Below are 144,179 nucleotides of genomic sequence, written 5' to 3' on the forward strand. Positions count from 1 at the left end.
GCAGAAAGGACCCCGGACCCTGGGCTCTTTAGCCTTGGTCTGCCTTGAGTCCACAGGCTGCCAGCAACAGGCTCTCAAGCATTGCTTGGAATGTTTCCAAACACCAGGTTCTTCTCGGAGTGGTGGAGGCATGATGGGCTGGCCGTGTGTGCACTGACCCTGGCCCCTGGCCTTGCAACATTTGGCTACTCGATGCTGCCGACGTGCTCCAGGCTCTGTTGTGTGTGTGTGTGTGTGTGTGTGTGTGTGTGTGTGTGTGTGTGTAATGGATAGAGATTCAGGAGGGGTCTTCCCAAGAGTGGTGACAGCCAAGCCACCCCTGACTGAAGCCCCCAGCCATGGGGTGGACAAATCATAGGCAGAGTCAGCAGTGATACCCTGAGGTTAAAGGTCAGAGAGGTGGCTCAGCATGTAGAGTTGCTGGTCCTCAAGCCTGATGACCTGAGTTTGATTCCTGAGATCTACAAGGTGGAAGGAAAGAAGAGACTCCTGCAGTCTGTCCTCTGGTCTCCACATGTGTGCCAAGGTACACACACACACACACACACACACACACACACACACACACACACACGGTAAATGTTAAAATAAATGAATACATTCTTAAAATGACATTTTGATGGGCTTTCATGGTGCCAGTTCCCAGAGGCTCATTGCTTAAATTGGGTTGGTAGGTCGGGAGACGCCTCAGTTGGTAAAGTGCTTGGATCATGAGCTTGGGGACCTGAGTTCAATCCCCAGAACACACGTCACCAAGCCAGGTATGCACGGGCTTGCCATCCCAGGGATCCTTGGGGCTCACTGGCCAGCAAGTGCTCTGCCTCTCTCTTTTGTTATTTCTTCTCTTTCCTACCTTCCCTCCTCCGGTTCCTTCTCCTTCAGATATATACCTGGAGGTGAGTGCAATTTCCCAGCCTTACCCTCACCCCCTTTTATCACCACTCACCAGACAGGTGGGGGTGGGTGGGGCTCAGAGCCAAATGTGAACTTGAGACAGTGTATGTAAGAAAAACAAATCCTCATACAGGGTCACTTCCAGCCACCCAGCCAGTGTGGAAACTTTCAATATGGTTTTGAACCGGGCACTGGCTTCAAAGCAGCCTGGAGTGGGGGTGGGGTGAGGGTAGGGTAGGGGTGCAAACACCTGCCTCCTCACTCGTGACTTCCGTGTTCAAACAGCACAGAAAGCACCCCTTTCTCTCTCCTCCTGCCTCCTGCCCCCTCTTTCCTGAGCAGCTCTGGGCTTTGCCTACATGTGAGTGTTCCTTTCAGAGAGCCTGCCATGGCCCTGTGTGAGGGAGGATGAGACCCCGGAGCCTGGGGACTTTGAGGCTGTGTGGACTTGAGGTCAATGCAGAGAGTGCAGGGTGGTGGTGGGGAACCTCCTTCCATCCCTCCCTGCCATCTCAGCCCTTGTCACCCTGGATCTGCCCTCAGTCTTGCATGCCGGAGCTTGGCCATCCCTGGAGGAAGGGAGCACCTAGACACTCATTCCCTTCCAGATCTTCACTCTGTACTCCTCCCTCAAACTCTAAGAAGTGCATTTGGTTTTTCTGCCCAGCCAGCCTGAGGCTTCCGAACTTAAATAAATAAATAGAAATAAATCAGTAGACCTTTTATCCGAGAACTCCTTTCCGGTCACGTCTGTCCCCTTGGCCAGACTTCTAAGTGGAAGAGCGACGGGCCTCTGCTTGGAGGAAGTTCACCATCACTTTAGGCTTTACCGAGGTGGGAGTGTTGGCCCTTCAGCCCATCCGCTCCTCACTAGACGCTTTATCTCGACTTAAATGGCTGCGGCTGGACCTTGGCAGACCCAGAGCGGCTAGCTTGTTTCCCTGGGCTGTTCTGGAAAAAGGAAGCTTCACGCTTGCTGGCTCTGTCAGGAATGTTGATTTGAAAGGTGCCCGGCTACTTGGCAGACTAGAGATGGGTCACGAGGCACGAGGGAGAGAACCTGTGCGCACTGGGTTTCCTGGCTGTCCACTCCCACTTCCTAATGTTGTTGCACTTTGGGTATCTTTTGAAAACGGCAGAAGCTGCACTAGGCTGCTTTTTTTTTTTTTTTTTTTTTTTTTAGAACAAAGCTGAGGACATTGGTGTCTTGAGTATGTGACAAAACCAGTGGAAATTCAACCTACGATATTTGCCATAACACACCCGTAGAAGTGTGCTGCTCTCAAGCCTGGTGGGAGAAGCTCTCGTGTGCATTGGGCAATGGTTACTGCAGAGACTGGTAACTGGTGAGTGCGGAGACGATCTACATCAACCCTCTCATGCTAAGTGAGTGTGTGTGGAGAGACTGTGAAAGTCTGAGCACCGGGAGGGGGCTGTGAAATGCGGTCGCCTGGACACGACAGGGCATTGCACTCCCGAGCTCACAGCTGTGGTTATTCATAAGGGGATCAAACCAACAAAGGTTCTATCGGGACCTGCAGGGGCGGGAGTGTCTCCTGAGGTCCCACCCCTAGCTGAGAAACTATCCTGGTGACTATAGTCAGATAATACGTGCACGTGGGAAACCTGAGCTCATCCCTGCCTTAGGGACTTCGCTGGAAGGAACCTCAGCTAGTGAGGCGGTGTGGGATTAGAACCCCTGCAAAGGATGTGCTCAACAACGAAGAACTGGAGAAAATTTAATGCAAGAGAAAAAAATGGCATGGGAGGTGCCCTGTCTCCCAGGACCCAGCCTGCCTGGGACGCATGCTCTGCGCTTCCCCTAGGGCTGCCAGCCACTCTGGCAGTTGGAGTCCTGCACTTTGCGGGTAGTCATCTGTCCCTGTCCCATGCATTTACATTCAACTGCTGCTCTGGCCTCGGAGGGGCTGCTGGGTTTGGGCCCCAGGCTCAGTGTCCTGTGCTGGCTCATCACTGTCCACGCCAGCGGGCCCTGGCCTTCCACCAGGTGGCTTCCGGTGACTTTGTTGCTAGGGGCTCAGGATCCCCATGTCTGTGTCCAGCGAGGGGCTCAGGCTCAGACGGACTCATAGCTGGTCCTCATCCACCCAGATGGTCTTGCGCTGTTCCTCCCCGATCTTGTCTTTGAGGACACGCAGCAGCTCCTCCACGCTGCTCCACATCTCCGCCTCCACGGTGGCGTACAGGCAGGGCAGCGCCTCCAGCTCCTTCTCTTTGAGTCTGCACACACGCAGGAATTCCTCCTCCGTCTCTGGCCGTGGTAGCAGCTTCCTGTGGGGGTGAGGGGAGAGAGAGATGGCAAGGGAAGACATGGAGAGGCTGTGGAGCTTGATGCCCGCGGTGTGAGACGGAAGCCTGGATACCACAGTTGCCCCCGCCGGGGCCACTGGACCACACATGCCCCATACCTGCTGCCTCCACCTCCCGAGTGCTGGGACCACAGCACTGAGTGTGCTTAACACTACTGAAGAGTGTTAAGTTAAGTTTAAGGCCAGCTTGGGCTAATGTGTGAGTTCAAGGCTAGCCTGGGCTATGTGGTGAGAACCTGTTTCATTCCAGAATCAAGTCATCACCCCAAATGGAAACCCTGTCCCCATTAAACACAAACTCCACCCCATCCATCCTCCTCAGTACCTGGCTCCCACCATTCTGCTCTCTGTCCCTGGGAATCTGATACTTTAGGGATTTCCTATAAGTGGAACCATGTGGTATCTGTCCCCAGGCTGATTTCACAGTATCCTATCCTTGAGTGCCACTATCATGGCTGATGTTAGAATGTTCTCCTTTTTCAAGGTTGAATACTAGTCTACCAGGCTGACCTCCAACTTTTGATCCTCCCGAGTGGCCTGTGCCACCACATCTGGCCACTTCCCTCCTTCTCAGGTACTTCATCTCAGTGACAGGAAGTTGACAGACCCTCACCCAACAGCCACATTCATCCCATTGTCTCTTACATACATGCCCCAGCATCTCCCGCACTGTGCTTAGGGTCAGCGTCACAGGACTCAGCACCCAGGATTTTGGAAGGGATGGGTAGAGCATGGTGTGGGGGGCCGGCGTGGGAACTGGGGTGTCCTTACCTGAAGCGTTTGATGTTCTTCTCGTTCACCCGGATGAGCAGCACGATGGGGTACACCTTGCACTTGATCAGGTCGCGCACGCAGCTGATCCCTGCCTCTAGCAGGCAGTGTTTGTTCTGTAAGTACAGCAGTCACTGTCAGCAGTGGCACCCACGTTATCTCCCCTTGAGGGTGCCAGGCCAAGCCTGGGCGCCAGGCTGAGCTAGGGAACTTCCACACCTCTGGACACTGTTCAACTCTGCTGAGCCCAGTGGCATCCCCAGTCCAGGTCCAGCCCAAGGCGGGCTTGCAATGAACACTCGTCCCCCACCCCCAGTCTTCCAGGTTGCTCCCGGTATTGGGTAAGAGAACAGAAAATGTCAGGAAGGGTGGCTGGCTGGAGGGACCTTGCGGCTCCTGCTTAACCAGGAGCTTGCTGTTTGTGGAAAGGAACGAGTCCCACTTGGCTGAGGCAGAGGCATCAAGCCCTAGAGGAGGCTGAGGCAGGAGGATTGAGAATTTTAGGTCAGCCTGGGCGACATGGTGAGACCTATCTAAAAGACCAAGCCAAACTAAACGATAAAAAGAACATAGAAAGCTGGGCATGGGTGTGTGTGCCTGGAGTTCCAGCCCTTGGGAGGGTGAGGCAGGAGCGTCATGAGTTTGACTAGACTACATAGTAAGACTTAGTGCCAAAATTAAAAAGAGAAAGAAAGAAATATAAACAATATAAAAAGTTGGGCTGGAGAGATGGCTCAGAGGTTAAGAGCACTGACTGCTCTTCCAAAGGTCCTGAGTTCAATTCCCAGCAACCACATGGTGGCTCACAGCCATCTGTAACAAGATCTGGTGCTCTCTTCTGGCCTGCAGTCATATATGCTGTATACATAATAAATAAATATTTTAAAAAAAAGAATATAAAAAGCCAGGTGTGGTGGTACACACCTGTGATCTTAGCACTTGGGAAGCAGAGTCAGGAGGATAGTGATTGGAGGGCAGCCTGGGCTACATAGTGAGAGGGTATCTAAAAAACAAGTAAACAAAGGCTGGAGAGATGGTCCAGTGGTTAAGAGTATTTGCAGCTCTTCGAGAGGACCTGAGTTCAGATCCCAGCACCCACGTGACAGCTCACAACCACTGGGAACTCTAGCTCCAGGGGATGTGATGTTCTCTTCTGACCTCTGTGGGCACTGCAGTCACACTGTACGAACACACACACACACACACACACACAGATACACACACAGATACACACACACACACACACACACACACACAAACATGCACACACACTTAAACAAAAAAAATACCTTAACAAAACCCCAGGCAAACAAGAAACAGAATATATATATATCGGCTCAGATGTTGTGTGTGTTTGTGTGTGGATGTGGATCCAAGGCAAGAGGAGTCAACCATAGTGTCACCTTGCTCAGGGGCAGGCAGGCTCCTTGTTTCTTTTGAGACAGTCTTTCTCTTGGCCTGGGGCTCATGATTTGCTTAAGCTGACTAGTGCTGGTGAGTGAACCTCAGGAATCCGCCTGTCTTAGTTGTGGTGACTGTTGCTGTGATGAAACACCATGCCCAATGCAACTCAGGGGGAAGGGTTTATTTGGCTTTCACTTCCACATCCATAGTCCATCTATCACTGAAGGAAGTCAGAACAGGAACTCAAGCAGGGCAGGAACCTGGAGGCAGGAGCTGATGCAGAGGCCATGGAGGGTCCTGCTTACTGGCTTGCTCCCATGGCTTGCTCAGCCTGCTTTCTTATAGAACCCAGGACCACCAGCCTAGGGATGGCATCACCTACCATGGGCTGGGCACTTCTCTATCAATCACTAAGAAAGCGCCCTACTGCTGGATCTTCTGGAGGCATTTTCTCAACTGTGGTTCCCTCCTTTCAGATAACTCTAGCTTGTGTCAAGTTGACATAAAACTAGCCAGCACCTCCTGTCTCCCTTCCTAGTGCTGGGATTCCAGTCCAGGCCACCATGCTTGGATCTTCAGGTGGGTCCTAAGGATTGCACTCAGCTCCTCATTCTTGCCTGGCTGTAATTAACCAACTTAGCCATCACCTCAGTGGCTGGTGCCTGAGGAATGACCCCCAAGGATGTCCTCTGATCTTGACACACACGTACACATATACACATGCATTTTCTCACACATGAACACACCTGCATGCTGCCTTCAGTCTGACCAAAAAGGTTGGCTCTGCCTTCATCTGTACATGTCAATGACACACGAGGAGGGTGTATACGTGACCAGCCAGATGTATGGCAGCCAGGTTACTGGCTCCTGCTACCCCCAAGGGTGCTGTCCTCTCCCCTGCCATGACTCTCAAGCCTCAGAGCAAGGAAGAACTCCATGCTTTACAGCTGATCAGCATCATCATGTCTGGTTAGGGTCACTCGGGGTCACCTCGTCTAGCTCCAGAGGAATCTGACTCGCACACTGTGACATCCTGGGTGGCTGTCTGTGACTCTTCTACTGCTTCTCTTTCCCACGGTTGAGTGGATGTGACACCTGACACCCATGCTGTGCTGTTTATTTATTTATTTATTTATTTATTTATTTGTTGTCAACTTGACATGCACTAACCTGGGCAGAGGGAGCCTCACTCCAGGAATTGCCTTCATCAGATTGCCTGCAAAGCAAATCTGTGGGCATTTTCTTGATTAGTGATTGGTGTGGAAGGGCCCAGCCCACTGTGGCTGGTGTCATCCCTAAGCAGGTGGTCTTGGGTATAAGAAAGAAGGCTGAGCAAGCCATGAGGTGCAAGCTGGTAAGCAGTGTTCTTCCATGGCTTCTGTTTCACTTCCTGCCTCTAGGTTCTTGCCTGGAGTTCCTGCGCTAACTTCCTTTAGTGATGGAGCATGACCTGAGAGCTGTAAGATAAAATCAACCTTTTCCTCCCCAAGTTGCTTTTGTTTCATGGTCTTTATCTTAGCAACAGAAAGCAAAGTAGAATGTGCTTCTGTCTCATCCTGGTACACCCTTCTCTCTCTCTCTCTCTCTCTCTCTCTCTCTCTCTCTCTCTCTCTCTCTCTCTCCCTTCCTCCTTTTCCCCTCTCCCCCTCCCTTCCCACCCATCCCTCCCTTCCTCCTCCCCCCTCTCTCTAACACACACACACACACACACACACACACACACACACACACACACACCCTTAGCTGACATGAGCCAACACCAGGCCATTGGCAGAAACAGAAAACAGCAGAGGGTTTCAAAACACAAGCCCACATCAGAGACCTGAGGACAAAGAGCAGAGGAAGAGAGTGATCTGGGGCCTGAGTAGAGAGAAACAATGGCCATACCTGTGGCCACCCACTCTTGCCCATAACCCAGCACTTCACAGAGATGGTTGGGTGGGGTCTCAGCCTGGCTGGTACCCAGTGTTCCTCACCTTGGCTGCCACAGCCTCAATGTTGGCAGGGACGATGCACTCAAAGGTGTTGGGGTTCTTTTCCCGGGAGTAGATGATGGTCTCAGTCTTCTGCTTCCGGAGGAACTCATCTCTTGTGACGATATCTGCAGAGAGGGGAGTTGGTCATTCCTTCCAGGCCCTACCTGTCCCCTCCTGGGTGCACCTAATTTGATATCTACCTGGTCCTTTCCCACTGTGGTTAAATGGAACCTCATCTTCTCTACTAGATGGGGAAGCTCCTTGAGGGTGGGATCAAGGCCATGGTTCATGCTCTTCATGCTAGACCATGCAGCAGGGACTTAGTGAACACTCGTGCTCTGGCTTTTCAGCTGTGAGTGTTACTGGACAAAGTAGCTCCGGTGTTGTGGTCAACACGGAGTCCAGTTCAACCATAAATCTCACCTATAGAACCAGCTCTACATACCTATCCATTCATTCATCCATTCATCCTCTATCCATCCCTCCCATCTGCCCATCCATCATCAACCCATCCACTCATCTATCATCAACCCACCCATCCATTTTCCAGTTATTCACTATCCGTTCATCTACTCACCATCCATCCATATACCATCCATCCATTCAGCATCTACCCATCCAACCATTCATCATCCTCCTGTCCATCCATTCGCTCATTCACCCATCTCCCAGTGTCTACCATCCATCTACCTACTACAGATCCCTATCCACCCATCAGTCCAACATCCATCCATCCATCCATCCATCCATCCATCCATCCATCCATCCATTCATCCATCCATCATCTATGTTTTCATCATCTACCATCCACCCATTTACCCATCTTCCTGGCATGCATCACTCTTCTACCTACTACTCATTTCCATTTATCATCCATCCATCCATCCATCCATCCATCCATCCATCCATCCATCCATCCATCCATTTCCCTACCCATTTACCAACCCATCTACTACCTACTCATCTATCTGACCACCTACCCACCCACTCACTTGTCTATCTACCCACTTACTTATCTGTCCACACATCTATCTACCCACCCACCCATCTCTCTGTCTCCCCACCACCCACAGGATCTTGCTCATGGTCAAGCATTAGGATTAAAAATGTGTTAAAACATGCATTTGCACTGAAGGAGCTGTGGCCTAGCTGGAGAGAAGTATGTGGGTTACAGATCATTAGGAAGTGACTTAGTGGGTACAGTGTGAGAACACTGAGGAGGAGTGGGGGGGGGGTAGGCAGGCACAGATGGAGGAAGAGGAGGAGGGGCAATGGAGGAGAGGGGAGGGGAGAATTAGGGGAGGAGGTTGAGTCACCCTATTGATGGGCTCCAGAGGCCTGTGTCCCTCTGCCTGCCATCTGGTTGTGCTCACCTGACTTGCAGATGGTGAACTCCATGGCACCCCCCGAATTGAGCAGCTTCTGCACCAATGTCTTGGCCAGCATGGTGGGAGTGAAGAGCACCGGTCGGCGGCGCTCACAGTGGAAGGCGCTCACCAGGCTGTAGGGGATCAGGGTGAGGTTCCGGCTGAGCTCATTCTCAGGGTCCAGTTCTGGTGGAGAAAAGAAGCCGTGGGCTGTCAGAGTCCACCCCATTCAAACCAGGGCACGGTTAGGGTATGGAGGCCCTGGCCACCCTCATGGCCCCATGGAGCCTGGAGGCCTCTGGTGATGGGGGAAGGGACATGGGTATCTTGGAGCTACTCTGGGCACCTTGGAGTGCCTCTGAGGGGGCTGTGGGGAAAACACACAGACACACAGGAACCCTAATGTGTCCTGAAGTATGGGCCACCTCAGTAGACCAAGGACAGCTTTTTAGAATAGGACTGTGGCTTGTGACCAGGAGTAGAGCCAGCTACGCAGTGGTAGCCTTCTTGATCGAAATGTTCGCTCCTGATGGGGCCCATAGGGCTCACCAGAAACTTACAACTCAGGGGATTCAGAAACCTGCAGAACTGAGGGGATGGGGCTGGCTCAGGGGGCACAGCATGTGCTGTGAAAGTGTGTGAAGACCTGCGCTCATCTCCAGAAGCCATGTAAACATCCTGTAGTGTGTGTGCTTACAATTCCAGATCTGGGGAGGCAGAGATAGGTGGATTGGGTCCCCAGGGAGCTTGCTGGTCAGTCAGTCGAGGCTCATCCGGGCCACCAGGCCAATGAGAGAGCGTCTCTCAAAAACAAGATGCGGGGGGGCTGAAGAGACGCCTCACCAGTTAAGAGCACTTGCTGGGGGCTGGAGAGATGGCTCAGCTGCTCTTTCTGAGGACCTGGGTTCAATTCCCAGTACCCATATAGCAGCTCACAACTGTTTGTAATTCAAGTTCCAGGGGATCTGACTCCCTCACAAAAACATGCATGTCAAACATCAATGCATATAAAAATAAAAAAAAAATAAGAGTAGTTGCTGCTCTTGCAGATGACTGAGTTCAAATCTCAGCACCCACCTCAGGTTAGCTCCCTGTAACTACAGTTCCAGAGGGTTCATCGCCCTCTTCTGGTCTCTGTGGGTACTGCACTCATGTGGCAAGAACAGGTGCACACAAAAATTGTAACCAAAACAACAACAAAAAACCCCAGTAAGGTAGATGGTGACTAAATAACAATACCTGAGTGGCCTCTATATGAGTGCATATGCGAGCCCCCTCTGAGGTTACAGAGGCAGTCAACAATTGTTGGGGGGCTAGACTCTTCAGTGGAGCTGTCTTCAAATTGTGCAGGGAGCTCCAGGGAGGCCACTTTTGTGAATCATCGCCCGTGCTGTGGTGGGACCTTTCTGAAGATGCAGTGGCCTGAGTCGCCCATGCTCCTGTGACCAGCCCCAATAAACTCACTGGCTCACCACAGCAGATCTGGCTGGACTTGCTCCTTTGGCTGGTGGTGCTCTCTCTGTCTGGTGTGAATAGATGGGGACTTCCCCAGAACATCCTGCAATGTGGTGGTTCAGGCAGACAAATGGGTGAATGCAGGAGGGGTATGGGGTGGCAGAGAGGACCACGTGGCAAGATGGCAGGCCACAGGGCAAAGCTTTGGGGTCTTTCATGGAAGGCACAGTCCTCTGTTCCCCTGATTCCCAAGGCTAGGGGATCTATTAAGGTCAGCTCCAGGCATCTAGGGATCCATTTCCCAGAGCCAGGGCTCTGTCCCTGTTCCTTTGTCCCTGGCTTTGTACCCAGCATGGGTACAAAGGGGTCTCCCTGGTCATCCATACTTGGGGTCTGTCTCCCTGTCTCCAAGACAGCCCAGCCTAGATGGGGTAGGGGGTGCAGGCAGGAGCTGGCTCAGCATCATCCAGGGGCAGGGCCCTGGGTGGCTTTTTACCAGCTAGATAAGTGAAAAAGGTGCTCAGCGGGGAGGGAAATCAGTAAGTAAGTAGGTCTTGGCAAATGGCTTCCATCAATGTGGGCACCTGGGCTTACAGGGACAATGACAGGTGTCAGGCAGCCAGAGCTGGGTGAGGATATCACCCCGGGGAGTCGTGAGGGACAGCAAGATGACAAATCTGATGGGATGTCAGGGTTGGGTGACTCTTCTCATGTATCCTTTTGTCCCTTTGTTTGATTTTGTTTGAGCTAGGGTCTCACTATGTACCCCAAGCTGGCCTCAACTCATGGCAATTCTCCTGCCTCAGCTAACTAAATCCTGGGATTACAGATGTGTGCTACTATGGTCCCCCCACACACACAATGTGTGTGTGTGTGTGTGTGTGTGTGTGTGTGTGTGTGTGTGTGTGTGTGTGTATACATGCACTTGAGTACACAGGCCAGAAGTAGATATTGGGTATCTCATTGGCTGTCTTTCTCCATCACTCTCTATTTTTTGAGACAGGGTCTCTCATTCAACCAGGATGGCTCATCAATGGCCAGAATGGCTGGCCAGTGAACTCCAGGTAGCCTCCTGCCTCTGCCTTCCCTGTGCTGGGATTGTAAGCACAAACCATAATGATTCTGGGTCAAGTACTTCACAGACAGGGCCATTTCTTCAGCCCCCTTCCTCGCCTGTTCATTCTGTGGCTTAAGCTCATCAGAGGGCTTCATTTAAGGTTGGAGTGTGCCCTGCAAGGCCAGCCCAGATGTGCCCCTGCTGGGCTGTGGGGAGGGGCCGGGAGGTCCTCACGCACCTTCATGCTTCTCGGTCAGGAGTTTGGTGGCATCCAGCGAGGACCGGGAGAGGCTCCCCAGGGGGCTCCCAGAGATGATTCTCACACGCTCGTTGCTGTTCATTCGTTTGTACTTGTTTTCTGACCGGCTGACGAACTGTGGAGAGGAGGGTGGGGCAGGAGGGCGGGGCGACAGAATTCTCTTGAATTGAGATTCAGATTGAGCTGCACCAGGCAGACAAAACCAGCCCGGCCTTTGTTCAAACCTTGACTCTACTCTGGGGGCCCAGGCCAGGTCACCTCTGCTGTAAAGAGCCTGCATGAGACTCTGGGACACTCTAGCTACCGTCGCACAAAGACACCACTTGCAGCTACTATTCTAGCCGGTGAGGACCGTGGCTGGCAGCCCTGGGCTCCATACGTGCTGGAAACCTCCAACTCCCCGACACTGCTCCATGACCTTCTGTATTCAAGGAACATGGCTCCCTCACACAGTTCATAGACACTTCTCTGGAACAGAGTTCAGGTTCCCACAATGCCCCCCGGGCACCTTCAAGTCTCTCCTGCTTCCTTCTACAGAAGAGCCAGCAGCCTGCCCACTGCTAGTGTGCACCACTCGCATGCTTTTATTTTTATATATTTTTTGAGACAGGGTCTCATGTAGCCCAGGCTGGCCTCAAACTCAATACGCAGCCCAGAAGGACCTTGAACTTCGGATCCCCCTGCCTCCACTTCCTGAGCGCTGGGATTACAAGTATGCTCCATGTGGTGCTGGGAATGGAACCTAAGGCTCCATGCACGGTAGGCAGGCATTTTAACAACCGAGTCACACCCTTATCTTAGCCTTGAGTCTTTGGATGAAACTCAGCTTGACACATTGGCTTAACAGTGTCATGGCAGATGGCCCTGGCTTCAGAAGGTCTCACGCGCTGCAGGGTCCTCTCCCATCTGTCTGTCTCTGTCACATAATTATATCTATCTGGGTTTGGGGGTAAAGGTGCTGGCTATTTCTTGCTGCACTTGCTGCATCGGAGTCTTATTAATGCTGCATCCATGCAGAAAATGCGCTTCTGGGCTGCACACTCAGGTTCTTTATCTCTCTCAACTATCAGTACAGGACTGGCTATAGAGACTGAATCTGTATCTATATGGACTCACACATCAGGCTTGTTGTTGGTCCTTGTGTTATCCACTCCTAAAATATTTTTTTCTTTTGAAATTAAGTACAAGGAGGAAAACTTTTTTTTCCCAGTCCTAAAGAGCTAAACTGTTTCTACAGACTGGCAAAATTCAAGGAACCTGTTGGGTTTCCCTTATCTTCTTGGCTGCTGGGATGCTCAGGGAAGTTTAATGCTCCTTCAGAGGAAGTAAACTGGCCTAAATATCTGGAGGGCTCGTTTTCCCTTCCTGCTACAGCACATCTGATTTTTCTATCATATTTTAGCAGCTGAGTTGTCGAAGCTCTTTTGGCCTGAAGTTTCTTCAAATCTTTTATGAAAGTGAGACTGGCTTCCAGCAGGCGTGGAGTCTGTCTACAGACCTGTCACTGTGAGGATAAAATGGGACGGAAGAAACCAGGCGCTGTGAGATGTCACCAGAGGCGCGGGAATACAAAGACTTGTTATTTCCATACTGGCATCTCTTCCTGGTAGGTAGAGGGCGAAGGCCTGGCAAACTGCACTAGAAAAGTCAGCGGGCTTTCGATCACCAGCCTTACCTGGAGGAGCTGGCCAAAGAAGAAACTCGCTCTGGAGAGGCGGGGGCTGACCCGAGGGTCACTGGTTGAAAGTGTCTCTTCGGGCTGCAGGGTGTTCTGAAATGAGTTTGTCAATCAGCCCGAGCTAAGCAAGGGACTCCTGAGTGTGAGCCTGCTGTAGAGAGAGGGACACCTGTCCCCAAGTCCCCTCCTGCTTGAGTGTCAAGGTGCAACATCAAAGACCCACAGCTGGGCAGCAGCAGTGGCTAGGAGAAAACACCTGCTTGTATCTGAGACCAGAGTAGGATGGGGTGAGATGCATTTGAGTCTCCTAAGTTACAGCAGGCAGGGCTCATGGGAGTCCCCCTTCCCAAAGGACCAAATGCCCTGCAATGCATCTTCCCGATGAGCAGGCTCCTGCTTCTTACATGTAGAGAAGAAGAGGGCAGCTGCAAGGCCCCCCACCCCCCCACTCCACTGGTGTGTGTGTGTGTGTGTGTGTGTGTGTGTGTGTGTGTGTGTGTGTGTGTTTGTGCATACCTACCCGGAGGCTGCGCAGGGTGTGGTGAGCACTGTCCGCCTCCTCCCGGCTGCCCCTGTGAACCAGTCGCTGGAGCTTCACTAGGAGAAGCTGTTGAGCCCTGGGGAGTGGACATGGGAGCAACTTCAGGGTCAGAACTGGTCCCCACAGTCGCGAGGAACTGGGCTTCAGGAATCACTGTGCAACGCCAGGCTCCCACTGGGGTTGGGGTACAGTGTCTGCAGACTAGCTTTGGGGGTCGTGTCCTTGCACCTGGGTTTCTCCATGGACCATCTGACTGGCCAAGATCCACTTGCCTGTGACTGGCCAAGCAGCAGCAAGGGCCCAGAAGTGCAGGTGTCACTTTGTGGAAGTATAGGCACCCAAATAACCCTGAGACCTGCTGGGGTTCAGCCCAGGATGATAAAAAAAAAAAAAAAAACAAAAAACAAACGACTAAAGGGGCACAGCTCAAAGACAGAGTTTTTGTCCAACATGCTCCAGGGCTCTGGGGTCCATCCCCTCCCCCCACCCTGAACCTCCGATAGAAAGAAAAGGCCAGGTGTGACTGTTGTGCCCATTGTCCTAGGAGGGGAAGGGCTGGGGACAGGAGGGCTGCAAGTTCAACTCCAGGCTGGACAACTCAGATTATATTGCAAAGTAAAAACAAAACAAAACAAAACAAAAAAACGGGGATGAAGCTTCAGTGGTAGAGCCTAGAATCCCCCAGTGAGGGGCTGGGGTGTGGCTCAGTGGTAGAGCACCTGCCTAGAATCCCCCAGTGAGGGGCTGGGGTGTGGCTCAGTGGTAGAGCCCCTGCCTAGAATCCCCCAGTGAGGGGTTGAGGTGTGGCTCAGTGGTAGAACACCTGCCTAGAATCCCCCAGTGAGGGGCTGGGGTGTGACTCAGTGGTAGAGCCCCTGCCTAGAATCCCCCAGTGAGGGGCGGGGGTGTGGCTCAGTGGTAGAGCACCTGCCTAGAATCCCCCAGTGAGGGGCTGGGGTGTGGCTCAGTGGCAGAGCCCCTGCCTAGACTCCCCCAGTGAGGGGCTGGGGTGTGGCTCAGTGGTAGAGCACCTGCCTAGAATCCCCCAGTGAGGGGCTGGGGTGTGGCTCAGTGGTAGAGCCCCTGCCTAGAATCCCCCAGTGAGGGGCTGGGATGTGGCTCAGTGGTAGAGCACCTGCCTAGAATCCCCCAGTGAGGGGCTGGGGTGTGGCTCCAGGTAGAGGGCTCTACAGCATGTCTGGTGGTCCCTGCACAGAATGAGGGTGCTAGGAGCCTTTGTGGGGACACAGTGCTATCCTTGCTAGGGTAAGGATGCCTTCTACAGAAAGAGGTGCCAGTATCTTCCAGTTCCTCAGGCTGAGGGGCCTGCTGGACCTGGGATGGTCTCATAGGCCCCCGCTACTCACCGGCTGTAGCTAGGGATGGTGCCCATGTCCAGGTCTTGGTCGGTGAAGGGGTCAACTCGTGCACATAGCCACTCATGCCTGTCCTGGTACATGGTGTCCAGGACATGCACCACATCATCACACTTCAGGGACATGGAGCAGGCATCCAGCTGGCTGGAGATGTTCAGGTTCAGGCGAATATAGAAGGAGTCTCCTGATGTGATCACACCATCCTCCATCTCCTTCAGCAGCTTCCGGTATCCTGAGGGGGGCACGATCCAAACACTCAAGCACCCTGGAGATGACGTCATCTCCATCTTCATCTGTGTGCCTGTCTTCCTCCTTGTGAATGGGCAGCCATGTCATCTGTGAGGGTCCCTTTTCATCTGGGCTCCCAGGAAGTTTGGAGTATAAATTTGTGCCTTGCCACAATGTTTAATTTACCAACATCTGTATTGTGGTCTCCAGGCCTTCTCCACCATTGCAAGGAGCTTGCCCACAGGTACTTAGCCTGCAGTAGGCTATACACATCCTTCAAGTCAATGAATTTTCACAAACGCATATGTGCGGATAAGCTCCTACCCTGAGCTCCTACGCTGAACCCTGCGGTCAGGCTCTCTCAGGCTAAGTTTATCTTGGTTGCACTTGCCCTAGCTAGCTCTACCTCATGTTGCACAAATGGAAACAAGGACCATGAGCGCCCATGCTTCTGGCTGCTACTGCACGACATTACGTTTGTAAGACACAGCACGGAGACACATTCCTTTTCATTGCTTTATAGTATTCCATGCTGCTGCGAGTCACTCCAATTATTTTTGGTGAATGGATGGACTCATTTTTCTTGGATATGCATAGAGAAGTTGTGTCACCAGGCCATTGTGAATCTGTGTGGAAGCCCTAGTAGCTACTGCCAAATGCATTTCTAGGTTAATAAGACTGTTGCACACGCTATTAAAGCCAAATATTACTGGTCTTTTGAGTAAAAAATTGCAAATAACTTTGGAGGCATTGAGGGCTTACAGCAGGAATCTAATAAATTCTGCAAGCTGTCAGTGAATGCCTGTGGTATACGTCTATAATTTACCTCCAAAGCAACCCCTGTGTCAGAGGGGGTGTGTCAAAATGGGAGCTGTAACAAGCAGGCTCCTAGTAGGTTACGCATAGCCAAAGGACATCCTAGGCAGCCGGGTTGGCATGGAGAAACAGAGATCCTATATTAGGTCTTTCAGGGGTGCCCTAGCTTAGCCCAGCGGTGGGTCAGCCTCCCTCATACCCTACAGCATCCTTGAGTCTGGGCTGTGCTCTGGGGCTAGGGGCCTCTCCCAGAAATCCTCTCTGGATGGATTTCTATGCTGTTCATTCACCTCTAGGGGGCGCAACTCACTTTGCAGTCCTGTGACCCAGAGGTCAAAGTGTTCCCTATTTATTTATTTATTTATTTATTTATTTATTTATTTATTTATTTATTTATTTATTTATTTATTTATTTATTTATTTGTGTGTGGTGGGGGAGGGGCTCGGAAGTCCAGCCTCAGGAGCTGGTAGGAGCGTTTCCCTTGAGTGGGGGTGACTGCGTTTTGCACCACGGTGCTGCTGGGAAGGGGCAGGAGGGCGGCTTGGAGAAGCGGGCTGGGCTATTTATGCTCTGCTCAAATATTCATGATTACTGTGGTTAAAAATAAGACTCAGCTGCAGAGGCAATCACGCAGGAAAACCCAGAGGTGAGAATGAGAATCCAAGTCATCACCCGGCAGAAGGGCTGCCAGGAGGGGGCGGGGCTGGGCCAGGCGGGGAGGCAGGGCTGCCTGTTAGGGGCCCGGATGTGCTTCCGCGGCCTGGCTTGGCTCAGTCTCACAGATGCCACCCGCGCAGGCAGAGGGGCTCCCCGGGCTCCCCAGGAGGTTTGTGGACTTGGTTGGGGTGACACAGGGCTCATCCCTCACCGGGCACAGAGAAGCAAGGGGAGGCTCAGGGTTTGAGTCCTCTACCCTACTTCTTGGTGGACCAGGTCTGATCCAGGCTTTACCTTCATTGTTGACCTTGTAGTGCAGGGTGATGGGACCACTACACCTCTGGATGGTCCAGCGGGCTTCTTCCTTTGTGCAAGCATCCAATGGAACGCTCTGCCTTTCACCTCGGATGCAGCCCTCCAGCTACAGAGCAAAAACAAGCTGTTTGTCTTCTTAGGCTCTGCAGATGGGCAGCTTGATGGGGCTAAGGCTGCTTCCCATGGGAGCATCCTTCTTCCAGACACAGGGCATCATCTCATGCAGTGTGTGTGTGTGTGTGTGTGTGTGTGTGTGTGTGTGTGTGTAGGTGTGCATGCGTGTGCACATGAGCACACATAGAAGAGAAGGGCCTGGGCACCCCACAGCTTTCCCCTCTGTCTCTCACCAGCAGTAGTTGGTGGCCCTCACGAAGTCCAGCCCTTTCTGCCAGCGAGCCCGGCTTGACGGAGTGAATGAAGCTTCCACGCGCATTGCCGCCCAGCAGGGTGAGCTGGGTGATGAGTCCATCTCCATTCAGGGTTGTGTGCTGCACCAAGGGGCCAGTGCCCCGCACATGGCCCCCAGATGTAACCGATGGCCGGAAGGGCCTGAGTTGGGAAATAAAATAGGCAGTTAGGCTCAAGAGATAAAGGGCTAAACCCAGGGTGAGCTAGCAGGCTGGGAAGGACGCTGGTGGAATGGATGCATGTGTCCCGGAGGCTTGGGAGCCTCCAGGTTCTAAGGGACTGATGACTTCAGCCACCTTCCTGGCCCCAGGGAGTAGGAATGACTTGACTACCTGGCCCTTCCTCTGTGTGTCTAGGTTTCTTATTAGGAACAGCCAAGGATCAGATGGAGTGGTTCTCTCTGTGTGCCCCAACTCCCACTTTGAGATAGGTCTCATGTAGCACAGGCTAGCTTCCAACTCACTAGGCAGCTGAGAATAACCTTGAACTTCTCATCCTCCTGCCTCCACCTCCTGAGTGCTGGGATCACAGGGGTGTGCCACCTTGCCTGATATATGTGGTTCTGGGAATGGAGCCCAGGGATTCATGCATGCTGGGTGAGCACCCTCCCAATTGAGCTACATCCTTAGTTTGAGTGAGTGAGACCCCGAGCTTAGTCTTGGAACACAGAGATGGTCCCTTCTATGTGGAACTGAGAGGGTGAGGGTCTTGGATCCCATCCTTGAGCTCCAATTTGGCCACTCCCATCCCTGGTACTTTTGTATGTGCTTGAGTATGTGGGTGTGTGTGCATGTGGAGGTCAGGGGTCAGGCTTGGGTGTTGTTCCTCAGTCCTCCTTGTTTTGGTAGAGCCTCTCACTGGATCTGGAGCTTGCTGATTACAAGCACGGACCACCACACCTAACTTTCTATGTGGGTGGATTCTGGGGATTTGAACTCAGGTCTTCATGTTTGTGTGGCAAGACTCATATCCACTGAGCCGTCTCCCTAACCGTCTCCATACCTTTCTAAAGAGAACTTCCGGAACATGAGGTTGACCTGCTCCAGGTCGTAGGCATCCAGTCCCTCGGACTGGTGTGAGGAGGAGGAAGAGTGGATGGAGGGGGGTCCGAAGGAGTAGCGTTCATGATTGTCATCTGCACAGGAGTGAGGGGGGGCTGTCAGGACTTAGGTGCATTAAGGGGAGCACCTAGGGCCATCTCTCCCACCCACCTCCTGACATCAAATGGGCAGTGCCTCCTAGAGGGGAATAGTAGCATAGCTCTGTAGACTGGAATTTAGGAAGAGTCAGCTCCCTCCAGAGGCAGAGCACAGGGTTGCACCATGTAGCCCAGGCTGTGCTCAAACTTGTCCTCCCCTGCCTCCATCTCTCAAGTGCTGGGATTACAGGTGTGTACCTGGATGCAGGGATCTGGGATCAGAATCCTGCTGCTCTGACTCTATCCTGCCTGTCCTGCCATCAGGACAGGTGGTAAAGTTTAAAATAGACATCCCCCTGTCTCTCTTCTTAAGGAGCCTCACCAGACAGGTAGGGAGTTAGGAGGCCAGAAGAGGACACCTGGTACCCTCCTCTATCACTTTCTGTCTATTCCTTTGCAGCAGGTTCTCTCCCCGAACCTGGGGTTCATGCCTTCTCATCTTGGCAGGAGGAGAGCCAGGCTCTGCAGGCGTCTTGTCTCTGTTAGAGATGTTGGCAGGGACACCCTGCTTGCTGTAAGGATGCTGGGGTCCAAGCTCCAGTCCTCATGATTGTGGAGCAAGAACTCAGCCATTGAGCCATCTCTTCAGCTCCCAGTTCTACCTTGGAAGTGAGCTCTGGGAGTCTCACTCTGCCCCCCCTCCCCGCCCCCTCTGCAGTCTCACCGCCCTCCTCCACTGCCCCTCATACTCTGGGTCTGTAGGGTCTGAGGTCCTTATCCTTTTCTCTCACCTCAACTGGACTGTAAGTTCCCAGGGGAGATACTGGCTGGAACAGAGCCACCAGGGTGAGGGACACACTGGTCCTGTTTGGGGCTGATAACAAAGGCCAATTCTGCACAAGGAATTTTTCCCGACACCCGCAACATACTTTGGATGCCTGCCCAGGATTCACTTCCCGGCTTCCCGTTCTAAAACTCTCTTGATTCTTTTCATTACCCGGCCTCCATTAGGTGCTAACCCCTCTTTAACACTTGCTAGCTTGCGATGGTTCCCAGCTGTGGAGGACTGCGAATCTGTCCACTTTGTCTGCTGGTGGCCTCTGCTAGCCAGGGGCCATGGATGGGGATGGGGGAGGACTGGAATGTGTATGTGGGTGCTGGCAGGGCATGCCTGCAGGATTCTGAAGTGCAGGAGCCTAACCTAAGAGCAGAGTTAGCTCCGGGAATACCTGAGACACAGGGGCGGGGGTTTGGGAGAGCATCTCCAGGCTCTCCTCCCTCAGTGATCAAGCCAGGCAGATTCCTCTGGTTCATGGTGCTAATACTATGGTCTCTGCCAGCAGGGATGTTGGGCCGAGGCCTGAGCTGGGATCCCTAGCTGGGAGATGCAGGCTGTTGAGGCCATACATGTGCTCTGGAGTCCAGGTCCCCACTGCTGGCTCTCCATATAGCCTATGTACAGCCGAGAGAATGTCAGTATCCCCAACATGGCCTGTTTCAGGACTATCCCCTAAATTCAGGCCTGGCCTCCACCTCTAGTTCCATGTAGCCCAGGACAGCCTCCAATTCTTTAAGTAGCTGAGAATGACCTTGAACTCCAAATACACCTGCATCCACCTACCAAGTACTAGGATCACAGTAGTGTGTCATCAAGCCCAGTTTATATGGTGCTGGGGTAGAACCCAGGACTTTGTGCATGCTAGGTAAACACTAGACCAACTGAGCCATACCCCAGCCCCTCACTGGGGGTTCCTAGGCAGGTACTCTACCACTGAGCCACATCCCAGCCCCTCACTGGGGGATTCTAGGCAGGTGCTCTACCACCAAGTCACACCCCAGCCCCTCACTGGGGGATTCTAGGCAGGTGTTCTACCACTGAGCCATACCACCAGCCCCTCACTGGGGGATTCTAGGCAGGTGCCCTACCACTGAGTCATACCCTAGCCCCTCACTGGAGGATTCTAGGCAGGTGCTCTACTACTGAGTCACACCCCAGCCCCTCACTGGAGGATTCTGGGCAGGTGCTCTACCACTGAGCCACACCCCAGCCCCTCACTGGGGGATTCTAGGCAGGTGCTCTACCACTGAGCCACACCCCAGCCCCTCACTGGGGGATTCTAGGCAGGTGCTCTACCACTGAGCCACACCCCAGCCCTTCACTGGGGGATTGTAAGAAATCACTCTATGGTTGAGTCACATTCTGAATCCTAGAATTATTACTATTTAAAAATCCAGTTTCTCTTTTTTCTTCTGTTGAGCAGCTGGTTCTGCCTGTAAATCACAGAATTATCTTGGTCTCTAGCTGGAGGCTCTGTTCAGATCTTCCCATGTGCCCTTTTCTGAGTCTGTCTCTGGTCAGACCCTGCCCTCCCAGGTCACCGGCCTCTCTAGGCCTGGCAGATACACACCATCGAGGTCCAAGGCGTCAAAGCCACAGCTATCGTTATCTTCTTCCACGGTGCTGCAAGACATAAGCCAGGGGCAAGAAGGACACTGGTGTGAGTGTGTGCTGCAGGTGAACAAGGTGGAAGGAGCTTCTGGAAGGTTCTGGCTTTCCATCAGGCCTTGCTTCTAAGAGGCAATATGGGAGGGAATGGGAGGATGAGGAGGGTGGGATGAAGCAGGGGTAACTAAGGAAGAAAGGCTAAATCATCAGCGAAGGCCGCCCTGGTGGTCTGCATAGACTGCATCTCACAATGGCTGAGCAGGTGAGTGCAGCCAGGTGTAGCCAGATGCGGTGGTTCTTGCCAGTAGTCACAGTAGTCAGGAGGCAGAAGCAGGGGTATGGACTGTGAGAGGCCAGCCTAGAGTGTGTTTCCCAGAGGCCCTTGCAGCCTCTGTTTGTTATTTACACCACACATTTGTCACCTATGCCTGCTGGGATGGCTCCGAGGCAGCAGAGAACCCTCTAGGAAGGGGTGAGTGGGACGAACATTGGGCTGGCCAAGGTGGTTGTAGTACACAGGGACTTCAGTAAGTACCCTGAAAACCGGTCCAAGATATCCAGAAGGGTGCAGCCACTGGGGGCACCGGGGAGGCATTTTACAGATGCGTGTGGGCCCATATCTAGAGATTTCTGAGGAAAGTGGAGGCTGAGATGCCCAAACCCGGGACCCAGCAGGACTAGGGTGTAAATCCAGTTTCCTTAGTTCTCTCAGAAGCCACCAGCATCTGGCGGTGATGTGTGTGTGCCGGTGGTGTGTATTTGTGTGTATGTGGAGGCCAGATGATAACCTCAGGTGTCTTTTGAAGCAGGGTCTGTCTGTCATTGGCCTGGAACTCAAATTAGGCCAGTGGTTCTCAACCTCTGGGTCGCGACCTCTTGGTGTGGGTGTCAAAGGACCCTTCCACAGGGGTTGCATATCAGATATTTACAATCCATAACAGTAGCAAAATTACAGTTATGAAGTAGCAACAAAATTAACTTTTTGGTTGTGGGTCAGTACAACCTGAGGAACTGTATTAAAGGGGTGTACCACTAGGAAGGCTGAGAACCACTGAATTAGGCAATGTTGGCTGGCCAGCAAGCTCAGGGACCTACCTATTTCCTTGCTGGGATTACAAGCATAAGCTTGTCATTAATCTTATTTTAAGATTTGTTTATTTATTTATTCATTTATTTTTGTTTTTCGAGACAGGGTAGCTTTGAGCCTTTTCTGGAACTCACTTTGTAGGCCAGGCTGGCCTCGAACTCACAGAGATCCGCCTGCCTCTGCCTCCCGAGTGCTGGGATTAAAGGCGTGCACCACCACTGTCCGACTGATTTATTTATTTTTATTTGATGTTTTTGTCTCTGTGTGCATGTGCACCATGCACGTCCCTGGTGACTGTGGAGGTCAGGAGGAGGTCGGATCCTTTGGAACTGGAGTTAACAGACAGTTGTGAGCCTCCATGTGGATTCTGGGAACTGAACCCAGGTCCTCTGCAGGAGGAGCCAATGCTCTTCATCACAGAACCCCCTCTCTAGTCCCCACTTTAAAATTTAAAAAAAATCATATTAGTTTATTGTGAGTGTGTGCATGTGCGTGTCCACGTGGAGGTTGTAGGGATGGAACTCAAAATGATCAGACTTGGCAGCAAGCGCCCTTAACCCTTCTGCTGGCTGGCCTCATGCTTGGCTTTGTGAATGTGGGTTCTGGGGGCCTGGATTCAGGCCTTTGTGCTTGCAAGGCAACTTTTTTATTGAGTTGTCACCCCAGCCTGGCACCTGACTTTGAGTGGAGTGTAAGTGGGTCACCTAGCTGCTATGTAAGTCTGAAAAACCGATGTTTTCCAGGAGGTGGGAGGAGGTCCTTATATATCTCCCACTCTTTGGGTGACAAATGAAATCTCAGGTCTGAGGCCTCAGGAGCTGGGAACCCAGTTCAGGGCATACGGGGACAAAGGATGTAGGTTTGGCCGTATGACAGCAAAAGAGGGTGGCTCCCCATAGCCACACTACCTCAGTGGGGTGTTCGGGGTAGTGGACATGGGCCCACTTCTTCCCTTTCCTCCTATGTTTTTATACCAACATGGCGGCCTGGAGACAGGGACAGCCAAGGCTTCCACCCGCCAGCCACTCACCTGCGGTGTGGCGCATCTTCCTTACAGCGTCTGACTATGGAGTCATTTCCCGGGGGCTCTGCGGTGATTGACATGATACTGCTGCGGCTCCGGTGCGGCTGCTGTGAACACGGCACAGCTGTGTTACCGGATATTTATCCGCGATGCCTCTGCGGGCATAAATATTATATACACGGAAACTAAATTTAACTTGGGATGTTCCTGCTCCGACTTGGGCAGCATGGGCTGAGCAAGCGGGTCCTCAGCATGACCTTGGCTGCAGGAGGCTGGGCTCAGCCCTGGGGCAGTCAGCAGAGCTCCGAGCACAGCTGCTTCCACAGCTGCTGGCTGGAAGCAGCAGACGGGAACCACTGAGCTGGGAGGCCTGGTGACCCTGCACAGGCCGGGCTCTGTGGCTCCCAGCTGTGCTTATCCGAGGGCCGTGCTTTGGACATAGTGGGTGTGAAGAGGCGTGCTTTGTTGGGGGGCAAATACCTTGGGTTTTGGCACAGGAGTTGATACCAGATTGTTGTACATCCATTACCAAATTTCTACTTCCCTCAGGGTCTGATTTGAGAAGCTGAGCTGACATTTTTCCCAGGGCACCCCTCGGGCTTAGAATTTCTAATCTTGTGCCTTCTGCGGGGACAAACAGATAGCTGGATGTAACTGAAGGCTGGGACCCTGCCTTGCTCTGTCCAGAAGTGAGGGCGCTCCCTCTGCTGCTGATCCAGCAGCCCCCTGCCCTGCTTGCAGCCTCCCAAAATAGTGGTCTGGGTTGCCTGGGACTGTGAAGTTGCGGAATTACGGCAGCTTTGGCCACCATCCCTTAGGAGGCCTGTCTCCTCCTCCTCCCATCAAGTGTTAAATTGGGAAAGGAGGCAGCGGGAAGGTGTGAATACATTGCTGAGCTAGGGAAAGAGAAACTTCTTTAAATAAACAGCAGTGAGGCCCCAGGCTCAGCCTGGGGACTTGGAAGGGTGTGCAAACGGAGTGAGAACGGCCAGCTCACCACCATCTTGGAGAAAGAGCTGGTGACAGGCAGCGAGCGGGAGGAACTGGGGCTGCCGTCTGCGAAGTCCTCTTCGTGCCCCTTAACTGTCCTCATCGGAGCCGCAGGAAACAGGGAGAAGCAGGCGCAAAAAAATGGGAGAGAAAGGGGAGGAGTTAAAGCCTCTAGCTGGGGTGGGGGTGGGGGTTCCCCCTGACATGTGTGGGTGGGAACAGAGCAAATCAGGAGCTTGCTGGGCCATTTTTGGCATCCTGGAGCAACAACAGTAAAGCCTTCACTCTAATGCAGGTTCCCCCCCCCCCCCCCCCCCCCGCCCCAGGATAATATACCCTGCCCAGAGTCAGGCTGGGCAAGGGTGGCTCCAGTCAAGACTAAACCTGTGTCTGAGGACTCACAGAGGCTCCCCCCGTCAAATGAGGAAGCATTGGGTAGACAGGACAAACTTGTCCAGTTTTCCCATCATCAGAATGGGTCAAGGTAGGCAAGCTTGTCACCCGAGCAAAGCAAGCCCTCTTTGTTGTCTCCTGTCCCTCAGGAGCTGCTCGGCATTTTTGTGATCATCTTCCTCAACTTTTGTGTGACAGGCCTATCACTTACATACACTCCTCCACCCGCACCCTGAGATGCCCAGACCTGTGTGTGTGCACAGCCATGTAGACACAGGTGCCCGTTCTGTCCGTGTGCCCCTCACACTAGGGGGCCTGTCAGGCCTGATGAGCAGTGAGGAAGCACTCTCCCTGGTCCGTTAGCATCCTTCCCCTTCTTTTTAAGGAGGATATTTTAGCTGTATTCTGCAGGCCCCAGGACCTTTGCATATCACAATTGGATAAAGACTGAGACACTTAACGTGGCTACAAGGAGAATTTAGGTCTGGACTCTTCCTCCCTCCCTCACCTAAGTCACTAAAGTAGAGTGAAGCTGAGGGGGGTCAGGATGAACCTCTGGGCTGTGAGATGGCTTTCTTTGAGGTCTCACTCTTAGTACTCTTTCTTGCACCCCACACTTCCTGGGTCCACCCCACTCTCTCCGCTTCCCCTTTGCACAGCTCATCTCCACCGACTTAAATTCTCCCATTTCTGGGCTACATTTAAATCAATGTCCCAAAATTCTTTCAACTCCTTTCTGGGGTGACCCTTGGCACTTCCCACCTCCTGCCTGTGACCCTGCTCTGGCTGTATGGGCTGTGGGGTGCATTCTGAAACCTTTCAGCCCTTGCCATATAGCAGGAGCTTCATTTGTCTTGCAAACCTTTCCTTGCAGAGCTGGTGTGAGGCTGAGAGAGGAATCTTGAAGACAGTATGCCTTGGAGAGCCAGGAGTTTATGCCTGAACTGGCAGCCTCACACAGCTGGGCACTGCCAGCCAAAATCTTGGATGAGGAAGGTCCTTTTGCTGATGAGCTCAGTTCAAGGCTTGGGGAAGTGACTCGATAGGTGCTGTGTAAGTGTGAGGACTTGGTTTGCATCTCCAGCATCCATGTAAATGCTCAGAATGTGTGGTAGTCAGCTTGTAATTCCAGTGCTCAGAAAGAGACGAGCAACCTGGCTAGCTAGCTAGATTACCCTTATTCATGAGCTCTGGGATCAATTGAGAGACCCTACCTCAATGAATAAAGTTGAGGAGCAATTGAAGAAGACTCTCAAGTCAGCCTTGGGTCTTTGCACACACGTGCAAACCCATATGTGCATTCACACACACAGGAACAAGCATACACACACGGACATCACAAAAATACTCATGCAAAACAAAAATAAATTAAAGATGCTCTGTTTGGCCAAGGGGGCCACAGAGGCAATGCATGGCTGGACAGACCACTGCACACTTTGGATGATGGTGAGCATTATTCACGGACTGGTCACCACTCTGATACCCCTGAGGCCTAGCCCAGGTTGAACTTGCAGGGTCTGTCACTGCAGAGGGAGAAACAGATGGAATGAGAGAGGCAGAGTGGCAGCTGAACAAGGGTGAAAAGGATCCGGGCAGCCTACTAACCTTGAAACTCAGATGCTTGCTTCATGCTGATGGGGGATTTGGCTCTCTGCAGCTGAAAGAGAGGGGAGGGGAAGACATGAGATAGAGAACACAAATCAAACAAGGCCCCAGACACACGTCACTGAAGCTAAGAGAAAAATAAAGCAAGCTGCCTGATCCACAGCTGCTTGGACCATACATGTATGCCAGTCTCCTGCGGCTGGGACAAATGTGGCCTCCCCCCACCCCGCAGTGCCTGGATCAGTCAGCTGGTGGGCCAGATGAACCTCATCCAAGGGAGCCCCTGAACAGGGATCTAGACCACTGAGGCATAAGAGCACTGTATGCCAAGATGGCACGTGTGCAGGGGACCTCCACGAGAGGCTGGGCTATGGAGAAGCTGCCTGCTACCTTTGGTGGTCACATGTGCTATCCTCTCCCATGAACAGAGAGAGGCAGGGATAATTAGGCTCTGATGAGGTGGTCCTATCCATGTAACTACCCATTTACCCAGTCATTTACTATCCACTCACTTAGCAATGTATCATCCATCCATACTTGGAAATATTTATTCATCCACACGTCTATTCATCATCAATCCATCCATCTATGCTTCTGTCCACCTATCCATTATCTATTCATGTAACTACCCATTCATGCATACAACCACCCACCATCCATCAGTCCATCCACCTATTCTTCCATTATCCATGTAACTATTTATCTACCTATTAGTGTACCATCCACCTATCTATCAATGCATCACCAATCCCTGAAGCCACCCATAAAACCATCCATCCGTCCATCCATCCATCCATCCATCCATCCATCCATCCATCCATCCATCCATCTATCCATCCATCCATTCATCATCCATCCATCCATCACTATTATCCATCCATGTAACCTTATTCATTCATCTATCATTCATCCTCCTATTCATTAATCCATCTACCCACCTATCAACTCATCATCTATTCATCCATCATCATCCATGTAACAATCTATCCATCCATCCATCCACACATCCATTCCCCCATCTATTTATCCATTCATTGTCCATCCATGTAATGATCCATTCATTCACATACCCACTCATCATCCATTTACCCTCTCAACAATCCATCCACCCATTTACCAATCTACCATTTATCCATGTAACTATCCAACCACCCATCCTCCCATCCATCCATACAGCCATCATTCCATCTATCCATGTAATCATTTCATCTATCAATCCATCCATCCACCCACTTATTATTTATCAGTCCACCATCCATTCTTGTAATCATCCATCCATCTATCCAGCCAGTCATCATCCACCATCCTATCCATCCATGTAACCAATCATCATTAATCCATCCATTCATCCACCCATGTATTTATCCATTCATCCATCATCCATTTATTCTCACATCCATCCAGCTCTTCATCTTCCTACCTACCCAACCTTTCATGCATGCATTCATTCATCCATCAATGTAACCACCCATCTATCCTCCCATTTACCCACCCACTGACTCATGAACTGGATCTCCCTAGGAACCAACCAAAGTGTCAGGGTTTCTGCTGTGGCATCAGCTCCCAACATGGGGCCTGGGAAAGAATCTGAATACAGTCCTCTCACACACACTCTTGCTTTCAAAACAAATGGACATCACAAGCAGAAATGATTTCTGTCCAAGGCTATAACAGGTCAAGTCACACCCAAGCAGAGCCAGGTACCATATCTACCTGCACGAGCCTCCCATGCCACCAACTGCCTCCCACTCCTGCCCCTGGGTACCTGGATGCCCTTTAGGTTCATCCGGCGCCGGGGTGGGTGGTAAGGCAGAAAGTACTTGTTATCTTCAGGCGACTCTTCTGAGGTTGAAGAATCATCAGCTTCTTGGCCATTGGTCCTGAGGCTGGTGTCTCCAAGGTTCTGTGAGATGATGGTGGCAGGAAGGTTTCTAGGTAGACTCTGAGGCAGAGGGATGAGCATGAGAGAGAGAGAGAGAGAGAGAGAGAGAGAGAGAGAGAGAGAGAGAGAGAGAGAGAGAGAGAGAACTGGTAATAGGCATAAGACAGATTGGCTGATGGGCTGTTTCTTCCCTTGGGTACTAAACTTGACATTCAGCCTGGGCTGTTCTTTTCTGACTCTCTGAATGTCTACCTGGATGCCATGGCTTGTCAGCACACCTTGACATGGGTCTGTCTCTTCTTCCCACCTCTCCTGCTTCCCAGTCCAACAGACAGCTGGGACCATCACATGTTGGCTACCTTGCTGGCTGTGTCTGCCCCTTGGTCTTGGTTCATGCCATCTCTAGGGCCCGGATGCCATCTGTGCTGCTCCTTGCCCAATATGAGTGGGAGAACTCCAGCTTCATGGAGACATCTAGAGGTTATTCATTAAGGAGTCTTGTGTCTAGTGCCTGGGCTGACTATAGAGGGCCTGGGTGGGGCTCACACAAATTACAAACTGTCATGTCCACAGGATGATGTCATTGCACAGGGGCTCCTGAATTCCACTACAGGGGCCAGGGAAGGTCTCCCTGAGAAAGAGATATGTTGACAAGGCTGGAAGCTGAGTGATGTGGCCAGGAGAAGTCAGGCTTAGGGGCCTCCCAGGTGGGGCTTAGGACCTCCAGAACTCCCCAAGTAAAGAGTCTTTCTGGAGCCCAAAAGAGAAGGCCTCCTCCATGGGTTTCATGACGCCTTTGAACTTGAAATGTACAACCCTGCTCACGTGCCATGATTTTGCCTGTGCCCAACTGCTCATTCTGTATTCCCTTGCTTTGAAAATGAGGATTTAATTGCATAGCACTCTCCATTCTATGCTGTGTGTGTGTGTGTGTGTGTGTGTGTGTGTGTGTGTGTGTGTGTAATGTTTGTACATGTGTGTGAGGTATGCATGCATAAGTATGTGGAGGTCCCAGAGGACAATCTTTGGGGTCATTACCCAGATGTTTTTGAGATAGAGTCTCTCACCAAACCTAGAACTCACCCAGTAGAATAGACTAGCTGGCCCATGAGCTCCAGGGATCTACATGTCTCCACCTCTCCAGCACTGGATTACAGGCATGTGATGCCATGCTCGGCTTTTTTAAAAATGTATGTTCTGGGGATTGAACTCAGCTCCTCATGCCTGTCTGGGAAGCACTTTGCCCTTGGAGCCTTCTTCCCAGCTCCACCCATGGGCACCAGTGACTTGAATCAGCACAGAGTATCTTAGTCATGGTGACCTTCCACATGATGAGAGAGTGCCAAGGGAAGGCTCACTGCTGGCTGTGGTCCACAGACAGGCACGACAACTAGGAGGAGTGATCTGAGTCACCCAGCCAGAAGGTGGCCAGGCCGGAATGTGACCGAAACTTTTAACTTTGAGGGTGCTAGTTTCGTCCTTCCCGGGACTGTGTGGGTCCCAGGGATGGAACTGAGGTCACCAGGCATGATGACAAGTACCTTTACCCACTGAGCCATTTCATAAGCCCCTAACTTTGAAATGAGTGGCCCCCACCTGATTCTGTGCACACACACACACACACACACACACACACACACACACACACACACAGGTTAGAGGGCAGGGGACATGATGATGGTATGAGATGGGGTTGCTCTGGTCAGCCATCAGCAGGGATCTGGAGGACGCCCGGCTGTGGCTATGGGGACATGGCTGGCTAAGCCTACCTGGTCGAGACTGCCGCTGTCCTTGGACAGGCGCCGGAGCTTGCTCTCCAGGTTGACGATGCAGGCCTCCCTCCGCACCATCTCAATTCGCATCTCATCATTCTTCTCCTCCAGCTCACGGATCTGCTTCCGGTACTTGTCCTTCTCGATTAAGCACTGTGAGTACTGAGTCTGTGCCTCATCTCGGGAGTGGAAGGCCTGCCAAGGAAGAGCTGTGTGTTCACCCCAAGAGAACCCAAGCATGGTCAGAGATCTGCATTACCTCCAGTTCAGACGTCCAGCCAAGGGACCCATTGTGCATTTTTCTTCCTTTCCCCCAGAAATAGTATAGATAGAACTGAGGGCCTTGTGCACACTAAGTAGGTGCTCTACCACTGAGCCACACCCCAGCCCCTCATTGGGGGATTCTAGGCAGGTGCTCTACCACTGAGCCACACCCCAGCCCCTCACTGGGGGATTCTAGGCAGGTGCTCTACCACTGAGCCACACCCCAGCCCCTCACTGGGGGATTCTAGGCAGGTGCTCTACCACTGAGCCACACCCCAGCCCCTCACTGGGGATTCTGGGTACACATCCCACTGTATCCCTCCATCCCCAGCTATCTCCTTACTTTGTATTTTGAGGCAGGGTCTCACTAAGTTGCTCAACTGGTGCAGCCTCAGCAGGCCTTGAGCTTACGATCCTCCTGTTTCTGCCTCCCAAATGCTGAGAGGGCTAGCCTGCACTAGCACACCCAGCTTGTCCCCGAAGTTTGGGCATTCCAATCTCTCCCTTCTGCATTCTGCAGTCCTACAGCTGTGTAAGCTGCTCCTGCCATGTGCCAGGCACAGTTGTGAAGAGCTGTGTCGTACCCTCCCTCCCCCAGGGTCTGCACTATGCCAATGTGGGTGGGGTGCTGCTTTGGTAACTATTCCCATTTTCCAGATGAGAACACTGAGCCTTCAGGGGGATACCTTGCCTTGGGCACACACTTTATGAGTGACAGAATTTAACTTCCTCATCACTAAAGAGACCAGGTAAGCACCATGGGAGCCACTGGGATGCAGCTCAGGACCCCAGGATCCCCTAAGGCCTGTGTATTATGACCCCCTTGTCCTGTGATGGAATTTATCTCTGAGCTAGAGACAGAAGAGACAGATTCATGAGGAAGCTTTGTGGTCAGGGATATGGACCACATGAGCACACACCACAGGCAAATAGACTCTGTGTGCCATGGGCACTGCTGGACAGCCTCACGGTCCTCCATGCCCAGGGTGGCACTGTACCTGGTCACGCTCTCGCTCCACCTCCTCCAGCTGCAGCATAACTGTGTTCATGCGGTGCTTGTACATTTCACAGTCCTTCCCCAGGGTTGAGCACTTGAGTTCCAGATCTTCCTTCTCCTCCAGGTACTGCGAGCAATGGGCGAGAGCAGTGCGGTGCTGAGCCAACAGTAGGTTAAGGATAGCAGCTGTGTGTGTGGTATGTGTGTGTGTTGTGTGTGTGGTATATGTGTGTTGTGTGTATAGTATGTGTATGTGTTCTGTGTGGTATGTATATGTATGTGTGTTGTGTGTGTGATATGTGTGTGTGTGTTGTGTGTGTGGTATGTGTGTGTGTGATATGTGTGTGTGTGATATGTGTGTGATATGTGTGTGTGGTATGTGTGTGTGATGTGTGTGTGTTGTGTGTGTGGTATGTGTGTGTGAGTGGTGTGTCTGTATGCAGACACGCATGAAAATCCATGTGTGAATGAGGGTGCACATGGCCAGAGGCCAACATCAAGTTATCTTTATCATTCTCCACCTTATTTTTCTTGAGACAGGGTCTCTCATGGAACCCGGAGCTCACTGATTGGTCAAGGATGGCTGGCCAGCCAGCCCCAAGCATCCTTTGGTCTCCACCCCCTACCCCAAGCACTAGGATAACAGGTGTGTGCCATCATGCCTGGCTTTCAAAATGGATGCCATGAATATAACCCTTATGCTTCCACCTTACGGTCGGAGTCATTTCCCCAGTCCAGTGGCTGTTTGTTTAGTGCCTGCAGTTGGCTTAGCCCCTTCCAGATTTGGTGTGTTAATTTGGTCTTGATTGCCAGTATTCTGACTAAAAGGGACTATAGGAAGAGGCTGGCCAATCACCAGGGAACTGTTGAGAGATGGACCATGGAGACAGATCTGTGGTGGCTGCTTGGACTAGCAAGGGGGAAGGCAAGGACTGCATTAACCCTCATCATTTACAACACACGATGAGGCTGGATGCTGGGATGGCGATTCAGACCATTTCAGAGATTCCTGTTAACATGCATCCATGCATCCTGCTGGGGAAGGGCCTGGCTGGCTGTGATCCCCTGAGTCCATGGTACTCGCACCTTGTCCCGCAGTTCCTCCGCCTGGCGGACTTCCTCTTGCAGGTTGTAAATTTTGTTGACCAGTTCCTGCCGGTCCTCTAGCGCCTCCTTCCGGTCATGCTCCAGGATGTCCAAGATGGCCTTGTCTGAGTCAGGTAGACTGCGCTTGCCAGCCTGGGTGGCATGGGGACAGAATGAGTACAGGAGGAGGAGGACAAAAGGGTTACCCCCAAGTCACCCCAAGACTGCAGAAGGTTTTGTGGTGGGAAAGCAGATGCACCAGGGGATTGTCTTGGGTCTTTCAGCAGCTTACTATCAATTTTTGAGTTTATTACCTGTAAAGAAGCAGGGAGCCCCAAGTCCACTGTTCCATCCCAGCTCTTACTGTGGCTCCTTGAGACACTTCAGAGGGGACAAGAAAGGGAGACGCCTCTGCATTTGGCGACCCCCCGGGAATGTCAGCTAACCAAATCTTGCTAATCTGGGACTCAGTCTCTGCTCCAAGAGCCAGGAGCCCCTGGCAGTTGTGGGGGATCGTTCTAGAAAGATGGAGATGTGTTTTTGTCCCTTGAAGATATATTTTGGAGCATTGACCCTCAGTGGTATCTCCTTCTGTACCCACACATTTCTGAGTTCACAAATGTGGGAGGCCCTTGAGGTTGGGATACAGGAAACTATATTCAGTAGAGTGTTCAGGGACATCTAAGGTTTCCTGAATGTTCTCTTTTCCCAGAGCTGGGATGTCGGTTTCCATGTGGATGATATTCTCATTTGTTATTTTTTTGGTAAGTATTATCACCTAGAATAAGGGTTAAGGATGGAGGTCAGTGATAGAGACTTTGCCTAGAATGTTCAAGACACTGCCAATAGTACTGGAGATTGAACCTAGGGCATTGGACATCTGAGTCAGGTGCTCTACCACTGAGACACACCCCAGCCCCTCACTGGGGTATTCTAGGCAGGTGCTCTACCACTGAGCTCTATCATCTTTAAACATTTTAAATTTTAGACCTTTCACTAAGTTGCCCTGGTTGCCCTTGAATTTACTCTGCTATCCTAGGGAGGCCTCAGTCTTGCAATCCTCTAGCCTCAGCCTACCAAGTAGCTGAGGTGATAGACCTGGACCACTAGACCTGACAAAAACAAAAACAAAACAACAAAAATAAAAAACCAAGCAACCAAACAAAAACCTTTTATACAATGTCAAGCCTCTGCCAAGAGGGTTTGTAGTTACTCCTACCTTACCCTTGGAGAATGTGTGGTTCCGAGGCTGACATGTGACGCCTGTGACCCTGTAGCTAGTAAGCTGGGACTTGGTATTCATCTTCTAGTAGGTACACTCACCCTGCCCCATCTCCCCTCATCTACATACGGATGCTGCTTCTCACCTGGATGATGGACTGCAACTCCTGGATCTTGGTCTTCAGCATCTCATTCTCTCGCTCTAGTTCCAGGACCTGCTCCTTCTTGGGCCGGTTCTCAATGTCGTTCTTGAGCTTCAGGGACTGATTTCTCTCCAGCTTACATTCCTCCTCCATCTTGTTCAATCGATGCTTGAGTTGGTCGATCTGGAAATACCCATGTTAGCAGAGGAGTGAGGACCACTGGCAAGAGATGTTGGGAAGAGGGTGGGGAAATGGCTTGGCTGGCGAAGTGCTTGCCATCTGAGCATCAGGACCTGAGTTGAATCCCCAGTGCCTATATCAAAAACTGGAAATGGTGATACCTGTCTGTAATCTAAGTGCTGGGAAGGTAGAGACAGGCAGATCCCCGGGCTCACTGGCCAATCAGCCTAGCCTACTAGATGAGGTACAGGCCAGTGAGAGACCCTGTCTCAAAATACAAGGTGAGTGCTGCTTGAGAAAAGATGGCTGATATTGTCCTGTGGCCTTCACACTCACACACCCATACTTGTATATGTATTTCCCAACACATACAACTCCCCCAATATCTATGCATCCACCCATCCATCCATCCACCCATCCATCCACCCACCCACCCATCCATCCATCCATCCATCTATTCATTCACCCATCAATCCATCCATCTATTGGTGCATAATTCAGGATAAAGTTCTAATGAAGAAACTTCTAAGTCTCTGCTACAGGCTTGTTTTTCCAAATCCCAAACAAACAGCCCAGAGGATCTTCTTGATCCTTATAAAACAATTCCTATTTAGTGTCTTTGAAGTTTTCAGCTCAAAGAAGTTGGGTCTAGAGTTCCAGTCCCAGGTATGTGTGAGATTTACTCTGCTAAAGATTGATAGTGTTAGCCGGGCGGTGGTGGCGCACGCCTTTAATCCCAGCACTCGGGAGGCAGAGCCAGGTGGATCTCTGTGAGTTCGAGGCCAGCCTGGGCTACCAAGTGAGTTCCAGGAAAGGCGCAAAGCTACACAGAGAAACCCTGTCTCGAAAAACCAAAAAAAAAAAAAAAAAAAAAAAGATTGATAGTGTTATCTCAACAATCCCAGAAGAGCACAGATACCATTTCCCTTATCATCTTGTACAAATGAGAAAAAAAAAAAAAACAGCAACAACAAGGAACACATAAATCAACAAACAACCCCCAATCCCTGAGGCCAATAAGGCCATAAAGTCAGAAGTGAAAAATCAGAACTCTGGAAGATAGAACTTCCTAAAAAAATTACTTATTATGGGTATGAATATTTTGTCTGCATCTGTGTCTGCACCCCCTATGTGCCTGGTGCTCACCAGGGCCAGAAGAGGGCATCAGATATCCTGGAACTGGAGTTACAGATGGCTGTGAGCTGCCATGTGGGTGCTGGGAACTGAACCTGGGTCCTCTGGAAGAGCAGCCAGTGCTCTTTAGCACAGCCATTTCTCCAGCCCTCCCTTATTTTCTTAGGCTAGGTCTTATGTAACCCAGGCTAGCCTCCACCTTGTTACATGGCCAATGATGTCCTTGAACTTGTGATTCTCCTGTCTCCCTAGTGTTGGGAGTATAAGCATGCACCCTCCATGCCTGGCTTCATGCTCTTCACGGAAATGGAGATTCAGTCCATTCGAATTCCCACAGCTTGTTTACTGACCAGTCTACTTCATTAAATTGTACATGACCTGAGCAGAGCTCGGGTTATTTATCCCACGTCCCCCTACAGTGCTTAGCATAGTGTCTTACTCATGGCAGGTGCTTAATAAATATCCCGAGAGTCTGCTTCCCACCCGGCAGCCAGAGCAAGCCTCCTGAGAGATAAATCAGCTGTCACGTCCCAGCTCGCAATCCATCAGTGGCTTCCCATCACTGGGGGAATAAATCCCAGAGTTCTTACCGTGCCCCTGTGTTCTGGACCCACACCATATCTCCTCCTCCTCCTGTGCCATTTGCTCATTTGGCTCCAGGCTCACTGTTTCTCCAGCCATTTAAGAAGACAGAAAGGTCCAAGAGGACCCCTACTTAGCCCCCCCCCCCCATTTCTGTCCCTGACTTGGATGCCTTGCTTTCTCATTCCCTTATTTTTGTAAAAAATGTTTATTATATGAGTTAATTATACATGACAATGGGTTTCATTCTGACATCTTCATGCATGTATACCTATTTATTTTTTATTATTTATATCATATTCACTCTATTAACGTCTCTTGTCTCCTTCCACTCTTGCTGATCTCCTTCTTCTTCCCAACTAGTTTCCCCTTTTTGGGGGACCCAGTGAGTTTCATTAGGGTTGCTTTATAGGGTCAGAGGTGAAGGGTTATTGGCAGGGATACAGACACCTTACCACTGGCGACACTACTGAAGGAAATCTCTCCCCCTCCTTCAGTAACCATGGGCTGTTTAGAGCTCCTTAGGGAGGACTGGGTGTGTGTGATGGGCCCTTCTCCCTTCCATGTCGAGATGCTGATGGGCCCAATCGTGTGCATTTAACCCCAGCTACTGGGAGTCCGACAGTGCAGTGGTCAGTGGCCAGGCAGTGTCTGGAAGACAGTATTCCACAACACTCTACCCCTTCCTCCTCTCTTCCATTCTTCCTGTCCCATTCCCCATGGTGCTCCCTGGGCCTTTGGGGAGCGATAACCAGCATGCCTCACTCTCCCCTCATCCTTCACCCTGCTGTTTACTTTTAGACGGGGTCTTGCTCTTTTGTTATATAGCATGGGCTGAGCTGGCATGGAAACTTGTGAACCTCCTGCCTCAACTTCCTGAGCACTGGGATTACAGGTGTAAACTTCCATGTGTGGCTTTGTCTTCTATTCTTGGTACATCTCAATCAGGTGGATTTCCCTGGAGGTCCATGGAGGCACTTATTTTTATGGTTCATACACCTGGAACAGAGCTAGGAATATGGTGGGGATCGATAAACCAAAGGGACGGTGAGGACATGGTGTACACAGGCCTGGAATCCCTGAGGTTGAGGCAGGGGGATTGTGGGTTCAAGGTCAGACTGGGCTACATAGCATAGTCTCAGGAAAACAAAAACAAACAGATAACAATGAAATTAAACAAATCTCCTTCCTCTTCTCCACTTGGGAGGTAAATTCATTAAACAGATCAACCATTTGGCTGGTGTTTTTCCCCCCTGATAAACATACTGATTATCTCATGCTCCAGCAAGCACGCTGAGTTCTGTGAATACAGGCTCTCAGGAGTTTGCGCCCACCCGACAGGTGCAACCCATCTTTTCACTAAGTTTTGTGAGCATCACAATATCTGGCTATGGTCTCCCATGTCCCCTCACACAACTTCAGCCCCGACTCTCCAAAGTCTGCTCTCATCTTTCCTGGCACAGGGTCTGTGTGCCCATGTCTGGACATGTGGAGAGTGGATGTAGGTTCCCTACCTTTCTGGGAGCCTTTATGCACGAGCCTGAAGAGATTCAGGGTGTATAGGCCCATCGCCCTCTGACCATCATGCATGTGTTTGCACATGCGCAGAGTGTGGTGGATGACTAACCCGCTAAGGTCTATTGACTTGAAATACACGGTGCACGGTGGCTCTAGAGCCCGAGAGCCTGTGTCCTTCCCGCTCCATCTCCCCTTGCTTGTTTGGGGCACAAAGCTGGGGGAGGGCTGTGTGGCATGTCTGCATGTACCCCTTTAGGGGGCTCTTGAGTCCCCAGGACATTTCTTTCCCCTTCCCTCAGTTAAGCCGGAGCCCAGGGGTCCCCACCTCGAGTTGGAGGTCGCGGCTCCTCATCACCGCCATGTTTTTCTCCTCACTGAGCTGGGCATAGCGCATGGCTAAGTTGTAGTTGTCGTCCTTGACTTTGACCAGCTCATCGTTGTAGCTGTCCCGCTCCTCCTTCATCTTGTAGTACCGCTCCTGGAAGGTCAGCAGCTCCACCCGCGTCAGGGTCAGCTGCTTCTTTTCATCCTCCAGCTGCCTGGACTTGGCCAGCAGCTCACAGCGCTGAAGGTCCTTGGCTTTCACCTGCTGCTGCAGTTTGATGACTTCGTTCATCAGGAAGTGTGTGAGGCCCTCATGGCCCTCCTCCACTGTGGAGAGGGGTACCCAGTCAGGCCTGAGGTGCAGGGCAGGGATGTTGGCATTTATTCACTCATACGCACACTGTGATGGTCTACACTGCCAATTGGACAGGGTCTAGAATCACCTAGAAGGCAAACCACTGGACGTATTTGTGAGGCATTATCTAGACGAAGTTAACTGAGGCGGGAAACCCGCCCTCACTGGGGGCTGCACCATTCCATGGGCTGGGGCCCTAGACTGAAGAGCTGAGCCCCAGCGCTCATCTGTTTCTGCTTCCTGACTGTGGGTACAACATTATTGGCCGCTTCATGCTCCTGCTGCCGGGCCCTTCCTACCCTGATGGACTTGTACCCTCAAAAAAGAAACCCTTTTTAAAATTGCTTTAGAATTTTGTTACAGGAACAAGAAAAGCACCTACTATGCTCATCAACATTTCATTTGATTATTTATTGCAATGCTGTGGATGGAACTACACCGCTTAGCTATAACTCCATTCTTTTATAACATGTTGGAGATAAAGTTTCACCGAGTTGTACTGTCCAGGTTGGCCCTCAACTTGAATTTGCCTATCTCAGCCTCCCAAGTATCTGGGATCATAAGCCTGTACTATCAAGTCTGGATAGCAGTATTTACTAAGACCACAGCAGGTCTCAGATGGGGAGAGGGAGCTGATGGGATCTTGGGGGTCTGGCCATGAGATAGAGTAAACTGATTGAGGATCTCCAGGAAGGAAGATTCCATAGGTAGAATGAACTTGTGTGGTGACTCCAGCATTGTTTGGAGGGGGGCAATTAATGAGTACCCTGTTCTCTTAGCCCTGGCTTCAGTGTGTCCCCATTACCTATCTTACGTCATCAGTTAAAGTAAGTGATGGGTAGCCCAAGAGTCCAGCATGTCACGTCACTATCCCTCAGTGGGACACACACACACACATGGCACACACACACACACACACACACACACACACACACACACACACACACACTCATTAGAGTCCCCATGCCCCTGGTAGCAAAGCCACTTACCCACAATGGTGGAGAATCTCCGGGTAGGCTCCTTCCCAGTCACCAGCTTGTAAAGTTCTGGGTAGTAAAACTCTAGACTCTCCAGGAAGACCACATAGCCCCTCTGTCCCTTGGTGTGAAGAATGTCCAACAGGCGGCCTGAGGGGAGTCAGTTCAAACTGTGAGGACGTGTTTGATTGGATGCCAGTCTCCATGTCTCATCCTAAACTTGTAACCTTAACATCTCTAAGAAGACATTCTTACCATATTTGTGTGTGTGTGTGTGTGTGTGTGTGTGTGTGAAGAAACCTTCAGGTGTTAGTCCTTGCCTTCCACCTTACTTGAGACAGAGTCACTTGTTTCCAGGTTAGCTGGTCTGTTAGCTTCCAGGAATTTTCCTGTCTCCACCTCCCATCTCCTTGAAGAAAACTGACTCTCCCTCTCCCAGAAAAATACCAACCGCCAACAGCTCCTCAGCTGGGGTTGAGACCCCATGAGACCCTCTCCTACCTAGAGTCATTCAGGGCTACACTCCTAGAGAGTCCCTCTGGTGTTCTGGGGCATTTTGGCTGGCTCTGTCTTGTGCAGGTCTTGTACATGCAGTCACAGCTATTGTGAATTCATGTGTGCAATGTCCCTGTCTCATCTGGCAGCCACTGTTCTGCTTTTTTTTCCTTACAGACATCCACTACCTCTGGCTTTTATATTCTTTCTGTTCCCTCTTTCTCAAAGATTCTTAAGCCTTGAGAAGGTGTCATATAAATGCTTTAAATGGTATAACCATATAATGGGGGAGGACAGTGACTCTCTCATACTCTTCCCCCTTTTGATTCATGGCCTTTTGCTGACCTACAGTGTACCAAGCAGGCTAGGCTGGCTGGCTAGTGAGAGTTAGTCCGTCTCCACCTCCCCAGCACCAGGATTAAAGCACAGCCCCCCAAAGCCTCATCACACTCTCTCATTCCTCAGTTATAGCATGCAGTCTGAACAATGGGAACTGAAGAGCCAGGCCCCGGGCAGAGTCCATGAGTGTTTAGTGTGTCAACAAATCCACAAAACCTGGATAGATGCCTTTATTGCCAGAGAAAGCCATAAAAGACATTCCCAATCTACTTGTGCTAGGAACCATGAACCATAGAAAAACCACGAAGGGTCTGGCATGTAGTTCAGTGGTAGAGCAATTGCTTCACTTGTGCAAGACCCTGGGTTTGATCCCAAGTACCACAAAAAGACAAAAATCAAACCCCACAAAGTAAAACAAAAAAAAATACACCCAAACATCCAGTCACCAGTTCTCCTGTGACTGGAGAAGATTGGGAGTCTATGGCTTCACAATCGCCTGGTTCCCCAAGATTCAGAGCGTGGAAGACAAGTATTTGCATGCTGTGGGTTGAATGTGCATTGTCTTCCAAAGGCTTGCATGTTTGAACACTTGATCCCCAGCTGGTGGAGCTGTTTGGGAAGATTGTGGAACCTTTAGGAGGTGGAGTCTTGATAGAGGAAGTCAATCACTGAAGGAGGGCCTTGAGGTTTTATAGCCCTGCCCCATTTCTTGTTTATGCTTGGCTTCCTGCGTGTAGACGCAATGTGACCAGCCATGATGCACTGAATCACCTCTGACTGTGAGTAAAAAAAAAACTTTTTTCTCCCTTAAGTTGCCTTTTGTCAGGCATTTTGTTACAGCCATGAGAAAAAGTCGTAGGAAAGGGGAGGGGTCTGTTCTTTGGGAATCTTACACGTCCTGGAGACATTTTTGTGTGGAATCCTTCCAGCAGTTTCTAGCACTCATCCTACTTGGTTTGGTTTGGATTCTCCCAGAGCTTCATGTGTCGGGAGCTTGGTCCTGAATTCTAGTGGTGGGACCTTTAAGAGTTGGAGCCCAGTGGAGGATCCTAGAGCTATTCAGGGCTATACTCCTAGAGAGTCCCTCTGATGTCCTGGTGATGTCATCTTTTCCTCACCCACATGTCCCTACTATTATATGACATGAATAAGAGATCTTTCACCAGAGCTGTACTGAAAATGAGGTAAACACACTTTTTTCTTTATAAACTGTCCTGCTTCAGGTTTTTGTTATATCAACAAAAACAGAGGAGAAGACACTACTGATTTCTTTTACTGTTTGTACTTCATGGTCTTTCTTTAAATATTTTCAAATATCACTTCCCTCGAGGTTCCTAACACTCTATCACTTCCCTGGGACAGAAAGTATCAATTTCATTGTGTATCAGTCTTGACTGTTTGGTTGAAGTTGCCTGGAGCACTGTGTTGAAAAGGATTCCAAAGTGGCATCCAAGCTCAGTGGGAAAGCATGCTGTGCTTAATTAAGGCTGGCTTCCATGGATACAGGAGACAGTGGAAGCATGCCGACCACTTGTCATCAGGCCTGCTGTGGGATGGGGATTTCTAAACCTTCCAACTGTGATCCACAGAAAGAAAAACATTGTGTAGTGTGACCCAGTGTCCAATAGAGAGATGAGCACACAAACATGGGTACATGAAAAAGCACAATAAAGTTGAGCAAGTCTTATGAACCATGAGAGAGCCTGTGGATTTCTTCTCAAAACAATATATAATATATATTTTTGTGCTGCTGGAGATGGAAACCAGGGCCTTGTGCATACTAGGCAAACACTCTACCATTGAACCACACCCCCAGCTCCTTACTGGGGATTCTAGGCAGATGCTCTACCACTGAGCCACACCCCCAGCCCCTTCCTTACTGGGGGATTCTAGGCAGGTACTCTACCATATAGCTACATCTCCCAGCAAAATAGCATTTTAAAAATATTACATACACCAGACCACAGAGTAACCCAATTATAATAAAATACAACTCTCAAATATTAGAGAAATTTGTGATTTGTTACTAAATGACTTTCTTGATTAATGCATTAAACTACAAGTTCTTTTGATAGGTCTAATGGCTGTTGTAAGTTCTAGGCGGGGATTAGTGAAAACAGTGCATGAGGGAATCTGCAGAGCTATGATATGATACAGACCTCGCTATTGTTTTTACTGTTGACAAAATCACAGGTGTTACTAATCAGTAGTGTGATCTGTTGCCTGCTGACATTCATAATGTAAGGCAATGCTAAATGTCAGTGTAGGTTTGTAAAAGCAAAACATGTGCTCTCCCCTTCAAGCTCATAGATTCTGAGTTCTGCACACATCAAACTTAGACAGGGCAGGGAGTGGTCTACTCATGTTTCTTCCAGGTGTAACATTCCAACCTGGAGGGAGGACCAGGGATGCTCAGGCAAGGAAGTGCCAAGACTTGGGTATCATGAAGCTCAGGAGATTCTCAAGGCCCCTCCCAGAGGTTTCACAGGCAATACAAAAGCTGGAGAGCGGAGACTCTTCAGTGGAGCAGCCTGCAAATTGTACAGAAAGCTCTAGGGATGCAGCTTTGCAGAGTCTGTCATTGCCTTGGGGTGGAACTTCTGTGCTGAAGCTGCCAGAGTCACCCATGCTCCTGTGAGGGACCTCTCACTCAGGATCCTGTGAGGGACCCATCACACTGTAAAGACCCCTTTTCCCACATAAGCAACCTCTCACCCATAATCTTGCAAGGGACACCCCCCATGCTCCTTAAATGAACCCTTCACCTACATTCTCATAAGTAACACCATTCATGCTCATGTAACTTCTCACTCATGCTCCTTTAAGTAACCTTGATAAATAACTCATTGGTTCCCTGAGACAGACTTGGGTGGAGTGGTGTCCTTGGTTTGTCATTAGTGCCTAGCTGGGGTGAGTAGACAATCAAGCCTCACTAGGAAAAGTTGAGTAACACAACGTCTCTAAAGCCCAGAATGAAATCCCTCATTTAGATGAGCCCCATCTTGATCCAGCTAAACCTGAGGCAATCCTGTGACTGGCCATGTGCAGTGCACTCCTTTTCCTTCCCACGGTTACCTGCCCGGTTGATCTTGGATGGGAGCATGGGTGCATTGAGCACCTCATCTTCATCTTGCTCATCGATGACCTTGCACTGTCGAAGGTAGGGGGTGAGCTTGGCAGGGTTGATGTAGCGGCTCAGCATGTGCCGGTTGCATTCCACATTCTCCCACAGGGCGTCCTCTTCATCCTTCAGAGTCTCCATGTAGTCATCCATAGCTGGCCCTCCTCCTGTGAGGTATAAACCCCAACAAGGTTAATAAAAAAAACCTCGATGGAACAGTGCTGTAAAACGCTCAGGAGTGATGGCTGGAACATATTGCCAGACTAAAAAAGAGTATAGCAGAGCAAAGTGAATAGGACATATCGCCTTTTATCCAAGGGAGAAGAAGATGGGGACATAAATACAAGTATAAATTTTCTTACACACTAAACACAAAACAATAGAAAGATGAGCTGTAACATTTTTAAAGGATGGTTTAGAGGGAGACAGGAGAAGTCCTGTCATTGGGGTATGCTCTTCCCATGCAGGTTTTGTCTTACTAGGAATATATCTTTCTCCAAACAATATTTATATAATGCCATTTGCTTTCAAATTTGACCCAAACAATACCATACTCTCTGTATCTCTTTTGATGTTGCTTTCTTCCCTCTATGTTTTTGAGGTTAATTTAGGTGAGTATATATGGATCTAATTAGTTCATTTTTTAAATGGAGCTCTATTGAGATATAACTCAAACACCATAGAATTGTTCCTTTTAATTTAATGACTTAAAATATTTATTTATTATTTGTGTGTGCCTGTGAGAGTTTAGGTGCACTCTGTGCTCCTGAGGGCCAGAAGAGGATGTCAGATTCCCTGGAGCTGGAATTATAAGTGGTTGTGAACTGCCAATTTTGGCACTTGGAATTGAATCTGGGTCCTCTGCAAGAGCAGTAAGTGCCCTTAGTGGCTGAGCTGTGTCTCCAGCCTAAACGCCCTTTAAATATACTATGATGCTGTTCATTGATCACAATGGCCTGATATTTTTAGGGTACTTTTGTGTTTTCTAAAAGAAACCTCATACCTATTAGTGGTTACTCTTTTGAAACAAATATTTCTTTAGATGATGATTCAGTTTTTTTTTTGTGTGTGTATGTATGCATGGTGCGTGTTCACATGCATATATGTGGGTATGTGCACCTGAATGCACAAATGGAAGCTAGAGAACATCAGGTGTCCGGATCATCTCTACTTTGCTTCTTTGGGACAGGGTCTCTCACTGAGCCTGAGACAGGGTCTCTCACTGGACCTGGAACTGGGCTGGCATCCATCAAACCCTAGGGATCCTCCTGTCTCTGCCCCTGTTCACTGGGGTTACAGGTGTGAGTATCCTGCCTGGCTTTTTACATGAGTGTCAGAATCTGAACTCAGGTCCTTGTGTTTATTCAGCAAACTCTCCACTGAGCTATCTCCCTAGCTCCCATTAGCATTCACTCTTAACTTCTGGAGCGTCCTTATCTGCAACCACAAGCCTGCTTTCTGTGGTTTTGCCTATGCACAGATTCAAAATATGCAATCTTTTGTGGACAGCTTTTTTTTCCATACTATTTTCAAAGTTCTATCATTTTGAAGCAAGTATCAATCTGCCCTCCCTCCTTCTCTTCCTTCTTCCCTGGCTCCCCCTCTTCCTTTCAAAACAGCTTTCTTTATTGGGCTAGAATTCATGTGTCACGTGATTAATCTTTTTAATGTGTACAGTTCAATGGTTCACAAACTGTGTGACCATCACCACAATCAATTGAAAACATTGTCATTATTTCAAAAAGAAACCCCAGCCATTCATTTTCCTCCAACTCCTACATCTCCAACAACTAATGTACTTTCTGTTTCCATGGCTTCCCAGTTTTGTTTCTCTGGCTGTGACAAAATACCCTGACAAGACAACAACTTAGGGGAGAAAGATTTATGTCAGCTCAGGATTCCGGCCCACAGTCCATCATTGCAGGGAAGACAAAGCAGGAAGGTGAAGCAGCTGATCGTATCACACCCATAGTCCAGAGCAGAGAGCTGAATGCATGCATGGGAGGGCTCAGCTCACTTTGTCTCCTCTAAGGCAGTTCAAAACCCAAGCCCAGGGAATGGCTCTTCCCACAGCAATTAATGTGATCTAAACACTTTCCCTTTAGACATGACAAGTCCACAGGTCAAGCTGATCTAGACAATCCCTCATTGAAACTCTCAGGTGATTCTACACTGTGTCCAGAATTAAAACTGTCAACACATACAAATTTTCCTTTTTTTGTACAGCAGACTCATAGGAATTCCAGCCTGCTGTGACTCTGTTCGTCCACTTAAGACATCATGTAGGTACTTCCTCTCCAAACTGTCAGTCAAGACTGGGGGAGTCAAAGGAGGCTCTGAGTTTGATCTCCAGATCCTGCATAAAAACTGGGCATAATGGTGCACACTCACAACCCCAGCTCTGAGGAGGCAAAGACAATGAATCCCCGAGGCTCACTGGACAGCCAGCCTTGACTACTTAGTGAGTTCCAGACCAGTGAGAGACCCGTCTCAAAAAACCCAAGGTGGACAGAACCTGAAGATGACACTAGAGTCGTTCTGTGCACACAGGCGCACCCCACACAGGTGAACACACATGCATTGTCGAATAATTGTTCCTTGTGTTGGGTTGACAGTTTGTTTGACTCTTCATGACTGATGGATGTTTAGTTCTTTCTACTTCTTGAGTAATTTGATCAACAGTACTGCTCAGGATATGCATGGACAGGATTTTGTGTGGATATATGTTTTTTATTCCTTTGAGTAGATACAGAGAACTGGAAACTCTAAGCTGCACGGAAATTTCATGTTTTAAAAAAATACTGTGTGTGTGTGTGTGTGTGTGTGTGTGTGTGTGTGTATGACATATATGCATGTGTATAGGTACACATATACACACACATGCACACTTGTGGAGGCCAGAGGAGGATGTTGGGTGCCCCACTTTATCACTCCCTGCTCTATTGCTTTGAGACAGGGTCTCTCACTGACCCTGGAGGTAGACTGGTGGTCAGCAAGCTGCAGTGACCTTGTCATCTCCAACTCCACAGCACTGCCACACCTGGCTTTCTGTACTCATGCTAGGAATTTGAACTCAGGTTCTTATGTTTTCACAGCAAGTACCCTTACCAACTTAAGCCATCTCCTCAGGCACAGGAATGTATGTGTTACATTTTGAGTACCTGCCACAGTGAATTGCAAAGCAATGGGTGCCATTTCTCACTGGGACTAGTGACACCTAAGGACCCTGACCTCTCCGTATTCTTGATAACACCATCCAGCTCTTTTTGACTCCTCTGTGATAGCTGATCCCCCATCCCCACCCCCCAGGTTGTGAAATGGCATCTCATTGTGGTTTTGATTTGCATTTTCCTAATGACTAATGGTGCGTAATGCCTTTTCACATGTGTATGGGCCATTTGTGTAGAGGAATATCTATTCAGCTCCTTAAACTACTCTAAGATGAGTTTCTTTCTGTTCATTACTGAGTTACAGGGGTTCATCATGAACCCTGTGTGCAAGCAAGACTGTCATCAGATATCTGATTGGCAAATATTTTCTCCTGTTCTGCCAATTATCTTCTCACTGTCTATAAGACATCCATTTCAATTCTTTTGTAAAATTGTGTGTGTGTGTGTGTGTGTGTGTGTGCGCGCGCGCGCGCGTGTGCGCGTGCATGCATATGTATGTGGGTGAGTACATACCAGGGCATGCATGTGGAGGTCAGAGGATAACATGGGGCACTTGGTTCTATTTCCACCATTGGGTCCCTGAGATTGAACTCAGGTGGACAGGCATGGTGGCATATGCCTTTACTTGCTCATAACTTTTAAATTCAGATGTAGTCCAGTTTGTTGAACATTTTCATTTGTACTTCAGCATTCATAAAGTAGTTACTGTCTAATAGCAAAGCAATAAAGACTTACTTTTTTGTGTGTTAAATCAAGGCTTATGATCCATCTCATTAAGTTTTGTTTGTGGTGTGAGGTAAGGACCTGTTCCTGCTGCTGTGATAGATACTCTGACCATCACCTTGAGGGGGAAAGGGTTTGTTCTGATTCATAGTTGGAGGGGATCATTCCATTATGGTGGGGAGGCATGGTGGAAGAAGCAGAGGCTGGCTGGTCACATTGTATCCATAGATAAGAAGGAAAGAATGAACAGGAATCGAGTCCAGACTATAAAGCCTCAAGACCTGCTGGCAGTTACCCATTTCTTCTGTCAAGGCTTCTCTTCCTAAATGTTCTACAGCCTTCCCAAACAGCATCACCAGCTGGAGCCACATGTCTAAACCCATGAGCCCTATGTGGGACATTTCACATCCAAGCAACAAAAAGATTTAACTGTATCTTCCTTCCTTCCTTCCTTCCTTCCTTCCTTCCTTCCTTCCTTCCTTCCTTCCTTCCTTCCTTCCTTCCTTCCTTCCTTCCTCCCTCCCTCCCTCCCTCCCTCCCTCCCTTCCTTCCCCTCTCTCTTTCCTTCCTTCCTTCCCTCCCTCCTCCTTCTCTTTCTTTTTTCTCCTCCTTCTAGAAGAAAACTCTAATTTTGAGTATGTGTGTATGACTACATGTGTAGATATCTAGTTGTCCAAGAATAATTTGGTGAAAATTCTAATCTTCCCTCACTGAATGACCTTGATACTCTGAAAATCAGCTGGTTAATGCCAGTGTTTGTTCCTGGACTCTTAATTCCATTGATCTATATTTTCATACCAGCATTACACCATCTAGGTTCATGTAGATTTGAAGTAGGCATTGGCTTTGTGAAATAGTTTTCCAATATTTTCTTTTCTTTTTCTTTTTTTTTTTTTGAGACAAGGTTTCTCAGTGTAGCTTTTGGTGCCTGTCCTGGATCTCACTCTGTAGCCCAGGCTGGCCTCTAACTCACAGAGATCCACCTGGCTCTGCCTCCCGAGTGCTAAGATTAAAGGCATGCACCACTGCCCAGCCAATACTTTCTTGTTTAAAAATCATAGCTTTGGCTATTAGGTGCCCCCTTACAGTTTTAGGATCCATTAGTTAGTTTCTCTGGATGTGTGTGTTGTGTGTATGCATGTGTGTGTGCATGTGTGCATGTATGTGTGGGGCCTGAAGCTGATGTTTGGTATCTTTATCAATCACTCTCCACTTAGTTTTTGGAAGAGAGTCTCTTAGTAAACCCAAAGCTTATCAATTTGGCTAGGCTGTTTGGCCAGTGAGCTCCAGGAATTCTCCTGCTTCTGTGTCCTCCCCGCCCCCCGTGCTGGTGTTACAGATGTGCACTGTTGTGCCTGGCTTTTTTGTTTTGTTTTTCAAGACAGGGTTTCTCTGTGTAGCTTTGCACCTTTCCTGGAACTCACTCTGTAGCCCAGGCTGGCCTGGAACTCACAGAGATCCACCTGCCTCTGCCTCCCGAGTGCTGGGATTAAAGGTGTGTGCCACCACCACCGCCCGGCGTGCCTGACTTTTTATGAGTGTGGTGGGAATTGTCTTGTGTGGAACTGAGCCATCTCCCCAGGCCCTCACCTGTCCAATTCTGCAAAAAAGCTAGTTGGCATTCTGATAGTGAACCCAATGAATATGAAGAGCAACCTGGGGACTGTCGCTGTCCACAAGACTGAGTCCCCTCATCCAAGAACATGGGATGCCTTTCTCTATATCTACCTCTTCTTCAGTCTTTTCAGCAATGGTTTATAATTGTTAGTGTATGATACGGTTTGGATGTCAATTATCATCCAAAGGTCTGTCACTAGGGACATAGGATAAAAGGGATGTGGAAAATCATCCATCTCTTCCTCTCCTCCATCTTCCTTTCTGTCTCTCTCCCACCTTCTTTCTTTCTCTGTCCTTTCTGACTTGACATTCTCTTTCATCATGACATGTTGTCCTCATATTCAAAACCAGTGTGCCACCTGATTATGGACTTGACTCTTCAGGACTGTGACCTCCTGTTACCTCCTAAGCATCACGTATCAGGGAATTTCATTACAATGTCAGAAACCTCACAAATACAGCAAATAAACCTTGCATTTCTTTTGATAAATTTATTCTTACTCACTTTTATTACTTCAATGATTATAAATGGGCTTTACTTTCTTAACTTCATTTGAGGAATGTTCATTGAGGGTGTACAAATACACAATTGATTTTCATGTGTTGGCTTTAAATCGTTATTTTTGTCCAGTAATGCTTTATAGTTTGCAGGAAGTGTTACAGTGTGGGTGTTGAATGCCACCCAAAGGTCTATATGTAAAGACATAGTCCTCAGAGTGGCACAACTCGGGGCATGGTGCTCCAGCTTTTGGGAAACCCATGCCATTTGGAATCATTTATTGGTTTGAGTAGGTCTTTAGTAGGGGCTTTATGATTATCTATGTGTAAGATTATGTCATATCAGATACTTTTACTTAGGCCTTTCCAATCTGGATATTTGTGTGTGTGTGTGTGTGTGTGTGTGTGAGAGAGAGAGAGAGAGAGAGAGAGTGTGTGTGAGCACATGCTAATGGATATGGTTTTGTGGTGCTGAGGATTGAACCCAGGGCCTAGAGCTTTCTAGGTAAGAACTCTACCACTGAGATGTGTCTCCAGCCCCTCACTGGGGGATTCTAGGCAGGTGCTCTACCACTGAGCCACACCCCAGCCCCTCACTGGGGGATTCTAGGCAGGTGCTCTACCACTGAGATACATCCCAGCCCCTCACTGGGAGGTTCTAGGCAGGTGCTCTACCACTGAGCCACACCCCAGCCCTCACTGGGGGATTCTAGGCAGGTGCTCTACCACTGAGATACACCCCAGCCCCTCACTGGGAGGTTCTAGGCAGGTGCTCTACCACTGAGTCACACCCCAGTTCTTCACTGGGGGATTCTGGGTAGGTGCTCTACCTCTGAGCCACACTCCAGCCACTCACTGGGGGATTCTAGGCAGGTGTTCTACCACTGACTCACACCTCAGCCCCTCACTGGGGGATTCTAGATAAGAACTGTACCCCTGGGCTCCCCCACCAGCTCTTTTGTCTTTTATTTTTCCTTCATACCTAATTACTATGCCTAGCACCTAAGTACACAAAAGTGGAAGAATGTGGACACTCTTGTGTTGTTCCTGATCCTAGGGACAAAGCACCCCAACTTTACCATTGAACATGGTTCTCTCTCTGTCTCTGTCTCTGTCTCTCTGTCTCTCTCTCTGTCTCTCTCTGTCTCTCTCTGTCTCTCTCTGTCTCTCTCTGTCTCTCTCTGTCTCTCTCTGTCTCTCTCTCTCTCTCTCTCTCTCTCTCTCTCTCTCTCTCTCTCTCTGTCTGTCTCCCTCCCTCCTCTGTCATAGATGTCATTTATTAGATTCAGGAAGTTCCCTCACATTCCTGGCTTGCTGACCATTACTGTCATCAATGGCTTATTGACTTTGGTTTTGTTAAATCAGACTTTGCTGCATCTATTGAGATGATCATGTCGCTTTTAAGATTCTATCAGCGTGGTGTGTTCCATGAACTGATTTTCAGATGTTAATTAAACCTTGTACCCCAAGGATGAATCCCATTTAGACTCTCTCTCTCTCTCTCTCTCTCTCTCTCTCTCTCTCTCTCTCTCTCTCTCTCTGTCTAACACACACACACACACACACACACACACACACACACACACACACACTATTTGATTCAATTTCCTAGAAAGGATTCTGCATCTGTATTCATAAGAGTTATTTATCTGTGGTTTCCTTTCCCTGTGATGTCTGGTTCTGAGTTCAGGATCATTCTAGCCTGATAGGAATGTCTTAGGAAGTACTTTCTACCATTCAACTTTTTGGAAGAGTTTTTGGAGAGTCAGTATTAAAATTTCACTTGCTCAGTCAAGCTTACAGCGTGTGAGCATAGGCCTCTCTCTGTGTGTTGGGGTCATTTGTGTGTGTGCGTGTGTGTACATGTGTGGAAGCCAGAGGTCGGCCTTAGGCATTGTCCCTCAGGTACTGTCCATCTTATTGTGAGACAGGGTCTCTCACTGGCTGGGAACCTTCCAGTGAGCTAGTATGGCCAGCCAGCAAGCACCAGAGGTTTCCATGTCTGTCTCCCAGCTCTCCGATTACAGGTGTGTGTCACTGCACAGCTTCTTAGCTTTTTTTTTTAAAAAATATGGCTTCTGGGTATCAAACTCAGGTCCTCACACAAGCATGCCAAGCACTTTCCTGATGGAGTCATTTCCCCAGACCTATCGAGATTTTGATGGGATCACTCTTTGCCATGGGTCAGCTTACCTGCTTTGCTTTTCTTGAGCTAGTCATGGTCATCTGTGTCATTCCCGGAATTTGCCCCCCTCAAGGTATGCTGTTTGTTGGTGACAGTTGCTCATGGCTTCCACCCCAGTCCTTTTGATGTCTGTAAAGTCAGCTACAATACCCCTTCTAGTTCCGATTCTGATTACCAGAGTCATCTTTTTGTTTCTTCCTTTTTTTAGGAAACGGTAGCTGAAGGTTTGTCAAGAGAGCCATTCCAAGGGCTGGTGGGGTGGCTCAGAGGGTCAAGTGCTTGTTGCACAAGCGTGAGGACCTGAGTTCGATTCCCAGAACCTACTAAAAATCAGAGATGTGGGCTGTAATCCCAGTGCTGGGGGGTGGGGGTGGAGACAGGAAGATCCCCAGGGCTGAAGTGGTGAGCTCCAGGTTCAATGACAGACCTTGTCTCAAAGGAGGTGGATAGCATCCTTGAGGATGAAAAAGGAAGTTGTCCTATACATGCACCTGAAAACATTTGTGCATGCAAACACACCACACCCCCCCCCACACACATCAACCAACCAACCAATCAACCAACCAACCAACCAACCAACCACCACCACCAGTACCACCAGCACCACCACCAGCACCACCACCAGCACCACCAGCACCAAAACCCAATCACTCCGAGTCCCGATTCTAGGACCCACTGGCATTCTCCACTCCTTGTCCATCTCACACCCACTTGTCTTTATCACTCACTAACTTGGGATTTTCTTTCCTTTGAGTGCAGGCATGTAGAGCTACAGTTCTTCCTCAGAGCTCTGCTTTGGCTGCATCTCGCATTTTCTAGGATGCTGCGTTTTCACTGATGCAACTAACTTGGAGATTTCTTCTCCAACCTGTTGGTCAGTCAAGGATGCACCATTTCATTTCTCTATATTCGTGAAAAGTTAACAAAGACAAAAGTCCAGGGAGGTTTGGTTCTTTAGTATCTACTCTCAACAATGTCTCCTTTGAAAGCCACTGCCCCAAAAGCTTGTTAATGTCAGATAAATCCCCCTGGTTATTCACTGGCTTAAGGAAGATTGCACCCACAAATTTCCAGACCCTGAGTTTTGTATATGTGGCCAAGGAGAGGCTCTGTGTATGTGTGTGTGTGTGTGTGTGTGTGTGTGTGTGTGTGTGTGTGTGTAACTGGACCAGAAGATGGCACTGAAGTAATTCCGCAGCCTCTAGCTGGACCATGGAAAAGCAGAAGCCCAGGGATGTTGCAGCCTGGGGTTAGAGAAGGGGTGAGTGAGCAGAGGAAGAGTCAGTGCAATGAGGCCTCAGGGAGACTCAGGTCCCATGAGATGGGGGTGGCTGGGGTCATCTCTCCTGATGTAAGACTTTGGTCCTTTCCCTATGAGCCTCGGACATGCATCATTTCTGGTCATCGTGTGCAGTGTGTCTAGTCCTTGCTGGAGTTCTTCACTGGCCTCCCTAGTAAACTCATTTACTGAATTTATGGGACTTTGTTCCATACAATCAGAGGCTTGAGTAAAAATATCCATTTTCTATGATGAGCCAAAACTAGATTGAAGTGGATAGAAATCAAGGATTCAGTTCACATATGATACATTGTTGTCACATCACAGACTTTTAAACTGTATTTTGTGTGTGTGTGTGTGTGTGTGTGTGTGTGTGTGTACATGTCTGTGATGTGAGTATATGTGTTTGCATATATTTGCACATGTGTGTGTATGTGCAAGCCAGTTGATGTCAGGTGTCTTTCTCAATTATTCTCCACCATATTTATATTCTCAACCCAGGGCTTGTCCAACTTGCCCCTGGGATCCCTTGCTTCTGCTTCCTGCGTGCTGGGATTATAAATGGGCCATCATACCTATCTAACACTTACATGGGTGCTGGAGATTTGATCTCAAGTCCTCGTGTTTATTCACCAAATGCTTTAGCCACTGAGACATCCCCCAAGCCACTCTTCGGTCTTCTGAGACACAGAACAGTTCTCCACAGTCATTCAACTGTGTGATAGCATGATAGAACATCTTGTTCCTGTCTAACAGGAACTTGGTACCCAATGACCGACCTCTGTCCACCCCTCCCTGCTCTCAGTTTCTCCATGGTCATTGACTATGATGGTTGGTTTTAGCTGTAAATACAACTTCAGAATCACGTGGGAAGAGAGTCTCATGAGGGATTGTCTAGAACAGGTTGGCCTGTGGACATGCCTGTGAGGGAATTTTTTCTTATTCAGACCCTGGGGTGAGATCCTGGACCATGAGAGAAAATGAGCTGAACGTGAAACATGCAGCATCCACTGTTCTGTGTTTTGACTGAAGATGTGTTGTAACCAGCTTCCTGGAGTTCCAGCCTTGACTTCCCCGCAGTGGTGGACTGTAAGCTGGAACTGGGAGCTGAAACATACCCTTCTACCCTAAGTTGCCTTTTCTCAGGGAACTTAATCACAACAACAAAAAAGATGAAGTCGGGACATTGACTTAACCAACCTGAAGTCATGTCTCCCCCATTTTCTCCTCCCTTCCCCCGGGGCCTTATTACCCTGAGTCACAGGAGAGCAGCCCTCAGTGATGCACAGCCCAAACCCCCGAACTGCACGTGTGTGACTCTGTGCAAAGACCCGCTAGGCAGTGAGCTGCAAGCCAGGTGCAGAGAGCTGACATCTCGGGGGCTGAGTAGGAAAGGGTCTAAGAAGCATGGCTTCCTGCCCTTCAGAGACACAGCATGTGTGAAACCATTCACAGGGCACCCAGTGCCCCAGAGAGACTCTTCCTGAAGTGCCCTGTGCATGGCAGGGCAGTCAGCCATACAGGAAATGACTAGGGTGAAACCTTACTTAAGCAGACATGAAGAGGACCTCCAGCCTCAGAGACAAGGTTGTCACAGACCTGTGGTGTCACAGGAATGGACACATCACGAGTGTCCCCTGTTACATGTAGCTCAGCCACCATGGATCAGGAGGTGCTCAGAAAAGACAAACAGCTTGTGAGATCCAGTGAGTGCCGTGGTTCCTCCCCCTGAAGGGGCTCAGAGTTCCACGGTGAGAGTCAGTCACAGACACAGAAAGCCACAAGATTGTGCCCTAGTAGCACACTGAGACCCACAGAAGGGAAATCACAAAACCCACGGAAGCGGCACAGTGTTCCAGGTATCCTATTTGAACCTTCACAGAAATCGCTCCACTTAAGCCAGGCCTGGTGAGTCATGTCTGAGATCTTAGCTATTCAGGAGTCTGAGGCAGGAAAACCACCTGCCTGGGCTATACAATTAGTTCAGGGTGAGCCTGGGTAATTTAATAAAGAATTAAAAAGGGGTTGTGGGTATGGATTAGTGGTAGAGCCCCTGCCTAGAATCCCCCAGTGAGTGGCTGGGGTGTGTCTCAGTGGTAGAGCACCTGCCTAGAATCCCCCATTGAGGGGCTGGGGTGTGACTCAGTGGTAGAGCACCTGCCTAGAATCCCCCAGTGAGGGGCTGGGGTGTGGCTCAGTGGTAGAGCACCTGCCTAGAATCCCCCAGTGAGGGGCTGGGGTGTGGCTCAGTATAATATGCCTGAGATCCTGTGTTCCATCCTCAATACTCTCTTCTCCCAAATAGGAAAAATTCAGAAGGGTGGCTCCTCCTGAGGGGAAGAGCCGGCCAGATGTGCTCCTGGAAAGGTATCCAGAGGCCATCATTGATGAAGCTCCAGATCACAGCTGGTGACACAGCACATGTGTTATTTTTGTTGTTGTCATGTATGTATATTGCATATATATTTTTAGTATGTACAAAATAGTTCACAGAGAAGGACTATGGGTCAGTCTCAAAAGAACCAAACATCACAGACTCAATTTTGAGTTTATTTTCCCCTCTTTTTTTTTTTTTTTTTTTTTTTGGTTTTTCGAGATAGGGTTTCTCTGTGTAGCTTTGCGCCTTTCCTGGAACTCACTTGGTAGCCCAGGCTGGCCTCGAACTCACAAAGATCCGCCTGGCTCTGCCTCCCTAGTGCTGGGATTAAAGGCGTGCGCCACCACCGCCCGGCTATTTTCCCCTCTTAATACTGTTACTGGGTCTGACCCATCCTCCTCACTTGAGACCAGCACAGTGGAGTGTGTTAAGTTTCTTGGAAAGCATCCTGCCATCACACATTCCCTCTGATTCAGAGATTGGGTTTTCACAGCCTATGCAGATGGATGGTTTGTGTCTAACCTGGCTCTGTCCTGGCTCTGTCAAACCTGACTTAACCTTTGCATAGTCTGGCTTCCTGTTAAGTCTAACTCTGGATCACAGTGGTCATCTTCACCAAGGAAGTATATTCCAGGAAGACCATTTCCCATCACACAAACCCCAGCACAGCTGCCTGGCTTCTGCTGGTCTTCCTTCCTCCCTTCCTTCCTCCCTCCCTCCCTTCCTTCCATCATCTGCCTCTCTCCCTCCCTCCCTTTCTTTCTTGAGACAAGGTCTCTCTGTGTAGCTCTGGCTGTCTTAGAACTTGCTCTGTAGACCAGGCTGGCCTCGAATTCAGAGATCTGCCTCCTAAATGCTGAGATTAAAAGAACACACCACCACTGCCTGCCACCAGCCTCTTTCATTCACGGTTTTTATCTTGTGGCTTCTTCTTATTGTCACAATAAACATTCAACTACTGATCTTAACCAGGCACGGTGGCAGACTTGCGATCTTAGCACTGGGGAGGCTGAGACCGGAAAGTGTGAGACTAACCTGGGCTGCACAGAGATCTGTCTTTAAAAAACTATCTTGGGAACTGGAGAGGTGGCTCAGCCAGTAAAGTGCTTGCCTTGCAAGCATTGGGACCTGAGCTGCGATCCCCAGAATCTATATAAAAATCTGGGTGTGGCAGTACACGTCTGTAATCTGGGAGATGAGAGGCAGAAGCAGGGGGATCCCAGGAAGCTTGAGGCTAACCAGCCCAGATTAAGGGGTAAAGTTGCAGGCCAATGAGAATGCTGTCTCAAAGAGGAGGTGGAAGGTGGCTGAGAACCGATAGAAAGGCTGTCCTCTGCCCTCTACATGCATGCATACACATATGCAGTGATACATACATGGGCCCACCCCCACATTAAAACACACATATAAAAACTAAGAAACAGCTCCTCAATTTTGACCTGTAAAGGCTTCTGTAGATCCCTTCCTGCCATCCTCATCACGAACCACACTCCAGGTATGCTGGGCTTTCCTTTAACTGTCCCTGTGCCAGCCCCCTCACCCCCACACTTGAGCTTTCGCTTTCTTCTACATGAAGTCTTAGGTCACCTCTGTGTGATGACTGACCTGTCTTCTTGAGAGGACCTAGAATGGCTTAGGAGACACATCCCGGGAACACCTGTGAGAGGCTGTCTAGATGAGGCTAATTAAGGAGGGAAGGCTGCCCTAAATGTGGGCATCAGCATCCCTGGGGCCAGGGTTCTTAACTGAATAGAAAGGAAGGGAAATCGAGCTGAGGACCAGCATGCATCTCTTTCTGCTTCCTGACTGCAGCTGCCGTGATGGACTGTGCCCTCCAGCAATGAGCCACCATAAACCCCTTGTTCCTCAAGCCGATTTTGCCAGGCATTTTGCCAAGCAACTGGAAAGCAGCTAATTACTCCACATCTTAGTTTTTTGATATAGAAGAGATGGACTAGTACCTGGCATATGGTCGGTGCTCTGTCAACAAGAGCCAGGGAACTGTTATCCAGATCTGTGAGTCACACTTTCTGGATGCGTGGTGTCCTCTCTGGGGCCAGCCTGTTGTTGGAACTGGAGTGGATATGACCAGAATCTGAAAAGAAGAGGATTGTTAAGCTGGAGCAAGGGTGGAGGCAGAGAGAAAGGAAAACATTCAAGGATCTAAAAGGCTCCCTGTTGGGAAATGGAACCCCAGGCGCACCTCTCTGGGGAACAGTGTTAGGTGCAGCACATCTCAAGCGGCAGGAGGTTAGCTCTAGAAAGCCAGTGGCCACACACTGAGACCTAAGGGGATGGAGAGATGGGCAGGTGGGAGCTCTGGGGTCCCTTGCAGCCTGTGTGGTAGATGTTCAAGTGGCCTGCGGCTACAAACTCATAGGTCCTGGGCCAGGGAGCCTCCTTCTGGCCCCTAAGACTTCCCTTCACTGTGAATTACATCTCTGGCCTCCAGCCCACTGTAGACTTGGTCAGGAACCTGCCATGGTGCACACGCTCTGTAATTTCCCAAAGGTGGTGTTTCTCACGGTGACTGACATGGGCGTTGCTGACCTTGGGCTCAGTCATGCTGGGAGACCAGTGGTGACTGGTTTTTTTATTTGATGTTATCTTATTTTATTTTGAGGGACTGGCTTAGCTTTCCTTCTGGGAAAACAGGTCCAGAAGAGGAAAGGAAAGGTGGGGTTCAAAGCCAGTAAAGGTGAGGAGAGGATGAATGCCTGGTCTGATAGTTTCCTAGAACGCCAGGGGGCCTTGGGCTACTGCCCCATGTCCTTTCTTCTTTCAAGTGACAGGAACCACAAGACACTGCGATATAATCAGGAGCTTGCTTAGTTTGAGCCTTGAGCATTAATCACTGGTGACATTGCTTCTTCCCAGATGTCTGGAGCTGTTCCTGCCAGTGTCTGGCAGCTTGGGATGAGCTGTCAGAGGTCTTTGGCTATAGGATGTGGCAGGACCATGCATCTCTTGAGGACACATCTCCTTGGTCCCTCCATGGTCTCTCTGCTGTGCTGCTGGGATAGGAGCAGACAAATGGCTGCCTTGGGCTGTGGCTAGGGAAGAGGGATGAGGGAAGAGGTGACCTGAGAACAGAGTGTCTCACGGGAGCTGAGGAAGCCACAGGCCAGTGAGCAAAGGGATTGGTACTCTTCTACACACATTTGTGTATGTGTATGTGTATGCTCATGTGTGCTTGCATGTGTGTGCCTGTGCGTGTGGAGGCCAGAGGTCAACCTTGAGCACTGTTTCCTGGGAGCTGCCTTCCTTATTTTTTGAGGTAGGGTATTTCAGTGGCCTGGGTCTCACGGCTTAGGCTTGGTTGCCTTGAGAGTGAGCACCAGAGATCTGCCTGTCTCTGCCTCCTCAGCACTGAGATTGCAAGTACGGACCACTATACCCAGATGTTTACATGGATGCCGGGCTCCCACATGGGTCCCCATCCCCAGCACTGAGATTGCAGGTACACACCACTATACCCAGATGTTTACATGGGTCTGGGGCTCCCACATGGGTCCCCATCTCCAGCACTGAGATTGCAGGTACACACCACTATACCCAGATGTTTACATGGGTCTGGGGCTTACACACGGGTCCCCATCCCCAGCACTGAGATTGCAGGTACACACCACTATACCCAGATGTTTACATGGGTCTGGGGCTTACACACAGGTCCCCATCCCCAGCACTGAGATTGCAGGTACACACCACTATACCCAGATGTTTACATGGGTCTGGGGCTTACACACAGGTCCCCATCCCCAGCACTGAGATTGCAGGTACACACCACTATACCCAGATGTTTACATGGGTCTGGGGCTTACACATGGATCCCCATTCTTAGCCCTACATGCACCTTGCCTTTAAAGGACATGTGTTTCTTTTTAGGTTTGCAGAAGAGGGTTTTCAGTAATTTATTTTTAGTTATAAGGTAAGTTTTAATTGTAAGAAAGAGAAAACAGGTTTGCAGGTTTCGTAGGACCATCCTTCCTTGCTTTTCTATCTTTCTGCTTTATCAATATCATTTGGGGAAAGTGAGGCACAGGGCTGCCAACAGGGTGCTGGGAATTCTGGTTTGGGTCTAGGAAGTTTGACTATCACTTTTGAGAGCTTGGTCCCAAAGCCAGGGGGAAATTTTATGACTCTGTTTTGATTAATTGGTTTCTTGATCGCTTTTGATATTGACTTCTAGGCATACTCAATGATGGAAGCTGCCATCCCTTGTGGTGATATTTGTAATCTAAGAAATAGATCTTGCCTGAAGATCAGAGGACAGAGCCAGCCACAGAGTTAAACATAGAGGTCAGACAGTGGTGCACACCTTTAATCATAGCACTTGGGAGGCAAAGATCAGTCTGGATCTCTGTGAGTTCAAGGCCACACTGGGCTACATGAGATTGAGAGAAAAACCGAGCCAGTCAGTGGTGGCACACACCTTTAACCCCAGTATTTGGGAAGCACACACACCATTAATCCCAGCACTCGGAAGGTTGAGATAGGAAGTGAAATGGCTGGGTGGAGAAAGACATATAAGGCGTGAGGAGACAGGAACTAGAGAGCCTTTCAGTCTGAGGATTCGTGGAGACAGGATCTTCCCTTTTCTGCTGAGGAGTTGGCGAGGTGAGACGTGGCTGTGGCTTGTTTCCTCTGATCTTTCAGCATTTACCACAACATCTGGCTCTGGGTTTTTATTATAAGGTCATTTAGGATTCGTGCAACAAGCCCTAATACTTATAGACTGTTCCTTGTGTGTCAGCGTTAATTTAAACTGTCACCTGACTGGACTGAGGAGCACACAGAACTTTAGAGAGCACACCTCTACGCATGTCTGTGGAGGCAGCCCAAGGAGGATTAGCTGAGGGGAGAAAGAGCACACTGAGTGTGTGGGGCGCCATCTCATGCACTGGAATCATGGACTAAACAAAGAGAGGAAAAAGGAGAAATCGATGTGAGTGCTGGCATCCTCCTTTCCCCCAATTCTGATCTACAGAGATGTGAAGAAGCAGCCTCCTGTGGTCATGTTCAGGAGCTGTTCCGCCATCATGGCTTCTTGGTCCTGATGGACTGCATCACCTGAACTGTGAGCCAAAAGAAGCCATGGCTTCCTTGAGTCACTTCCTGTCAGGTGTTTGGTCCACAGCACTGATAAAGACAACTGGAATACTCGGGGAGTGATGGTACATTGTCACCTTGGCCATCTCAGTGCCAAGAAAAGAAAAACTGGTTACATCAGTATGAGGAGAGAATGTGGATCCAGGTCTCTCTGATTTTACTCAGCTAATATACAGTTTCTGGAACTGGTTGCAAAAGGGTTAACTTTTTAAAAGGGTTATGACCAGAATTTATGCACACAAAATTCCTCGCAATGGTTGTGTTCCTATATAAGCTCAGGCCAGACTTAAACCAAGTTCTCGGATGGTCAGTTTGGGGTGGTCCACAGGGAAGGCCATCAGATCGCAGGCAAAGTCCATACACTTGTATGTTGTTGCCTCCCACCTAAGCATAAACAGAGAGAGCAGCAAGGAGGACTTGATACAAAATCTCTACATCAGACAGAGCCCTAGACACAAACTGGCAAAAGACAACTGTAAAAAGGGACCAATGAATTAAATCAGAGAAAATTTGAAAACAAACAACTATTTGACTAGGCTTCCTTAGGACAGGTTTGTGATCCCAGGCCCAGGCAGGCTGAGGCAGGGGAGGACCATGAGGTACAGACCAGCCTGTGCTACACAGTGCAGCAGTGCAGCTCTGTCTCAGAAGAAGTCGAAGAAGGAAGCTAAGAAAACCGAGGTCAATGCCAAGGGTCCAACAATGAACACACATCCCAGAGAGGGAACACAGTTATGTCTCCATTTTAGTAACCCCTGAGGATGGAAAAGAAACCAAGGCATGATGTACCGAGGAGTAAGGCTCGAGATTTCTCAGAATGTATGAGCATCAACCTCCCGACTTAAAGGGCCTCTAGAACGTTTACTGCAACACAGTGGAGCGTGTGTTCCTCACTGTGCCATTTTGAGAGTTCCCATCACCGGCAATTAAGAGAATATCCTACAATCTCCCAGAAGGAAAAACCCAGATTCCCTGCTGATGGGAAGAAAGTGTGGTGTGGCAGACCTCTGGATATCAGTTCTGGAAGCTGAAACATGGTGGAGCAAGAGCTTCACTGTTTTTTTAGGAAAGTATCTTTAAATTTTGAGCACCCAAACTATTTGTCATATGTGAAAATAAGTTGGATGCCTTGGTTTCCTGTCTGTTGCTGTGACAAACACCATGTCCAAATCAGTGTGGGAAGGAGAGGGTTTGTTTGGCTTACACTTCTGGATCATAGTTTATCCCTGAGGGCAGTCAGAGCAGGACCTAAAGCAGGAAGCTGAGTAAGAAACCATGGAGGAGTGCTGCTTGCTGGCTGGCTCCTGACCACATTTCTTGTATAGCTCAAGACTCCTGGGGAATGTTGCCACCCATGGTGGGCTGAGTCCTCCTACATCGATTAAGGCAATCAAGACAATCAATCCCTCACAGACATTCCCACAGACAAACCTGATAAAGACAACTACTCAGTTGACTCTCTTTTTTAAAAGGTAATTCTAGGTTGTATGGAGTTGATAGTTAATGCTAAATAGGACAAACTGACATACTTTCAGAAAGTCAGAAACTCTACTTTCTGTGTGCCCTGTCCTAGGCAGCCCCTAAAGGATCTGCTCCAGCGGAAGGAATGGATAAAGCAACAAGGGGGGATGGGGGCTCAGGAGTCAAGGGGTCTCATTGGGGAAAGCAGCCAAGACTTCAGCAGAGTCAGGAAGGCTGCCCAGATGCAGAATGCCAGGGGGAATTACTGAAAACAGTTATGTGATGTATCCCATAGATGGGAAGTGATACTATCAGGCAATCAACAAACCTGAGAGCTGAATGAGAAAAAAATAATGATATTAAAAAACCCCCAAATAGATGGAAAAAAGAGACATTGTTGATTCAGCAAACACCACACACACACACACACACACACACACACACACACACTCCAGACAATCACAGTATACAACTTGGCTTACTAGGCACAGCATTTACCTAAGCACCACAGACACTCTAACACTGGTCGGTATGACATGATGAGATGTCGGAGGGAAGGCTGAGTGTGGGGAGTGGCGTGTTTGTAAACAGAGCTTATTGATGTATTCATATTAAGGCATCATCAATCAACATACTGTTGGATAATGAGGATTTAGCCCACAGTCCTATGCTGACCATGCTGCAGTTTTGGCCAGCTGCTCCTGGCTGCCTTGCTTTTGGACTGGGACCTTCTCGGCTGCTCTCTCCAGTGATATCATTTGCCTCTTGAGCACTCATTTTCCTCTTATTGCTATATTCATTTGTTCTGTTGGAGCAGGGCTTTCCTCTTAATACATCATCAATATGTATTTGTAAGCTGAGTTAATAAAACAATTATCTCATCTTGAATAAAATAAACAGCAAGAGTTCTATTACCTCAAGTCCAGAAAACTCCAGGCCTTTCAGAAGGAGCTGGGCTTTTTTAGGTTTATTTTTATTATGTGTGTGTGTGTGTGTGTGTGTGTGTGTGTGCTCACAGGTGTCTGTGGTGGCCAGAAGAGGGCAGTTTATATCCCAGAGCTTGTGTTACAGGTAGCTGGGAACTGATGTGGGTTCAGTTCAGCTGGGAACTGAACCAGGGTCCTCTTCCAGAGCAAGCAACACATGCTCTTAACAGCTGAGCCATCTCTCCAGGCTGGAGGAGCTGTTTTGTATGGGCAAAACTCCTGTTTCTTCTCTCCAAGAGGCACCCCAGCACAAAAGCCTTGGAATCAGATGTGGGTCGGTAGTCAATGAGATAAATGCATGTCTCTTAATCGATTTTTGTGGGTGATTGGAGTGAGCAGCCTGATACACAGGGTTTAATTATTCCAGTGAAAAGCCCTCACTTAATTCAAATGACTCCTGTCAGAGAGAGAGAGAACATATTTTTAAAAGGATGATCTATTGCAGAAGAAAAGGACCATAGAGACACTGGTTTGTACCCCGATTCCCAGTGCACACAGCATTTATCACCTTGAGATGGAAGTGTTATGCAAATGGATTGAAATTACCCTTCATGGCCCACCTTCTTCCTCAAATAATCCCCTTCACTCTTGCAAACAGGGCACTTAAGGAGGCAGCTTGGAATCTCCCCCTGCATGACTCCGTCTCACTTCCCAGTTGCTTTGCTAACTTCTGTCTATCTCATCTAAGCTCACTCAACCGAAATATTGACAGGATAATGTTTCCCATCAATTAACATGTGTACAGCAATCAGCACAGCTTCATGGATACATATTTTGAAAGCAGCAATTATCATTTTAAATTCACAGTGGAGTGGCAGGCACCGCCAGCTGCCAAACATATCCATCCTCTCTTACTTGGGAACAGATCTTCAAGTTTGTCTGTGGCGTTAACTGAACGCTTCTCAGAAACTTGTGTTCCCAGCTTCCCTTGCAGCTACAGCAGTTACGGCTGAGTGGGACTTTCTGCACAAGACATCAGGGAATGCTCTGCCCACTTCACACCATCATCCTCTCCCCTCATCCTTTACCATCCCTTCCACCCTTTCTTTTAGTTTTTTTTTTGAGACTGGGCCTCCTAGGTAGTCTAGCCTATCCTCAAATTCATGATCCTCTCTCTTCAGCTTCTAAAATGTTGGCTTTACAGATATGTGCCACCACACCTAGCTAGGAGAACTCTCCAAAGGGGGCAGAAACAGATGGGAAGAGTCTTTAAATTGTCTTTCTATCTGGAATGTGAATGTAATGTTTGGAAGCAGAGCAGCTATTTTGTGACTATGAAGACAAGGCCATACTTTAAGGAAACAGTAAGAGCCTTGGGCCACTGGTGGCATCCCGGAGCTCACTTTTGTGTTTTTGATTATGACAAAAGTGAAAGCTCTAGAAGGCATATAATCAGATTATACTTCTATTACTTGCAGGTGAATATATCATAACAGGTGTGCATGATTAGTAAGAGCCACACATTTTATCTACATTCCTCCTGGTCACACATTCCTGATCCCTAAGATCAAGCAACCTGCCCCACCTTTCTGCTCTTGTATCTTTTGTTCACTGATAATAATGGAGTGGCCATTGCTGTGGCCACATACCTCACAAGAAGCAGCTTGAAGGAAGAAGGGTTGGCTTTGGCTCATGGTTTGAGGGGTACACAGTCCGTCACGGTGGGGAAGGCAGGCTGGCAGGAGCGTGAGGCGGGCTTAGCAGCTTGCTTACCTTTCCATAGGTAACTACTAAATGTACCTCTCCATGGGAAGCCTTACCTTCTTATAGGAGGGAATAGGGGGTGGGTTGGGAGGGGGAGGCTGGAGGGGTGGGAGGAGGGAAGAGGGGAATCTTTGATAGGTATGTAAAACGAATAAAAATTTTTTCTTAATAAAGAAGTAGTGGAGAGAGGATGGAAGTGGGTTGTGACTAATAGCCTTAAATCCTGTATCCACCCCCAGGACCTGCCCCACAACGCCCCAAACAGCGCCATCCGCTGGGAACCAAGTGTTCTGACACACGAGAGTACAGGAGACATTTCATGGCTAAGGCACAACAGGGAGCCATTGGGAAAGACTAAATGCTACCCGCATCAAAAGTGTGGTAGGGGAGAAATTAAAGAAGCAGTTCTGAGAGGTTTGCAGGGCAGTACATAAGCGTCACCTAGGAAACGGGAATTGACAGACTCCACCACCGTCAAGTGCTTGGCCATCTGCGGTTCAGTTCTTGGATCCCTGGCTGTGGGCATTGGCCCAACCATTCATCACACCCACCTGCTCGGGTCCTTTCTCAGGTCCTCAACATGTCCTTGACTGTTCAGAAACAGAAAACACAGCCCCTTCTCTATCCTCCATAAGGCCTGTTGGACTCCATCCCTTTCCTCATCAGCTCTCTTTAGTCTGTGGGTACCCACATTCTCATCTGCATCACAGAGTTTTTAGCACCATCCAGCTAAGAGCACAGCCCCCTATTCCAGGCAGCTCCCTAAGCACCAGGATGCCTGGAATATTCACAATCAGCTACAACCCCCAGGAGGCTATGGACATCTACTGTTAGAGGACACTGGCAGAGGATCAAGGGTCTGTGGATTAAAATATCTCTACTTGATGTCAATTAAGATGAGAGGGCACTTCCATAGGATGCACAGGAAGGTGTGTTAGCCCCCTGCCTGTTGCTGGTATCAAATACTGGACAAGCAGCTTGGGGTGGAGGAGGCTTGTTTTGCTTCACTGTCTGAGGTACCACTGTTCATCATGGCAGCATGTGCATGGCGGCTGGTCACACAGCATCCTCGGTCAGGAAGCAGAGAGACAAATGCTGGTGCCCAGCTCACTTCACCCTTTTTATTCAGCTCAGGACCCCAGCCCTTAGGGTGATGCTACCCATAATTAGGTCGGGACTTCCTTCCTTAATTAACCTGATCTAGAAAGTCCCTTACAGACACCCCAGAAGTTTGTTTCTATGGTGGTTCTAAATCCAGTCAAGCAGGCTGAAAAGATGGCTTGGAGACAAAGGCACTTTGCCACCAAGTCTGGAGACTCGAATTTGATCCTTGGGACCTACATGGTGGAAGGAGAGAACTGATTCTCACAAGTTGTCTTTTGGCTTCCACATGTGCCCATGGCATGCATACCCACCATGTGTGCATGACTGTGTGCATGAGCACCTGGACACACACACACACACACACACACACACACACACACACACACACACACACACACACACACACACCAACATAATAAAAAATAAATCTAGCCAAGCTGACAATACAGATTAACCACAGAGGCCATGGCGCATCATCAAGCTCGGAGCCCAAGGGCAATGCCCAAATGTCATCTCCTCCCACCCCCAACCCCCAGACATTTTCTCTAGTGGTTTCAGATTGGTACAGTAAACTTTGGAAGGGTGCACACTTCTCATCTTACCAAAGAATAGTGCTCCCATTCTGCACCCCCTCACTCATTTTTCTAGCAGTTCTGTGGAAAAGCTTTTGAAGGAAAACACAATTAGGACTGACAGATTTAAATAGCTCAGGAACGTGCACCAATTTCTCATGCTGGCTCTTGATGGATGTTTATCCTATACGGATCCCAGAGCAGTGTGCACAGCTTAGCGTGGAGGGCCACTGGGACCCAGTGCAAATCCCAGAGCGAGGTCACCTGTTTTGGAGCTCCCAAGAAACTCTGCCTTTGAAGAAGTGGCTGGCAGGGAGAGAGAGGGGAGACTTGGCTTTGATGAAATACTGTCCCCTCCTGCTGTGGCCCGTGGTGACTGAGGACACATGCTGATTCCAATCAAAACCCCTGAGTTCTTACCCTTGCACCAGCTGCGGGCATAATGAAATTTGTTCCTCTTGTGTATGTGGGGACATCTTGGCTATGGCTTTATGGTTAGGGTCGAGAGGAAGCCAGGCACACACTGTCTCTGTGATGCTATCTGGTGATGTTATGGGACTTTAGGAAATGGCTGTAGAGAGCTGGGGATATATCTCAGTTGGCAAAGTGCTTACCTAGCATGCATGAAACCCTGGGTCCCATCTTCAGTACCCTATAAACTGGGCATGGTGGTGCATGCCTGTAATTCCAGCACCCAGGAAATAGAGGTAGGAGAATCAAGATTTTATCCTTGACCACATAGAGAATATGCGGTCTACATGAGACCTTGTCTCAAAAAACTTTTTTAAAAAACAGTTGTGGAATCAAATGCTGTAAGGACATGAGGCTTGGTGATGATGCACTCCTGCCACAGAACTGCCCTCAGCACCTGCCAATCAAGAAGAACTTGATGATTGCAAGTGCTATGACCCTGCAGTGCAGACAGTTACGTGGTTCCCCCGAGCCACACCCTCCTTCATGGCACCAGCTGAATACCTTGGTGCACAGAACCCCATCCTGCTGTTTATCCCAGGCCTGCTGTATAGCCGCTGGGAGGTGACCTGTACTGGAGGACTCTAGCTGGTTGCCAGCCTAGGGCTGCAGAGACAGGGTTGAGCATGCACAGGCTTCCAGATCCCAGAAACCAGCCTCAGAGTTGGAAATCAAACTCTGCAAACCGAGGCAGGAGGGAGGCACAAGTTGCCTTTTGATTCGGGGGCATTGGGAGACAGTCTGGGGAGTGTACGGTGGATACAGGAAAGTCAGTGCCTTCTGCTGGCATTAACCAGTAGAATCCTGCTCTGGGGAGCCATGGCTAGCGCATAAGTGCCTGGGGTGGGACTGATAACCTGTTAAGAGAAAAGGTCGGATGGTCTCAAATTGCATAGGAAAGGTCACCAGCATCATCAAATAGGAGCCCCACCCCAGACAGCATCCAAGGAGGGAGCAGAATTCTTAAACTTCCCCTGTATCTTCTCCTCATGCACCTCTGTGAGGACAGGAGCCTCAAGGAGGTGTGACAAGGTCAAGATGGAAGACTAGGCCACACCTCTAGACATCATCCAGGGAGGACCTGCAAAATCTGGTGAGCATATTCCAGAGTGACCTGGGCTGTACTCACTCACTCACTCACTCACTAACTCATTAACTCCCTCATTCACCTACCCATTCATTCACTCATTCATTAATGAATGCATGCATTCAGTCATCATTCACTCATTCACTCATGCAATCGTTTATCATTCAGTCATGGTCACTCATTCATAGTTGATTCATTCAGCTACCTTTTTAGTCACCCATTCACTCATGCACCCACTAACTCATTCATTCACTCTTTTACCCACTCATTCACTGAGTCATTCATTTATTTACTCATATGATTTAGCAAACATATATAGAAGTCAGAACACAAAGACGGGGGGGGGGGGATTTAACTCTAACAAGGTTTAACCAATGAGAAGAAGACACAGGTGAGCAACACAGCTGTCCAGAGCTGAGGAAGGAGGTGAGGAAGAGCCACATTCAGGAAGGACAGAAGCAGACACAAGCTCAAAGGCCCCCTGGGGGAACAGCTGCTGAGAAAATTGGGCACCAAGGAGGGGGAAAGAGAGGCGTGGGGGCCCAGGCAGCTTGGATTGCAACCCTGGCTACCAGTGTTTGAAGGATGAATTTGAATCTCGGCAGATCACAGGGCCACTGCTCACAGCACCAGTGACGTTATCTCTCAGGCCAGAGCTGGCTCTGCAGCTCGGGGTGCTGCCCCTGAGGCCCTCTGGGCAGCAGCTCACAGAGTGAGCTTTTGCATTTATACGAACTGAACTTCTGCGGCGAATCAATGTGGCGATTGATTTTCCATGCATTTCCAGCCGCCGGGCCACTCGTGTTATGAAATACCACAGGAGCAGGTGAGTGCAGTTTGCATTTCCAAACACATTTCCATGTATTTGAAGAGAACTCAGCCGACTTTTCCCAACAATTGGGTTGCTAACTGGAGAAGTGTAGGCCTCAGCGTCCTTATAATGGTATGTGGTTCTGGATTGGGGCTCGCTCTCTCTTTTTTTAAATTTATTTTTATTTTGAGACAAGGTCTTGCTGTACAGCTCATGCTGACATAAACTCATAGTGTAGCCTGAATGATCTCAAACTCAGTGCGATCTTCCTGCCTTAGCCTCCCCACTGTCTGGATTGCTGGTGTATGCCACCACACTTGATTTGGGGCTCCGGTTTTCTAATTCTCCCATAATGGTGCCAGGATTCTCTTACAGTTGAGGTCAGAGACTCCAGCTCCTTCCAGCCATGACAGGAAAGTGTCTAGGAGGGAACTTGGGAGTGACTTTTGCTATTGTTGCATGGGACTTCAAGGTTGGCCTGTTTCTCTGTCTTTGTCTTTGTCTCCACACCCCCACCCAGGCAATCTAGGCCAGCCTTAGACTCCCTATATATCTAAGAATGAGCTTAATCCCCCTGCCTCCACCTCCAGCATGCTGAGATTACAGATGTGCACCTCCACAGCTGGCTTATGCAGTGCAGAGGGTAGAAGGCTTCATGCACGCCAGGTGAGCACTCAACTGTCTCCAGTCCTAGGCTCCAAGATCTCTCTCAAGAGGCCTTTGGGTCCTGCTAACACTGGGGGCAGGGAGCACAGGTCCTGGGCTTTGCTTGGGTCTCAGTCGTCTCATTTTCCTGGAGTGTTTCAATGAGGTCAAAGCGGTGGGCTCTCTGTTGTGTGTTCAGTAGATCCATTTCCAGGCAGCAGAAAAAGCAGGAGCATTTTGTCCAATGGGCTGCTGTGGCTGGCGGTTCTTTCTGTTGTTGACTTCGTGGGGTGGCTGGGTCCCATGGGCAGAACAAGCACATGTAAGGAAGAGAGACCTCCTGCTCCTCGAGAGCCTCAGGTCAGTTGTGTTTGTTGGTGACAGATGAGATGGAAAGAAGGCTGGAGTGTGGGGGAAGGATCATAAAATCCCACACTAAGCAAACAGGAAGGAAGTCAAATACCAAGAGTTGGACAGCTCCCCTCGGTGTCCTAGCCGAGGGGAGAAGAGAGCCCTGGGTTGGAACTGTAGTTCTGACATTGCCTGCTGTGTGTCCTTGGGTGTGTCGCTCAACCTCTCTGGGCCCCTCTCTGATCAGTGACGCTGGATGAGTAGCAACAACCTTAGACACTAGTGACAGCACCAACAAATCAACAGAGAACTGGAGACCGAGCTGCGCAGTCCCTACATCCTTCTGTACGACTCCTTCCATCCTCAGGAGAATCTGAGGTGACTTCAGTCACCCTGCCGGGGTCTTTGACTTGAAATCCCCTTCCCTGGGGACGTCAGTATCCTTTTATATCTAGTATGTAGTTATCTTCAGGGGAGGACCTCTCTCATCTTTCCTTGTACACCCCGTGGCTTAGCAAGCATCTTACATAAGTGGGCGTTTAATATTTATGAGCCGATTGATTTCCAATGGATAAGCGCTGCCTTTCTTTTCCTTGTCATAGAAGCTTCCCTTCAGCCGATAAGACCTTCTTCCCAAGTCCCGTGTGTGGGGAGGGTTGCCGCCGCCACAGCCTGCCCGTGGGCTTGGGTGCCCTTCGTGTGTCCCCCGTGATTTGCTGTGCCTGCAGTTTGTAGCTAAGTGCCAATCCATCTCTCTCCCTCCATCAGTCATGAGCTTGAAGTCTACGAGAGACATCTCTTCAGTGTCTGACCTGTGGGGACACAGCCTGCTTGTCACAAACCATTCTTACTAGGAGAGTAAAGAGGAGCCAGCGACTGTCCCACAAGCTGAGCACTGTGTGGGCTCCTTCCCAAAACTCTGTGTTCTACCGCACCCCCAGGAAGGGACGGTGCTGTCCCAGGGTGGCGTCAGAATGGAGGAACACTTTCTACAGTCTTGCAAAAGGGTCCATGATCAGGGAAGGACTACCGAGTTTGCTTTTGTTTGTGGGATCCTAGTAATTTTTCCTTTCCTTTCCTTTCCTTTCCTTTCCTTTCCTTTCCTTTCCTTTCCTTTCCTTTCCTTTCCTTTCCTTTCCTTTCCTTTCCTTTCCTTTCCTTTCCTTTTTCCTTTCCTTTCCTTTCCTTTCCTTTCCTTTCCTTTCCTTCTTTCCTTCCTTCCTTCCTTCCTTCCTTCCTTCCTTCCTTCCTTCCTTCCTTCCTTCCTTCCTTCCTTCCTTCCTTCCTTTCTCTTTCTTTCTTCCTTTCAGTGCTAGAGATGGAACCTGTGTCCTGATACAGGCTAGGTAAACCCTATCGGTAAGCCATACCTATAACCCCTCACTGGGGGATTCTAGGCAGGTGCTCTACCACTGAGCCACACCCCAGCCCCTCACTGGGGGATTCTAGGCAGGTGCTCTATCACTGAGCCACATCCCAGCCCCTCACTGGGGGATTCTAGGCAGGTGCTCTATCACTGAGCCACACCCCAGCCCCTCACTGGGGGATTCTAGGCAGTGCTCTACCACTGAGCCACAAGCCCCTCACTGGGGGATTCTAGGCAGGTGATCTACCCCTGATCCACACCCCAAACCCTCACTGGGGGATTCTAGGCAGGTGCTCTACCCCTGATCCACACCCCAAACCCTCACTGGGGGATTTTAGGCAAGTGTTCTATCACTGAGCCACACCCCAGCCCCTCACTGGGGGATTCTACTCAGACCATCTCCTGCTGAGATACATCCCAACCCTGATGTAGGATTCTAATTCTTGGAGAACTGACAAGCAGATACCAGCCAGCATTTACCAGCATTTACCAGATTGCCAGGAACTGGCTACTGCTCCCTCACTGTGTCATTGTTACTAGGTGAATTTTGGGAGAGAGATTCCTGGAGACCTGGGTGGGGATGCCCTTGAGCTGTGCTATCTGAGTGCAGCTGGCCCTCAATCCATCTCAGAAATGGAGGACGGAATGACTCACTAATAAACAAACCAGCAGCAGACACCAGGGCGGAACAGGCTGCAGCAAGGAGGAGGCTGTGGCCGTGGTATCCAAGGTGGTGCCAGGAGCTGAAAAGGCAGTCAGCTGCCATTCTGTGCCTTCATGCTTGGGTGTCTGCGATCTGATCCAAGACAGGTTTAGACTTGGCTGAACTCCCTGGGAGGAAAACGGACCAGGCAAGATGCTGGTGTTGGGGAATGGCAGAACATGGCAGAGGCTCTTAGCTTTTTACTGGACAGGAGCAGAAGAAACGCGGTGTTCAAATGCCTGCAGGGAGACAGAGTTGCTGAGAGCAGCAGCCACCAGCCATTTCTCAATGTCTGGACCTGCGGCTCATGTGAGGAGGCTCCAGATGGCCCATCTTCGCCCTTTATCCTTCTCCTGTATGCAGGGAGGCGCTTTTTTAGAAGAATCGGCCCAGTGCCTCCATGTGGATCTCTTGATCCCTCCATGGTTGTAACAAGGAGTGTCCCCATGGAGAGGTAGGAAGCCCCAGAAACTGGCCCGCTTTCCCATGCCCAAAAGCTCTGCCAAGGTGCTACCAGGGGAACCTGCTAGTTAAAATACATTAATTGAGCAGCCACTATGTTGAGAACAAAAATAGGCTTTCGAATCCAATTAAATGTTAGGCTTCAGCATGGGAGAGAGAGACGGTGCGTGCGTGAAAGAGTGGGGGACCAGAATGGGTTTCTTTACTAGTAATTAACCACAAAGTAAATAGCTCTCCCATGGCACAGGCCCCCTCCATCCCCGCACCCCCGATCTTCAATTAGCTCTGTTATTCTGTCCCCTATTACTTGAGATAATCAAGGGTTGGATGTAATTAATTGCTGTAATGTGTTCCGGAGCAGAGCCAAACGGCAGCTCGGGAAAGGCTGGCAGTGGCTGCCGGCTTCTCTGACAGCCGTCCTGGAAGGCCAGCTCAGGTTTAGCCGCACAAAGCAGACAATGGGGTGACAGGGGAACGTGAGCACGGGGTGTCAGAACTCCTCTGGTTCTTCCAGTGCATCCAGCACTGGGTATCGCCTTCCCTTCCCTCACCTCCTGTCATCTGTCTCTGTGTGGTTCCCAAAGCCCGGGACCCACTGAGCCTCTGACGTCCGAAAGACAGGGAACACTTGTGCCCATATAAAATACTGTTTGGTTGTAAAAATGAATGTGGTTTTGACACATGCTGCCACATGAATGAGCCTTGGGGACATTAGCAGGAGGAAAATAATCCAATATTAAAGAACACAATGGGCAGATCCAGAGAGGCAGGAAGGGTCTGCTCTCCACAGCCAAGAGTTCTCCAGTGAGGAAATACTCAAAAAGAAAAGTTACATCTGTATTGAATATGTATAGGTACATGTGCATGCATGCACGTGTGTGTGTGTGTGTGTGTGTGTGTGTGTGTGTGTGTCTGTGTGTCTGTGTTCTCATCTGTGTATGTACGTGTGGAGGTCTAATGTCAATGTTGGGTGTCTCCCTCTATGGGTCTTCACCTATTTTTTTTTTAATAAGCCATTCCATTAAACATAGAGCTCAGTGGTGATAGGCTAGATGGCCAGTGAGCCCCAGAATCCTCCTGCCCCGTCCCCTGTGAACTGGAGTTATAGGCATGTGTAACCTGGCTTTTTAGGTGAGTGCCAGGGATCTGAACTCGGATCGTCATGTTTTCACAGCAAGCGCTTTACCCTTTTTGCTGGTGTGTTTCAGCTCCCAACTTAACACAATCTAGAATCCCCAGGAAGGGAGTCCCATCAGGGGCTTGTCTAGATCAGGTTGGTTTAGAGTATGTCTGTTCCAGCACCCACGTGGTAGGACAGACTCCTGAGCTGCATATTACACAGTGTAGCATTCTCTCTCTCATAAAAACATACATAAATATAAAAATGTAGAGAGCAATGGAAGAAGACCCCAGAAGTGGACTTTTGACCTCCAGATGTATGCACATGCACACACATGCAGATATGTAAATGCCTCCCCCAACATACTCTGGAAGATATTTTGTAACTAGGTAGAGTAATGGTTGTTCAAGAGATTGTCTTGACTATGCTACTTGAGCTAGGAAGACCTGCCCACTGCGGGCAGCACCATTCCCTTTGGCAGGGGATCCTGGATGGTCTAAGAGTGGAGGAAAGGAACGGAGCGCAAGCAGGTGAGCATACGTTCACTTCTCTCTGCTGTTGGCTGTGGATGCGACCACTACTTCAAGTTCCTGCTGCCTCGGTTTCCCTTCAGGGATGGAGTGTAACCTGGAACTGTGAGCCAAACAAACTCTTTGTCCTCTAAGTTGCTTTTGTCAAAGAATTTTATTATGACCCCAGGAAATAAAGCTAATGCATCTGTTGAGCCGTCTCCCCAGCCCCAGACTCCTCTCCTTGTCTGCATTCTCTACACAAGACAGCACAGCAACCATTTACACAGCCTTGGCATTGTATTGACAATGATAAGCATCCTAGGGATGTGCAGTGGTTCATGGGAAATACCATGCCACTTTAAAATAGGGCTGTGGGCATTCATAAATAGTGGTACCCAATGTCCCCTCAAATAATGGGGATGACTACAGTTGTTGGGGGTAGGGAAGGGTCACTGAAGAGGATAACTGCTAGGGTGTACCAGGCCTTCTATTGTGGAGATGAAGATATTTTGGAATTTGTTGCTGGAGAGACGATTCTGTGGGTAAAGTACTTGAAGTGCAGGTGTGAGGACCCGAGTTCAAATCTCCAGCACCCATGTAAAAAGCAAAGGCCAGCAGCATGAACCTATAGTCCCAGTCCTGGGAAGGTGGAGACAAGCTCATTGGCCAGTCTAGTTGAATCAGTGAGCTTCAGGTTTACTGCAAGACCCTGTCTCAAAAAATAAGGTAAGGGCTGGTGAAATGGTGTAGAGGGTAAAAGCGTCTACTGAGTCTATGACATGAATTGATCCCCAGGACCCACACAGCAGAAGGAGCGAGCAGACTCCAGCAAGTTGTCCCCTGACTTCCTTACACACAACACATCATGCTTTCTCTTTCTCTCTCTCCCTAATAAACAAACAAACAAACAAACAAACAAAAAAACAAATAAAAAAGTGTACCCTCCTCCAACTCACTTAGGAAGATATTTTGGAACTAGGTAAAAATGATGGCTGCAAAATTTTGTGACTGTATGAAATGCTACCAAAATGTTCAACTTTAAGAACAAGGGTGAATGTCGGGCTGGAGAGATGGCTGAGTCGATGAAAGGCATGTCCGTGTTTGTGTATGAGTGTTAGCCTAGCCCAATCAGCATGTTTCAGGACAATGAAGGCTGTCACCAACCAACCAACCAACCAACCAACCAACCAACCAACCAACCAACCAACCAACCAACCAACCAACAAGCAAGGCAAGGGGCTGGAGCGATGGCTCAAGGCTTAAGAGTGGATACTGCCTTTGCAGAGGACCCAGCACCCTGATTGGGTGCTCACAACCAATAGTAACCTTGGTTCCAGGGGATCTGGCGCCCTCTTCTGGAGTTCACTGATAAATGCATGCACGAAAAGAAAGATGGTGGGTCTAGGCTCTACAAATTTCACCCCCGTAAATGAAAAGAAATGCTGTTACAATTTCTGGAGCCCGGGAGAGCGGGTACCAGGTGCCAAACCCACGTGGACTCGAACCCCGAGACAACCTGGCCACAAGTATCATTTTATTACTGTTGTTCAAGACTAGCCAATGGGAGAGAGGATGCTATGGATGAGGGGAACCGGGTGCTGGGAGGTGTGCCCTGGAGGTGGCCCAGTTACTTGTCAATGGAGAATGACTATGGCTTTTCAAACCTGAGGTCGCTGGAGGAAGTGATGCCGGAGAACCTGAAATTGTAGGAGGGACTTTTGCAGGATGCCAAAGTCAGAAATGGGGTTAAGCCCGATGAGGGAAGAAACATGGCGTGTGTGCCTGCCTGTGGGGGTGGGGGCAGGCGTGGGGGAGGGGTGTGTGGACAGACAACGACTTGGGCTTTCGAGAGAAAGGGGAACAAGAACCCAGTTTTTATTTAGCATGAACAGGTGCAGGGGTGAGAAAGGGAAAGAGAAATGAAGAAAAAGGAAACACAGAGAAAGGAGCCAGTGGGGGCGGCAGCCTAGGAAGGCCGTAACCAGCTCAGATTACACACATCCCTCCTGCGGAGAGCTCCTGAGACCACAAGACACTTGAACAGAATTTGAGTAATTTCCCGGAGACCTGCTCACCTGCTTCGAAGCCACCAGTGAGCTCGAAACTTCAAAACAAAACAAAACAACACTTTGATTCACACTTTCCACCTGAGTACAGTGAGAGGTGTCAGTAGTGAGTCGTCTTAAGATACCCCACTTGCTTTCTCAAGGCTGAGACATCCCCTTTTTCCTTTTAATGATCCATGTATAGTGTAAAAGTGTCCTTAAGTGAGATCGTTGACTTCAGGACTTCTAGGTCCTCTTTTATTTTTCTCTATTGAAATATTAGATCATTGGGCATGGCGGCGAATGCCTTTCATCCCAGCACTGGGGAGGCAGAAGCTGGTGTATCTTTCTGAGTTCAAGGCCAGCCTGGTCTCTATAGTGAGTTCCAAGATAACCAGAGCTACATAGTGAGGAGAGAGGGAGGGAGGGAGAGGGGGAGAGAGAGGGAGAGGGAGAGGGAGAGAGAGAGAGAGAGAGAGAGAGAAAGAGAGAGAGAGAGAGAGAGAGAGAAAGTGAGAGAGAGGTAAACAGAAGACCACACCATCTTTTCGATGTTCAATGTTTCCTCTACCTCAGCCGTACTAAAAACATTACACGGACTCCGAAGGCAGGGGAGTGACTGGGACTCCACGCCCGGGGACCACTGCTGACTTCTTGACGTGCAGATGAATGACAGGGAGTCAGACGTCAGTGCGTAGCCTTGTATGTGTGTGCCACTGATACGATCCATCCGTGTAGTGAGAAGAGAAAGTCGTCAGAAGCATGGCCTGAAGCTACCGGTCAGCTCGACTAGGCCCGGGGCTCCGGAACTGTTCTTCCCGCTCTAAGTCTTTTCACCTGTCTGTCCGGAGCCAGGCTTGAAGGTTTCCAGTGAGCTTCAGGCTGGGCTCGGCCTGGAGGTGACAGTGGAGGGGCCCTAAACTATCTGCACCACAGTGTGACTTTGTGTGGCATGATGCTCAATTCAGAGGCATCTCTAAGCCCTGCTGGCTTCTTCCTTTTCCTTTTCTTTTTCTCACATGCACATGTGTGGGGGTCGGAGGGGTCTGGGGTTGAAGTGGGGAGTCAATCTTCATCTCTCCTCCACTTGGTTTACTGAGGCAGCGTCTCTCAGTCAAAGCCAGAGCTCATCCAGATGGCTGCTGGAGTCAGCGTACTCCGGGGATTCCCTGGGGCCACCTCAAAGAGGCTGGAATTATAAGTGGGTTGCCATGCCCACCAGCCTTGACATGGGTTCTGGATCTGAACTCTGACCTCCTGACCATCTTTAATTGCCTGAGCCATCTCCTCAGCCCCAACTTTTCTTCCTAGGTTTTTTTTTTTTTTTTTTTTTTTTTTTAAAGACATGGTTCCCCTCTGTATCTAGGCTGGCCTGGAACCCACTAAGTCACCCAGGCTGGTCTCTAACTTGTGGCCTTGTGACTTTCCTGTGATCTTCCATGGGACTACATGTAGGGCATGAACCAGCACAGCAGCTCTGGCTGACTTTTCAACCCAATGAAGTTAGTTTAATCCCATAAAAGCCAGCTGTGCGCTCTTGTCTCTGGCCAAGAAAAGAGCTCTCGGGCCTTCTGAAGTCTCTTCACTGTCTTTTATGCATAAGTGTGTGCATGCACCTGTGAGAAGGTACACAAGTGTGTGTGAGTGTGTGTGCGCGTGCGTGCGTGCGTGTGCGTGTGTGTGTGTGTGTGTGTGTGTGTGTGTGTGTGTGTGTGTGTGCATGTGACTGTCTCTGTGAGAAAGTCAAAAGACAACCGCAGCTGCCACTGACATCCTCAGGTGTCTTCCTCTGAGAAGACAGGGTCTCTCACTGGCCCGGAACTTCACCAAGTAAGCACACTAACGGTCATCAAGCTCCAGGGATCCTCCGGTCTCCACCTCCCGCCTTTCCGAGCTGGGATTGCAAGAAGAGACCATGTCTGCCTTTACTCTCTAAAGTGAGCTTTGGGGATTGAACTTGCGGCCTCATCCTTACAAGACAAGCGCTTTACCTGCTTGGCCATCTCTTCAGCCCCTTCCAAAGCCTCTTCAAGCTGCATTTCCCTAAGACACCCCACAAGCCTTTAGCCCAGAGTCAGACATCCTGCTGGACTCCAACAACTCCTAAGGGGAGGATATCTTTGGGGTTCCCAATCTTGCTCTGGAGTTGGGGGGAAGCGGCCCAGCCTGCACATGGCTGGCGTGGCTCTGGAGTGCAGATGTTCCAGGGTGGCCTTGGGCATCTTGCTGAACAGAGCCAGCACCCCACTCATCTCATACGTACAAGCACAAGCAACCCCACAGGGACCAGCTGACAGTGCTGGGGTGGGGGAAAGAATCCTCCCCCAGTAGAGAGGTTCACCTCTCTGCGGGGCCACCAGGCTGGGGTGCCACATTTCTAAGAGACACTTCTGGAAGCGGACATGGCATGCATCCTCTAATCCTGCCCCGAGGGGGCTGCAAACATCTCCAGCCTTCCAGAAAACGCACTCTGGGTACAGACCCTGCTCCTCGACTGTGACAGTGTGCTCAGTCAGAAGAAACAAGGCTCTGACCTGTGACAGCAGACTAATGGGCGCATTGTTCCCAGGGACCATCAGGGTTCGTGGGGAGCCTTCTGTGGGTCAGTTCTGGGCTCCACACAGCCCAGCCCTTTGTGATATAGGCCCTGGCAGTTGAGGCGCCCCATCCAACAGGAGATTACAAAGTAAGGGGTCACACATGGTGCTGCAAGCCTGTCATCCCAACCGGGGAGGAAGAGGCAGGAGGATTTCTGGTCAGCCTAAGCTATGCAGCGAGTCCCCACTGCAAAAAATTCAGAGCTGGGGATGTGCGTAGCTCAGCGGTAGAGGCGTGCCCAGCATGTTCAGGCTCTAGGCTCCATCCCAAGCACTGAGGGAGAAAAAATGAGAAGGGGCATATGTGGAGGCCCCAAGCACACACATGTGGACAAGATCAGAAGGACCAGATGTGGAGACCAACACTGGTAGACCTGGGACACAGAGTCACCAGCTCTGCTCATGAGGGCCGCAGAGGGATTGTGGGGGAAATGTACTCACGGGTTTGCACAGCAGCTGTGTCCTGGGCCTGGCAGGGGCATCTGTCCACAAGTCTCTCACATTCCCTGTCCTCTGCTGTGGGGTGTCTGTCTACAAGGGCCCCGGAGAGCGCTGACGCTGGCAGGCTGCCACAGCCTCCCCCGGAAGCCCACATGGCCGCCGCGCACTGAGGAGGCTGCCTCTATTTTTAGCAGGTGCAGAGGGAGGCTGTGGTGGGCTGTATACTTCTCTTTTTGTTTTATTTTGAGCAGAACCTGAGGACGGATGTGGTGGTACAGATCATCCTAGCTGCTGGGCTAAGGCAGGAGGATGACAAGCTTGAGGCTAGCCTGGGCTATAGTGTGAGACTCTGCCTCCAAAACAGAAAAAGAAAAAAACCTAAGCCAGGCACATGGCATGTGATTATAACCCCAGTGCTGGGGCAGGGGACACAGAGCCTCATAGTTCACTGGCTGGGCAGCCTAGCTAGTCAGTGATCCCCAGGCTCGTGGAGGGCCGGTGAGATGGCTCAGCAAGTAAAGACACTGGCTGCACAAGCCACCAAGGATCTGAGTTCGATCCCCAGGACCTACATAAAGATGGAAGGACAGAACACAAGTGATCTCCTCTGATCTCCACAGGAGCACCACAGCACAGTGTCCACACATACATTATGCACATAGATATACACACACACACACATCACAGACATACAGACACACACACATCACAGACACAAAGACACACACACACACACACACACACACACACACACACACACACACACACAAATAATGAGCAACCCAAACAAAACCACAGAGTAGAAATGATCCAGGGAGACACTCAACATTGACCTCTGCCCTCTACATGAATGTACACATATGTCTATAGATACCAGTATGCATGTATGAACAAACATGTACACACATATATACTACACACACATAACACACATGGTAAAAAAATACAATGAAAAAGGAAGAAAAACAAAATAAAAGCCCCAATTACCAGCTGTTTGAATGATTGCGTAAGTGGAGTCTGTGGGTGATTTGAACTTCTGGGCGGGGAAGAGGCTGCAGACCAGAAGGGGCTGTGCTCTGTATAGCACTTGGGGGTGGGCACGGAGAGCTGGGGTGCAGTGGCCATGGGTAGCAGAAGGGATGTAAAGAACAGGGCAGGAGCCTCTCTTCCCCAGCATCTTTGGTGTCCCTGCCATTTGCACCGGCCCCGGCTGCTCTTCCAGAACCTCGCCCAGGATACCAAGGACTCCACCTGGGAGGGAGCAGGGGCCTGGAACATTCCAGAGAAGAGGCATCTACTTACAGGTACACACAGTATTCTGCTCTCTTTTTCTCTTGACTTTGCTGTTAGTGGACACAGAGCCCAAAGCACCCTAGACTCCCAACATCATCTTCCTAGCTCTCACTGGGTCCATTATGCATCAGTAGGGTGTTCCCCTTTGTTACTAAGCAGCAGCTTGCTGATGCACACATCACAACTATTTACTGGTTCCTTTTTTGTCAGTGGACATTTGGGGTTCCTGTTTGACTGGAAAACTCTCACACAAGTCTTCAAGTGAACATATGTTGTCATTTCTTGTGGAAACACACTGCAAAGTGGGCCTGTCAACCACACGATGGATGTTAGCTACCCTCAAGGCATCCTTACTTGGACCATCAGCGTCTGGAAACTCAGGCCTTCCCTGAACAGGTGGCAGCACTGGGTTCTTGACTCTCTATACCTTGTACTTTCCACTTCTTCTGACTTTCAACCTTTCCCTCCGACTAGACCTCTCATTTGGGGGCTGTGGTTTGAATATGAAACATCCCCCTAGGCGCACATGTTTTATGCTTTATCGCCAGCTGGTGGCACTGTTGTAGAGCCTTTAGGAGACAGAGCCTCGCTGGAGGGAGTGGGCCACTGTGGGTGGGCTTTGAGATTTTAAACCTAATTTCATGTCCTGTTCGCTCTGTGTCCTGACTGCCTGCAAAGATCAGCCTGTTCCCTCCCGCCGCCACAGCCTGTTCACTCCCGCCGCCACGGCTTCCTCACCGTGATGGACTGCATCCTATCAAACTGTAAGCCTAAATAAACTCTCTCCTACTCAAGCTGTTTCTCTTCAGGTATTTTGGTATAGTGAAGAAAAAAGTAACTGATACGGAGGGTGAATGGTGTCTCTTCCTAAATTCCTGTCCACGTAGAACATGACCTTATCTGGAAATGGGTCCTTTGCAGACGTCATCATGATGAGGCCACACTGGACCAAATCCAGTGACAGGTGTTTCTATTACAAGAGGAAATGACACAGATCCAGAGAAGTGAGTTGAAGAAGACACAGAGACTGGGTCAGGAGCCACCGGAAGCTGGGCTTGGGCACATTTGAGGATCTCAGTTTGGATCTCCAGAACCCATATAAAACCAGGCATAGTTGTTTGTACCTGTAACCCCAGCACTTGGGGAGTGGAGACAGGAGGATTGCTGGGACTTTCTGGCCACCAGCTCAGCTCCAGAATCAACAACAAGATTCTGTCTCATCAGAGGAAGGTGGATGGTGACAGAGTAGGATGGCTGACATTCTCCTCTGGCTCCTGTATGTATACACGCGCGCACACACACACACACACACACACACACACACACACACACACACACTACTACATATACATGTAAGTGCATGTACATCACACACATACACCAAAAAATAACAAGCTGGAAGAGGAGCCACACATGATGCTGCACACCTATAATCCCAGCACTTGGGAGGCTGAGGCAGGAGGATCATGAGTTTGAGGCCAGCCTGAGCTATACAGGGAGACCATGTAGCAAACAAACCAACAGAACTAGAAAAGGTAGCAGGGTTTTTCCCCCAAAGCCACCGACACTGTGATTTTGGGCCTCTAAGTCTACGTTGGGGGAGAACCAATTCCTGTGTCTTAACCTCTCTCGTTGGCAGCAGCAGAGTAGAGAAGCTTCTGGAAGCCACAGGGGAGGGGCTATCCTGGGAACCTCTCAAGGAAGGTGGCAGCTGATGAATTCCACACAACAAGGAAGTGACACTGGGGCACTTCCGGCATGCTCATACCAAGGATGCTTCCAACACAGCAGGAAAAATATTACTCGGAATAGAACACTGTAGCACCCTCGAAGAAGCTCGAGGACCCAGAAACACAGCACCCATGTTTCAACTAGGGGCTGCTGGCTCAAACCTCAAGCTCCAAGCACCCCAACACCCAAGCAATGGGTACAAGCACCATTTTCTGAGTGGGTGGAGGTTGTCTTGTTTGGGCCCACCACAAACCAGTCCAAGGGATGCAGACACATGCTGGCTCTGTTTGCTTTATTTATTTGCGCCTTGAAACCGTGATTCTAAACAGCCCAGGCCCTCAACTGCTGACTCAGCTGCCTGAGCCCAAACTCATAAAATCCTATTTCAGAAAGGTCCAATGATTTTATTTTCTGATCATAAATATGAAATTTAATTAGCAGCTTGCTGCTAATGAAGTCGCCATGGAAGCCAGAGTGGAGGTGCAGAGAGTCACATAAAGCAGGGCCTACCATCCTGTTAACTCTTTCCTCTCCTCTGTCCATCTGTTCCTGGCTAGGTCCTTTCCCATGGCCACTTGCTTCGGCTAGCCTGTGGCCAGAGCATGAGGAGCGGCTGCTCACTCAGGTCCTGTGTCTCCACCTTGAGTCTCTGGGTGCCTCTACGCACAGTAGCCATATGTTGTGATGGTTAATCTTGTATGTTGGCTTGGTTGAGCCGAGGCTGCCCAGGCAGCTGGGGCGGGAGCTATTGAAACATGTGGGGATGTGTAGTGGGCAGCCATTCCAGCTTTGAACTGGAAGTTCCAACCCCCATTGAGGCTTTGGTAACTGTCACGCCTACAAGGCGGGGCCAAGAGAGGGCTCTGAAGACCCAAGATCCAGATGCGCCATGCTCTCTCTGTTCCTGGACCCTGGATGGTGGAGGTTGACCTAGCAGAGCTCTTCAGAGAATACTGCAGGACTGTGACACACCTTCCCCGGACCCTGTGACCTACCTATCCCTTCATTTGTAAGTTACGCCACTAATAAACCTCCCTTTTAACTATGAGGAGTAGCCTTAATTTCACCAATAGGTATGAACATTTGCTATGGGTTAAGAATGCCCACTCTTGGCACGGGTGGGCCCCTTGGATCTATTCAGGGTGGCGCACAAGCAGGCTGGAACTGATAGTTAATCTTGGTTGTCAGCTTCTTGGCATTTGGAACCACCAGTTAGGTAAACTGAGGAGGAAAAGACCCACCCTGGATGTTTGCAGCATCATCCCATGGACTGAGGTCCCATAGTCAAGCTAAGCACTAGCGTTCACCTGTCTCTGCTTCCCGGAGGCAGGGGCAATGTGACCGACTGCCTACGCCCTGCCGCCATGGTCTCTCTGTCATGGTGGACTATGTACCTTGAAGTGTGAGACACCATAAGCCCTTCCTCCCAAAGTTGCTTTTATCAGGTGTTTCGTCGCTGTGAGGGGACAGTGGTTAATTCAGGGGGGTTCTCTCTCTGCTGGGCTGCACCTTCATCTCCTCCTGCCCTCCGACTGCGGAGCCTTTGCACTCCAGGGCTCCACTGGACCCCCTTGCTCTCAGGCCTTTGGACTTGGGAGTGGGTCAGCCACTGGTTTTTCAGATTCTGCAGCTGCAGGGGGGTGAGACCCTTGCATAAGTCAGTTCCTTAGCGAACTGTCTCTGTAAATCCTATTAGTCCGGCTGGTCCTGCCTGCCTTGTATGCAAGGCCTGGCTTGCATCTTCTCGGCACACCCTTCTAAAGGAGAACTGTCTGAGGGATGGTAGGGAGAGACCAGGCACAGTGCAGCTTCCAAGGAACTCAAAGGAAACCGAGCTGACCTCAGAAATCTTGGCTCTACTGTGAGATGCTAGATGGGAGCTGAGGTGCAAACAGCTGGATCCATTCTGGCCCTGCCGTTGATGGGGATGTCAAGCCGTGGGGGGAGGGGCACTCACTCATCTCTCTGGTGGGAATTTTTTAGTTTCTTCTGCTCATGACCTAGAAGGTCAGCAGGACCATGCAGGCTCTCCTCTGTACCTCAAAACATACTCTCTTCCTCCAGCCATGCCTGCCTTTAGCCTCTCCACGAAGCAGGGGTGAGGATACTCACAGTGAACAGGGTGTAAATGAGTTCCTAAAGCCCAAGTCTGGAATTTCGCTGTCATCATCCATTTATGAGCTCACTGTCAAGTCCAAAGTGCAGGGAATGGGGAGGGGGCATGGCTCAGCAGCAGAGCTTCTGTCTAGACCTCCAGTGAGGGGCTGGGAATGTGGATGAGTTGTAGAACACTTGCTTAGACTCTTCTATTGAGGGGCTGGGGTGTGGCTCAGTGCTACAGTGCCTACCTAGCATGTACAAGGCAGTGAGTTTTGTTTCTGACACCAAAATCCAACGAACCAACCAAATATACACAAATAAAATTTTCCAAAATCAAGATTAACTAACTTCTATGCTTGAGAGGCAGAATCAGGAAGATGATGAGCACCAGGATAGCCTGGGCTACACAGCAAGACTTTGTCTTTCAGAACACACAAACAAACAAACAAAGAGATTGTTCTGCACATTATCCAAGAAGCTGAAGTTAAAACTTGGTTGTGAATCTCTCAAACATGCTGGGGAAAAACAAACACACATGGTAGTTCTAATGTAACTCTTGCCCCCAAAAGCGTCTTCACACACAGGGTCGTATGCATGACTGTGTTTGAAATCCTTGCCCGCTCAGATGGTTCAAGGTTGTGTCTTTCATCAATGCAGAGGTTATTTCTGAACACTTGATGCTGTGTGCTGTGTACACGGGAGGAGGCACACAGACCCACCCGCTGAGAACACTGAACACTGGTCAGACCTGAGGACAACAGAGTCTGCAGCCTGGCACTGCAGAATTTGTCTGCAGTCAGACCACATATCATTACATCCTAGAAAAAAAGTGTACGGTGGAAAGTAATAGAGTTTTTGAGGGATTAAAAAAAATCAGAAGCTTACTGCATTTGGATTTTGGCTCATGAACAAGAAAGAAGAGCCTGGGTTTTGACTCCTCAAGGCTCTGCAGGAATTTTCCTGGGTCAGTACAGACACGTCTGAGGTGCTATAGCCCGAATGCCTTCAGGCATGGCTGTTAGTTCAACGGGTGCAGCTGGCTGAAAACATCAAATGTTTGGAGGAAAAATGAGCTTTTGAAAACCATTCCCGTTTCTCTTCACTTTCTGGGTTTAGTGCCCCATGCAAACCCTTCTCACAGACGCAAACACCTTGTGAAGCAACGTGGGCTATAGCCTTAGCACCAGTGTGAGCTCCAGTTCCAGCACCATCATCAGCATCAGCATCATTACCAACATCATCACCAGCACCATCAGCATCAGAACCAACATCTCCATCAGCTTTAGCATCAGCACCACCATCAGTATCAGTACCAGCAACATTATCAACACCATCCCCAGCACCATCATCAGGGTAAACCTCATCTCCATCAGCTTTAACATCAGTACCATCATCACCAACATAATCACCATCATCAGCATCACCAACATCTCCATCAGCTTTAGCATTGGCACCATCATCAGCATCAGTATCAGCATCATCACCAGCATCATCATCACCAGTACCAGCATCAGCATCAATATCAACATCAGCATCACCCAGAACTTGTTAGGCTTACAGCTTCCCAAGCCTGACTAGATATTTTGAATCCAATTGTAAGAACGAAATGTTAGAATCTAGCCTCTGGGGCCTGAAAGACAGCTCCATGGTTAAGAGGATGGGCTGCTCTTCCAGAAGATCGAGGTTTAATGGTCAGCACTCATATGGTTGCTCACAACCACTGCCACTCCAGTTCCAGGTTACCCAACCCCTTCTTCTGGCCTCCACTGGCACTAGGTACACATGTGGTACACAGATATATATGCAGGCAAAACACCAGCACACAGATTAAAAAGCAAACCTTTCAAAAAAGAATATTAGCCTCTGCCCAAGCCACAGCATGGCAGCAGCCTTCTCTCCCCCCCTTTACACACACTGACAGACACTCTACTGAGTGTCTCTAGACACTCACTGTCTGTGACTCCCTAGCTAACAGACAGTCCTGGGAGGGATCTCTCACCAGAGGAGTAAGTCAACCAATACCCCCTTTGATGTTAGCTTACCAGTGACAAAATACTTAACTTAAGGAAGGAAGGAAGGAAGGATTTATTTTGGCTCACAGTCTGAGGGCACACTGTCCATCATGTTGGGAAGGCATGGCAGCTGGAGGGGGAGGCAGCTGCTCACATGCCATCCACAGTCAGGAGGCAGAGAGGGGAATGCTGATGCTCAGCTCACTTTCTCCTTTGTATTCAGTCTCAGACCCCAGACCACGGAAAGGCGTTGCCCACTTCATGGTGGGTGTTTCTGCCTCAGCGATCCTAATCTATATAATTCCTCACACATACATCTAGAAGTTTGTCTCCTGGGTGAGTCTAGAGTGTCAAGTTGACAATGAAAAAGATCACAGTAACACACGGTGGCCTCCAACTTCCTATCCCCTTGCCCCAGCTTCTCAAGTGATGGGGTAATAGGCATGAGCTACCAAGCACGCTGAGGGACATTTCTCAGACTGAAAAAAAAAAATGATACCAGATGGAGCTCTGATGTACACTAATGGCTTCCTTTGAACCTTTGATCAGAAGGTATTGAGTGAACGAACTGTTCTAAAGTCATTCTTAGTTTCTTTCAAATGTGACTGCCTAAAGCCAAACTAATAATGGATTGTGCACTGTCTAATAGAGGTAGAAATCAGGCGGAAGACGGCCGCACAAAGGAAGACGGAGGGTTAACGAAATGGATGTGGCTGTAAGATTCTACGGTCTATGCGAAGTCATATAACATTATTACAGAATAGTCTAGGGTAACTTAAAGATCCACTTTAAAAGCCACGGAGGAACAGTGAGTGCAGAGATAAAACACAGGACCAGGCTAACGAGCCCGTGGAGGGATGCAAACGGAGCCTCAGAAAGGTCCTGGGTCTGCCCACGGAAAGCAAGAAAGGTCTGGGAAGATGGCCTAGTTGATAAAATGCTTGTTGCCCAAGCTTGAGAACCTGAGTTCGGATCTCTGGAACTCATGTTTAAATAAGCCAGGTGCAGTGGTACTGGATTACAATCCCAGGGCCAGGAGTCGGGGAGGGGAGGATCCCTGGGGGTCACTGGCCAGCCAGCCCAGCTGACGAGCTGAGCTTTGGGTTCAGTGAGAGATCCTGTCTCGAAATACAAAGTAGAGAATGATAAAGATAGCTGATGGTGACCTCTGGCCTAAACACACACACACACACACACACACACACACACACACACACACACACACACACACACACACTTTCAGTGTAAAGACCCAGACAAAGCAGCTGGAGAGATGGCTCAGCTCAGTGGTTAAGAGCACTGGCTACTCCTACAGAGGACCTGCGTTCTGTTCCAGATCCCACATGGTGACTCACAACCACCTCTAACTCCAAATTCCGGGGGATCCAGTGCCCTCTTCTGGCCTCCATGGGTACCGCATGCATGTAGCACACAGACATACATGCAAGCAAAAAACTCATACATGCACAAAATCTTTTAAAAATTATCTGTGAATGGCGCACGCCTTTAATCCCAGCACTCGGGAGGCAGAGCCAGGCGGATCGCTGTGAGTTCGAGGCCAGCCTGGGCTACCAAGTGAGCTCCAGGAAAGGCGCAAAGCTACACAGAGAAACCCTGTCTCGAAAAAACCAAAAAAAAAAAAAAAAAAAAAAAAATTATCTGTGAAGACCCAGAGAAGATAAACAGAGGGAAACACTGCGCGCGCGCGCACGCACACACACACACACACACACACACACACACACACACACACACACACACACACACACACACACACTGGCTGTATTAAAAACAGACAAGAAGACACTGACAGCTGTAAGAAGGCCATGTTACAGACACACAACGAATTCACAACAAGAGAAAAGAATCTAGAAAATGTGTTCCAGCCAGAGATACAGAACTCAGGCAGCTGTATAACTGAAAGAGAAGTTTGCCTACCTATCTGCCTCTCTCCTCTCTCCCTCCCTCCCTCGCTCCCTCCCTTTTTTTCTTCCTCTTAATGGGTAGAGCGGTGTGTGTGTGTGTGTGTGTGTGTGTGTGTGTGTGTGTGTGTGTATACTCATGTATGTGGAGGTCAGAGGTCAACCTTGGGTGCTGTTCTTCAGGTGCTATCCTCCTTATTTCCTGAGATGAGGTCTCTCACTGGACTAGAACTCACCGATTTGTCTTGGCTTGCCAGTTGTGAGACCCAGCAATCTGTCGTCTCCCAAGGGAGGACACGATGCCTATGTTTTTCTTTAACACGGATACTGGGAATTGAACTTGGGTCCCTGTGCTTGTAATACATGTAATTTTCCCAGTTCAAGAATTTGTCTTTATATTGTTTTCTAGCAATCTGTTACGTGCCTACACGAAGCTTTGTGGTCTTTTTGCCCAGTATTTATCCACTTCAATAACCCCCTTTTGCTAGATATTAGGACTGGTAGATAAAAAAAGCAAAGTCATGGAAGATTAGAACAATGCTGCCAATCACCCGGACTTGACTGACAGTCACAAAACACAGCAGCCAGGACTGCAGGGTCCCCGGATAACATCTCCTTTATTTTTTAATTTGCAACGCCTCCACGTGTATGTGTTTGTGTGTGACGTGAGTGTGTGTGTGTGGGAGAACGGTATGTGAGTGCCATCACACACGTGTGGGAGGTAGTAGACAGCTTCAGGTTGTGACAGTCTATTGTTTATGGCTATGTGTGCTAATTAGCTGGCCCCTGTCTACTTTGCTACTGAGCCTGCCTGGCTAGCTGGCCCTTGAGCTTTCTGGGATGCTCCTGTCTCTGCCTCCTACTTTTCCATAGGAGGGCTGGAATTACAGACACACATATTACTGAATCCAGCTTTACATGGGTTCTGGGATTTGAACTCAAGTCCTTATGCTTGCCATCAGTAGATGGCAAAAAAACAATCATTTGGCAAAGTTCAGTATCCATCTGTTTTGTAGCTTTTTTGTTTAAACTAAAATATTCTCTCCTAAAGGGAGGAGGGAGGCTCTGTAAGACCCAGGAAGTAAACCAAACCCACAAGTCTCAAGAAGTTCTTGAAACTTACAGGATTCACAAGTTATGGTGCATATAACTTCCCATGGTTATATAAACAGTAACAAGATGGTGGACAGGATACCCTCCAATGGAGAGACCTGTAAGATGTGCAGGGACCTCCAGAGATGCAGCTTTCCTGAGTTTTTACCTGTGCTGGGTTGGCTTTTTTTTTTTTTTCTGATGAAGCTGCCTTTGAGTTAACCATGTTATGTAAGTAATCCCTCACTCACACTTCTGTAAATAATCCCAATGAACATCATACCTGAGTGGGATAATACCTCTGGTCTGTCATTGGTGCCCTATCTGGGTGGATAGACATTTGCTCATGTGTCCATAGGAAGCACTGCACAGCATCACAGGTATAAAAATCTCTCAGGAACTTAGTGTGGATGGTGTTGCCCTCCACACAGTAACCGTTACTCACACTTTGAGATGAAAATAACTAACCACTTTCCTATCCTGGGCAACTTGGCGCATGTCTGTAACCCCAGCACTAGGTGGCTGAAGCAGGGGGATTATGAGTTTGAGGCCAGGCTGAGCTACATAAATGAATTCAAGACCATCCTATCAGAAAGCCAGGATACTTGTACTAATCCATTTTATTCAACATACTAGAGTTCCCAGCCAATCTAAATAGGCAAGAAAAAGAAATAAAGAGGTTGAAATTTGGAAAGAAAGAGTACAATTGCCATTCTTTGCAGACAACACAATTACCTTAAGAATCCAAAGGGGGCTACAGAAAAATCTAGAATCAATAGGAATCAATTAATAATAACTAAAAACAAATATTCACCAAGTTAACAAGATTATAGGACAGAAGATCAATATATAGAACTCAATAAAACCTGACCTATAAAAACATAAAATGCTTAGGATTTGAATGTATAAATGATGTGATAAATACATTGAAAATACAAAGAAATGTTAAGAAAACCTGAGGAGCCTTAAATCAAATGGGAGGATATACCATGTCCATGGACTTCAAGATAATTCAACCTTGTTAAGACAATATCGTCCAATGATCTGGAGTCTCAATAAATTCCAGTTAGGTTTTCTGGCTGAGTGTTAGCAACAGAATTCTTAAATGTATACAGAAAAGCAAGGGGGCAGGGGAGATGACTGGAGTTTGGATCTACAGGGCCCATGTGAAAAGCTGGGCGTGGCTGCCCTGGGCCATAAGTCCAACACTGGGGTGTGAGTGGAGACAGGCAAATCTCTGGAGCTTGCTGACCAGCCAGTCAAGCCAAAACGGCTTCTGGTTCAGTGAGAACTCTTCTCAATGCAAGAAGGCAGAGAGCGATAGAGGAAGCCAGTCGATGTCCTGCTCTGGCCTCCGCATGCCTGCACATTGGTGTGAACCTACAAACCCACATGCATGTGCCACACACCACACATAAATGTGAAAAACAGGCAAGGCACTCTGAATAGCCAGAGGGATAAAAGTGAGGGACTTATGTGACTCCATTTCAAGGGCTGCTGTGATGTCACACAAATCAAGACATAGTGAACATGGTTTGGGGGTCAAGCTAACTAGTAAATAGATAAAGTAAATGGAAAAGCCGTTACCAGTTCTTACGGTGAGGCTGAAGGCAGACCTTCGTTTATAGTCAATTAATTTTTGACAAGGGCACCAAGAGAATTTGGTGGCGAGAGAAGTCTTTTAAACCCGGAGTTGCAGCAAGCAGATACCCACGGGAAAGCAAGGCTCAATTCCCACCTCATACTGGACACAAAGCAGTGCAAGACAGATTGAGTGTGTGTGTGTAAAAGTGTATAACTTATGTGTGTGTGTGTGTGTGTGTGTGTGTGTGTGTGAATGTGTACACATGTATGTGCACGTGTGTGGAGGCTGATGTCAGCATTTGGGTGTCTTCATCCATCTGTCTCCACTTTATGTAATAGTTTTAAGGTCTATTTTATTCTATTTTATTTCATGTGCATAAATGTTTTGCCTACATAAATGTATGTGAACCATGTGTATGTCTGGAGCCCGTGCAGGTTAGAGGAGGGTGTGGGATCCACTGGAACAGGACTTATGGATGGATGTGAACCATCACGTAGATGCTGAGAACTGAACCTGGGTTCTCTGCAAGAGCAACAAGTGCTCTTAACCAAATTGTTGAGCCATCTCTTCAGCCTCCACTTTGCATTTTAAAAAGATTTTTTAATTTTTAAATTATGCATGTCCATGTGTGGGTTTATGTACATGAGTGCAGTTGCCTGCAGAGGTCAGAAAAAGGTGTCGGATCCCCTGAGGCTCGAGTTCCAGGTAATTGTGAGCTGCCCAGTGTGGGTGCTGGGAGTTGAACTTTGGCGCTCTACAAGAACAGTGTGTGCTTTTAACCACTGAGCCACCTCCCCAGCACGATCTCTTTATTTTTGGAGACAGGGTCTGTCACTGAACCCGGAGCTCACCAATTGGCCAGGCTGGTTGACCAATGAGCTCTGAGGATCCCCCTGTTTTTGCTTCCCCAGAGCTGAGGTTACTGGGCTGCCAGACCCAGGTTTTCCACATATGCGGAGAGCCCAGCTCAGGCCCTCACACTTGACTGACAGGGCCGCCTCCTGACAGCCCCAGACTGCAGACTTAGAAGTCAAACTCAAAGCTGTAATTTTCTAGGAAGAAAATGTAAGGTTCTAATTGTATTTTTGAGATGAGGTCTCATTATATGGTCCAGGCTGGTTTCCACCTCTCCATCCACCTGCCCGGGCTTCAGAATGCTGGGATTACAGGTGTGTACATCATCACACCTGGCATGGAATAACCTCTATAACACACGGTTGGCAGAGATTATCTCAGAACACTCCAGAGAGCAGCAAGCCACAAATTGGGAAAGAAATTCATCAAAACAAGCAACTGCACATCAGAAATGTTACTAATGATATGAGCAGGTAAGCCATGCACTTGGAGAAAAAATAGTTTCAAGACGTATAGCTGACAAAACCCTGTTGACATGAAAGCTTTAAGAATGAATGGCCCAATAAAAAGTGTGCAGAGGTTTAAACTGGCATTTCGGAAAAGAAGAGACACAAACGGCCAATAAATGCAGGAGGAAACACTCCGAGCTACTTGTCATCGGGCCAGTGATGGGGCTGGTGAGAGACGCTCAGTGGGGGAAATCCCTCCTGTGCAAGGACGAAGACCTGGGTTCAAATCCTCAGAGCCCATGGCAGCGTGCATCTGTCATCCTGGCGCTCCTCCAGTGAGACGGGAAGTAGAGACCCGTGAGTCCCTGGAAGCTCCTGGACCAGCAGAGCAGTGTATGCAACAGCAAACAAGACCCCACCTCAAAGGAAGTGTGTGTGTGGTGTGTGTGTATGTGTGTGTATATGTGTGTGGTGTGTGTATGTGTGTGGTGTGTGTGTATGTGTGTGGTGTATGTATGTGTGTGTGGTGTGTGTGGTATGTGTGTATGTGTGTGGTGTGTGTATGTGTGTGTATGCTTTGTGTGTGGTGTGTGTGTGTGGTGTGTATGTGTGTGATGTGTGTGTATGTGTGTGGTGTGTGTATGTGTGTGTGCAACACAGGTTGCCCTTTCACTTTCATTGCACCCATTATTCCATGTCTCACACACACACACACACACACACACACACCACATACACATACACACACCATACACACCACACACACACCACACACAAAGCACACACACACACCACACACACATACACACCACATACACCATACACACACTCCACACCACACACACACACACACACACACACACACACACACACCTCTGATAGCATGGTGAACATCTAAAACCCCAGTGTATGAGGTGTGTGGCAGCGGAAACAGTCACACAGAACAAGGGTGGGGCAGATGTCAATAACAACAGCTGTTTGGGAAACTGAACAACCCGACCCCCTTGACTCAGCAGAGACCTGGGGTTCTAAGACCCAAGAGCCTATGAGTTAAGCAAATACAGTTGAACACATGTGCATGCGTGTGGGTGCAAGTCCATGACACACACGTGGAGGTCTTGAGGGCGAGCACCTTCCCCTGCTGGGTCACTTCAATGGCCCTGGGTAAAAAGTTTGGGGACAGGGTCTCATGTAGTCCAGGTTGGTTTTGAATTCGCTATGTGGTTGGGGATTGGTCGTCTGGTCCTGCTGCCTCCGCCTCCTCATTGCTGGGATGACAAGCACGTACAGGATAGAACCCAGGGCTTCCAGCGTGCGAAGCCGCCCTGTACCAGCTGATGTCAACCCCAGTGAGACCATAGGGATTTACTTGGGAAGACATGTCCATGGGCCAGCACTTGTGCGTGAATTGCCTGGACTTAAGCATGAATTGCCGGGACTTGTGCGTGAGTGCCGGGACTTGTGCGTGAGTGCCGGGACTTGTGCGTGAGTGCCAGGACTTGTGCGTGAATGCCCGGACTTGTGCGTGAATGCCTGAGCGCCTCCGCCTGTAACACTCATCTGTAGGAGGGCGGATCAACAAATCGCGGCAAGAGAACACTAATAAAAATGAGAGAACACGCAAGGCACGCACGAAAGCACGGGAGACTCTCAAAACCGTGCTGGAAGGAACTAGGGGCCCCGTGTGCTGGGTACTTCTGTCATCCTGGCTCTCAGGAGGCTGAGGCAGGGGGATGGATAATTTGAGGCCCACCCGGGGCTACACGGCAAGACCTAGTGTTGAAAAACAGAGAAGAAGGAGGGGGAGGATGAAGGAGAGGAGATGGAGAGGGTAGTGGGGCGCAGGGCGGGGGGACACAGTTGGAGGAAGGGGCCATTACCTTGTGCTGTGTCTCCTCCTCTCCATCCTTCTATCCCTCTACCCCCTCCTCCCCCTCTTTCTCTTCCTCCCTTTTCTGACTGTGTGGCCCTGCCTGTCTCCTGGGACCCTCGCTCTAAAACTCAGGCACATGCTAAGGCCCAGGTAGGAGGAATCAAGGTTCCCAGCCCCGAGACCCGATGCGCCCCCTCGTGGCCACCACAGCCATTGCCAGCTTGTGCCGGCAGCTGGGAAGCAGAGCCCAGATGAGGTGCTCTCAGAGGCATGGGTGCGGCAGGTGTAGACGTGGCTCCACCCGGACTGCAGATGGGTGAGCTAATTAAGTGACCATTGCTGCTTCGTGGTGGGTGGCTTTTATAGACGACCACACAGCCACAACCTCGCCGTTCCTTGGCAAACAGCCTTCCTTTCTGGGCTCTCCCCCTTCTCTGTAAAGAGTCCGATTATTCAAATACTCCGGAGAGCATTTGGGCTCGGTCGGTGAATCCTTCCCAGGAGCACCAATTATTTTCTTGACTTCATAACATAGCGTTACACAGATTTGTTTGTTCAATTGACTAAAATTACCTGAAAACACAAGGAGGTTCTTGACCACTGGGGTCGATAGCCCAGCTGGGAATCCTGTTGAATGTAGATTCTGACACAATAGGGCAGAGCTCAGGTCTGGGAACCTGTATTTTATTTGATTAAAAGTTCTTTTCTTTTTCTCTCTACCACCCTTAGAAATAGGGTCTCATGTAGCCCAGGCCAACCTCCAACTTGCTAAGTAGCTGAGGGTGACCTTGATCCTTTATCCTCATATATGTTAGGATTAGATGTGTGCACCACACCTGGTTTACGCTGTGCTGGCCCTAGAACACAGGGTTTTTGGCATTCTGGGTGAGCACTCCACCCACTGAGATACACCCCAGTCTGAGATCTGCAGTTTGAATCTGGTCCTGGTTGGCTGGTAGCATTTGGAGTGACATGTCTTCTTGTCTATCATCTGTGACTGCCATTACCTTGGGATTAAACATATAAAGGCACTATATAATTTAATCCTTTTTTTAATGATTTTGTGGGTGGAATTGGAAGGAGCTCTACCACTGAGTCACACCCCAGCCCCTCACTGGGGGATTCTAGGCAGGTGCTTTACCACTGAGCCACACCCCAGCCCCTCACTGGGGGATTCTAGGCAGGTGCTTTACCACTGAGCCACACCCCAGCCCCTCACTGGGGGATTCTAGGCAGGTGCTTTACCACTGAGCCACACTCCCAACCTTTCACTGGCAAATTCTAGTTAAGTTATCCACTATCTAGCCAAAGGCCCTCTTACTGGTAGGTTCTAAGTAGGTGCTCTATCACTGAACTACATTTTCATTCAGTGTGTGTGTGTGTGTGTGTGTGTGTGTGTGTGTGTGTGTGTACGTACATTAGTTCTAGAACTACCTATGCAACACAGGCTGACTTTGAACTTTTAATCCTCCTGCCTTGGCCTCCTGAGGAGCTGGGATACAGATGTGTACCACACACATTGTTTCATTTCATCCTTAAAATGACTCTGTAAGGAATGGTTCTGGAACCATTTGTATTTTGTGGATACAAATGGAGTGGCTGGGTGACCTATCTCAAGTCTGATGAGTAATGGATAGCCAGGATCTGCATCAAAGCCAGTTAATTTTCCTGCTGCATCAACAGAGGACTGAGTAATATGAGATTAATCATATCTTGAATTTTTTTTAAAAATTTTACGTGTGTGGTGTGTGTGTGTGTATGGTGTGTATATGTGTGCAGACATGCACATGCCATCATATGAATATGGAGGTCAGAGGCCAACCTTGGGTGTTGGTTCTCCACATTACGGTGTCTGAGACAATGTCTCTTTATAGTTCACTGCAGTGCATGATGGGCCAGCCAGCCTGCGAGCTCCCAGGGATGCCCATCTTGCCAGAGGAGCCCTGTGATTATAGGGGCACGCTACCACATCCAGCTTTATATGGGCCCCAGAGATCCAAACTCAGTTCCTGACGTGTTCACTTTACTCACTGAGACATCTCCCCAGCTCCTCCTATTCTTAAAATATATATGTATATATCATCTTTCATGTCCGCAGTTGGGCAGCTGGAAATAAAAATCAATCATAGAAAGATGAACGGGAAACGCAGCCACACACCACAAATGAGAAGGTAGAGTTCCCAGAGGCTTGGGCGATGATTTCCGGTTTCCCAGCATTGGTCCTGATCATCTACAGTGCTCCACATGCTAATACTCTCCGGCTTCTGCCAGTAATAACTGACACACCGTGGTACCCAGTGACTGTCAGCTCCGTTCAGGTGCTTGATTTCGCTCTCTCCTCTGCAGTTCAGTCTCGCTCAGTTTATTTAACCAGGACAACTCCATTTGGCACCCACTGCAAGGACGTCAGGCGAGCGGTGACAGTGTGACAGTAATGGACGGTGGCTGACGAGCGACGGGGAGGGTGGCACAAAATATGGGCAGCCGTGGGGAAAGATGGGGAAAGCGCAATAAAAAACACAGCAACTCCACTTAAGTAATGCGGAGGTCACATCACAGGGCAATAAAACGAGGTCACACACAGTTGGGGCTGATGCGCCATCCTTAACACACTTGTTTCTGTAGCTGACACAGGGATCCATTTAATCACAGCTCCAACACCAAATGCTTCCTCTTCCAGAGAATGAGTCAAGCATGGCTTGTTAACCCCCGGGGTGTATTTCAGAAGTTACCAGGAATTTTCTCCACCTTAGTTTCTCCAGTGTTTTTATTCCTTCTCAGTAGTGGGGACAGAACTCAGGGCCTTGTACATGCTAGGCAGGGGCTCTACCACTGAGCCACACCCCAGCCTCTTACTGGGGGATTCCAGGCAGGGGCTTTACCACTGAGCCACACCCCAGCCCCTCACTGGGGGATCCTAGGCAAGTGTCCTACCACTGAGCCACACCACAGCCCCTCATTGGGGGATCCTAGGCAGGTGCTCTACCACTGAGCCACACCCCAGCCCCTCACTGAAAGATTCTAGGCAGGGGCTCTACCACTGAACCACACCCCAGCCCCTTACTGGGGGATTCTAGGCAGGTGCTCTACCACTGAGCCACACCCCAGCCCCTCACTGGGGGATTCTAGGCAGGTGCTCTACCACTGAGTCACACCCCAGCCCCTCACTGGGGGGATTCTAGGCAGGGGCTCTACCACTGAGTCACACCTCAGCCCCTCACTGAGGGATTCTAGGCAGGGGCTCTACCAATGAGACATGACCTAGGCCAGGCTTGAAGGCTTTCTGAGAAGTTGTTGTTAAACTTGGGGGATCACAACTTGTCCCCCAAGTCAGGTATGGCCACCTATCCTCAACAAATCAATAAAAAGAGGAGAGCCAAATTAATAGTGGGCAGCAGGAAAGGTGATGTATTGATGTAGTCAATGGACACATTGGGAAGAGGGAGAGTGCGACCTGGTGGAAGTCCCCAGTCTGTGCTCATGTGTCAGTCCCCTGCCTCTCAGGCCCCAGGCTTCCCTCCACTCCAGGAACTACTGGGAGGTTCAAAGCCACATGTGCTGCTGAGGTGGATTCAGGAGGATCTGGAGTTCCACCAGCTTGAGCTACATAGTGAGTTCAAAGTCAGCCTGGCCTACAAGGGAGCCTCTCTCATAAAATCAAGAGAGTGAAGTCTTTCCCAGTAGGCAGCAAATTCTGAGTCCACTTGCTCTCTGGGATTACTTCTAGAATGATGTTTTTAATTTGAAAATTTCTCATATGTATGCACCTGTCGGCATGTGTGTGGGTGCATGCCTGTGTGCAGGTGGGTGCCCACATGGAGGCCAGAGACTGACTTTGGTAGTCTATTTTGATCATTCTTCACCTTATTCTTTGAGGCAGGGTCTCTCCATCAAGCCCAGAGGTTACCAACAGAGCTAGTCTAGCTAGTCTGCCTGCTCAGGAGATCCTGTGTCTACCTGCTGAGGCTGGAATTACTCGTGGGCTGCCATACTCACTCAGCATTTACATGGGTTCAGGAGATCCAAACTCTGGTTCTCATGATTGTGTGGTAAGTGTTTCCCCCAACGAGCTATCCCCCCAGGGCCAGAGTAATATTCACATGTGAGTGCAAGCATGCATGTTGGGAGTGAGTATGACCTCAGGTGTGAGTGTGGGCGTGCATGTAGAGGTCAGAGGATGACTTCAGGTGTAGATTCTTGCCTTTTACCTTGTTCAAGTCATGGTCTCCTGTCTGCTAGGCTAGCTGGTGCATGAGACAGCCTTCTATACTTTCTCATCTGTGAAATGAGGGAACAATGTTTACCTGTCAAGGTTATACAGGCCTTTGAAAATTTGCCTGGCATCAGCTCGTGGTTGGAGAAGTCAGAGACAAAACATTGCTGGGTATGGATGGGGGAGGGGGCACTTGAGGCGATACGCTTAGCTGAAAAGCTAGTGACAGTTAATGGAGGAGGGAGAATCATTTTTCTTCCATGATGCAGCCACTGGTAACTTGTCCATGAGCCAGTAAACAGCCCCCTATCCATGTAGGCAACTGTAACTAAATACAACAAAACAGGTATGAGAGCAGAGTAGGAGGGATGTGTCGGGAATGTGGTTCCAGGAGAGGGGGAAGGGGATGAGAGAGGAACAGGTACATATAACCAAAATACATGTGCACGTGTATGAAACTGGCAAAAAGAAAATAATTAAAAAAATTAAATTTATTTTTATTTATGTTTGTATGTGTGTGTGTGTTTATTGATATGTGTACTATGTGTGTGTAGTTCTGGCAGAGGCCAGAAGGGGGTGTTGGATCCTTTGGAACTACAGTTACAGACAATTGTGAGCTGTCTGATGTGGTGCTGGGAACTGACCCTGAGTCCTCTGCAAGAGCAGCCAGTGTTCTTAATGCTGAGCCATCTCTCCAGCCCCCTCAAGATTATCATTTTTTAAAAACAAAAAACAGCAGTTCTAGGCCTGGTGATGGAAGCCTCTCCTGGTTTCTCAGAAGGCCGAGGGAGGCAGGTTGAAAGAGCAAAGCCGGGCCACTGGCCTATAGCATCAGATCCTTTCTCAAACAGACACAAACCGAATCAGCAGACTAGGAAAGCAGTCAATGTTCTGCTGGCCTGGAACTCTCTATGTAGACCAGGCTAGCCTCAAAACTCAAGGTTATCCCCCTGCCTCTTCCTGAGAGATGGGATTCCAGCCATGTGTCACCACACCCAAAAAAACCTGAAGGTTTTGGTAGGCACAAGGAAGTCGTAAGAAATGGGTGAAATGATCATTACTGTATTTCACCAAATCCAAAATTTGATCAGTTTGACACATGACCATCCTACAAATTGTTAGACATTTTTGCACTTGCCCCCAGTCTGAGACTTGGGAATCTCTGCTGTACTTTACACTTACCATCTAATTTCTGCCTCTGTCCACTTTTTCCTTCCTTCTTCCCCACACCTTTCCTCCTTTCTATTTTTTTCATTTCTTCTTTTCAGATCATGCTATATCATCCAGGCTGACCTTGAACCCACAATCCTTCTACCTTTGCCTCACAAGTGTTGGGGCTACAGGTGTGTGCTGCAATGCCCAACCTGGCCATTTTCTATGACCCTGAGACTAAAATAAGTAGAAGTTACATGGACAGTCTCTCTCTCTCTCTCTCTCTCTCTCTCTCTCTCTCTCTCTCTCTCTCTCTTCCTCCTCCTCCTCTTCCTTCTTACATACACGTGTGTGTGTGTGTGTGTGTGTGTGTGTGTGTGTGTGTGTGTGTGTGCATGTATATGTGGCCAGAGGACTACGCTGTGAAATCAATTCTTTTCACAGGGTTTGCAGGATTGAACTGAGGTTGTCAGTCTTGCATGGAAAACACTTTTACATTGGAGCCATCTTGCCAGCTCGGACAGCTGAAAGCTATCTCATGGGAACACTATTGCCTAAGTAGGTTACCTGTAGGAACACATGTTTATGTGTGTTGAGTAAAAATTTCTGAGGCAGGATCTTGTTATATAGCCCAGGCTAGCCTCAAATTTGATATGTAGAAGAAGCTGGTTTTGAACTTCTGATCCTCTTGCTTGTACCTCCCAAGTGATGGGGTTATAAGTATACACCACCAGGTCCAGCTTGTGTTGTTGAATATTGTTTTAAAACTCTGGAGAAGGTCTCAAGTGGCGAGGACAAAAATCCCACTTTGGGTCTTGTTTTATTATTGAACACCTTTGGTGTGTGAGTGAAGACATAGGGGACAGACTGCAAGTCACAAAAGATTGGGGGGATAATTAATATGCTAATTACACTCATTAATATGTAAGAAGACAAGACAGGCAAGAGCAGAGGCCCCTGGGGCTGGCATGATGTAAAGTAAAGGCGGCCGCTGTACGAGCCTATAGCCCATGTGAAGGAAGGGGTCCTGTGACCTCTGCGTTCATGCTGTGACACATGCTTCCTCCAACACAATTAAAATAATGCAGGGTCCAAACCACAATGTGGAACGGTTTAGATACATATAGAAGATGCCGGATTGTGCCTTAGACTCAAAATGCAGGATGGGAGGAGCTGACATAGCAAAAAACCAATTCTTCTGCTTATTTATCCATGTTTAAAGAACTGGGGTTGAAGCTGGGGACATGCACATGCTGAGCAAGCTCTCTTCCATGAGGCTGTAGCCTAGCTTGTTTCTCTTCTCTCTCTCTCTCTCTCTCTCTCTCTCTCTCTCTCTCTCTCTCTCTCTCTCTCTCTCTCTCTCTCTCTCTCTCTCTGGGGTCTTGCTATATAATCCAGGCTGGCCTTTGACTCATTAATGTAGCTGAGGCTGGTCTTGAACTCATGACAGTCCTTCTGCCTCTGCCTGCTGAATGCTGGGATTATAGGCAAGAGCCGACTAGGCCTGGCTCGTGCAAAAAGAGTTTTAAGGAGAAAGGAGGGAAAACGAGGAAGCATGGTGGCCTTCCGATTCACTAATTGGGCAAGGTTAACTGATGACATCACAAGGCAGTAGCGATATAAGACACACATGCTAAACACAGCTCCCCCTCTCCCCCTCCTAATGGAGTGGGCAAGAAATTTTTCAGTAGCTACCAGAAAGCCTAGGCTGATATATATAAACCGACGCAAGCGGCTGGAGGAAAGGCTGCCCACAAGACCTGAGCAGCCACGCATGCGCCAGGGACGGCTTGACGGCGACAACTGAGGACCCGTCTGAAACGGGACATTCTCCCCATCCACCTGTGGTTAGGCAGCAGCACACGGGGGTGACTTCCTGCATGGACATGGGGTTTGGAGGTCAGAGAGGGAGGGGCAGGGAGAACCCAGAGGGAGTAAGTAGGATGCGTTGGCTGCCACATCTTCTCACACCGCAGCTGGCCCCACCTTGTCCTCAAAAGGCTGCGGTGAGCAGATGCAGCCATGGTAGACAGACCAGGGAGAATGTCTGCGGGAGAACGGTCCCCTCGCCAGGACGCTGGACATCCAAGAAAGACAAAGCCAGTGGGTACTCCACAGGGACACTGTAACTCTAACTTAAAGTGTAAACCAGCACCGTGGAAGTGGAGGCAGGGGGATTAGCAGTTCAAGGGCATCCACAATGACATAGAAAATTCAAGGCTAGCCTGGGCTACAGGAGATTCTGTTAAAATCTACACCCCCAAAGAAATGCATGCTTCAGGCCCCTCCAAGGGCAGTGGGAGATGCCACTCAAGCATACAGAGAAGAAACTGCAGGTGGGCTGGCCTCGTGAGTAGACCTAGCTTACGGCCAAGTCACCAGGCTAAAAGACTGGAAAGGGCCATCTAAGTGGCTTAGTGGGAAAAGCTAGGGAAAAACCCCCCAGAGCTTGCAGAAATATGCTGTCTGCATAGTAGAATGAGGCTGGGGACCTGGGGCTGGGTAGAATGCTGGCCCAGCACACAGGAAGCTCCGGGTTCCACCCTAGCACCACATAAACCAGTTGTAAAGCCAGCACAGAGGAGGTGGAGGCAGGAGGATGAGGAGTTCAAGGTCATTTTAGGGTATATATGGAATTGGAGGCTAACCTGGGCTACATCAGGTCCCATCTCAAGCACACATACACCCAATTAACAAACAAAAAGAATGAGAGGCAGCCACTAACAACCTCAGCTGCAAGAAGACAATGGGCAGTAGATACAAAGTTCTGAAGAAAAATAAGTTTGTAATTAGGATCCTATGTTTAGCCAAACAATGACACAAATGTTCGAAAAATGGGGGAAACGTTTTTGCCATACATTTAAAGACTCAAAAACTTTCCAGACCCCACAGTCCTTTAATGAAAAAAAAAAAAAACTAGTGAAAGATGTACATGGGCCATGAGGAGAGAGGAGCCTCAAGAGGAAGGGACAGGAGATGACAGGAAGGCACTGTGACAGGCTGGAGACTCGTCCCCCATGTTGACATGCTGAAGTTCTGAACCCTCAGGACCTCAGACTATCACCGTGCTCCAAGACAGGGTTAGTGAGGAAAGAATTAAGGCTGGGGATGCAGGCACACACCTCAGAAGAGCAGGGAGGAGTCGTCCTTAGCTACATGGTGAGTTCAAGGCCAGCCTGGATCACACTGTCTCAAAAAAACCTAGATAGATATAGATGATAGACAGACAGGCACACAGATAGATGATAGACAGATGGATGGATGGATGGATAGATAGATAGAAAGGGGATATGCAAATTAAATTAAACTCAGTCTGTTACAGTGGGGCACACATAAATAAATAAACACATAAATAAATGTAGTATAGGACTGCCATACTTTTACATGACAATAGAATTTAAGAGTTACAGCTTTGAAAGTGACAAAGAGGAGCTACCAGGGCTGGGGCTATGGCGTGGTTGGTAAGAAGTTTGCCTCACAGTGTAAAGACCTGAGATCAGAGCCTCAGCATCCATGTGAAAATGCCAGGCATGGTGGTGTGTGTACACACATCTAACCAAATCAGTACCAACACATGAGCATACACACATGCACACACACACAAACACACAGAGACAGACAAACACAAACACACACACATACACACAGACACACACATACACATACACTTATACTCACAGACACACACAGAGACAGATACACACACACACATAGAGAACAAAATTCAGAGAAATATAAATGAACCAGTAAAGATGTCATCACAGTCACAAAGTTCTCAGAAAAGGGGACAAAGGAGTACATTACAAATGACAAAATAAAGCATTTCTCCTCAGAAGGGCTCAGAACCCAGAGCCCAGAGTCTGGCGCCCAACAAAGCACGGATACAGATTCCTAATAGATTTTATGAAATTTCACCATGAATTAGGCACCAAGGTAAGTTCCAGCAATAACAAAAAGCAGGAATAACATTTGGCTTATTTGCTGGTAAAAACACAATAATTTTTTATTTTATTATTTAAAATTTTTGTTATGTATATATGTATGTATGTATGTATTTATGTGTGTGTACATGTGAGTGTGTATGTGAGCATTGGTGCCACAGTGCACATGTGTAGGGTTCAGAGGACAACTTTTGGGAGCCAGTTTTCTCCTTTCACTGTGTGGGTCCTAGGGATGGGACTCAGATCATCAGGCTTGGCAGCCTCCTTTACCCAGGGAGCCATTTTGTTAGCCCCAGTGAGAAAAAAATTAAAGAACGAAAATGTTATTATCTCTAAAATATACGCTGGAAGTTTAAAAACATGAATTAAGTCTTTAGAGATGAACAATAACACGAGTGTGAAAATATCTCTACTGATGGGGAAGTTCAGCTAGGTGGTCAAATCCAGGCTCCCAGACCGGAAGACACACATGGTAGAAAATAATAGGCTCAGGGTTGCGGAAGCAGGAAATTAGAACAACGAGTAAAAGATGAGTCAATAGCCCACGTACAGGAAAACGTTTTCAGCTTGGTGGGTAAAGTGCTTCCTGTGCAAGTCTGAGGACCCGAGTTCGAATCTGGAGAACTCAGGGAAAGCCAGGCACAGAAACACGCATCCATCACACCAGTGTTTCTACAGGTTGGGGAGCCGGGGGCAGGGGAATCACCATGCTCTAGTTCCATCTCTGTTGCTGTGATGAAATACCCTGACCAAAAAGCAGCTTTGAAGCGAAAGGGTTAATTGTAGCTCACACTTCCGGGTTACAGTCCATCACAGCAGGAAGTCATGAGCCCTTATCCATAGTCAGGAGCGGAGCTCAGCCTGACTTCTCCACTCTTAAACAGTTCAGGACATCCTGCCTAGGGAATGGTGCCACTCACACTGGGCTGGGTTTTCCTACATCAGTTAACTTAATTAAAAGAGTCTCCCGCAGACATGCCCACAGCTAACCCCTCAGTGACACTCTCTTCCCAGGCCCAGGCCATTGAGTCGTTTGTACACAAGGCCCTGCCTTGAACACGGTTGTCCTCTGGTCTCCACATGTGTGTTCAGGCATGGGTACACCCTCCCGACACACATACAGATTAAATATTAGTGCATAGCTAGATCCATATCACAAAACAATGTAGAGAATAAAATAAATATTCAATAAGTATTTGATCATATGCTAGCGAAGTTGTAAAAAAAATTATGTTTTCCCCTGCCCCTTTGCCAATATAATCTGCAGATAGATGAATGGCTTAGAAATTAAATAATAAATTCCAGATGTATTAGAGGAAAAACATTAAAATATGTTTATAACCTTGGGATAGGAAAGGCCTCCTTAAACAAGGCATAATATGCTAATGTCATTTGGGAAAGATTGATGCTTCAAAGTACATCATAATTTAAAACTCCAGCCTGGTGAAAAACAGCATGACAAAGTTAAAATATAAGTTATGGTCCAGGGAAACATCTGTAATATACGAAATAGCGATGAATACGCACACCATCAATAAGAGAAAGACAAGGCACACGGCAGAGGAGAGCCGGAAATCGAGACAGCAAGTCACCGAAGCTTATGTGGCCAAAGGGCACAGTAACAAGGAGGCTTACCACCAGGGTTGGAAGTGTGTTGAGATCACACAGCCGTGGTTCACACGAGCCCCCGGAGCTGTGACACAGGCCACAGGGAGCTGGGGAGATGGCTTAGTGGGTAAAGGACTTGCCATGCAGGTGTGCAGACATGAGTTTGGATCCTCTGATGCCATATAGAAGCAGGGTGTGGTGGTGCACACTTGTAATCCTGGTGCTGGGAGGTGGAGACAGGAGGATCTCGGGGACTCTCTGGCCAGTCTAGCCAAATCAGTGAGCTCCAGGTTCAGTGAGAGACTCTGACTTGCAAATAAGGCAGAGGGGCCAGAGGGATGGCCCAGCAGTTCAGAATGTGCACTGCTCTTGCGGACGACAGGAGTTCGGTTCCCAGCACCCATGTTGGGGAGCTCACAGTTGCCTGTAACTCCAGCTCCATTGAGAAATGAAACCTCTGGTCTCTGTGGGCATCTGAACTCATGAGCACGTGCACTTGCAGATACACATGCATAAACATAATTTTAAACATTTAACAAACGATGGAAGAGGGGCTGGAGAGGTTGTTCAGTGGTTAGAGCACTAGCCACTCCTGCAGAGAACCTGAGTTCAGTTCCCAGCACCCACACAGCATCTCAGGACACCTTTAACTCCAGTTCCAGGGGGATCAAGTGCCCTCTTATGGCCTCCAGGGGTACTGCACACATGTGTGCACACACAGACACAGACACAGACACACACACACTGAAAAGGAATAAATCTTTCAAATAAGATGGAGAGTGATTGAGGAAGAAACTTCAGTTCAATTTCTGACCTTCACAAGTGTGCACATAGGTGTGTGTGCTCCCACATTCATGCAAACATATTCACATACACCTATTTACACTTGATAATAAGCAGACCCCTCTGTCTTGGTCAGAAACTAGTCCAGCCACTTTGGGTACCAATTAAGTAACATGTCTCAGTACAGTCCCCACACCCGAGCCTATGGTCAGAATGACTGTTCACTCTCCAGAAACCATGCATTGAGATCCTGACTCTATGTGGTCAGTCAGGAAGGGAGATGGAGCACCCTGCCTTTGGAGGTGATTCTGTCAAAAGGATAGAGCCCTCAACATGGGTGGAGTCCCAGTTTCTGATGCTGTGATAAATACTTGGAGGTAGCTTTGAGGGAGAAAGGGTTCATGTGGCTTACAATTCCAGGTCACAGTCTGTCACTGAGGGAAGTCAAGGCAGGAACTTGAAGGCTAGACTGTTTGCTGTTCTACACAGCATTATCTGACCAAGAAACTCACTTCACAGCCAGAGAGATGAGACAAGAACCATGGAGGATGATGCTTGCTGACTGGTAGACAGACTTAGGCCCAGCTAGCTTTCTTGTACAGTCCAGAACCACCAGCCTAGGGAATGTTGCCTCCCACAGTGGGATGGACCCTCCTACATCAATTAACAATCAAGATAATCCTCCACAAATATGTCCACAGGATGATCTGATCCAGACAATTCCTCACTTGAGAATATCTCCCCAGGTAGTTGAGGTGTTAAGTCAACAGTTAAAGCTAACTAGTACAGGTGGGAATACCTTGACAAAATGGGCCTACAGATGTGTCTGCTCCCCTCTACCATGCAGAAAACCAACAGGAAGGCATCATCTAAGATGAAGGGAACCTTCACCTGCCAGCTTCTTAACCCTGGACTTCTTACACTCCAGAACTGTGAGAAATAAATGTTTACAAACCACACAGTTCCTGATATTTTGTTATAGTCGTTGAGACGAGTTAAGTCACTTGACAGTAGTTCCATGTTGACCTCTGCCCTAGCGAAATGGCCACCCATCTGCAGTGGGAGGTGGGTATTAACAGCAAGGCACAAAAGCCTGGGGTCACTTTGTGATGGGTAATTGTGACCATGGCCATCGCCTTGACTAGACCGAGCTACTCAATCAGAGCATGAGAACTCAGACCTAATTAATGGTTTAGTTCATTGGGGTTCAGTTCATGGGGGTGATGGAACTGTGGGAGGTAAAGGTGTGTCTGGTTGAAGGAAGCATGTTGCTCGGGCATGCCTGTGGAGGGTGTATTTCGCCCTGTCCCCTTCCTGTTATTCTCTTTGCTTCCTGGCCACCATGAAGTGAGCAGCCCTGCCACACATTCCTGCTGTGAAAGCAATAGATGCCGCTGACGACCTGGGATCGAAACGTTCTTATACTAGGAGCCCAACAAAACCATTTCTCCTTAGGGATGAGAATGTTTCTCTAAGGTGCTTGTCACAGAAGAAGACTGACACCCCCCCCCAAACACTTGATGTGATTTAAAGGCACTCCCCGTAACCCACAAAACAAATTAAGTAAAACTCTCACAAAATGAGTAGAATGTCAGTTTATAGAAAACTATAAAACATGGATGAAGGAACTCAAAGAAGACTTAAATACACTCCTGACGAGCTGATGTGCTGATTCAGCTCAGTGGCAATAGAGTCCCATCCCTACGTTGTAGACACAGACCAGAGGAGCATATATTTATAGGGAAAGACAAAGAAACTAAGATAGTCACAGTGGTTTGGAAAACCTGGTATTTTTTTTTTCAGACCTGTAGTGGGTGGCTGTTTTAGCTATGACCTTGAAGCACGGCCCCTAGTGAGGTAGCAGGCAGCTGGTACACCTGCCTGTGACCTTGAAATACATGCCCCTGGGGTATGGCCGCTTGAGACCCTTAAGGCCTGGGATGCACATACTTGTCTCTCTTCATTCCCTCGTGGTTTTGGGTGCTGGAGACAGATCAGGCAAAAGAACAGTGTGGGACTGTGCCCCAGCCTTCCAGGACCCTACAATAATTCCTCTATTCTGTATCATGAGTTTCCGTTCTCTAATAAATTCCTTTGGCTATTAAGCAGACTCTGTGGATTTCTAGCAATATCTTTACCCAATACAGACTTGTAAAACTCCCATAGTGACCATACCCTGTAGTGTCATATTAGTGAAAGGGCAGACACAGGGGTCAGGGGACAGCACCGTGCACAGAAATAACATCCTGAAACATGTGGCCAACAAGATTTTGACAAAAGTTCAAAGGCAATCCAATAGGGGAAGGGCAGGTTTTCAGTAAGTGGTACTTGAAGAATTTGCCATCATTATCCAAAAAACAGACCTTAAACACATCTGAGATCTTACACAAAAGTGAATTCACAATCGATCATATGCTTAAATAAGAAGCATGCATGTGGCCAACATGGGTGCACGTAACTGGGCAAAGTGTTGCCAATAAGCGATTGTTGAGTGCTTGACCCCAAATAGGACACCTGTGAGCCCCTCGGAAGCTCGGGGAACACTGCAGAGAAGGGTGGGGAAGGAGGTGATGGGCTCTGCCTTCTGGTTGCAGTTTGACCATTGCAAACATGACTGTGACTGCATGCGTGGTCCCTGAGAAAGAAATACAGACAGAAGAAAGGAAGGGTGGGTAGGAAGAAGGGATGAAGGCACGGAAGGAGGGATGTGGGAGAGTATTTGGGATAATGTCATCACAGCACGTCATATACACACATGATGTCAAAATTAAAATAATAATAAAGAATTGTTTTTTAAGATCTGGGCATGGGATGGAGAGATAGTCCAGTGGGTAAAGGCACTGGCTACTCTTTCAGAAGACCTGGGTTCGCTTCAAAGCACTACGTGATGGCTCATAGTCATCAGTAACTCCAGCTCCAAGGTATCTGATGCCCTCTTCTGGCCTTCATGAGCACAGCATGCACATGGTACACAGACATACATGCAGGTAAACACCCCACATACAATAAAATAAAATTTGCAAAGAATTGCTTTAAAAAATGCTGGATGTAGTGGTGTATACCTGTAATCTGAGCATTGGGGAGGTGGAGACATGTGAATCTCTGGAGTCGCTAGCCAGCCAGCCTATCCTACATGATGAGTTCCAGGTCTGTGAGAGACCCTGCTTCAAGAAAGGAAAAGTTCTTCCATCCCAGAACTCCAGATACATTGCACATATGTGTTCATGTAAGCACATGCATGTGTCCAAATGTGCACATACTACATACAAAGAAGTTTCAGTGTTGTGTTAGTTACTTTTCACATCATTGTGACTACCAGACAGACATGACTGAAGGGAGGAGGGATCTAATTGGTTCGTGGTTTAAGGGGATATGGCCCATCACAGCGGGAAGGCATGGCGGCAGTGGTAGCATGCATCTGTGGCAGCTGGAACTTAGGGCTCAGTTTACTGAGTGAGGAGAAGAAGAGAGAGAGAGAGAGAGAGAGAGAGAGAGAGAGAGAGAGAGAGAGAGAGAGAGAGAGAGAGAGGAGGAGAGAGAGAGAGAGAGAGAGGAAGAGAAAGAGAGAGGGGGGGGGGAGGGAGGGAGGGAGGGAGGGAGGGAGGGAGGGAGGGAGGGAGGGAGGGGAGGGAGGGAGAGCAGGCATGCTGGACACAGTGCTGTGTTAGAGACTGGTCTTGTTAGTCCTGTCCCCACACTCCTGTGTCTGCACATCAGACCCCTCGTTCCAAGGTTTCACAAACTCCCCAAACAGCACCAACAGGCAAAGCTGTGGGAGATCCATCACACTGAAGCCGTAACAGGCAGCATTCACCATGAAGGCAAGGCAAAGTAAAACCACATTGAGATGACATTCCTCAGCTCCAGCATTGTTCCAAATGAAAAAAAAAATACCAACAATACCAAGGCCTGGTGAAGACCTGCAGTGGTTAGAACTCACTGGTAGGGCTGTGAACACTCAGCGTCAGAGCAGCTGCCTAGCATGCATGAGGTGCCAAGGTTCAATCCCTGCTAACATCTAAACAACAAAGCATACTTTGGGAGGCAGCTTAGTCATCTTTATAAAACTAAGAAATTCTACTCATATGTACGTATTCACCCAAGAACAATGTAAACTTGCATTCACGCAAAACCCTGCAAACTAATGTGTATACACATCTATACACAAACTGTTCCAAACTGTATCAATGTAAGTGTCCACCAATTGGTGAATTAACAAATATGGTACATCCATACAGTGGAATATTACTCAACAACAAAAAAGGAAGGAAAAACCTCTATTCACACATATCCTAACATGGATGAATCTCCAAGGCAGTGATTTGGTGAATGAGGGTGCTGTCAAAAGCCTGCATCTTATAGAATAATACTGATAGACTGTTCACGAAAAAAGAAAACCACAATGCCCCAGTACAACAGTAGCGCTAGGGTTGGGAAGAGAAGCAGGTGTGTCACGGAGGAGCAGTTCTCATGAGTTATTTCGGGAACGATGGAGCCATTCTGAATCCAGATTGCTGTGGTGGTTACATGAGCCCACACAGGCATTAAAATTCATAGCACTACATGCCAAAGGGAGTCAATTTTCTGGATGTTAATTAAAACAAAAAGCACCCAGGTTTGGATAATAAATTAGAAGGTCACCCTAACTAACCAGGGAGAGGGGGCTGTTTGGTGATTAATGTGAAAATCCAAACAAGGACAGGGGAGGAAATTGGGATCGTAAATACCTATAACGATCGCCCTTGTTGGCTGACTTGACCACACGTGGCTCTAAGCATCTCCAAGCTGATACCCTACTTGCCTGTGTCTGTGATACACACAGTACACATGCTGTCACTTGACCAGAAACTGTCCCCCACAGGCTCGTGTGTTCAACTTGATGGTGATGCTTCTCTGGGTGGTTCTGGAAGCACTGGGAGGTTGTCTAGTTGGAGGAAGGTGGTCAATGGGGGGATGGGGGTGGGGATATGTCTTGTCCTGGCCAGTAGCTGTCTCTCTCTGTTTCTGCTCCCTGTCTGGCATGAGTTAACAGTTCTCCACCACCACACCCTCCTGCCACCATGATGTTCTCCCCCAATGCACAAGGTCAAGCGGCCTTAGAGGAAACCCCTCTGAAACTGTGAACCGAAGTAAAACTTTCCTTCCTTTAAGTAGTTTTGTTAGGTATTTAGTCACAGAAAGGAAACAGAGGCTAATACAGCACTCATCCCACAGATAAGGAACCAGAGCTCAGAGAGACTGGGAATCTCCAACATCAGAGCAGGGATTCTAGGCCGGTGCTCTACCACTGAGCCACACCCCAGCCCCTCACTGGGGGATTCTAGGTAGGTGCTCTACCACTGAGCCACACCCCGGCCCCTCACTGGGGGATTCTAGGCAGGAGTTCTACCACTGAGCCACACCCCAGCCTCTCTGGATAGTCTCTTATAGATATGCCCAGAGATGTGTCTCCTAGGTGATTCTAAGTTCAGTCAAACTGATAATCAAGATAATTGTCATGAGCTGGAGAGTTGGCTCAATGGTTAAGAACACTTACTGTTCTTGAAGAGGTCCCAAGTTTAGCTCCCAGCTCCCACATGGTAGTACACCATGTGTAACTCTAGTTCCAGGGAATTTGATGTGCTCTTCTGACCTCTCGTATGACCAGGCAAATGGGTGGTGCATACACATACATGTAGGCAAATGCCCACACACCTTAAATAAATAAATATTAACCACCACAGTCAATAAATAAATATTAACTCTAAGGGAGCTTTCTACTGCAGCTGCCCAGATGTTTCCTGCAGTGGCTACAGCTGTTTTCATTTGTACTGCAGTTTTTCTACCGTGTGTGTGTGTGTGTGTGTGTGTGTGTGTGTGTGTGTGTGTGTGTGTTTTCATGGTGTATGTGCATGTTGAGAGGCTAGGGGAGGATGGCAGGTACCTTGTTCTATCACTATCTGCCTTATTCCCACGTGACAGCATCTCCCATGATGCTTGGAGCTAACCCGATAGCTCGCAAACCTTAGGAAGGCCTCCGGTCTCTACCTCTACAGCAGTGTGGGTTCAGATGCATGCAGCCACACCCAGCTGATTAGGTGGGTGCTGGGATCCTAACTCAGACCCTCATGCATGCTCTACGAATGCTGTTAGCACCGGACCATTTCTTCAGCCCCAACCCTTGAGTCTTTTCTTTTTTTCTTGAGACAGGTTTTCATGAAGCCCAGGCAGACCCCAAACTGCCTATCTGAAGATGACCTTGAACTTCTGATCCCATATCCCAAGTGCTAGTGTGACAGGCATGCATCACTAGTTTCTGTGGGATCGAACCCAGGGCTTCCTGCATGCTAGGCAAGCCCTCTACCCACTGAGCCACAGCCAGGGGTGTGGTTTCTCTCCACCACAGAGTGTAATGGAAAGTCAGCTAAGGGAGGCCGCTGAGCTGGAGAGAACTGCCAGGAAAGTAGGAAGGGAAGAGCAGAGGGACAGAGGTCAGAGGGTGAGGGTGGCCTGCTGGCCTTGGGCAAGAGCTGAGCCTGATGCAGGATTTGATTTGATGGCATTTTGTTTGTTTTTTACAGTGTGTGTGTGTGTGTGTGTGTGTGTGTGTGATACACATGTATGTATATGTGTATGTAGATGCTCATGTATGGGCCATTGCCTGCCTGTGGCGATCAGCAGACAACCTCAGCCATTGACTGTACCTTTCACTTTGTTTGGGGTGGGCTATGTTGTCCTTCACAATGGCACACACTGGGTGAGTTGTCCTTGAGCTTTTGAGGGTTTTCCTTGTCTTTGTCTCCTTTCCAGGCATAGAGACACTGAGATTAAAGACAAGTCTGGCTGTATGTGGGAACTGGGGAACTGAACTCAGGTCTTTCTGTTTGCATGGCAAGCACTTTATCCACTGAGCCACCACCTCAGCCTCTTGAAGGTGTGATTTGAAGTTCTTTCTATGGACACTGGTCACAGAGTGGGGCCAGGCCACCATCCCCTCACCTGGCAGGAGCTGCGTGCCCCTTTGACTCTAGGGGAGGTCTAAGGAGGAGACAGGGTGGGCATGAGGGGGCATGAGACGGTAACGAGGGGCTGGTGTCCTGCCAGTACAGCGTCAGGACATCAAAGCTGTCATTCCACAGCTCTAAGAGGTCCTGAGCTGTGCCAAGTGATGAAGACAGCAAGCCACACTGAGCATGCAGGTGGGCCAGGAAGCCAGTGGCTCTGGTTTCTCATCTTTTAGGTTTTAAACTGAACTCCTCAAATCTTCTACAGTGAGTTGAGCAGAGCCAATTACAAAAAAAAAAAAAAAAAAAAAAACCCAAAAAACAAAACAAAACAAACAAACAAACACAATAACCGGGTACTGACCCCATTGAGGACCCCTCAGTGACAGCAGGAATAAGGATGATGTCAATGAGGACAGAGGCTTCTTTGGGGGATCCCAAAAAGGGGTTCCATCAGAACATCCTCTGCGAACCCCAGAAGGCTGTGTGGGCCATGGCTGAATACTGGCTGCTGCATTGCAGCTTCTGGTGGCCAGAGGACGGGCTGGCTCTGGTCCTGTGGACTCACCCACATGTGGCCTCAGAGGTAGACCGTAAAGTATGTCCTTGGAGAGTCACTTATGAATGTTCCAGCCCTGAAGCACAGGTTCACTAAATACTGACACTAGTGATAGGTTGTAAAATGTTTTCCTTTGCCCATGCTTTTCCAGAATGCCTGAAACAGGACCTCAGTTGCTGGTCTCACGAACTCTTCCATGAACCTCCTGGCTCTGCATTTGCCTCCTCAGCTTTCCCCTTGAGTCACTCGGAATTCCGTGAACAGCGGGGCTGAACCATAGGCGTCTTTGTTGTGAGGGGCCTAACCCAACTCCGACACAACAAGGAGTCTGTGGGACACTCTGCCCAAACAGGGTGAAGCAGGGCAGTCAACCACGATGGCGAAGGCCCACGCCGTTGCAGAGGTGTCTCCATCATGGGAGATCCAGCTGGCTCCACCCAGCCATGGCAGTGATCAGGACTTCTTTAGAACACTGTAGAGCAAGAGCTGAGAGGACAACCCGCCAGACCCCGTCTTGACCAGGGCCGCTTCCCCATTTGTACCACATGCCCCAATTCCTTGTCTACTTAAACCTGAAGGTGGGCTTGGAGGGGGTTGTTGTTTACAGTGGTGATGTTGGTTAATTCTCCCCTCTCGGCGGATCAGCACAACCTATTTTTTTCAGAGATGAGCTACTTCCACAGTCCCAAACCACAGCTACTATTACTCAGCCCAGCAGGGACAGCCATCATGGAAAAACACACAAGGTGTGCCACAAAAATGAGGACAAACGACCAAACAAAACCACACTCTGAAGATAAAGTGGTGCCAGAGCCGGATCCAGCAGTGATGTGGACAGATGTCGGGGATGATCAGACAGGGGTTAGAATTATTATGACTCACGTGCGGGTGCCGTGAGGTGGAAGATAAGGAGCAAGCAGAGGTAGTGGGTAAGGTGAACAGAAAATGGAAGTGCTAGGAGGGTCTATGAGGAATTAGGAACCACAGAACTGCAAGGCCGCGAGTTTGAAGCTAACCTTGACTACATAGTGAGTTCAGGCCAACCTGGACTGAAGAGCTGAGATTCTGCTTAAAAAAAAAAATTAGACTCACAGAAACCTCAGACACGTTTGTGTGCCTAAGAAATGGACGTGGAGTGAAAACTGTCCATTTCTACCTGCTGGCCTGCTGCCGGAGGAGGTTCACTCTCCTCCCATCACGGTCCTGCTTGAGTTATTGGCTTCATTTGCTGGCACCAGAATAAGACTTCCCTTGTTAGAAAATGATCCATATGCACACACAACTAACTAACCAACTAACTAGCTAAATGTTAAAAAATTTAATTTACATTTAAAAACTACAGAAATGAGTGTGGAGCTTCATGCTTATAATTGTAGGGTTTGGGAGGCTGTGATAGGAGAATTATATGGTCAAGACCTAATTGACCCTACTTAGAAGACCCTTTCCCCAAATAAAAAGTACAAAGGGCCCTTGATATAGCTCAACAGAAGAACACCTGCCTAGAATCCCCCAGTGAAGGCTGGGGTGTGGCTCAGTGGTAGAGTCCTGCCTAGAATCCCCCAGTGAGGGGATGGGGGTGTGACTCAGTGGTAGAACACCTGCCTAGAATCCCCCAGTGAGGGGCTGGGGTGTGGCTCAGTGGTAGAACACCTGCCTAGAATCCTCCAGTGAGGGGCTGGGGGTGTGGCTCAGTGGTAGAGCACCTGCCTAGAATCCCCCAGTGAGGGGCTGGGGTGTGGCTCAGTGGTAGAGCACCTGCCTAGAATCCCCCAGTGAGGGGCTGGGGTGTGGCTCAGTGGTAGAACACCTGCCTAGAATCCCCCAGTGAGGCGCTGGGGTGTGGCTCAGTGGTAGAGCACCTGCCTAGAATCCCCCAGTGAGGGGCTGGGGTGTGGCTCAGTGGTAGAGCACCTGCCTAGAATCCCCCAGTGAGGGGCTGAGGTGTGGCTCAGTGGTAGAGCACCTCCCATGTACAAGGCACTGGATTCAATACCCAATATTACAAACAAACAAAAACTTGTAAAAAATTTTAGAGAAATTTCCAAATTAAGGTTTTTGCCACACCACACAGGTTTGGTCAGAGGGCTTCCTCAATTCTGGTCCAGAACAGAGAGCTAGAAGTAGCTTCCCCACAAGCCACAGTGTCCCCAAATCTTGCACTCACAGTTTTCCGGAGCTGTCATGTCACTGGAGGACAGGCCTGGGAAGAGCAAGTCTGTGGTCCAGGGATCAGAGCAGCTTCTCGCTATGGTTTCCCAGTTTCCTCCCCGTTTGGCATGTTCCTTGCTCCTCTTTTGTTCTCTTCAAGCTCAATCACACATCGTTTACTCTGGACCTGCTTTACATCAAGGGGAACAGCACCTCGGGCTCATCAACTCTCTCCGTGGGAACTTGGGTTGTCTATGTGTGCACACTGAGTCCCTTACCAACCTGTCAAAACGGAGAATTGAACCCAGCAGGCTCAGGGTGGGGCCTGAGCATGCCTCTCTGACAGTCTGAGGTACAGGTGGAAGATGCTGTCCCAGGGACTGTGTTGAGTAACAAGGCAGCTCTGTGGCCCGATGCAAGCATTCTCTATCTCGACTGAGATTGTGGCTACATGGCTAACAATATATTTGTGAAAACCCACCCAATATGTGCTTAAAATGAGTGTGCTTTAGAGAGTATAACTCATACCGTGCTCCTTCTGCTGTTGGGGTGAGAAAAGTGAAGTATACAAGAAAGAAGGAGGACACGGTGTAGGTTCACCTGGGAAGAGTCTCAGTGAGGGGCTTAGATCATGTCTGTGGGGGATCGTCTTGCCTGTTAACTGATGTGGGAACACCCAGCCCCCTGTGGGGGGCACCATTCCCTAGACAGGGGATCCTGAACTGGACAAGTGGAGAAATGGAGCTGAGAGCTGAGCATGCATGCATTTATTCTCTGCTCTTGACTGTGGATGTGATGTGATCAGCTGTGTCAAGTTCCTGCCTTGACTTCCCTATAATTATGATCTGTCACCTGGAACTGTGAGCTGGAATAAACCCTTCCCCATAAGTTGATTTGGGTTCTTTTTTTTTTTGGTCAGGGTATTTTATCACATTAATAGAATTGAATCTAAAATAGAGGACTTATTTTGGCTCAGTTTGAGGTTTTAATCCACTACTGTGGGTGGCAGGAGTGTGAAGCCGCTGGTGACATTGTTTCAGTCAGGAAGCAGAGAGATGAATGGGAGAGCTGGGCATACTTAACTAAAAGTTCCTACTGTAGTAGAAACCACCATCCTACAATATTACTTTTCAGCTTGCTGTGTTCTGTTCCTACTTCAATGTCCCTCGGAGGTGTGCGCACACTCTGTGGCAATCACAAAAACACACACTCAGGAGCTTCGTGGCCCTCAAGTGAGTGTGTGTGTGTGTTGTACTTCAGTGCGAAGTTTCCTGGAGTAGCAATAAACTCTGCCTGGCCTGTCTCCAATTAAACGAGGGCTTGCCTCTTGCCTTGAGGGTCCCATCTGTTCTCCTCACTGCTGTCCGTGATCTCTGTAACCTGTCCATCCGTCCTGGCGTGCAGCCCTTGCTCCAATGCCCCAGTGGCTCAGCTTCGCCTGTAGGACAGCATCTGCCCTTCTTGGCACAGCATCCCGAGCTTGTGGTGGCGTGGCCTTCCACCCTTGTCCCCATGTCCTCATATCTTTTATTTTTTAAAATACACACAACACTAGCTATAGCTGTGTGTGTGTGTGTGTGTGTGTGTGTGTGTGTGTGTGTGTGTGTTCACACATGTGGAGGTCAGAGATTGAAGTCAGATGTCTTCCTCAGCTCTCTCTCTCTCTCTCTCTCTCTCTCTCTCTCTCTCTCTCTCTCTCTCTCTCTCTCTCTCTGTGTGTGTGTGTGCGCGCACGAGCGAGCTCACACATGTGGAGGTCAGAGATTGCAGTCAGATGTCTTCCTCAGCTGTGTGTGTGTGTGTGTATGTGTGTGTGTGTGTGTGTGTGTGCTCACACATGTGGAGGTCAGAGATTGAAGTCAGATGTCTTCCTCAGCTGTGTGTGTGTGTGTGTGTGTGTGTGTGTGTGTGTGTGTGCGTGCGCGCCCGCGCAGGTGGCCATGCATTCATGTAGAGGCTGAAGAAGAACATCAAATGCCATGCTCTGTCACTCCCTGTCATATTCCTTTGAGATGAGGTCTCTCTCTGATCCGGAGCTAGCTTGGCAGCCAGCAAGACACCCCAATTCTCCTGTTTCCATTCCCCGCAGTGCTGGGTTATAGGCGTGCACAGCCATGCCCAACTTTTTACCTGGATGCTGGAGATTCGAATTCAGGTCCTCATACTTGCACACCAGCACTCTCACCCACCGACCCATCTCCCCACACTCACTTTGTTTTTGAGGCAGAGTCTCTCACTGAACTCAGAGCTCACAGATTAGGCTGGGCTGGCTAACCAGTGAATCCCAGGGATCCACTTGTCTCTACCTCCCTGGCACTGGATTACAGAGGTACACTGTCTTGCTTTTTTTTTCTTTTTAAATAACATGGGTTCTGGGGACAGGATCAGGGCCTCATGCTGAGCCCCATCTTGGCCCTGCCCCAGCCTTGTACAGGCCATTTTTCCCACTCATCTGCCACACCAAAATTTGTTCATGTTTCTATTGTCATTTCAACTTCTCCCAGCTCCAGGAGATCTTGTTGTACTCCTTCTGGTCAACCTGCTCCCTAGCTCATCATCAAAGCAAGTGTGCTGTCTTGCACCTGGCTGTTCCCCATCTATCTCAACAGATGTGGTGTCCTTTCTGCTGCTGCGGTGGAACACTCGACCAAAAGCAGCTTCAGGGAGGAAAGGGTTTGTGTGGCTTACACCTCCAGATCACAGTCCAGCACTGAAGGAAGTCAGGGCAGGAACTCAAGCAGGAGCCTGAAGCAGAAAACCATGGAGGAATGCAGCTTGCCGGCTTGTTCGCTAACTTCCTTATTTAGCTAAGGACCACCTGCCAAGGGAATGGTCCTGCCCACAGTGGGTGAGGCCCTCCCTCAGCAGTCAGGGCAATCCCTACAGACACGTCCACAGACCAGCCTGATAAAGACAGTACTTGAGACCTTTTCCAGGGGATTCTGGTCTATTAAGTGCTAACTATGACACCAGATGATATGCACAGGGTGGAGATCTTTCTTTTCTTCACTGATACACTTTTTTGAGACAGGGTCTCATGCAGCCCAGCCTGGCCTCAAACTCACCATGTAGTCAAGGGTGACCTTGAACTTATGATATTCATGCCTCTATCTTCTCAATGCCATGATTACAGGTAAATGTCACTATACCTGATTTAGCCAACACTGGGAATGGAACACAGGGCCTTATGCATGTTAGGCAAGTGCTCTACCCACTGAGCCATATTTCCAGTTCCCACTCCCTGAATTATTAGTACATCCCAGAGTGTACATGGTAGTTTCTGGGTGCGTGTTAAGTGCATATGTGTGTATATGTGTGTGTTTATGCATTGTATGTATAGTATTGTATACATATGGTATTGTGTGTCTGTGTTGATGTGGGATGTGTGTGTGTGTTAGTATATGTGTGTGCATGTGTCTTAGTCCACCACACTTCTGCTGGAACAGAAAACCATAGACTGGGTCATGTACAATGAACAGCAATGTCTTTGGCTTGTGGGTCTAGAGGCTGCCAAGTCCAAGGTCAAGGGGCCACATTCGGTGAGGATCTGCTTATGGCTTCACCCCATAGTGAATGGGAAAAAGTGGGTATGAAAGAGAGCAATAAGGGAGAGAAGGAGGTGGGCTCCCCATCTACCAGGAGTCCCTTCTCGAGATGACTGCCCCAATTCTGTGAGGCCCTGGGACCTGTTTGCTTGCCTGCCTGCTTCCTGTCCCCTCTCTAGCTCCACCACCTCCTCTTCTTCCTCTTCAAGACAGGGTCTTACCCAGCCCAGGCTGGCCTCACACTCACTATGTAGGTGAGCACAACCTTGAACTCCCGATCCCTCTACTCCACTTCCTGAGAGCTGGGGGTTACAGATGGGGGCCAACTCCTGACTTATCCTCATAGATGAGGATGGAGGGGCAGTTCAGTGAGCTGTCTGAGGTCCTGGGGCTGGTAATGGCAGGGGCATGCTCATCACAACGGTTTCTCTGTGGATGACGCCAGGCTTTGAACTGCCTGAAGGAATGAACAAATCATAGGAGAAGTGGCAAGCACTGCTCAAGCTCCTACAGCATTTAATGTTTTATCACTTGCGTGTGCTCCCGTGTGCTCACACAAGCATGTGGGTGCCCTGGTGCATGTGTGGAGGGTAGAGGACGACTCTCGGGAGTCTGTTCACTCCTTCTACCATGTGGGGCACCCTTACCTGTTGAGCTGGCCCAGTAATTTTCTTATTTGTGTGTGTGTGTGTGTGTGTGTGTGTGTGTGTGTGTGTGTGTGTTCCTGTGGGTATACATGTATGTGCATGTGTGTGTGTAAGCTAGAGAACAAGCTGCATGTTGCTTCTCAGGAACCAGCCACCTTGTTACTCTCGGAACAGGACCTCTAACTGGCTTGGGGCTCCCCAGTTTGGCTAGGCTGTCTGACCAGCCAGTGCGCCCCAGGGATCTGTCTGTCTTTGTCTTAGTGTTATTATATCCAACTGCTGCTGCTACTGTTGCTTCTTCTTCTTCTCCTCCTCCTCCTTCTCCTTCTTCCTTCTCTTCTTCCCCCTCCTCCTCCCCTTTCTCCTTCTCCTCCTTTTTAAAATATCAATTCTGGCTGGAACTCAGGACTTAACTGATGGGACCATCTTCCCAATGCCCTTCTAGAAGGAGCGCTTTAGTTAGGCAATCTGACTGTCTGTGTGAGTGGACACACACCTCTGCTTCAGCAGTCCCTGGGAAGGGGGTGTACCTCAGCCTATCAGATACTACCTTCAACAGCCTCTTTGATTCTTGACTCCTGGCTGAGCTTTTCAGATTTTAAAGAAAACAAGAGTCTGATTCAGTGTTTCCAGCATGGCAGGAAACTCAAGTCCTCTATTTATCTGTTGCTAAAAGAAAAAGAAAAAAATCAAACCAGGACCGCCCCGCCCTCCCCCCCAAAAGGCCTATGCTTTTGTGTCTTGGAAAATTCTGAATGTATATCATTTCACACCACAACAAACACTGCTCACCACAAAAGCCCGAAGTAAAAAGCAGAAAGAGAGATGATTACCATAAAACACACAAGTTAGCAAGTAAGGGTCTGGACAACCAGTCAGCAAATCCAACTTGGTATACACCACGGGCAAGAAGAAGCACCTCAAAGCTTTGCTCAAACCAAACAACAGACAGAGAGTTCCCAGGAAGTGTCGGGAGATATTAATACACACAGGATCCAGCAACCACAGGCTCTCTATGGGATATGGCGTAAGAGGCTAGCAGCATTCAAGAGGAAAGGAAGTGGGCTTGTGGATATTTAGGGACAGGGCTGTTTGTTGGGTGACAAAGATAGATGTGTCTGGGTGTTTGCACTGGCTTCCCCAGAGGTGTGGGTTGATCCCACTGATTCACCAGAGCTTCCCGACACAGCCGCCAGAATGACAGAGTGCTCCTAACTACTCAACTGGGGAACTCAATCCACTGTAGAGATCTGCAGAAGGAGGATGGACCCTTAAGGAAAAAGAAGATGAATTTGGGGAGGATGTTTCTCCCATCTGGTAGGCAGGGGCATCACTGGCAAGGGCAGTAGTACGGACCAGGAGCTTTGGGGGTTCCAGTATGCAAGAAGGAACTCTGGACTTGCACTTGGCCAGGTATTAAAGATGTTGAGTTGTGGCCCAGGGAGATGGCTCAGTTGGTAAAGGGTTCACTGTGCAAGCAAGTTCAACTCCCCAAAGCCATGTGAAAAGGCTGGGTGTGGTGGTGTGATTGTGTAATCCCAGTGCTGGGGAATTGGGTGTGGGTAGCTTCTTGGAGCTCTGTGACCAGCCAAGCTTGCTAAATTGGCTAACTCCAGATCTCAGTGAGAGATTCTGTCCCCCCCCAAAACAATATGAGGGCCAGGGAGATGTCTTTGAGAATAAAGGAGCTTGCTGCCAAGCCTGATGAGCCAGAGTGACTCTTGAGACCTTGTGGTAGAAAGAAAGAACCAACTTCTTACAAATTATCCTCTGACCTCCACACACATGCTGTGACATGCAACCTCTGCCCCTCCCCACCAATTACTGCCAAAAAAAAAAGAGAGAAAAAGAAAGAGAAAGAAAAAGAAAAATTCAAGATAGATGACTCTTGAGAATGACATTTAAGGTTGACCTCTGTCTGCCATATACACGTGCACAAGTAAACACACACACACACACACACACACACACACACACACACACACACACACACACACTACTGTTAAAGATAGAAAGATCCCGCATTACTGAAGGACCATAGCCTCTATCCAATATCTGTATTTACTCCATTTCTCTCTGACCTCCGGGAAGTCAAATGGCCCCATCTTCCAGAGGAAGGGAAGCTAGAGGAGGATGCTCAAGGTCAGAGCAAAGGCTGGTACAAAAGACTCCACGACTGATGACAGGATACATGCCCAGAGAGGTCAATTAATAAAAATCAACCTTCACTTTACAGAAGGCTCGGTTGCTCCCATCACCATTTTTCACCCACTTAGTTCATAAGCGCCTCTGAGCAATTTTGTAGAGCAGGAAGGCAAAGATTATTCATCTTCATCTTGTTTCATGAAGAAACAAAATCTTGGGGGCAGTGAAGAGATTTGTTCAAAGTCGCGAGGTCACCATGGAGTTTTATAGCTGGTAGAGAAGAGGAAAGAGTGCCCAGGCTGCCCCTTTCAGACGCCTGACCACAGCAGACATCAACAATTGATCCCAGAATTTCCTACCACCGAGCCTGGATTCTCTATGAAGTGCTCCTGGAAGCCATTACCAGCTGACTGGAACTGGCCTGCAAAATGGAATCCCCATCAGCTTCAAGTACCATTTGATCTTCTCCTTTGAATAAAGAAAAGACTGAGTCTCTGTGGAGTGAAGGAACTTGGCCAAGATTGCCCTGCGGCTCAGTGATCCAAACTCAATTCAAAGGCCCTCCCTTAAAGGATATTAAACAATATAAGTTACTTAATTATTTATTTAAGGTGGAATTTAAAACATCTCAGCGTGTGTGTGTGTGTGTGTGTGTGTGTGTGTGTGTGTGTCTGTGTGTGTGTCTGTGTGTGTGTGTGTGTGTGTGTGTTGGCAGTGTCTTCCTTTATCATGCCCTGAGACATAGTCTCTCACTGAACTGGAAGCTCAGTCAGCAAGGATGATCAGCCAGCAGGCTCCCTATCTGCCTGTCTCCAGCCTCCAATGTTGGGGGTTGCTGGCGTGTGCAGCCATGTTGGGCTTTTTACATGGATGCTGGGGCTTTGAACTCAGGTCCCCATGCTTGCACAGCAAGTGCTCTTACCCCTGGAGCCACTTCCCAGACCTCTCCCTCATCTGTTTTCAAAACAAACAAACAAGCAAAGATCTTACTATGTAGCTCAGGCTGACCTGGAACTCACCATGTAGCTCAGGCTAGCTTCAAATCCGCAATACTTTTGCTTCATCCTCCTGAGCCCAGGATTACAGGCATGCACCATCCTGCCCAGCACAAGTTGATTTTTCTGAATTGCATTCAATGTGTACATGTGTGCGCATACGCAGGACTCCTGTCAATAGTGTGTGTATTGTGGTCAGAAGACAACTGGTTCTCTCCTTCAGCCTGTGGGCCCCGCCCTCCCTCTCACCTCTGGCCCCCAGCCATCTTGCTGGCCCAACAACTTGTTTTTTTCTAAAACAACTGAGAACTGGAGATAGAGGGCTTGGGAAGACTCATGTAATGCCACTGTTACTCAATCAAGCATTTCCTCAGAACCAAATGCCCAATTACATGCAAATATCTTTTTTAAAAAGCCATTTCTTCTTCTAAGGCTTTAGTGAGTTACAAAACCCTTTCTGGAGGCAACAAGTGAATTACCAGTGTCAATACAATGCAGTTTTACTTTGTACTAGTAATAATTCCCTACCTCTCAAGGCTGCTAGCCCAGCAGACTAAAACACAAATAGTGCTGGTATGATTGCCCGAAAAGTTAATGTGCTTGCAGCCAAGGCTGACAACCTGAATTCATCTCTGATCTCTGGGGCTCACGTGGTGGAGAAGAGAACTGACTCCCACAAGCTGTCTTCTGACCACCACACATAAGCTGTGCCATGTGGACCCCAAAACTGTCTAATAAAAGAGAGACCCTAAGACCCCTTGGCTGTGAAGCCAGCCACTAGGAGAGGCACACAGAGCACAGCTGGCCATCCCATCCCCCACTCATGGGCTCCTCTATGAGAAAGAGGACAATCCCACATCTGTGTTCACCATGGATGCCAAGACCAGAAAGCATCCAACCAAACAGGCCATGAAGACACTCTGTGACAATGACGTCAAAGTCAGCTAAGCATGCTGGGGAGGTGTCTTAGTTATTGTTCTATTGCTGTAAGGAGATACCATGTCCAAGTCAACTTATAAAAGGAAGTATTTAATTGGGGACTTGCTTATAGAGGGCAAGTCCATGACCTTCCTGGCAGAGAACATGGTGGTGGGCAGGAATGGCCCTGGAGCAGTAGCTGAGAGCTTACATTTGATCCAAAAGTTGGAGGCAGAGAGACAGACTAGGCCCAGCATGGGCTTTTGAAATCTCAAAGCCCATCCCCAATGACACACCTTTTCCAACAAGGCCACACCTCCTAATCGTTCCCAAACAGTTCCACCAACTGGGGAGCAAACATTCAAATATGTGAGTCTACAGGGCCATTTTCACTCAGACCACCCCAGGAGGAGGAGGTGCCTACTGATTTAGATTAGGATGCTCGGGACATTGCCAGTGAAACTGGACTTAACCAAGCTGGTTGCCTAACCTAAGCACACTTTTTGTTTTGTTTTCAGTGCTGAGCGTTAAACCGAGAGTCTCACACTGGCTAGGCAAGCGCATTACCACTGAGCTGTATTCCCAGGCCAGTGTGTATCTTTCACCACGTAGACATGCTTACTGATGGTGGAATGGGGAAAAATATGGTTAATATGTAGAATGTGCTGTGTAGCCATGGAGGAGTTCCCCAGACCTGCTGAGTGAAGGAAGCCAGAGAGAGAGACTATCGCGTACGACTGTGTTTGTGTGAAGGTCAGGGAAGATGAAGCAAGGCTCACGGAACGTAGGGGACAGTCCACATTGGGGACAGTTCACATTGGGGCTGGCTATTGGGAGGGCTTGTGAGAGACACCCTGGGTGTCTATGAATGGTCTGTGCCTAGTGCTTGGCTCCACATGTATACATGAAATCTCTCTTGTCCTAGATTTTCTATAGCTGCACAAAATCACTCTGTGCAGAAGACGCAGAAAGAGAATTGAAACTAACTTGGGGAACAAGGTGGGGGAGGAGACAGGCAGGGGAGGGCGATGGGGGAACCTGCTCAAAATACATTTCGTGTGTGAAAATTGCCTTCTGTGGCCCAGTCTAAGAAAACCACACCAAACCCATGGAGCTGTATGTGTAAGGCCGTAGCGTACAGTGTATGATGTTCTTGATGAAATCAAATCCTGAGCCGGGGAGATGATTCAGTGAGAGTGTTTGCTGAGCCACGATGAGGAGGATCTGAGTTCAAATCTACAGTGCCTACATCATAGCTGGGTGTGGTCACATGCTTGTCTATAATTCCAGTACCATGTGGGGTCAGGGGGCTTGCTGCCCGTCGGCCTGGCTCCAGGTTTGTGTCTCTCAGGAGAAAAAGGTGCAGGTACAGAGTGATGGGGCAGGAGACCTGAAATCCTCTTCTGACTTCACACCTATGTGCACACTTGCACACACATGTGCACGGACACTCATACATACATACAAAAATAATAAGAAAAGAAATGATGCCAGGTGTGGTGTGGTGTGGTGGCACACACCTTTAATCCCGGCAAGAGGCAGAGGCAGGAGGATCTCTGTGATTAGACCGGTCTACAGAGCTAGGTCCAGGCTAGCCCAGGCTATATAGCGAGACCCTGTGTCAAAACAGATAAATAAAAAACCAGATAAATAAATGGTGGCTGCTGAGATGGCTCAGTGATTAAAACCCCTGACCCAGGTTCAGTTCCCAGCACCTATGTGGTGGCTCCCGACCATCTGTAATTCCAGTCCCAGGGGATTCTATGTCCTCTTCTGGCCTCTGTGGGCACCAGGCACTCATGTGGTGCATAGACATACATGCAAGCAAAATACCAATAATAATAATAATAATAATAATAATAATAATAATAATAATAATAATGGTGATGGTTTGCCAGAAAATGGCCCCCAAAGGAGTGACACTATTAGGAGGTGTGGCCTTGCTGGAAGAAGTGTGACACTGTGGGGGCGGGCTTTGAGGTCTCTTTTTCTCAAACTTCCCTCAGTGTGACAGTCAGTCAACTTTCTGTTGCCTCTAAGTCAAGATGTAGGACACTCAGCTCCAGTACCACATCTGCCTGCACACCGCCATGCTCCCCATCCTGATGATAATGGACTGAACCTCTGAAACTGTAAGCCAGCCCCAATGAAATGTTTTCTTTATAGGAGTTGTGGTCATGGAGTCTCTTCACAGCAACAGAAACCCTAAGACAATAATAATAATAATAATAATAATAATAATAATAATAATAATAATAATAAAAAATAATAAAGGAAGTAAAATAAAAGGTTTTTTGTTTGTTTTACTACTGATAGGTATTGGTTTTGCATCACAACAGAGGCCATAACTTGGGTTCCTCGCACTGCTCTCATGGCGGGACAGAGTCGAAAAGGATACTCAGCACCAAAGGAAACGCTGCTAGGTCTCGGTGAGTTGGAATCTCCGAAAGCTAGAACTCGACTCAGCTGTACAAACGTCTCAGACAAGGGCCTGAGCCGGGGTCTGTGGCTCTCTCAGCAGAGCTCTTGCTGTGCAATCGTGAGGACCTGAGTTCAGTCTCAGCACCACATAAAAGGTGGTCATGCTTGAAACTCCAGCTCCGGGATGGAGACAGGAGGATCCCTGGGATTCACTGGCCAGCCAGTCCAGCCTACTAGGTGAGCCGCAGGCTACTGAGACCTTGTCTCAAAAACAGACTGGACAGCTCCTGAGGAACAACACCCGAGGCTGACCTCTGATTTCTATATGCCCACACATGTACATGCATGTGCACACATGTATACATGCAGGTACACATGCACATACAATGCCTATACACATATATATACACAGAGACACAAACACACATGCATACACACATGTATACAATCACAAACCATACATATTTTGGCTGAAAGAAAAGGATCCAAGATAAACTTTTCAGTCCCCAAGCTTCCTACCTGCCCCAGAGGTCCCGCCATAAGTAGCATCTTGTAGGCATTTTGGTGTCGTATTCCACACACTGACCTAATAAGGGTCCCCACAAGTGCACCCCGTTCTTGTCCATGCCCTCACAGCATCCATTGCATGGCTGGCCCTATCCTGTATGAACTGCCCCTGCGTGAACATCTGTGTGCACAGATCTTTGCATGCTTGTGCATGCAAGCGTGTCTGTGAGACAGCGGCGCACAAGCAGAATTCTGCAGCTGTGAGGTTTATTCCTTTACATGCTGATGTATATTGTAAACCGTGTACGAAGCTGCTGGAGTCCCTTCTCTGTGCTGTGACTGGGTTTCGCCAAACCCTCTCCTCCACCTCCCTCCTCTCTCCTATCTCTGTCTTTTCTACTTTGTGTGTGCACATGAGTGTGTATGCACACTCACCCATGTGCCTGCCTGTGGAGAGCAGACACTGACTTAGCTGTTCTCCGCCTGAGGTTTTGAGACCTTCTCTCACTGAACTGGAGCTCACTGATACTCCAGACTGGATAACTCTCCTGTCTCAGCTCCCCTTACCTAGAGCTGGCAGGCTAAGAAAGCCCACCACAGCGCTCAGCTTTCACATGAGGGCTAGAGATCTGCCAGGACCTCATGTCTGTGCAGCCTGCTCTCTACCCAATGAGCAGCCCTCTCCTCAACCCAGTTTGTTAGGCAGCCCAGGCTGGCCTTGAACTTTCCATCCCCAACATCGTGGCCAGGTATCTTTCCTGCCTCGCTTTTCCCCATCATGCTGTGTTGCGTGTTTCTAGTCCAGCACCCCCTTCGGTATCATTTCACACATTATTTCAGGTGGACTCATCATAACCACGTGCTGATTGCTCCGCCTCTTTTCTGTTTGTCTCCTTTAGCACTTTCCCTGCTGGGCTGAACTCTTCCTCTGGAGTAGGTGAGGTTCCACCCGGGTCTATCCTGTGCCACCCACACACTTGTTCTGTCTGTGGCCTAGAGCTGAGTCACTTTGAAAGGGACCATCTATCTCGCACATGCTAAAATAACTTTTGTTTGTACCCTTCAGGATAAAGCTAACAGATTCCAGTGTAATTGATTTACAAGTGCTCTTTACATATCAAGGATCTACTGTGCATTGCACCTTTAATGTTGTTCTATTTCTTGTCCTCATAACAATTAAAGCAAACAGAAAACTTGGAAGCAGATGCCCTGGAGCACTATGACACAGTGACTTCACAAGAAAGCAGCATCTGTGTTAACTTAGGGATGACACCTTTACTTTTTAAAATTAAGTTTAGACAGACAGGGTCTCCTTAAGTTGCCCAGATTGTCTGAACTCATGGGAGCCCTTGTTGGACTTGAACTTGTCAACCTCCTGCCTCACTCAGGCTTCTGACCATTGTCAACAGGAATGACGTCATCATCGTCCACCTCTGGACAGGGCCTCTCATTAGCCTACAGTTTATCAGTCAGGCCATGGCTGGCCTTACAGGGATCCGCTTGTCTCTGCATCCTCAGCTCTGAGATTAAGATTGCATGCCAACATGGCCCGGATTTTTACGTAAGTGCTGGTACCTCGTGCTTGCAAAGCAAATGAGTTATTGAGCCGTTTCTCTAGGTTGGCAGGGTAATTTTATGCTTCAAGATTTATATATTTTTATTTTATGTGTTTTACTTTCATGTATGTGCAGGTACCACGTGTGCACCCAGTGCCCACAGAGGCCAGAGAGGGTGTCGGGTACCTTGGAACTGGAATTAGAGACAGCTGTGAGCTGCCGTGAGGGTGCTGGGAACCGAACCCAGGCCCTCTGCAAGAGCAACAAGGCTTCGGCCATCTCTGCAGGCCCTGGCGTGTTAAACGTGGCACTTTGCCGAGGTCCCATGGCTCATAGGGAACAGAGCTGGGACAGGAGGCTCATCTTCTGGCTCCAGGTCCCTAGATTTTCTCGTAAAGCATCTTGTTTCCTAACAGTGAGGTCACTACTAGGGGTGGCAGTGCCCGGAGAACGCAAGAGTTCCGGCAGGTGCTGGCTCCAGTTCCCTGTAGGTGTGAGAAGGATGTAGGGTGGAGTTGAGGGTGGAGGTGGCCTTCACTCTAATGCCTGCATATTCCTCAGTGAGAGCGAAGCAGGAAGGCGGACGCTATCCTAACACATAAAGTATACGGGTGGGGCCTAGAAATGAGCCTTGCACACCCTTCTCTTGCTCAACCTGCCGGAAGCACCAGCTAGTTAGGAATGGATGTGCGGGCCACAGTATTGCAGCGGAGCAGACGAAGCAGCGATAGGAGGAGGAGCCAAAGGCGGGAAGAGAGAGCAATTGCCAGGCAGCGGGACCTGGTGGTGAGCTTTTATTACTCCTGGCATTGGGCCTCGGCCACCCATTACACGAGTCTAAGAGGGACAGCTATAATCTCTGAGCCCTTGAGCAAATCACTGTCTAAAAGGTTACCTTTCTGAAAACAGTCACCCATTAAAACCACGGGGCCAGAGAGCAGGGTCTCAAGAGAAGCGTGTGTGTGTGTGTGTGGGGGGGCTGCGTATGGGCTATGTTCTGCATAGGTGGCTTGTAAGATCTGTGCTGTCCTCACATGGCCAGGCTGGATGAAGAGGATGGCACCTGGGAATCTGTTCCTTGTCATTTTTCTGTGGGGTCAAGGATGCGCTCTCAGTGGTAGATCACTGCCTAGAATCCCCCAGTGAGGGGCTGGGGTGTGGCTCAGTGGTAGAGCACCTGCCTAGAATCCCCCAGTGAGGGGCTGGGGTGTGGCTCAGTGGTAGACCACCTGTCTAGAATCCCCAGTGAGGGGCTGGGGTGTGGCTCAGTGGTAGAGCACCTGCCTAGAATCCCCCAGTGAGGGGCTGGGGTGTGGCTCAGTGGTAGACCACCTGTCTAGAATCCCCAGTGAGGGGCTGGGGTGTGGCTCAGTGGTAGAGCACCTGTCTAGAATCCCCCAGTGAGGGGCTGGGGTGTGACTCAGTAGTAGAGCACCTGCCTAGAATCCCCCAGTGAGGGGCTGGGGTGTGGCTCAGTGGTAGAGCACCTGCCTAGAATCCCCAGTGAGGGGCTGGGGTGTGGCTCAGTGGTAGACCACCTGTCTAGAATCCCCCAGTGAGGGGCTGGGGTGTGACTCAGTGGTAGAGCACCTGCCTAGAATCCCCCAGTGAGGGGATATGGAGACAAGGCTTAGTAATAGAGCCCTTGTCTAACTTGAGTTAGTCCCTTGCTTCAATCTCTAGCATGCAAAAAATCCAAACAAAACCCTGTCAATTTTCTTCAGCAGACAGCATTTTTGTGAGGGGCTTTTTTGAAAGCTGTCTTTTGCTTTTCTTTTTATTCCCAAATTTCAATAAATCCTAGAACTTTCCAGCAGGCTTGAGCCATGCAGCCACACAAGCAAGAGCAGTTCATTTCCAGGGTAGATTTCCCGAGCACGAATCTCTGATTTCTTTTAATTCTCACAATCTTGGATTATAAATAGGGAAAGCAAGGCTGAGGCAGCCTGGGCAAGGAAGCCTACTCGGCTGGGCTATAGTGTGAGCAGTCTGTGGCGCTGTGCCTCCGAAGCTGGCCTCAAACTTTAACCTGGGATCTGTGCCTGGGGCTTGGCTGTCAACAGCAAAGGCAGTGAGTGGCAGGTCCATCTTCCCTTTAAAAAAATTTAAAAAGGATGTATTTCAAATAACGTGTGTATTTGTATGTCTATGTGTGGGTATTCACATGTAAGTGCAGTGCCCATGGAGGCCAGAAGAGGGCGTTATGTCTCCTGGAGCTGGACTTCCAGGTGTTTGTGAGCTGTGATGTGTCTGCTGGAAAATGACCACAGGTTGTCTGTGAGAGCAGTACTTGTTCTTGATCACTGAGCCATGTCTCTAGCCCCAGGACATCTTCCATCATTGTCCCTAATATCACAGAGCCGTGGTTCTCAATCTTCCTAATTTTGCAACCTTTTAATAGAGTTCCTCATGTTGTGATGACCCCCCAAACATAAAATTATTTTCGTTGCAACTTCATAACGGTAATTTTGCTGCTCTTGTGAGTCACAATGTGAATTTCTGCGTTTGTCAAGGTCTTAGGTGACCCCTGTGAAAGGTTCACTTGACCCCTGAAGGGGTCACCACCCACAGGTTGAGAACCACTGCCATGGAGGATGCTGAAAACAGCAAGGTTGGTATTCTAGTAGAGAATGGCATCCCAGAACTCAACAGGCAGCAAGACAGCCCCAGGCCTTTCAACCCATCCAGACCCCAGACCCTGAAGATGGAACCCTGGCCCCTTCTGCCCTCTCCCCTTAAGCCTACCTATATATTTAATTCAAGTCTGACTAACAGCAAGCCAAAGTGTGGTCTGAGCCTGGGGGGGGGCTGTCTGGGAAACTGGCCCATATAAGACATAACCACGCTCATCTTTATGACCTTCATAGTGAGAGAGGTAAAGCAAGGGCAGCTTTTTGTTTTGGTTTTGGTTTTTTATTTTGTTTTTTGTTTGCTTGTTTTCTTTTTCTTTCTTTCTTTCTTTCTTTCTTTCTTTCTTTCTTTCTTTCTTTCTTTCTTTCTTTCTTTCTTTCTTTCTTTCTTTCTTTTTTTTAAAACACACTGGGGAAGCTGGGCCTGGTAGTGAAAGCCTATCCTATCGTCCCAGATACTCTGGAGGCTGAGGCAGGAGGATGGCATGATGAAAGCTAGCATAAACTACAAAATAAATTCAAAGAATTAAAAGAGGTGGCCTGGATAGGTGAGATCTTGTCTCAGAGAGAGAGACAGAGAGACAGAGACAGAGAGAGGTGAAGAGAGACTGAGATAGAGAGAGAGAGAGAAGAAAATAAAAGTCAGACTGGAGTGTGACTCAGTGGTAGAGCACCTGCCTAGAATCCCCCAGTGAGGGGCTGGTGTGTGGCTCAGTGGTAGAGCACCTGCCTAGAATCCCCCAGTGAGGGGCTGGGGTGTGACTCAGTGGTAGAGCCCCTGCCTAGAATCCCCCAGTGAGGGGCTGGAGTATGGCTCAGTGGTAGAGCACCTGCCTAGAATCCCTCAGTGAGGGGCTGGGGTGTGGCTTAGTGGTAGAGCCCCTGTCTAGAATCCCCAGTGAGGGGCTGGGGTGTGGCTCAGTGATGGACCTTCATCTCACCTTCTGTTCTCAGAACAGACCCTCAGTCCCATGCGAAGCCCTCTTGTAGGAAAGGCGCTGCAAAGCTGCACAGGAAAGTGGAGAAGGAAGCCCAAGCGTCGCCAGCCTGCCTCAGCCTGGGAGCCTTACCGATCTTTGGAGTGTCTCCCATACTCTTCCTCTGAGTTCTTTGCCAACAGAGCACACTGCCTGTGAGACAGGCATCTCAAGGCCAGCAGCCTCACGTTTTATATTCCTTCTGTGGCCCCCATAGATCAAGCACGGAGCCACCCAGGAAGTACTCACTGCTTGACTCAGACAAAAGCGCTGGCATCCTCATGAGAGGGGTTTGTCTCTCTAGGCTTTCCCTGATTAGCCCAGGCTAGCCTGGAACTCCCAGTCCTCCAGCCTCAGCTTCCAGAGCACCTGGCAACCTTGTGGGTTTTGCCTACAGGTATTTGCTCTAATGATTTCCCTTTTCAGTCACAAGGAGGATCGTTCTTGTGCAGGCTCAAAGCTGCGGGGGTGGTGATGGACCAGTCTGTCTTTGCTAACAGAATCTGTACAGGTGCAGAGAGCACTTCCCTGTGATGTTGCAAGGCTGAGAGCTGCTGGCTTTACCCTGGAAGCACCCATCGCAGGCCCAGGGGGGTCTGTTTTCTCTTCACGGATGCCTTGGGGATAGAGACAACTGGGATTCAGGGAAGGCACCAGGGTGAAGCCGGGTAGTTGGATTCCTGTCCATACACTAACTGATTTACCGCCTGGGATTTCCAGCACACATTACGCATGAGAAGGCACTAAATAAACGCTGGGTGAGGGGCCCCTCCCCCACCTTTGCAGTAGGTCAGACCTCCCAGAAAACTCATAAATGTCACAAGAAAAAAAAAATTTTTTTTTTTTTCAAACTACAAGTCCAACTGGCTGGTCATATGGAGATTGATGCTGAGCTGGTGGCCCTCTGCTGTGACAGTGACAGGAAGTGCAAGCAACAGTCCTAAGCAGCCCTGCAGGTGGCCACCTCTGCTCCTCACAGCAGAAACACATCCCCAGGCAATGTGTCCCTCGCCTGCAGTCAGAACCTGCATTCCGGGACAGAAGATCTCTTCAGCCTCCCCATCAAGCACAGGGAGGTGACCTTAAGCGTCAGGCCATTGGTCCCCAAATATACAGGCCACAGGAGGGCCATCCTTTGCCCTGGCACCTCTCTTTGGAGAACAAGGAGGACCACCTTCTCAAGAGCCTCTGAGTCAGGCTAGGCTGTGCAAACTTCCGGCCATTCAGGTGTCAGCCAAGTTCTTCTACTCCAGCCTCTGGGGCAGGTGCACCGGGTCGGGGGAGTGGGGAGTGGTTGGGGTGGGGAGAATGAGGAGGGGCTCCGTTCATGCCCAAAACCCTTGGCGGGGGGTGGGGGGGAGGGGGAGGAGAAAGGCAGGGGAGGGGGCTGAAGCGTGGAATCCTTACTTCCCCTGACACCACCTACCCAGCTGCCTCTAGAGCACAGCTAGTGTCCCCGAAGCATCTCCTCGTCAGTCCTTCTCTTGTCCCCCAACGGCCCCGCTGCACCTACCTGGGGCGCTCATGCTCCTCAGGCTCCGAGTGCTTCCTCCTCTCGGGCCTCCAGCTTCCTCCAGCGCTGGGTTCCTGCCTCCAGCATACGCTTGTGGGAGGTTGCCACCTTCCCTGGGCCCTGGAGACCCGTGGGGATGCCAGGGGCCAGGACTCCAGAGGTGAGAAGACTCAAAGGGAGGACATAGGGAAGAGAGAGAGAGAGGGAAGAGGGGGGGACAGAGAGAAAGTGTGTCATAGGCTGGTAGGGGCGGGGAAGAAAAATGCAAAACCTGACAGGAAATGAGACTTGAAAAAAATCGCAAAAGGTTAGAAAAGGAGATAAGGAAGGGGGAGGGGTGGGGTGTGAGCCTAAGGCTTTGGGGGCCTGGCTGTAACGAGGTAAGGGGTGGGGCTGGGGTGGGACATTGCTGGCCCTGGGTCAGGGGGCATGGGTGCTGAGTCCAATGTGGCCAGGCCACCTACTTTAGACGGAGTGAAGCTGGGCCAGCCTGAGCTATCAACCAAGGGGTTCCAGTGTGGGCTTAGGAGGGGAGCCCCCTTTTGTAGGTTTTCTAGGGTGGTTTGGAATGGGGGGGTGTCTTGGATTTCTTCACTGGGAGGGGTAACGTGGAGGACAACAGCTGCTCCTACCACGGGAGACTCAAGTTTGCTCAGAAATGGAACCAGGAACCAGAAAGACAATGCCCCTAAAACAAATAGCTGGCACATGATCCCTAACCCTGGGCTCCGAGAAATAGGCTTGCCTTGGGAGCACACTCTCTGAAAGGTTAATCGTGATTACTTATTAAAGTGTGGGGCGGGCGTGGGGTGTATTTGCACTGGTTTCTAGAAGATGCCGTCTGTGCCTGGCTTTCTGAATCACGCTGCCTTCTTTCTTCCAGTCTCTCGCTGGACTTGGAGCTGGGCCAGTGGCCAGCAAGCGCAGTGGCACCCCTATTTCCTCCACGGCTCTGTCTGGGCTTGCAGACCTGGCCAAACCACTTTCTGTGGGGGTGCTTGGGATTTGAACTCAGGTCCACCTGTTTGCACAGCAGGAGCTCTTAACCTGGTAAGCCCTCAAGAAACCTTTGAATCTATGAAGGAGAGCTCTCCCTCTGCCCCATGCCAGGTGAGAAAGGAATCTACATGCTTCAAGACAACTGCAGTGTGTGCAGATGAACACAGAACACACGTACCAGGGTGACAACTTCTCCCCACCTGAACAAAACGTGTAGTTCACACCCACACTGTGTTCCATCAAAACATGAGACTTCTGTGTCTCCCCCACGCCCTGGTCCTCTTCCAGTCACTGTCCCACCTGGTAGCAGCGCACTCAGCCCCAGCTGAGACCGGTTTTGCCCATTTAGGAGCATTGTTCCTTTTTATTTTTAAATGGATGGAGATTGAATCCAGGGTCTTCTGCATAATAAGCAGGCATTCTGCTGCTAAGCCACACCCCAGCCCCTCACTGGGGGATTCTAGGCAGGGCCTCTACCACTGAGCCACACCCCAGCCCCTCACTGGGGGATTCTAGGCAGGTTCTCTCTACTGAGTTTCATCCCCAGTCTCTTGTTATAATAGTATTTTCTCATTGGGACCACCAGCTCACAAATAACAACATGGAGACTTGTTAATAATTATGAAAGCTTTGCCTTAGCTTAGGCTTTTTTTTTTTTTTTTAAATTAACCTATATCTCTTCATCTATGTTCTATCACATGGCTTGGTTACCTTTCTTCTGTCTGTATGTCCAGTTTGTTCTGCATCATTCCACGACATCTGGTTATGAACTCTACAGAACCAGAAGCAAGCTCAGGCTCCCTTTGGCTCTTCTCTCTCACTCAGTCTTCGGTTTTTGACATTTATGGATGGGATTGAATGCAGGTGTAGCTTACTAAGACTTGGCTTCTCCCCACCCAAATCTTCTTAAAAAAATGTTAAATTTTCAGAAAGTTTAGAAGGATGATAAAGTGAGATCTGTGATTTCCCACCACCTGATGCTGTAATTGCATCATGGTCTCTCCATCCATCAGTCTTCATTTTGGATGCATTTCATAATATTGAACAGATATTGGTAAGGTCCCCTCTCAATATTCCACCCTGTACGTGCCTGGTGGGAGAACTGGGTTTGTTCTCATATTGGGGATTGGACCCAGAACATCACATACATCAAGCAAGCTATCCTTTTTACTTTTATTCTTAAAAATTAAGTTAAAATTTTTTTATGTGTCTGTGTATGTTTTCTTGTGTGTGTTCTTGCATGTGTATGTGTGCATATGTGTGGAGGTCAAAGGTCAACTTTGGGTGCTGATTACTAGGTGTTATGAATTTTTTTTTTCTTTGAGACAGTGTCTATCATTAACTCGGAATTCACTGATTGGGCTAGGCTGGCCAGCCAGTGAGTCCCAGGGACCCGCCTGTCTCTGCCTGTCAGTGCTGAGGTGACAAGCACATGCTGCCACACTCAGCTTTCTTTAAAAACATGAGTTCTGGGAATGGAGCTCAAGTCTTTATGCTTGTAAGGCAAGTACCTAGCCTACTGAGGTGTCACCCAGCTCTACTCAGAGAATTTTTAAAACTACAATTTACATGTGGGTCTTCATATATATATATATATATATATATATATATATATATATATATATAATTATACATTGTTTAAAAATATATATTATTTTAAAATATACATTGTATGAGTACTATAAATGATATTTAAATATATATTATTTTAAAACCATGTGTATATGTGTCTCTCTATAAGTGTGTGTGTGTGTGTGTGTGTGTGTGTGTGTGTGTGTGTGTGTGTGCGCACTCACATGAGTGCAGGTGCCTGCAGAGACCAGTAGAGACTATGGAACCCTAGAACTCAGGAGGTTGTGAGTGAGTCATCGTGTGCATACTAGGAAGAGAACTTGGGTCTTTTGCAAGAATAACAATGGCTCTTAAGCCATGAGCATCTCTCCAGCTAAAAGTTAAAGTCAGGTTTTGGCTGTGTGATGGAATGAGTTTTGGTAAATGTGTGTACCGTGTGATACAAAACCCTCATGAACACATAGAACCTCCTGGTCTAATATGCCTGTATCTAGCTTCTTCTGGCCACTGAGCACTGGGCGAGGGGCCACTATGAATAGACATTACATTTTCAGTTCTAGCTAATTTTAACTTAAATCTAGGAACCATGCTTTGATTCTGTCACTGGAAAACTGCTATACTGAAGCCATTTACATGCCAAACTACTCAGAAATTCACAGAGCCAAAGTAGCGATCAAGTATTTCTGAGGAAGATCTGAAGTTAGTTGGTAGGCTACAAGTTTACAAGACAGAGGAGCTGGATTGTGCCGTATAGACCAGGTGAGGCAGGGACTGGTGAGATGGCTCAGCAGATGAAGGGCTTGTGGTGCGAGTCTAAGAAGCAGTGTTCGAATCCCCAGCACCTGTGTACAAAGTGGACAGGCACGGTGGCCCGACTGTAAGCTCAGCCTGTGGGAAGGAGAGACAGGATTCCCAAGGCAAGGTGACGAGTTAGACTGGATGAGTCTGCAAGCTCTGGGTGCAGCAAGTGGCCCTGCCTCAACAAACAAGTGGAGAGTGATTGAAGAAAACAGCTGGGGTCAACCTCTGGCTGCTACTTACACATGCACACACGTGCACGATGCTGTCCACTCACAGGAGCCCACACACATACACATTAAAAAAGACAGAGGATCTTCATTTGGAGGTGGGGATGCACTGGGGCTTGAATCTAGGACCTCACTCATGGAGAAGCAAACACAGGGCTGAAGAAACAGGTCCTCCCAGGAACTGTTAACTGCTACATGTCCTCAGCGAGGGGCAGGGAGATGTGAGCCTTGCAGCTTCCTGGAGAGAATGCTGTGGGCCCGATCTTGTGACAGTCTCATGTCCATCACCACAAGCATTCTGATTTCAGCATTGCAATGGATACCTCAGGCCCAAATGACAGACTCTCATACCAGCAGTGCTTCCAGAACTTCCTGCAAGATAAGACATCACCCCTTTAAAATAAATGTCTAAGGTGTGGTGGTGTACACCTGTAATTCCTGCACTGCAGAGGCTGAGGCAGGAGGATCACCAGTTTGAGGCTAGCCTGGGCTATATAGCAACCCCCCCCCCAAAAAAAGGTAAAACCAAATGTTAAAAAAATGTCTAATCTGTTACGAATTGATTGTTTTGTAAAATATAATAAAAATTAATTACTAGAAAATGGAATTTTAAAAAAGACACTCAGGATACAAGCTGACCTGCTTGGCTACCATGACAATGTCAAGTATGCTATAAAGTCTCAAAATGCTGAGTCTGCCTTTCTGTTGTCTGGTTTGGACTAGTCTACACCAGGACGGGGTCCCACATGCCAGATTGTGGGTGCTTCCCTGTAGAGAAGACAGCTTGCTGTGTCTGCCCTGAGCCAGCCCAGCCAGCCTTACCTCCTGAAGGCACTGGAAGAGACAAGATAAACATCACATCGGTCACTTGGATGTTCACACCCAGGGGCTGAAGTCAGCCACTTGAAAGATTCAGGCATGCGGTGAGACTGTGGCCCATTGGTAGATGAGTGTATGTTTTCTGGGGAGAAATGGACAGATGGCTATTCGCCCTGAGAGTGCACCAGCAACAGACCAAAGAAGTGACTACACCAGAGTTCAGCTTGGGGACCCAGTGAGTTTTACTGGGGCTCCTTGCAGGAGTGTGGGTGAGGCATCAGTGACAGAAGCCTGTTAACTCAAAGGCTGCTGCATCACCCAAAGACAGTCCTGGCCAGAGTGAGCCTAGGGGAGTTGCATCCTTGCAGCCCCTGGAACACCTGCACACAGCTTCACAGGCCGATGTCTCCTCTCCCCACCACCCACTGCTGCTTCTCCTGGTGAATCTCATAAGTTTCATCTTTTCTGGGACTTGTGAGATGTATTTACCTCCTAAGGCTCATGAGCCTCCTCCCCCCATCCTGGTGGGAGTGTTTCAACTCAGAATAAAATTTGTCACAATAGCAGAGCGCTTGCCTAACATGCTCAAAGCTTTGGGTTCCAATCCCAGCACTACATAAACCAGGCAGGACAATAGGCCTGTAACCCCAGTGCTGGGGAGGTGGATATGGGAGAATCAGAAGGTCAAGATCACCCTTGGCTATTGTCTTAGCCACTGTTCTACTGCTGTGAAGAGACACCACGACCAAGGCCACTCTTAGAAAGAATTTAACTGGGGGCTGGCTTACAGTTTCATAGGTTTAGTCCATTATCATCATGACAGGGAACATGATGGGAGCATTGCAGTCACAGTGCTGTTTCAAAAATAAGGCGGAGGACATATGAGATGACTGAGGGGGTAAGTGCCCATTACCAAGAATGACGATCGAGTTTGACCTCTGGGACCCACATGGTGGAAGGAGAGAAATGACTCTGGAAAATTGTCCTCTGACTTTATCCTTATACTGTGACAGGTACACACATGCGTGCGTGCATGCACACGCGTGTGCATACATGCACAAATAAGTAAATAAATGTAATTTTAAAAGAAAATAAAGAACTCTAAGGTTGTCCTCTGGACTCCTTCCATAGGCAATCACACACACACACACACATCTACACATACATGCACACACACACACACACATCTACACATACATGCACACACACAGACACACACAGATCTTTACTCAGATATAGCCCCAGGATGTTTTGGGCAGGAGTGGGTGTTCAGGGGCAGTTTGGACGATTCTGAAATCTTTGAATACAGATGGTGCATCTAACCGGTTCTGAGTTCTCAGAGCTGCTCCAGACGAACAGACAGTGACGTGAGGCCTCCACCTTGTCAGGGAAATTGACTTCAGACTTGGAGTTCTGTATTCTACGGAATAATCAATCAAGCGCAAGAGCAAAACCAACGTGTGCGTTCTTAGATATGCAGGGAGTGTTGGCGGTTTACTTCCCACAGTTTCCAGAGAGTGAGCTAGCATGAAGTGAAAACAGAAATGTGCCAAGAGGAGAAGACACGGATCCAAGAAAGACTGAGAGACACCCAGGAGGATAACACACAGGATGAAACAGGGGCTGGGGAGATGGCTCCATGGGTAAAGTGACTGCCGCTCAAGCATGAGGACCTGGGTTTGAGTCCCTAGTGCCCATGGAATAACCAAGTGTGGCAGTGGATGTGTACAGCTCCGGTGATAGGAGATGGAGAGGGAGGATCCCTGGGGATCTCTGGCCAGCCAGGCTAGCCCAACCAATGAGCTCCAGGTTCACTGAGAGAGGCTTCCTCAAAAAAAAAAAAATTGTTCAATGATGGAGGAAGACTCCTGATGTTGACTTCTGGCTTCCACACACATGTGCACACATATGCACATGCACCTGTGCACACATATGTACATGCACCTGTGTGCACATGTGCACACACACGCACCTGAAAATATAAAAAAGGAGAAAAGTAGTAATTGCCCCAGATGCTGTGATGGTAAAATCTTCATTGTCAACTGGATGGGTTTTAGAATTTCTATGGATACAAATCTTGGGACATGTCTGAGAGGAATTTTCTTGAATAGGTGAATAAGCATGGGAAGACACATCCTGAATGTAGGCTAAGGTAGCTGGCAGAATAAAATGGAGAAAATGGGTTGAGCATAACATTTATTTCTCTCTGCTTCCAGATACAATGTAACCAGTCACCCCACATTCAGACTGTACCCTTCAAACTGTGAGTCAATATAACCCCTCCCTCCATTAAGTTGCTTCTCTCAAGTATTTTTGCTACAACAATGAAAAAATTAATGAATATAGAGACCCAGGGGAGGAAAGTCAGTATATGTCACTGATTTCAGGAAAAAACAGAACCAAAACCTTCAACAGCTAACAACCTAGCTACCAAAAAGGACTGAAAAGAAATGTCACAGTAGCATACTGGACTAAGTTTTAGGTCAGACCCACCAAGATTTGGTAAAAATGGTCACTCTTAAGGAATCTAGCTAGAAAGGGAATAAGTAATGTATTTCCTACTTGCCCTATGTGCTGTAACAGCCAGCTTTTCATTACTGTAACAAAATACAAGAGGCAGGCTATGTTATAGAGTTATAGAGAAAAGAGCTCTATTTAGGCCATGGTTGACCAGAAGCCTAAGCAGTATGGCACTGGCTATGTCAAAGGCTGTGGTTGGCCTGTTGCATTGTGGGCAGAATATGTGCCTTTCTTGGTGGTTGTGTTCCCTCTTCCTAGAGAGCCATGAAGATATAATCTTGGAGCCTCCTTCCCAATGACCTTATCTAATCACCCTCTCAAAAGCCAGACTTGCAAATGCCACTGTCAGATTAAGTTTCCACCCTCTTAACCATTAGCATAAAACCTGGTGGCTGGAACTCCCATCTGAGTTCTAGAAGACAAATTATCTTCCAAACATCGCACTTTCTACTCTGGCAAATGACTATTTCTACATCTTTCAGAAAGCAAAAAATAATTGTGTGTGTGTGTGTGTGTGTGTGTGTGTGTGTGTGTGTGTGTGTGTGTAGGTTGCTTTCCAGTGAGACCCAAGAACCTGCCTGTTTCTATGCTGGGATCACAAACATGCGCCACTGTGCTTTGATTTTTTTGACATGTGTTCTGGAAATGGAACTCAGGTCCCTGTGTTTGCATTTCAGACACTTTACTGAATTAATTACCCATCTCCTCAGACCCACAAAGTCAAAACTACATCATTGTTTCAGGAAGTGTGTGTGTCTGTGTGTCTGTGCTGGTTACTTTGTGTGTATGTGTGTGTGTGTGTGTGTGTGTGTGTGTGTGTGTGTGTGTGTGTGTGTCAGTTTGACACAGACTAGAGTCACTTAGAAAGAAGAAGCTCATTTGAGAAAACTCCTCCATCAGATGGCAGGCTAGTCTGTGAGGCATTTTTGTGATGCAGGGTTAATGTGGGAGCGCCTGACCATTGTTGGTGGGGCCGCTCCTGGGCAGGTGGTCCTGGGAGGAATAAGAAAGGCAGCTGAAAGGTGAGCCTTGAGTACAAGCCAGTCAGCAGCGTTCCTCCATGGCTTCTGCTTCTGTTTCGGCCTCCAGGTTCTTGCCTGAGCTCCAGCCTTTCCTCCCAAGTTTCTTTTAGTCAATGTTTCATCACAGCAACAGAAACCAAGTCAGGACAGTGTCCCAGGGAGTAAGGAAAGCTGGAGAGGGCCACACTCGGTTTATCTCCTGGTCTCTTTGTACTCACACATCCCCATTATCACAGCTGGGTAGCTGGTGTAGGGCTACCCACACACCCCAAGATGTTCAAACATCTGCTTTACTCAGTGTCTTTCTTCTGGGCCCCTTGTGTGTGTTAGGAGAAGGGGAAAAAGAAACACAGCCTTTTAGTCCTGTCTGACTAAAATCTAGCCCAACTCAGTCCTCTTTCAGCCCTTGTAGGCAGACTGGGCCGGCTTTTCTGGAAGGAGGGCATCTCTCCTCTACCTGGCTCCTCCCTCCAACTTCTCGTATCTGAGTGTGTGGGAAAAGGGAGGTTGGGTGTCCTGAGGCTCCATTCCCTAGACTTAGGTGTCCAGTTAGTGGCCCCTATTTACCAGTGGCACTCGGTTAGAATGGAAGGCATATTGATACCCCCAGCTCTTGGATGACATGAAATGCTGTTCCTCTCCGAGGGTCTCTGGTGTCCGACTGGGCTCTCACCTTCCCCGGGGAATCAAGTGTAGCTTGGGAATGAAGCCTCTCTGAGATCTGGAGACAGAACTGGATACAGCACTGGTTTTTGCAAGTAGAACCAAAATTCTTCCAGCACCTTCTCTTCATCTCCTCTGCCTGCCTTCTGGAGACCTCCAGCCTCAGTCACTCCTCCCAAGGGACCTGGAAAAGAAACCAGGCGGTGGTGGTGCACGCCTTTAATCCCAGCACTCGGGAGGCAGAGGCAGGTGGATCTCTGTGAGTTCGAGGCTAGCCTGGTCTACATAGCGAGTTCCAGGACAGCCAGGACTATTATATAGAGAAACCTTGCCTCCGAACTCCCCCCACCCCCAAAAAAAAAGTCAGTCTCCATGTCCTTCACACAGGCATCCATGAGGGTGCAATGTTCTGAGGGTTCATCTCCATTTGAACAGACACAACCAGGCCTTGAGATGTTTGCATTTTCTGGTGCAACTTGTGGAGAGTGCTTCTTCTTTCGGGAGCAGAAGAGGGAGGAGGACAAGCTACCCCAGCCTTATCACATGCTGGCGGGGAGGCTCTGAGCCTGAGATGCCTATGAAAGCAGCTTCCTGTTGGAATGTGGCTTCTACTATCAGCCCCTAGTAAGGACTGCCTTAGAAATAGAGAGGGCAGGTGGATGTGGTGGCTTATGCCTGTTACCCCAGCCCTCAGGAGGACCACTACGTGTTCAAAGATGGTCTGGGCTAGTTAGTAACTTCCTGGCCAACCAGGGTTCCAGTATGAGACTCCAACTGGAGAAAAACACAAAACTCAAAAGTGTCTGAATGTGGCTTGGGAGACACAGTTCACTCAGTAAAATGCTTGCATAGAAGTATAAGGACCTGAGGTTAGATCCCCCAGAACCCACATAAAAAGCTGGGTGTGGTGGCACGTGCTTTCAATCCCAGTTCTGGGAGGCAGAGACAGGATGACCTCTGAAGCTTGCTGACCATATAACCACACACACACACACACACACACACACACACACACACACACACACACACATGACACATGGAGGAAGAAGGGAGGGAGGGAGGGAAGGGAGAGAGATAGAGTGAGAGGGAGGGCGGGCGGGCAACTGAGTGTGTATCAGCCTGAGCATCCTGGTCCCAGATGCAGAATTTAATTAGATGGGTCCCAATCCCCGAGTCCTCAGCTCGCTTTCTGTACTCCCTTCCTCTCTATTATCTCCCAAATCTTCTCTGCATGTCGGCACACATCTTCCATTCCCTTCAGTGACAAACGTTAGCTTTCTACACTATCTTAGGGATCCCAAAGCCCCCTAAAGTGATCAGAGAAAGAGGAAAGATGAAAGGCTGAGATTTTCCCCCGGGGGTCGGGACGGGGCTCAGCCTCCATCCCAGTGCCCTTTCCAGACATTTCCATACCATGCCAAAAACCAAATGGAATGAGAACAGGTGCCCAGGGGGGCTGTGTGTCCGACTCTTCAATGACCCCTTCTTCACTCGGCCCCTTCCTGGCTTTCCCTCTAGAGAGCCATCCCTGGCCGCTGCCGCTGCTGCTTCTGACTCTGAGAAAATCATTCCTTATCAGAGCGGCAGCCACACACTTGGGACAGCGAAGAGGCATTTCACAAACTATTGATCTGAGAATTAATAATCTGCTTCTTCTCCCAGATGCTGCACCTAATTGCCACCGTGCCGTGAACACCACTTCAAAATAGCTACACCAACCAGACAGAACCTCCCGGCCTTAATTATGTTTTACGTACTTTTAGACTTTTATGACGTTATTGCTCTCTCTTGCCCCTGAAAGCCTGCAGCTCTTCATTTCACATTGTTTCCCTGCCGTCTCCCTATGCAGAGAAAATTCTAGAAAGGCATCCATGTGTCTATGTTTACGGCCTCTCTCCACCAATAAAAAATAACCTGCTAAAAGGCCCATTGGCTTTTCCTTATGCCGAGCTTAAATGACCCTTGACTTGTTTTAGACATTTTTTTTCCTTCCTTTTTTTCTCTTGTTAATGCAATAATGTTGTTGCTTAAATCTTCCAGAATGTGTGGCTTCCGTCCAAGATGGAAGTGTTCCCATCTGTAGGCTGGTGACAGACTCACAATTCTCCATAGCTTGAGTTAGGAAACATTGTATCACTTGCTGTATGTCTCACTGGGGCAAAGATACCTTGAAATTCAACCCACAATAGTGCCAGCATAGAGGCCTGTTTATGCAACAGTTGTGGGTCAAGACAGGAGCACCGGGCTGGGGGATGGCTCCATGGGTAAAGGGCTTTACCTGTAAGCGTGAGGACCTGTGTGTTGGTCCCCAGGGGCCACATGGCGCTAATGAAGTAGCACATGTCAGTAATCCCATCTCTTTTGTGGGAAGATGGGAGGCAGCGAGGAGACTCTGTGAGCTAGCTAGTTTTGTGGGTACAGCTGTGGACAAGAGACTGTTTCAAGCAAAGTGGATGGTGGGGACCAATACCCAACACATGCATCATGGTCCGCATGTGTCTGCACTCACACACTTGAGTATACACACACACACACACACACACACACACACACACACACACACACACACATTATATATATATACACACACACACATATACACAGGCATACATGCACACATACACACATACATACACACACGTGCATGGACACACACATATATGTGCATGCACACATATACAACCACATACACAGTTTTGACTTTTTTTTTTTAAGGCAGAGGTGCTACTTGGAGGGACTGAAGGGTTTGGTCCTAGTCTCTGACATTGTCATTCTCCTGACAGAGGCGCCGTCTTTTGCAATCGGCAGATGATATTGGTCACACGAAGAAGCATCCCCTTCCCACTTTATTTTTCCTCACCAGAGTGATGGGGAGAAGAGTTGCCAAAAACTGACCATCACTTTTCCTCCTGGTTAATCAGCATTAGGGTAATTGGCACATTACATCCATTTCAGTGTGGCGGATACACTCGCAGCTCCGCATCAATAATGAATAATCACGTAATGACCAGTGGTGTGTGTGAGCGATCAGGGCCGGCACATAATGGATGCTTTGTTTGTCTTTGGGGACTGTAATACCAGCGTGTAACTGATTAGGCTTTAAAACGCTCTGGGTTACCTGAGGCCTGAAAGGTGCTCCATCAAGCAGATCTGCTCCTCTCCGCGTGGAACTTCAGGGTGCCGGATCTTTGCTTCCGGTTCCCAGGTTTAAAAAATGGAAGCTATGTAGCCCTGTGCATCCATCACCATGTCCGCCACCTTTTTTTTAATTCCCTTCCCCAACTTTGCTTTTAGAGACAGCATCTGGCGACACCCGGCAATGGCCCTGAGTTATGTCTGTTTTTAGCACACAGTGCTTGAGTGGGAAAGTCAGGCCTCATTAAAAATACGAATGTTGTGGC

General features: G+C 48.9%; 1 protein-coding gene across 1 annotated transcript; it reads right to left on the bottom strand.

Annotated features, from left to right (window-relative positions):
* Positions 1-2,616: 2,616 nt before the first annotated feature.
* Card11 (caspase recruitment domain family member 11) lies at positions 2,617-78,097 on the bottom strand. The gene is made up of 25 exons (XM_016009024.3): positions 78,003-78,097; positions 56,417-56,550; positions 42,561-42,773; positions 38,664-38,801; positions 37,321-37,646; positions 33,585-33,764; positions 32,218-32,370; positions 31,133-31,258; positions 29,868-30,065; positions 27,982-28,158; positions 26,217-26,268; positions 24,226-24,311; positions 23,235-23,335; positions 21,080-21,132; positions 18,536-18,668; positions 17,473-17,674; positions 17,105-17,231; positions 15,100-15,340; positions 13,712-13,808; positions 13,189-13,284; positions 11,493-11,628; positions 8,749-8,928; positions 7,376-7,500; positions 3,996-4,111; positions 2,617-3,186 (listed from the first exon to the last, which is right to left on the bottom strand). Exons 2-25 carry the CDS (start codon positions 56,421-56,423, stop codon positions 2,982-2,984), a joined length of 3,468 nt encoding a protein of 1,155 aa, XP_015864510.1. The 5' UTR covers positions 56,424-56,550; positions 78,003-78,097; the 3' UTR covers positions 2,617-2,981.
* Positions 78,098-144,179: the final 66,082 nt, after the last annotated feature.

This window comes from Peromyscus maniculatus, chromosome 23 (genome assembly GCF_049852395.1).
Source record: "Peromyscus maniculatus bairdii isolate BWxNUB_F1_BW_parent chromosome 23, HU_Pman_BW_mat_3.1, whole genome shotgun sequence".
Classification (NCBI taxonomy): domain Eukaryota; kingdom Metazoa; phylum Chordata; class Mammalia; order Rodentia; family Cricetidae; genus Peromyscus; species Peromyscus maniculatus.

Bases quoted from the DNA above. Each gene is read 5' to 3' on its own strand.
- Card11 (XM_016009024.3), bottom strand. The intron at 23,336-24,225 runs GTGAGCTGGCCG...CCGTGTTCACAG, and splicing joins GCTCTTTCTCCAAGATGGTG to CAGCCGCACCGGAGCCGCAG. The intron at 13,285-13,711 runs GTAGGTATGCAC...AACTCATTTCAG, and splicing joins ACACCCTGCGCAGCCTCCGG to AACACCCTGCAGCCCGAAGA.